The sequence below is a fragment of the Haemaphysalis longicornis genome, unplaced genomic scaffold, assembly GCF_048455015.1.
Source record: "Haemaphysalis longicornis isolate Haplotype H1 unplaced genomic scaffold, Haemaphysalis longicornis Haplotype H1 scaffold_1, whole genome shotgun sequence".
Taxonomy (NCBI): Eukaryota; Metazoa; Arthropoda; class Arachnida; order Ixodida; family Ixodidae; genus Haemaphysalis; species Haemaphysalis longicornis.
Window position 1 is genome coordinate 98,489,041 of NW_027526203.1, and position 121,896 is coordinate 98,610,936.

Genomic DNA, 121,896 nt, shown 5'->3' on the forward strand with positions numbered 1-121,896 from the left:
GGCCGTATCCTAACCACGCACTTCGAAAAATACGGGAGTTTTTGGAGCACCTTCGTATTTGTGGCAGTCGCCCTAAGCCTTTCGGACATGCGGTCTCTGCTCACACCTGCAGCATAAAAAGATCAATGCGCCCCATAAACACTCATGGACTATGTCAAGTCCGGCAAAGAAAAAACAGACCCGGTGGCGCAACGGTAGTGCATCTGATTCCAGCCAGAAGGTTGTGCATTCGAATCACGTCCGGGTCGTCTTTAGTTTGTCCTTTTCAGCTCGTAATTTTTTCCGTTAGTCTTTGTTGGTTGTTGGGATGTCCCACAGAAATTTACAACAAACGATTTCTTGTTGTCTCTGTTGCACACTTAGAATGGAGAGAGAGAGAGAGAGACTCTATTGTGCCAAACTCAGAAATCATCTCTTCCGTCGTGCAGGGGCTCGACCGACCCCTTGCCATTCGGGCCTGCTGATCTTCGGCAGCGGAGCTGTGCAGCACGGCCTCCCGCGCACGTCGCTGTGCATGTTCAGTAAACCTATAGTGTGTTCCTCTGGTTTGTGGGAGAGTGTGGCGCAACCTGAACAAAATGGTCGGGATACAGCTGACGATACCGGACTGGGTTTGGAAAGGAGTTAGTCTGCAGTATTCGTAGTGCTACTGCATGTTTTCTGCCGAGGGACTGGTGGGGGCTAACGTGGGGGCCGGGATATGATGGTCTGCAATTCCGCGATGCGCTTCTTGCGCCTGCCGTCGTTTCGAAATGTGTCCGTGGGTGCAACTTGCGAGTTGCTTTGGTCGATGGGATCCAATTCATGTGGCTCCTCGTTGCCTTACAAGGTAGCATGTGCAGCGAACCACACTAACGTGACTGAGGTTCTTGTTCTCAGAGGAGGAACCCTGCTGGGTAAGTTATCTGGTGGAACCCTGCTGGGTAAGTTATCTGGTAATCTTTAGACCGCAGGGGAAAGACCGCAGTCTCATTCCGAGAGGTAGGAGCTGCCCAACGCCTTCGACTGACAAAGTGTCCAAAACTGCTCCAGGAGCTGCATCCGACGCTTGGGCCTGCATACCCGAGATTAGGTCAAGCTCCGTCTCGCCGGCAAGACCGCTATATCAAGATTCGTGGCACATCTACACACGAAGGCGGAGTCGTGGATAAAAGGAGGGGGAACAGCGCAAATTTGACAGACACGAGAAGGAGGAGACGACACGCACAGCGCTGACTTACAACAGTTTATTCTTTACCGCTCGGGCACATATATACCACCACGGTTAAAAATACAAGGAAAAGCAAGACTAACACGATAGTGTCTCTTATCACCATTGCTCGTCACACATCACCATTCGCTCTGCGCCACAAATCGCCCGCCTAAAAGATAAATGTGTAAGCATGCCGTCTCTGGCCCTCTCCCAAAAAGAATTAGATTTTTTGACCCCAGGTTAGTGCAGCACGTGTTTTTGTGGCGCAGAGCGAATGGTGATGTGTGACGAGCAATGGTGATAAGAGACACTATCGTGTTAGTCTTGCTTTTCCTTGTATTTTTAACCGTGGTGGTATATATGTGCCCGAGCGGTAAAGAATAAACTGTTGTAAGTCAGCGCTGTGCGTGTCGTCTCCTCCTTCTCGTGTCTGTCAAATTTGCGCTGTTCCCCCTCCTTTTAGTCATGAACCAACATGCCCAAGCCTCAGTCCTTGCAAGGAGTCGTGGAAACATGGACGAATTAAGCAGCTACAACCTAAGTGGAAGTGACTCCTCCAACCCGCAAGACGCAATCGGGAGGGACCAGTACTCGGACATAAGTAACGCGCATTAAGACAAGTAAGAAACACTGCACTGCGAACTCCCCCGAGTAGAGCACTGCATGGGCTCGGGATGACCTGGCCCAGGCGGCCCCAAGCGTTTTCTTCGCGGGCCCGGGCTGGGCTCCGGCTTGAAGCCATGGGCCTGGGCCGCTAATATTTCCGACGCGAAGTATACAAAAAAACATTAAAAATATTTTTCTGAGCTTACTTCTACGCGCTTCTTGATGTTAGTTGTAAGCATCGTTTTAGAAATGTTTTCTGCTACTGGGTGTGTTCAGATATAAGGACAGCCAAGGTAGTGTCATGACCATTTTTTGTTTCCAACGAAACTTTTAGGGTGCATAGAATATTGTATCCTCACCAAGGACCTGACAGTATCTTAGCGAGAAACACCATAGTTGGTGAACTAAAAAAAAATATTAGGACGCGACTGGGCAAAGCCACTTCTCAGTGTGCCTGGTGTGGCAACTTTGGTGGCCCATAAAACAAAAAGAAAAAGTTTCTAAGTATTCATAATCTCTACACGAAATATTTGCAAACTTTTCTGCTGAATTCAGCGAAATTGACTTCTTCGTAATTATATTTCTTCATAAAATATTTTCCAAAATTAGTCGGAAAAGCAATGTCGTTTAAAAATGGCACTTTTTAAAATATTTTGTTTTTACCCATCGGCTCAAAATCCAAGCTCTCAATTTTTTGCCTAGTTTACCGAGGGCAGGCGAACATTTTGTACCCTTCTCATAACTGTAGAAAGGAAACTTTTCAAAATGGCGCTATGTGAATTACGCAGGAAAATGCAAATCTCTGAAAAAGAGCCAACTTCCGACGTCATTTAAAAAAAATCATATCTCTCAATTTTCTTGAAATTTTCCCAAATTGTGTCTCAATGAATGAATATTCGGAAGCAGTAAAAATGTATTGCATTATTTTTGTTTGAATGTAGGAAAATGAAGTCATACTTAGCCCTATAATCCGAACGTGAGCCTTCGCATGCTTTCTGTATGGCGGCGAAAGAAAAAAAATGTATGATAATGGATCAAGACGCCTTTTTAGGACTATGATCAGGGCTTTAATTCTAGCCTCTGCATACTATTTCAAAATATTTTCGACCTTTTTTTGTTTGTTTATTTTGTAGTTTTGAAGCACACTTCCACACCGTTGCAACGTGAAGGAAGCGTACACCTTGTATTGCTGCTCACAATATATTAGTACCCATGTGACGGCTCGTTTTTGAGAAAACTTTGCAGAAGGTTGTAAATAAACTACTGAAGAAGGGTGTGAGAATGAGGTTTTACAACAAAGAGCAGTGCTACTGCGGCAGTCCTGTGAGAGGCGACAACTTGATACCCAGCGTTGTTATTCTTGGCTCTGTGTGTTTCTGTTGTTACGCCAAACTATAAACCGTTACGAATCGCAAAACTAGGTTTTCACACTCTTCAAAATTGGAGGTGCGTAAGCATCAATTCCGTGATTATTGCTTTCAAAGATTGTCTGGCGGTCCGTCAACTGCTCAACTCATAAAGGTTTGTTCCTTACAGCCAATCGAGAAAAAGCATGTTTTTCAGCAGCTTAAGGACAGAAAGGCTTCAAAAAAATTCTAATTATACCGTGCGAAAGCACGTGCAATCAAGAACCTATGAGGCCAGAAAAATGCTTCGACTAAATGGGGCCGTCACTCGCGCGCTTGGTAAAACGCCAAAATGACCAAGGTCAAATGCTTTGTCATCTGTGGACCTCTTGTGCCCGACTGATGACAGTTTTATCGCAATTCACGAGTTTCGAGTCATTTCTGCCTGATCATCCTCATCATGTGCCCCAATCAGCTCCGCGGCTCCTGCTTGCACTCATCTGGGTCACCAGACAGCCAAGCAACCTCCTAGGGGCATCTGGTATTTTTGAAACAGTGGCCGGCATCGATAAGGAAGCACTCGAGTTTTGGTGTCTTCCAGCGTCGTTTCTGTGAGTGTTCCCGTCTCGTTCTTACTGAACCAGACTAGGCTAACCCTGAACAAGTAGCATTTATTACCTCCGGAGGACCATGACGCCTTTTCCTAGGCAAAAGTTTTGTGCCGACTACTCAAAAAGACACAAGCGCAGAATTCAATTTCAAAGGGATTTTCATTGCGTGAGGGAAATTGGTGTCGCCGCTTCAAGAAACTACTACCCCCAGACACAGCCACTACTGTGCACGAAGAAGACATGCTTTGTCAGAACTGTTTCCGCCGTTTTAAAAAGGGTACCCGAAGCACGTCAGAGCAATTTCACCTCGAACTAGACAACTTTCAGCCTGAACAAGTTCTTGTCGCAAACCTAAATGACTTTGTCGGCAGGCGTTTGGCGGTCTCGCCACTAAAAAAACCGAATGCTGTACGGAAGCGCCTCAAAGCTTCCTACGTCAAGAGGAAAGAGAAGGAAATTCATGATGCCGTGGTCACTGAAATCAACACGAACATTCGGGCGGCATACAATGTCCCAAGCACATCTACAATGACGCACGGAAGCTGCAACGACTGTGACAGCTGGAAAGGCAACATGCGCCAGGCGTATGTCAGATGCACCTCCTTTCAGGAGCGGTGCCGCTTGCTGACTTTGCTGCCACCCGCCATGACCGCAAAAGAAGTGCAAAGGGTAATCCCAGAGGCGACTAGGCACATCATCAAGAAGGCAAAAAAACTCGCAAATTCTGAAGGCGTGTGGTCTAGCGTGGAGGCTTACAGTAGACACAGAGTGAGTGAAGAAGAGATCCGTACAGTGCTTTCTTACTACACCTCTGATGAACTGGACTGCTCAGGGCAAAGCCCGAACAAAAAGGATGTGGTGCGCGCTAAGATCGACGGTGAGCAACAATGGACTTTTAAGCGCTTCATGACACAGTCCCTGCGAGAAGCTTACTGTATCTACAAGCACGCTCATCCTACCTCCGGAGTTGGGATAACAAAGTTCAGTTCACTGCGTCTAAGTGGGTGAAGTGAGCTCCATACCACTATGTATGTGTGTGCATATATTGTGCTAACTTTCACCTGGCCCTAGTAGCCCTCCAAAATGCAAGTGGACATTCGTTTTCAAGCGAAACGATGCTAGATCTTTACACAAGCCCGCAGCCTACAGCCACGCGCTTTCTTGGAGATTGTGAACGCTGCCCGAAAGCGGAAAACTTGACCTTGGATGAGCTCCATGTTGACTTTGAAGAGGAGGTGGTCATGGCTTCCTGGAAATCTGGCGAGCTTATTAAAAACACAATGACCGCCCCAATATTCATTGAAGAGCTACAATGGTTGACCAAAAAATGGTTGCCGCACAACTTCACGAGATGCGTGCAGGCCAGAGCAATACGTGATGCGAAACAGAACTGCGAAAGGAGCGCGGTAGTGCTACACTTTGATTTTTCCGAGAACTGGACGATTGTGCTGCCAGACGAAGTACAAGGTTACCTCTGGCACAAGAGGCAAATAAGTGTATTCACTTGTGTTGTAACGTCGAGAAAGTCGAAGAGAAATTATGCCATCATCTGCGACGACCTTAGTCATGACTCTGCTCATGCATGCTTGGCCCTCGCCAAAATCAAGCAGCATCTCGAAGACAACGCACCAATATACACTATGCTTACATATGTAAGTGATGGTGCTGCCGCCACTTTTAAAAACAAATACCAGTTCCACGAGATGCAGAACAGTGAATGTAGGGAGACGAAGTGGATTTTCTCCGCAACTGGACATGGCAAAAATGCGTGCGACGGCGTGGGTGGCCTTGTGAAGCACGAAGCTACGGCGCAGAATTTGCGTTCCAGAGAGATGAAGAAAGAGGACTGGAAGAATGTCAAACCGGTTCCTGGCATCCAGTCTTCTCACATATGGAAGAGTGTGAAATCACATGAAGGAAATTTTATGTACACAGCACGCAATGCGGACTCAGAATGGCAGCGACGGTTGTGACCATAGCTTGTGGACACTTTCAAAGGCCTTTATAAGAGCAAGCTGCACCTTTGTTTTATTGTTTAATGATCCTATAGATGTAAAAGTAAAAAAGTTTTGTAGTAGTATAAAAGTTTGCCTCTCTTTTATCACTTCGGAGGACACAAATCAAGAATTAAAAAAGCAAATTATTTTATAAATCTCGGCAGCCTGAATCGTGGATAATTGAAAAAGCTTGTCTTTAAAATTAGAACTTATCAGGCACCAGAAAAACGAAAATACACCGTGACTACGACGACTACCGGCCGCACCTCACTATCTGCAGCGTGGTTTCTTGCTTGTAACAGGGCGAACTTTAAATTATGTGTGATTAAGCAAGATCACAAATGTAAAATATGGGTTTCCGACAGCACAAGCAAGACGATAGAAATTTATGAAAAAATAGCAAAGTTTTATTGCCGTAGAGAGTTTGAGATATAGGAATTGTTGAGTCAGCACGAATACCCACAATATATGGTTTATGAATACCGCAATTAACAAGTTGAAATACGGCTAATTATGACAATTTCTTTTTCATTCACATTATATTTTTTAAAAGTTGTAAGAACAGTCCCATTTATTTGCGTGAGTTCGTTGCACGCTGCCATTCTCCTAGCTATCGGGCAAAAACTCATGTCGGATATGACTTCATTTTTCTAAATTAAAACAAAAATAATGCAATACATTGTTACTGTTTCAGAATATTCATTCATTGAGACACAATTTGGGAAAATTTCAAGAAAATTGAGAGACATGATTTTTTTTAAATGACGTCGAAAGTTGCCTTTTTTTCAGACATTTGAATTTTCCTGCGTAGAGTACATAGCACCATTTTGAAAAGTTTATTTTCTACAGCTATGAGAAGGGTACAAAATGTGCGCCTGCCCTCGGTAAACAAGGCAAAAAAATTGCGAGCTTGGATTTTGAGCCGATGGGTAAAAACAAAAAAATTTAAAAAGTGCAATTTTTGAACGACCTTGCTTTTCCGACTAATTTTTCGAAATATTTTCTGAAGAAATATAGTTACGAAGAGGTCAATTTCGCTGAATTTAGCAGAAAAGTTTGCAAATATTTCGTGTAGAGAATATGAATATTTAGAAAATTTTCCTTTTTGTTCTATGGGCCACAGTGATGCCAACCCTAGGGATTTATCCCTAGATCTAGGGGTTTTTTGTCTCTTTTAAAGATTTGGCGTCTTTTTGTGAAATCTAGGGATTTTTTAGAGTCTGTTGAAATGAAACGCTATGCAGCTTAGTGACTGGTGTTGCTGAGTAACCACGCGCTTTCAACAATAAGCGACTGCAAAGAATGTAATTTTTTGCTAATTTCTATTTTTCATTTCTAACTTTTCTTTGCTATTTCTATTTCTATCACAAGAGTTTCCCCTGTTGTCAGCGTTTATGAAAAACATTTTGTGCCTACCACACTCCAGCGCTGCGGTCGAACGTGTTTTCGCAAGTAAATCTGCTGAAAACAAAGCAAAGAAACATGTTGTCAACAGACGCGTTGTGCGGCTTGCTGCACGCAAAAAGAACCTTGACGGACAGCTCCTGCTACACCTTCCAGATCACTCCATCGCATTTGAAGCGGATGAAGAAAGAAATGTATAGTGATTAAGACTTCAAAGGGTTACGTGTCACGATGTCCAGCATTTTCGTCGTCCTGCAAGCCTCGGCCGGCTGCCTGGGTAATTTGCGCATACAGAGAAGAGACTGTTGCGAGAGCATTTCAAGAGGCGTTGCTGTGAAACCAGAGTCGTCTGCTCGAAGAAGCGAATTCACATCACTCCACAGAAAATGTAGAAAAAAAGAGCTGCAGTTGCTGCTAGTAAGCTGTATCTTACCTCTAATAAGATTCAGAGCAAACGAAGCGAAGAGCAAGCTGCGTTTAGACTAATAAAGGTGAATGCCAACTTGCGAAAATAAAAAAAAATGCAATCTGGGGATTTTGTCTACTATCTAGGGATTTTTGAGGGGTCATTCTAGGGATAAAGCGTTGCCTCAGGTTGGCATCACTGATGGGCCACCAAACTTGCCACACCGGGCACACTGAGAAGTGGCTTTGCCCAGTCGCGTCCTAATATATTTTTTTAGTTCGCCAACTATGGTGTTTCTCGCTAAGATATTGTCAGGTGCTTGGTGAGAATACAATATTCTATTCACCCTAAACGTTTCGTTCGAAACGAAAAATGGGCGTGACACCACCTTGGCTGTCCTTATCTGAACACACCCTACTGATAGTCACATATTGCACGCTTATTTTATTGAAATTTAATGCATGGCACCACACCTTCAATGAAAGTACTCCTCAGCTACGGATGCTCGCCCAAACCCCACCACACCCCCGCTCGACCATAGCAGTCATGGACTCAACGCAGTTAGCTTTCTTCATCTCTCTTCAACCAATGATTAAGCCACCGCCATTGCCCCAGTGGCGGCCACTCACCCACCTACACATAATCACCGACTCTCAACAAGCCTGCCGACATAACCTCCTGGGAGGAGTACCGGCCCCCGGTGAAGCTCAAGCTCCTGAAAGCCACTCCTGTCCTCCCTATAATCACCACCGTATGGACCCTGGGACGTGCCTCCTTCCTGGGAATAAAGCAGCACATGCTGCGGCCCGCGAGTTTCACTTCAGAGCGTTCCCTACAGGGCCGGCTGCTCTGCCTCTACGGCGGCCACTCTCCATCCTCTTCCCCCCCCCCCCCCCCCCTTCACCGACATCCTCGCTTGCCAAAGGTATGCCCCGCCTTACCCTGCCCTCTCCATCGAAGAATCCGAATCTGCCGCCGACTACAAACTGGAACATACTACGGTATAACTCCACCGTCCTCCCCCACATCTAAACTTCCAGCCAACACCACCCACGTCATCCTCCTGTGCCCTCAACACCCTGTTCCTCCTCCTTCCCCAAACCCCAAGCAGGGGGAATGCGCGTTGAGCAGCTTGGACTGATCCAGTGGGCCACACAATCAGCAGCGGTGCGAGACCTTCTGGACTGAGGAGGCCACCAACCTTTTTTTTTTCTTCTAATTTTTGCTCAATAAACGTTTCGCCGCCTCCTGAATAGCATCAAGATTTTATATTTTTCGGAATAATGTATACAATTACCGAAACACCGCAGCGAGGAACGGATTAATTCAGAGGACCTGCAGCTCTTCACTAACGTCTATGTACACGATGGTTTTAACATGTCCACCCATCAAACTTCCCCTGCCGTCAACCTAGTAAAGTTGTCTGCCGTGGCCGGGAAAACTCGTGGGCTAGAGAAACAGCACGATTGAGCGACCACTGCAGTTAAAACATTTACTCGTAGAGAGCACTCTTGCGTTGAAACGCGGCACTGAAGTTCAAGCATACCAACTCGTGCCCGAGACAGCCACGTGATGTCTCCAAGAATGTGGTCAACAAAGGTCATGGTGGCTCTTGCGTAAGAATGCGCGCTAATATTACGCCGATGTGACATGAACTGAAGACAGTGGAAGCTAAAGTATGTGCACTGCTTGACCCTGATGTTCACATCTCAATCCCCAAATGCTGTACACACTAGATGCTTCATCTGATCACCCGCTACGACAGGCACTCAAGCAAAGATAAAATTTCCTTCCGCGTCCAAGCGAGGGCCCGTTCGTGGAAACACAGGCCCTCCGTAGGCTCGAGACCACGAAGCTGGGCTGGCCTCGCTCGAAGACGCACAGGCCCGGGCCAGGGGGCTTCATGGGGCGGCAGGCTCAGTGCTGTGCCCGCGAGTGGCAAAAGCCTCCTCCCCTTCGTGCCCGGGTCCTGCTGCTCTTGGCGGGGAACAGCTGGATAAAATGCGCTCTGTGCGATTGCTCCTTGGGATGACGTCCAGATTCGTGTAATGAAGCCGGTTATGTGCCGACTTAAAAAGGGGGACCACACTCCCATCGAGCCGCCCTCTCTGTGAAGGCTGACTTCCAGGGCAACACCATCTTCACAGACACTGTACGGGACCGAAATGCCTTCGGGGAGTGGTTGCGGGCATTGGCAAACAACAGCACAGGCATTTCAGTATCGCCAAGAGCAACACATGAAGGCACTTGGACCACAGGTTCTAAATAAATGAAGGGAATATGAATGTCGAGCACTTTTTGTGAGAGGAAAAAGCTCCAGGGCATTCATAGAGGCTCTAAAGGAATTGACGAAGACCCCCAAAGCTGGCCCTTGGCACGAAGTGTGACATCCCCCATGGAACCTTCCACGAGCTCTACGGCATGATGGTGCGGGTGGGGTGGGTCCTGAGGTGGCGCTGTTAACCGAAAATCCCGCAACGCAACAAACAAGTTGGCAGTTTCACTCATCCCCCTCGACATAGTGCCTCAAGCTCTGCTACTTTTTGTCTAGACGAGGACTGCGAGAGACTAGAGGGGCTATGCAGACAAAACACAAGTTTGGTTCATTCGAAAGATTGCCTCGTTAGAATCATGCCGACACCATTCCTAACGTAAACTTCACTCAAATAGGCTATATAATTAGGAAAAAGGGGAATGGCCATGCATCCCACTAGCTCATTTCCCACAACAGAACCTATGATGTCATACCAGCCTGCTCTGCGGTTGGTGGAGGCCGGCAAAAGTAAATGCAATTAGGCAGAGCTTGCCGAATGAGCTATTTGCGCTTAAATTTAGGGCACATTCTTTTTATAGCAGCAAGAATGGTGGGATAAACAGTGTAAGTTACGAAAGCACACGTAAACATGAACTAATGATGTGCATGGCTGTTGGTACTGGGCGCACACTATGCTTGTTTTAGCTGCACAGCAGTGCGGCTCTTTGGGGTTGTCTCAGGCGACACTGGCCGATTGGCATAAGCGACGGCGTTTTGTGGGACCATGTTTGTCGAGTGAGCACCATGTTTTACGAAACGATTATTTTCTTCTTGAACAAAAACAAGCCAGCTACAAATATGGTCAAAAACAAAGCAAAGGCAGAAGACGACCCGTTGCGGTGTGGTGGCACCATCTAGGTTGACTATTTGTAAACACGTATCCGCTTCACACCAAGTTTAGCTTGAAGACCCGTAGTCCTTTTTTTTAAATGTGGGCCCTTAAGCCCATGAGCTGAATTAGATGTTAAAACTCAGCACTGCTGAGGCAATTGTACAAGAGCACCGACTGCACACCCATGTGCAGTACATGTATTTTTATTTTTTTTACACACAAAAATTTTTCACTGTTTAAGGGATAGTGGAATTTTTGTCAACTGAAATGATTAGACACGGGAAAGCACATCTCTCATTCATTTGGCCTGTGTTGCTCCAGACGCAACACTTGCGTCCCCAGCCTCAGGTACAACCTCAGAGATCCACTTCAGGTATGGTGGGTTGCCATGCTGAATCTGCAGATATTAACAAGAAGAACAAATGCAGAAAAAAAAAATTCTCGCTGCCGGTTGATTTCATTATGCAAGTTCAAAGAAGATTTTATTTGAGAAATGTTGCAGTCGTTGCTATCCGAGATGAACAGAAGCAGCCTACTCCAACAATTCTAACGATTTGTTCACTCCCCTAGCACAAAGTACAGCCTCAAAACTGTAACGTTATTTACGCTTCTTTGGCAGTTATTAGCCAGTCCAGACAACTAGAACACGGCCCCTACAAGAACAAACCAGTGACGCATACTGTGAGGGAGCAGCAGAGCTGTGATGGCATCCTTTGACAGTGCATGGCCTTCACTCCCAATGCAAAGAATGCTTTCACTCTTCGTTCGTTCAGAGTTGGCTCCTTACCGTCCCTAATTCTGTTGTGCATAGCAACCAAGCCCCATGAGTTCTCAGGATGATCTCACATTACATTTTGATGAGACCGCTAAAGGATAGAACCTCCTATGCGGCAAATCTTCAATGGTTTAAAAGCGCTGCACAAAAACAGGGACAAGAATACGGAGAGCCACACCATGCATCTGCCCGTATTGTTGTCCTCGTCTTTCTGCGGGGATTTTGCACCACTGAAAGCATGCGCCAACTCGCCCAAAGGATGGCTTTGTGAATCAAAGGCCTCAATGTCTGGAGCACCGGGTGGAGTGATGCGGGTCGGACTGTTCGGCCAAACAAAAAAATGCCAAAATCTCAGTTGGTGGCAGCTTTGTATTTGGTTGCTGCAATGATGCACGACTGCCTCGCCTGCGTAGTTTTAGTTTGATTGCGTGCATAATAAACAATGTGAAGGAAACTAGCTCTAAGCAACAGAATAAAAAGGGGCCGCATGCAATGAAGCTACACTGGTGCTAGAAGACAAGGCGCAGTAGATGGTTACGAACGAATTTGTCCCACTTTCAGGTTTTTAGCAAGCATTAAAATCTGTCATACATGGGTGTCTATCTGTGTCTAGCCTTCATTGAAAAAAAAAAAAAGGCCATTGTGGTCGAGAAGGAAGTTGTGCCATTGTGCTCAGCAGCACAGAACATGTACTTCAACTGCAGAACGAATGCTGAGGAACGGAATAGCCAACTTTGTGGCTGAAACCAACGTACAAGTGGTTTCAGTGTCCCTCCAAGCAGTTCTGACAATGTAGCTCGGACAATATGCAGTTTCATTTTCTGGCAGCTGGTTTCCCCTCCTCGTTAACACAAAACACTGAAATTTTGTGCTTCCAGTCACAACTGTATTTCTTACACACTACTGATAGGCCTCAACAGTTTTGTTGGGAACAATAAAAAAATAGATAGAAACAGCATGCAAATCCAATGAGCATACTGAGCTTATCACCAGCGGAAGAATACATTTTGAGAAAACAGCCAGCCAAAGTGAAGTACCAAGACTTTTTTTAGCATTTATAATTTTGCATCAGAAGGCTCACACCTTAGGGGAGACCCCATGGGGAGGACATTGTGGAAAGGAGAGGGAGTTTCCGTAGCGGTATTTTCTCTACTCGCTAACGGTGCCGAGTAGTGTATACAGCATACTAACCCGTCATATCAAAAGCTTTAGCGACGCTAGAGCTTTCTTTGTGGCCATATTTCTGTGTACGTCCTCCAAAGGTGCCTTCACCGCAAACCCAGGCTACCCTGCTATTCCGAGCCCTTCCTCCACTCGAGCCTCCAGCGGAGGAGAGCCCTGAAATCGACAAGCATTGGGGAATCCTCCCCTCAGCCCAGTGCAGGGAGCAAATGGAGTGGAGGAGGAGATGGCCTTAGTGCACTCAGGAGCTGCCTCGATTCAGATGTCGCACTGCGCACTGTTACTGCTCCAACGACCTGCTCCTACTTCCCTCCTGGCATCGCTGCTCGAGGCACACTTCTACAATTTCACTAACAAGGTAATCTTCGTCACTTCATCGCAAGCCCTAAATTTTCATTTTGAGGAGGCCGCTTTTATCACTCATGTTGCAACAAGTACACATTCACTGCGACTCACTCAGCATTTTAGTGGAATAGCACACAACACTTTTTGCTCCCATATAAAGGTACACTGATGCAGTGAGCAAAGGTAGCGCTCATATCTGTCCGCTCAGCAAAGTGACTGGTCAGCGCAGCAGAGTTATAAAAAATGTGGTGCGTTCCTTGAAAGGCCATGGCGTCATCCTAAGCTATATCTATGCTTTGTGTGCCCCGAAACTGTCCTCACAGATTCCTTTAAACTCACCACCAGGGGTAATTTCATGTGGCAAGTTGATGCTGTGCTTGGATAGCCCATTTACTAGAAAATGCTACCGTGACATACAATTAAGGGAAAAATTTTGACTTCCATTTAAGGGGGGGACATGGCTCTTAAAACTGTTTCTTTTAATTTTTAAGTGAACTCTGTGAAACTGGTCAGTCTTGCTGCTTTTCCCCCACTGATTTCAAATATGGCATTATTTTTTTAGTAGGTCAATTAGTTCCCGAGATAATTAAAGGTAATTAAACATTTTTGGAGGAACAATAGACAAAACTGTGTTGGTCCTAAAACTGTAATCTTTATACTTTCCAATACTATGAACCCTGGTGAGTGCAACAATCGAAGCAGTTTTTTGATGCATCGCTTGAAACTAATTCCACAGCTCATTAAACTTCAGTGTTTGAAATGGGCACTCAAAATGGTTCCTTGCCACTAGTTCCACCAAGGTTTAATGAGCTGTGAAATTAGTTCCAAGTGATGCATCAAAAAACTGATTGTCTTATTGCACTCACCAGGGTTCGTGGTGTAGGAAAATGTAAAGATTAGTAAGACCAACACAGTTTTGCCTATTGTTCCTGCAAAAATGGTTAATTACCTTTAATTATCTCGGGAACTAATTGACCAACTAAAAAAATAATGCCCTATTTGAGATCAGGGGAAGAAAAGCAGAGGACTGGCAAGTTTCACAGAGTTTACTTAAAAATTAAGTTTTTTTAACAGTGTCCCCCCTTAAACGCTCCAATAGACAAAACTTGGAGTGACTGGACAGCTGCTGTGCTTCACATGACATGATGCTGCCAAGTTTGAGATCCCCGTTGTTGAATGTCAATCTTTCGGCATTTGTCTAGAAAATAAAAAGAAACCTGACTTCCACTTCCTCTCCCCCCTTATTCACCAGTTGCCAGCTGCTTCTTCGCAACAAATTTAGCTTGAATTCATTTATAGCTTCATCAAAGAACGAGTTTTGCCTTTATGCTGCACTGTACTTCCCGTGGGGCGGAACAGTTGTACCCGAGCCCCTGAATGTGCCAGGGCCAGCCATCTCACAAAGACGGCATCGTCCACTCCTACTTTGGACAGACACACACAAGAGGGGCACAGTGGATATTGGGGATGCGAACAGCACTGCTTATCCCACTAACTGCTCATCGCTGCTTGCTGCCCCTTCCGAGGCGGGAAGGGGCATTGCCATTGGCTGCTTCACATTTTTCAAGAGCTTGCAGCACTGCTGCCTCGATGAAGGAAATCACGGAGGGCCCACTCACCGGGGTGGAGATGACCTCGCACACTTCGTACGGGTGGTGCTCACTGGGAAAAGAAAGATGGTGCACTCAGTTTGTTCAAACACTCGGTGCATGCAGAAATGTATTCATTGCCAGAAACAAAGGATGCCAATCCTTCAGAGATCATCACACGCACACACACAGACAGAAACACAAAAATCAATTACTGGCTACCTGCTTACCGCTAATGACAGGGTACAGCCCAACCTACATATGGCATTTGCAGTTTAATTTTTGGGCTACAGATGCAAGCAATACATTATTTATGCCATTATAATGGCACAATGTCTGCGTCCCACTGTGCCTGTTAGCACTATTCTTCGCGGCCACAGCTTCTCAGGTTCAACTCGTCAGCACACGGACTTCTGGTGCGACTACAAGCTGAGCTTGACCACTGAAGCCAGGGTTTTTTTGCCAACGCCAAAGTTGCGTTTGGCTGCCTGTTTCTCATGCTGCTTGACCTATGAAACAACTCGCAGCTTTAAGCACAAAACCATACGCAGTTCACTCTTTTTTCCCCCATTGCAAGCAGTCAATGCTGTGCAGTCATGGAAAAGATACCAAGTTATTCTGTGCGTGAGATTCCAAGTTATGCAGAAAAGCATTCCAAACAGAGTAACCTGAGTAGAGTACTCATAAACAAGCCCGCCCTTCACTTTATTAGTAAGGGTGTGCAACAGCTGAATAGTAACTTTTGAATCGAATATCGAATATCAATTTTTTTTACAGGCCTCGATTTTTCAGTTTTTTTGTTTTTGTGCAAAAGGAGAAGCTACTTCGCATGTTCAGGAGACACAACGTTCTTTTTCAACCCGGAGAACGCACTTTTCAACTTGCACTCCAGGAATCAGGGGCAGGAGAGAAAGAAAAAAAAAACGGCCTGCACTGGAGTTGCTGTACTGCAATCACACGCAACGACTATACAGCACCTCGAAACTCAGAATCAGGTACTTTTCAGGCACCAACAATCACGGACCACGATGAGGCACTCCTTCGAGAGCACATGGGCAGCGTGAAGCGTGAATAACTCGCAACTTTCACGAACAGTGGCGCCGCCGCACGGTGGCCGCCGGAACCAGTGGAAAGATTATACGCCGCTGCGTCGGCTGCAAACGCTGCACCCAAACATCGGTTTTTCTCTCTGCACGTGCTTATGTTTAGTGGAGTGTGGCTTCGGGCTAGTTGTTGTCGGTGGTCCGCGGTCTTGCATCGCGAAAAAAGCAGAAAAACAGGCGAGAGATGCAAGAACACAAGCAGCACAAACGTTGCGCGTGCGGTCAGTCCATGATAGTAAAAGTGCTGCATACCACAGTGCGCAAACCCTCGCTCGTTTCCCACTGATGTTCGCCTCAAGAAGGAACGGAATCTTATAAGATTCGAATTGGGAAGCCCATCACGCACACATAAAAAAAGGCCACGGTACGTTGGCAGGCGTTGAGGCATCGCATCGATCTCGCCACGAAGGCAGGCGCTGTGAAAGTGCCGTATTCGTGTGATGAAAGTGTATCGTAATGTTACAATTATAATTATCGCACGCTGAAAGCAAACCGCAAGCTGCGGTCGTCTCGTCAATCCTACCATGAAGGGAGGCACCGTGCAATGTTGCTGCAGTCGCCGCGCACTGACATTGTTGCGTGGGCCACGTCGCAAAGGCAGGCGCCATGAGACGGCGCCGTAGTCGTCACGCGTTCTAAGGACATCGCAAAGTTACCGTAGTAGTCGCAAGCTGCAGTCGTAACGTCGAACCCGTCACGAGTAGGCGCGAACTGCCGTAGTCACGCCGATTCTGCCACGAAGGCAGGCACTGAGAAAAGCACCACAACTTCACAACGCCTGCCTTTGTGGCGGGGTCGATGCGAGGTAGAGACACGATGCGATGCGCTGAAGCAGTCTGGGCGGCACACTCCGCGGAATTTCTTGGCGCCAAACCACTGCACCAACACGTAGATAAAACGTAGCCGCAACCAGAAAAAGTGGGCCTCCAAATAATAAATAACAACGCAACGAAGCAGCGACATTTTGAGGAGTGTGACAAAAAAGCAGGCAGCAGCACTCAGTTGTGGTAAGGGGAAAAAATCGCGACGCAAGCCAGGCCACTGCCAACTTTCAGTCAATGACATACAGTATGTAGCATCCCGCGTCACAAACTTTTCGCCTTCTACAGGGCAGCGTTTCCTTTCATCCGTCATATTGGTGTTAGCGGTGTGTCACTACGGTGAAGCGCTGGCACACCACTCTGAGCCCACCTAGCATACAGCGCATACACTCCGTTCAGCCTTATAATCTCTCAGGCGGCCATATTGGATTTTTCGTGGCGCCACCTATAGCCACTGAAAGTTGCGAATATGTAGCGGAAGGAAAGCTCACAGCACAGTTGCCGTGGGCAAGCCTGTGCAATACACTGTGGTCTAAAAAACAAGTAAATAGGCAGTAACCATGCACAAACTGCATTAAAAACAGCCAGAACAGCTTTTCATTTTAAATTAACGAAAGCGCCGTCAAAACGGCGGCTTTCTTTACCGGAAGCTGCTCTAGCATGTAAACATCCAGTTGCAGAATTCAAAATGGCGCCCACTGTTGACAGCGACGGCTCGAAAAAAAATGGCAGCATCTCCACTCCGTGGATGATGGCGAGGGTGCGGAGTATGGGAACTCGAAATGCCATCCAAGTTGCGCCCCGAGTGACATCCGGTTTGCGCCCCAACCGTCATTCGATTTGAGCCGTCAGTTGCACCTTGATTATTCCCCAAACGAAACTGCAACTCACGGCTAAAATCGAATTTCGCTTGATTTTCGCTTGATGGTGGTGTGCGCACGGATGGACGCGGACGGACATTGGGAGGTCCTAAGGTACTCCGCACCATTACAGGCGAGGAAGTAGCCCAACGGGTAAGACCACTGACACTAACTCTGTCTGGTCTACCAGACACAGGCTCGAATCTTGCCGCTGCCTGTGCAAATTTTTGCGATAGTAAATGCTATGCGCGCGCACACGGACAGACATTGTGCGGTCCTAAGGTGCTCCGCACCTAAAAATCTTATTGACGCAATCGCAGATTACTGTATAAATCGGAATATAGGCCAAGCCGGATTATAGGTTGACCCCCTTACCTTGCAGCCGAAAAATGAGAAAAAAAGTTAGCTACACAACATCGTTTTATTGAAGCTGTAAGCATTTGTTTTGTTTAAGGTTGTTCATTAGAGTCGTCTTGTGTATTGCCGAACAACCGTTTCTGTATGGCTGTCTCCCATACAGCAATTCATACTCGGTGCAGTCCGGAAAACTGCTTATGGAGCACTTCTTAAAGGAGCCATGAAGAGAAAACACAAGTTTGGTTCATTTGAAAGATTGCCTCGTTAGAATCATAACGACACCACTTATAACGCAAACTTCGCTCAAATAAGCTACATAATTAGGAAAAAAGGAAATGACCATGCGACCCACCAGCTCATTTTCCGCAACAGAACCTATGATGTCACTCGAGAATGCTCTGCGATTGGCGGAGGCCGGCAAAAGCAAACGCATGTTAGGCAGGGCTTACAGTTTGCATAGTGAGCTATATGCCCGTTAAACATACTGCACATTCCTCTTATGACACTAAGAACGGTGGAGTAAACGGTTGAAGTTCCGAATAAACACGGAAGCGTGTACGCCAATGCGTACGAAACTACCGACGGCCGAGCTCGACATCTCGCCGTCGCGCAGACGAATTTTCGGGTTCGAGGCTCTTGGGGGCCAACGAACCGTTCCAGCACGTACAGCCGCGACCTTGCTTGGTATCTTAATCCCTTGACAGGAGGTTGGCCGTCATATCGCAAACCAGCAAAGGTAAAAATAGAAACGAGGGGAGTAAGGAACAGCAAGAAGCGACGAGATAGTGCCAGTCGTCGCAGAAGTTTCGAATGGTGCTGGCTTGCTGCTGTCGTTACGAGCTCGTTTCCAGTTTACAACCACTGAAAACTTCAGTTTGTTCGAGTACTTTACAATGAAATTTCGTTGCTGCGTTTTGAAATGCCCATGTAGTACGGGCAAATCGTCAAGGGAGTGCGACATCCCTGCCGGTGAAGAGATCTCCTTTCATGTGCTGCCCAAGGACGAACCTCGGCGAAGCAAGTGCCTACGTTTTGTGAACTTTGCAAATGGAGGAGAAAGGGAGCTAAAGGAAGTGCGAGTGTGCTCGCTTCATTTCCGACGAAGTGATTACGCAGGGACCCTTACGTTAGCTCACTCCTGGGACATGCTGGCGCTCGTCGCTGACTTCGTCAAATCGCCGTCAAAGCGCTCTGAGCTTGGAAAAAAAAAATACCGTACACACTGCTCATTGACGCTCGTATCTTTCTGGTCGGAGCAGAGAGCTCGCGCGAACGGCTTTCCATACACGACACCGGCCAACTGGCATAAGCGATACTGCTACTGAAATTGAACTATTATTAACCGTAATAAAAATACGGCACATACGTACCAGTCTGTATTCGTCCGTCGCGACGGGGCTGACGAGGCAGCGGTGCCGACGGAAGGGCGTTTGTCTGTTGTGGCTATCGCAGAATGGTCACTTTCCCGTCCACCGCGTATCCCACAACTCCTGCCGCTCGTGCACTTAGAAACATGGAGCGTTCAAGTGGTGTGAGGTTGTTAAATGCAAGCCCGAGCTCCTCGGCGAGAGTTTTGATCTCCGTATCAGGCGATTCCATGACCAGGGTTGCGGGTGCACTAGGTTTCACTAGTATTTTTAAAATGGCCGCCGTCTCGGTTTCGGCACAATTTCCGGTTCCTGTCTGACTCCCGCGTGTGGGTGCTATATGGAGTCGACATACTAAGCATCTGTTTCATGGACCGGCTCATATGACGCTATTGTTCACGTCACGAAATGTGCAATTTTAGGGGGAGATTTAAAATTTTGGCTTAAATTGCCTTATTTCTCAGTGAATAAAGTATCATTTGCTTCCGGGAAAGCGCTTGGGGTACTATGAAACACCTAATCTTTCGAATAAAACAAACTTTTGTTTTCTCTTCATGGCTCCTTTAAACACTCCCAAAAACACGTCATGGGACACCCATGTGTCGAACATCATGAGAGCCGGTCTGGGCAGGCAGCCAGGCATCTTCGGGTGGGCGCAAAGAAAAGTCGCCACCTTGTCTGCACAGCGCGTCACCCACGAAGCGAGGACTTCCGAGAGTTGCATACCGAGAGCATCCCCTTCAGCTTACACCAGTAGAGTTAACTCTGTTCGGTGACACTGAATTGCCAGTAGTCTGATGTGTTGCCGTTGGTTTGGCCATACTATACGATGTCTCTTTTAAATGCTGTAATTAAATGGCACCAACTGGCTGACCGTATCTGGAGCGAGAAGACGTTATCACGCTCACTGACAGTGAGAAAGGCAAAGATGGTGGTGCATCGCATTGATGCCAGTGGCGATGGTGCCTTCGTGGTTTCAACCGGTTCCATGGGCTGCCTAGTTGCCAGATGAGAAATAATATTACGCCAATGGCCGGTACGTAGGTTGAAGGGTGACTTTTTGGCAAATATTTTGGTAAAAAATCTCAACCGATATTCGAACTTAAACGGTACTCCATGCAGCGGGATAAAATTTATCGCATCTGCAAGGCGCGCTTGTCGAAAGCGCGATTTGGATGAAACCTGCCGAGCAGATGGTGTAGCAGCAGTGCTTTAGTGTGTGCCGATGTCTCTCGCTTTTGCGAAGCCAGGGCCCGTTTGCCCGAAAGTGATGTGTGGGAATAAGTTCTCGACTACGACTTTATCGCTGTGTAGGTAATCAGTCGTTTTCCCGAAACTGATACAAACGCTCGGTTAAGGTAGCATTCCCGTCGGGTTTTCTGGCAACTGGCTTATTTGCCGTGGCCGACTTCGACTTATTGGCGTCTTATCGGTAAGCGGGAACTTAATTGCGAACTTATGCGTACGGGCAAACGGGCCCATGGAACGTTGGGAAACTACACTCGACTATTCCAAAAATCAGATAGCAGATACGTAATTGATTCGCGGATCGAATTATTCGCCGAGGCACTATTCGATTACTGGTATTAGCTATTAGCACTAGTACTGGTATTAGCTATTAGCACTAGTAAAAGTTCCATTATGCACAAGTTATGCAGCAAACTTTCAAGTAATTCTCAGTAATAATGAATGCTTGCATCACTGTAAAGTTATTGTGTGGGAGTCTAGAACCAGGTGTCCACTAAATTACTTTTTTTCCAGTTCCCTAACTTGACGTTTTTCTAGACCAGGGGTTCTCAGGCATGTTGGTACCAGGGAACCCTGCTAAGCTCCCTTTTAAGTGCCAAGGAACCCCCCCACCATTTTTCATTCTGTTGACGATACATTCACGTGCAATAAGTTCAAAAGGAAGCAAGCTTGCCTGCTTTTAAGTTCACTGCATGTGAATGTCAACTTTACGCGAGCGCGTACGCAAGCAGCACCTATCTCCAAACAGGAGAAATGCGCATGGGAGTGCTATGTGGCCAAGATTCAAGTGCAGTAGTTGAACCACGCGGCCTCTTTTCGGAGTCTGGCTGGCTACAAGCTGCTGGCGGGATTTATTGCGCAGCTCGTGCCTTTGCGTTGTGCACTGTGATGCGCTGACTGACACTCGGGCATGAGTAATGGCGGTTCCGTAGATCGATCGCACCTCGGGTTCTCCATATAAGTTACTTGGCGCGTGCGGAACGAGGGAAAATACATCAGTGTCTCGCAGAACCCCGAGGAGGGGCCTGTGGAACCCCTAGGTTCCGCGGAACCCACTTTGAGAAACCATGTTCTCGACCTTGAAGGTAAATTTTCTTGACCAGGGCACTATAATGCATTTTAATATAGGTAGAACCTATTTCAGAGAGAACTGAGGCTATTTATATTACGCAACAGGATAAGTATATGTCAAAAAACAAACTGCGCGCACATTACTGGGGACCAGAACACATGAAGACAGCACAAGCTGCGCTTGTGCCGTTAACTTGTGCACAGTTTGTTTTTTGAGATGCATCCTTACCAACTCGCCCAACTTTCAACCCTTTTACATAAACATATGTACTACAAGAAAAACATTCTTTTTCGTGCTTGAGAGTCTAGTTTTTTTTGTTTTTTCAGTCTTAAGTTGTGCTTTACTTAGTAATTTAACTTCCTTTTTTAAAATTAACTAGGAAAAGAGTGGCCACTACTACTTCTTTTCTTTACGGGATACCAACAGTCTGTTGTTTTTTTAATTTCTCCCAAGTTTCGAACTTCAGCTAAAACACAAGTTGCCTGCTACTGGGGACGACTACATGATGCTACAAGAGCTTGAGACAGAACTGATGGAAAGGAACCCCAGCTATTGAGGGCATCGCTGTTCTTTATGTTTGTGTTGAGTTGTAAAAGAAGTGATGCTCCAATATGTTCCAAATGAGCCACCATAGCACAAGTTAAAACTGAGGGGGCAGTTTATTGCAGCATCGTTTGAATGCGTTCAAACAATGTGCTTTCATGTTTAGCAATCAAACGAGGCTTCTTTGCACGGCGTTGTTGTCACGCTAGAAAGCCAACACGAAGGCAGCCCTTTTAAAGCACTAGCAAATGACGTTCAAACAATGCCCAAAATACTCTCCCCGCGGGCACCTTTGAAACAGCAAGTGCACTCGGCCCGTGTTCCAGCTCAACAAGGAAACTAGTTCGTTTCTGCTCGTTCGCAACAGGTGGAGAGATTGCAGTGGACGCGACGCATGCATTTTAGGGCACAAACTGCGCACTCCATGTCCCGCAACTTCACTCCGAAGTTGCGTCATACCGCGCTGCTACAGACAGTGCAAGCAGGGGCACAAAGCAGGGCTACATGGCCTCAGGTTGTGCGGCGCATTGAGGCACTATTTGGGAGCAGTTTCTGCGCATGTTGTAGTAGTCTCGATTTCACTTACCGAACAAATGTAGTCATTTCGTCCAACCGTGACGTTCTTGACTTGATCACCTAAAACAGAAAAGTAGCCACGCAGATTCAGTAGGGTACATAATTATATTTGTGACTGCCACAATGGCATAAAAATTTCCCGCATGTGGCTTTGTGAAGCCTTCAGAGCGAGCAAAAGTGAAAGCAATGTGCGCAAGTTGGTTGCTGGAGCAGTGGAAAATATTAAAACTGCGCGTCCGCTTCTTTTGTCTCGCCTCTGCCGTGCTGTTTTAATGTTTCACTGCTTGTACAGTACAATCCCGTTTAACAAAGTAGTATCGGGGCAGTAAATTAGTTCATTATATATATTATTCGTTGTAACAGTAGAGCTCAAAATAGGCTCCAGCAAATTGGCAATGTGGCTTGTGCAAAAATACTAGACACAACAATGCATCACTCTGGGCCGGCAAAATCAGCGTGTTTTTGCGCCTGCTTTTTTTCTTCAGCGCTGAACAACTGGTGCCGCCTGTTGTCGCCACAGTTTCCCTGTTCTGGTCATGTGCAGGTGGCGCAATGTGGTTTTGCGCTGGATGACCAAAATTTCCGCAACTTCCTCGAACGATTAAAAAAGAATGGTTGTGTTATCCTTCAGATATTTTATTTTGCTTTTTTTAATGTTAGCGTTCGAGCTTTGACCCTTGTGCGAATCAAGTATTTCTTGGTTACAGCCAACATCGCATGCGGCTCTGACGGTTCCAGTTTAAAAGAATTAAAAGAATAAGTGCCACTGAAATGAAGTGTGACCAACCAAAGTTTGTATTTAGTCACTATAGCCGATAATTCGCTACATCGGAATTCATCAGCTGCATCAGCTGTATACTGACACTGAAAATGCCTTTATGGGAAATGGTTGGGAAATATTTTTCAATAAACTTTTGCATAAGTGTGCGAATATTAGAATTTATGACTAATACAACAACTACAAATTGGCTCTGCCACACAGCACGTTCATTTCACTGCGCTAGCAGTCATAGTGTCATTTCGCAAAAACCCCGTGTCATCGTCTTTGTTTGAAGCCTCGGCGAAAATGGACAGGAGGCTAGAGGCTGTGGGTGAGGTGGGTCCTGTTAATCAGCGCCACTGTGTTGCACAACCGGGACCGCACTGGTAACGATTCACCGCATGGCATGCCTCCTCGGGTCGGCCATTCGGCACCGGTGGTGGCTGGCAGTTGCTTCATTCTCGCCCCCCAAGTGTGGGGCACGAAATAAGCAAATCCATAGCCAGCATTCGCACAGTGCCTGTCGAACTTGAAAAAAAAGGTTTGTACTGTATGTACTGTTTGTGCTTTCAGCTTGGCTGACAGCAGGTTCTGTGTCCCAGATATGGAGGTGGCAGATACCGTCAGTACACAATATCCGATGGTTGTGGTGGGTTCGAACAACCTTGCATTGCAGAAATTTTCAACAGTTTCTTCAGTGGACAACATTGTGACACATCAGCAATGCGTGGTTCTGTGCTGGCCCTCTCAAGTGGCACCTCACAAACTAAAACCAAACAGCAAAGCAAAAAGAAACAAAAAATTGGGGAAGGCAATTATTTTCTAGTGCAGCACAAAGGTAGCTCTACACACCCACTCCCTCCCTTCACTTCTCTTCACGCCAATCTGAGCTTGTAAAGCTCGTGGAAGATGAGTGGAAAGTTGATCCCCAAGCGTTGGCTTCTCGGTATATACGGTGGTATGTTTCTCAACATGGTGGCGCTTTTGTTTGCAGGCAAAATCCTGCTGCGAAGTCACATTGGCCAAGTGGCAGGAAGCTGGCACTAGGCATTGCCATGCCTAATGCATTAGGCATGATAGCTTTTACAGAAGCAGTCAATTGAGGCTACTTCAATTTGGACCTAAGCTTGTGGGCCATCAGTGGGCGATGAGAGGATACCAAACTTTCTGGAATATGTATTAAAAAAAAAAAGAAGAATTCAAATATTTGATGTTTTAAATTATTCATAAATGCAAATATTAAGAACTCGAACTTTGAATAAATTATTCCCGCTGTCATTACATTCGAATTCGAAACGTAATATATTCATGCATCCCTATATATCGTCAGTAATGTTCGATATTTTGAAGTGTGCCAGTATTCCGAACCTCCACTAACTTCGCAAGAGTGTTATCTATTCAATGCAATTTGCAGCAATCAGTTACTGTGTGAAATATTCAAATTTGTTGTATGTTCACAATTCTCGAATACAGTGTGGACCACTTATAATGTATGTCGTGGGAGCCGTGAAAATCCACACTATAAACAGTACTGCACTATAAGCAACACATGCGTGAATCGAACCATACTGCAAACTATCTTTCAATCACTCTTTGCTCACTATCACTTAAATGTTCATCACCACTTAAAAACAAAGGTACGGTCTTTATTTGCCTCAACCACTGCTGCGTCGTCTTACCGCTACTCCAACTTATACTTAGTGTTTATGCTCGTAGTGTGTTCCCATTCGCGCCGTACTTGGGCAGTTGCTTGCCAGCATAATGTACAGGCAGTGGAATGGCTCAGCTCCACATCTCCCGATGTTTGAAAAGGAAAAAGGTGGTTCCTTGTCTGCACATGGTTCCAACTGCCACAGGGCGCTCGCCATCTTCAGAGGTGTGCCAAGAGCCAGGGCAGTACTGGTTATCGCGCCAGTGCAAACAGAACACACCAACTCAAGGGGGCCTATTCTTTCATTTTCTGCGTCCAAGTTAGAGGAGAGAAGGGAGTGCATCAGATGGCTGAATCCATCTCTCTCTTTTTTTGCGGCCCTAAAACGATGCCCCAGCTGCACCGATCAATCAGCGGACTGAACAAAAAACCACACTATAAACAGTATTGTGCTCTGGGCAACCGCATTATTGATTTGATTGTAGGGTTTAACGCGCCGACGCAACGCAGGCGATGAGGCGCACCGTAGTGGAGGGCTCCGGATTAATTTTGACCACCTGGGGATCTTTAACGTGTGCCGAAATCTCGTACACACAGGAGTTTTTACTTTTTGCCTAAGTGGCTGCCGTGGTCGGGAATTGAACCCACGTCCTCGTGCTCAGCAGCACAATGCCTTAGCCACTAAGCCACCGTGGCAGGTCGGGCAAGCGCATTATAAGCGGTACGCTTATGCATTGAGCTCTATGGGAGGCCTGGCGGTGGCCAGGAAAACCTTCATTACATCCTGTCCAGCACCATAAGTGGTTACGTTATAAATAGTCTACACTGCAAAGAAATAAATGTTGGCTCTGTTTCCCTACCTACCCATGCATTTTCAAGCTTCACTGCATGGCACGCACCCTTGTATTGGCTAAATTAAGTCCAGCATCCTAAAACCTTGCCGTAACCTCACTCAAAAACAAGTGCACAAGTACGCTAACTGTGCTGGTTTTTGTTGGGAAACTAATGTTCAGAAACAAGTTGACCTCCATCGGAAGATAACATAGCAGTGAAGGCGAATACGGCACTCGCGACAGCAGAGGTTGCCCATTGATGCAGAAAATGAAAGAAGTGTGAAGACAGGCAGGGTATCCCATGCCCTTTCTTGCACTACAGTTTGTGATGTCATCTGTCGCAAATTGTGAAATGTGATTGTTGGAGCTTGACGAAAAGATTATGAAACACAAACTAAGGCAAGACCCTGTAAATGTAAAATAAATGCACGTGGAAACTTTTTCTACTCCTTTTTTTAAGCAGCGCTACCTCCCTCGCTAGGATGCCTTTGAATGCAGTTGCTCTTCACACAGTGACATGCTCTTTTGCATCATGGAAAAATGGAAAGAAAAGAAGAGAGAAATGTTAGCTTATTTAGTTTAAACAAAGCACTGCTTGTCACCAAACAAAAGCCTAAAAAGTAGAGCTGCACGAATATAAAATTTGGAACTGCAAATCAAATAGAATAGAGTGAAACATCGTTACAAGAGACAGACATTTGAAAATGGTTTGGTCGGTTTTCCTACATTCACCATGTTAGCAACATCGCATACAAGAGATATGGTTACAAGAGCCACTACCGTATTTACTGGCGTAATGAACCCGCCCCGCACTTTTATTCTGGAGAATTCCTTTTTGGGTTACTTTGCATAAAAATTCTACGCAAATAGAAAAGGCAGTGTTAAATATTTTTATCTTGGCGCAATTGCTGAAGCCTTCGACGATCGCAGCAACTGAATACCACGCCACAGCACCAGCAGAAACGCTAAAAAAGCATTCTAACAAAAGAAAAATCTGAACACCAGCTGGCGACGCCAGCACGAATGCCGCGGCTCACAACTTGAAAGTGGCCCGCTTGCGGAACGCCCTCTGCCAAACCTTCTTCTGGCGCGTGGCGCCTGAGATTTGCACTCCGATTTTCTGGGCTGACCTCGCCATTCTCTTCACGTTTGTGTGCTGCGACCTTTTTTGATGCTCCTGGTGCGCAGCGTAAGATGGGCCTGTTCGCGAGCAACACAGCTGGCTTTAAACTGAAGGCAGAGGAGCATGTGTTGAGGCATGGGAACCACATGGCTGGGGTGGCACTTCAGTGTCGACCCAGTTTCCCGGAGGGGAAAAAGAAGTTTTGAACCGCATAAGGAAACCCCGAAGTGAAGGCTGTGCAGTCGTCGCATGAGTTGCTGCAGACCCACGCGCGGGCCACCGCTAGATTGGCCTGCTTCCGCTTTCAAAGCAAGCAGTGGTTGGACGAGGCGATTCATTCGCCGAAACAGGCTATGCCTCCGAAGGCGCAAGACGTCGCGGCCTGTGAGGACAAGGTGCGCGGGCGAAAAATAGTTTCCTCTATCCCAGACAGCCATAAACTTTGATAACCCTGGAAGCACCACGGTTGAAACGAACAGCTTTGACGGCCAGAAGATGATGTGCTGTGGGCCGACGACGACCAGGAAGCCGCAAGCGACTTAGCTCCGACAATGGGTAGGGGTACGAACCAACTCTCCACTATGGGGGGGGAGGAGGGGGGGGGGGGGGGGGGGGGGGGGGGGCAATTGGGTTATATTATATAATCTTGTACGTGTTCTCGCTGAAAGGTAAGGTTTTGATAGTGCTTCTCTTACCATCTTTATTGTATAAAATTTCTACTTTTAAAAATCTGTTGCAACTTTCTCTCGAATAATGAACCCCCTCCCCCCCAATTCATGCCAAATTTCCCGACAAAAAGTGGGTTCTTTACAGGAGTAAATATGGTACAGGGTGTTGCGACGATAACTGGAACACTTTAAAAAATTTTCCTGAGCGATCCGCCGCTCTGTTCGCGCTCAAACTTCACACAAAGGTCGCATTTTGTGGTCTATTTTGTTTGACACCGGGAACAACAACGGTACTTACCTGCGTATTTTGAAAATAAATAAAAACGATTTTCGCCTATGGGAAAATGGCCGCAGATTTGGACGTACGAGCCACCGCAAGTTGATGTTGGAACGACGGAACCACCTGCAGAGTGAAACGCATGTTTGGGAATCACGTACGGAGCCAAATGGTGCAGCAGACGATCAGAAAATGCACCTAGAAATGAGCTAACAGACGATCAGAAAACCCGGTTTTCGGGCTCGCACGTCCAAATCGCCGCCATTTTCCCATAGGCGAAAATCGTTTTTATTTATTTTCAGAATAAACAGGTAACTACCGTTGTTGTTCCCGGTGTCAAACAAAATAGACCACAAAATGCGACCTTTGTGTGAAGTTTGAGCCTGAACAGAGCGGCGGATCGCTCAGGAAAAAATTTTAAAGTGTTCCAGTTATCGTCGCAACACACTGTATGTTATTAAGGACAGCTTTTGTAGCTCCCTAGCGTCCCTCTGTAGAAGAGACATGATGCAAGATGGGCCTTATATGGAAGACCTGGTGAAAAAAAATTCCTGCGCCTTCCCGCGAGGGGAACACGAGTAAATGCAGAGCATTGGGGCCTCAGTACTGGTTGAAGGCAGTGTTGCTTCCATCGCTTCTTCCGTGATGCTGGAGTAGCAGACACGAGTAAACGTGGGAGCGAGCGTCAACCAAGGAAGGAAGGAGCAACGCAGTGACTGAAGCACGAGCGACCGCTAGCCACTTTATATTTGCAGCGCGCGCAGTAGAGGGAGAGCAGTACGGGGGGAGAGCGCGTATGCGCAAGCAGCGCGCGCCCTTCCACGCCCCACCGCGCTGCTATCACGCACCTGTTACGCCGAGACCGCGCCGGAGCGAACGGGCTGACTACGACGCATGCGCGCGCCAGCTGCTGTTGAGAGAGAGGAGGGAAGGAGGAGAGGCGCACCTGCTGCAGACGCGGAGCTGTGGACGCCGTCCGACGCAGGAAGAGGCGAGGCTAAGAAATGCTCTACATTTAAAACTGCCCTGCATCCGAGAGACCGCAGAGGTTCCAGAACCTTCTGCAGAGTTCGTGCCTCGTGTGCTACAAGGAGCTTGCAGGTCGCGTGATCCTCGCGCAAGTAGATGGCGCACTAGAGGACGGACCTGAGGAGGAGGACGACGACGGGGACTTTGCAGGGAGAAAGTGCCAGCAGCTGGGCCTGACAAACACCGAAGAGCACTTTAACAACAGTGCTATGAGCAACAGGAAGGCTGGCACTTTGGTTCCACAAAATGGGGAGGAAGTTGGTACAATCTACAGTCACTGAAAGTAGTACCACAAATGAGGCCATCCTGGGCAATTTTCTGCTGACATGTTTGAACAAACTGTGATGCTCATTTATTCTGACTCCTCGATGTTTTCAGAATTTCTGGCGACAAGAGATAAGTTTTCCGGGTCCCATGAGTGTCTCTTGTAACACGGCATTTTAAAATCTGACTATCTTTGATTTAGTGTGCACAAATCTTTTAAAACATAGCTAAAAAAAAAAAACCTAAGCAGCCAGGATTCACATCTGAGCGTTCATACGCTTGATAAAAAAATCGTACAAGAAATAGCAAATACAAGATGGTTAGGCAGTGGAACAAAAATTTGGTATACATAGCCAAGAAGAAATGCGGATTGCTCAATGTGCTGTGAACACCGGAAGTGTATTTGACTGGTTTCTCCCGTCTTAGGAAAGAGGCTAGGCATGCTAATGGTCATAACCAGTAATAACTCCCGATTCCTCGCTCATGCCACTCCTATACTGACAGGAAACTTTTTCTCTAGCTTCCAATTTGACCCAAGTAGCATTCCACTTTGTGCTGTGTGTTTATGCCGAGACGGATGGGAAACTCGAGCTGACGGCACGCAGCCGGTGGCTCGGTCCGCCCGACGAAGGAATTATGATGGCGCGAGCCGGGGAGGGGACCTGGAAAATAAAGGCACTCTCAGGCTGAACGCCAAACGTGTCAATTGTACGTCTCTCACGCTCCGCGAACACTGCACGGTGGCGGCAGCGAATGTTCGAACTTGCTACGCAGGCACCAATGCAGGGGTCGCAAGCCGAGGAAGGAAAAATGGCCATGTCCAGTTTTCAGTGCGAGCCTCCGGAGGAATTCACTTTCGCAGGCCCAAGTGAGTGGCCACAATGGAAGCGGCGTTTTGAGCGTTTTCTCATCGCGAGTGGCCTCACCTCGAAATGCGCAGTGAAAAAAGTCTACGCATTGGTCTACTTTATGGGCGACAAGGCAGAAGACATCCTTGCCTCGTTCAAGTTGACAGAGGAACAGAAGAACAGCGACAACGATGTTTTGCAGGCGTTCTTCGCAGTTCGAAGAAATGTCGTGTACGAAAGAGCGACATTCTTCAGAAGAGAACAGCACGAAGGAGAAGGTGTCGAAGAGTTCGTCACTGAGCTACACCGACTGGCCAAGTTGTGCAGTTTCGGAGAACTGCATGACGAGATGATCCAGGACTGGATAGTAGTGGGCATCAGGGACCGCAAGCTGTCGGAACGAATGCAGCTGGACGCGGAGCTGACCCTCCAAAAGGTCACCACCAGGGCGTGACAGTCTCAAGTCGTAAAAGAACAAGCTGCTACACTCCACGGACACAAGAAAGGGCCAGACTTGTAAAACGACTGTACCTCCAAGAAATCGAAAGGGGTCTGCAACACGAGACAAGCAGCCGCCTGAATCCGAAGCAAAGCAGTGTACAGGGGTGAGACTGCTGAACCAGATTTGGGAGCAGTTTTTGGAGCAGCGAAATCTCGATTTTGGAGCAGAAGAACCTTGATTTGGAACAGAAGAAGGACATTTGTCACCTTAGGAGCCTAAAACATCGAATTTTCGGCAACAAAGGGGGGGGGGGGGGGGGGAGTGCACTTTTCAATCGGTTTAAACGTACATAACACTGAAACAGCCTTTCAATAAAGTTTTTCTACCAGAGTATCGCAAGGTACAAACTGCACTACATTTTTACCAACCATTTTTAAATTCTTAGGCTCCATGCATATACAGTTGAACCTCGATATAACGAACCTCGATTTAACGAAATTTGCTATATAACGAATTTTTTCAAGTTTTCTATCAAAATTTTGCTAAATCCATGTATTTTTATCTCGATTTTACGAAGTAATTTCGTGCGGCGCTTTCGATTTAACGAAGTCATGGCGAGAAAGGAAGAACGAAATTCCGGTCAAGGCATGTTTTATTTTGCCTCTCAGAGCCTACATTGAAAACATTCAGCACTCACACTCACTCTTAAAATGCTAAAATGGAAGAAAAGCGGTGAATTATGTGGTTGACAACAATTAAAAGCGATGAAAGCTGTTCAAAAACCGCTAGCGGTCATGGACGGTTAAATAGTGCGGCCACAATTTTGACGTCTCCATCGTTGCCTACGCCAGTGCCCTCTACGCTTAGGCTGCCGAAGCCTACTTCAAGTGTTTTGTTCTACGCGTCCTTGCTCACGGCGCTACTGCTCGAGGTTGTGCTTGCTGATAACCACATAAATATTTTGTTCGTGCATCATTAGGTGAGTCTTGTAAGCCGCATGCGCACACCAAGAGAAAGAAAAGTGTTCCGAACAAGAGCCTGAGGAAGTTTCGGTGAAACCGACGGCCACCGAAGTGATAGATGCCATCGACGTTCTGCGGAGGCAGGCAGGCGCACGTGAACGCTTAAGAGCAAGCTTTGTTAGATCTGTCAGCATACGAGCGTCACATAAAGCCCACCCTGGTCAAGAAACGCCAAGCACTGCTTACGGACTTCTTCACTACGGCTTGAACATCGAGTGCTGGTGGCAATAAATTGCTCTCTGAACGTGGTCAAAATGTGTTCATTAGACAGCTGCGATGCCAAGAAATCGGTTTCTTTAGGGCTCAGCGGACATAAAAGTAATTGCTTAATCAAAGTTGGCCAGAAGATATTTAATGTAAGCTTTCCGCTTTAGCGGGAGCACGTAAGCGCTGCTCCACAAAGTGAAGCGGTCCGTATTTACTTCGCTCAACTCTCAATCATGGCTTTATCTCGAGTGTTGTGGTTGCATCACGCGCCCATACTGCAGAGCCTTTGTGCATGAAAAAAGTCTTTCGAAAGCTTTATAGCACCCTTCCGCTGTTGGCCCGCCGCACCCCTCAACGCCGGGCCTAAGCCTACCACTGAATGGACGAAAAGAGGTGTAACTTCGAACCAGCACCTCGCCGGGTGAAGTTCACGGGGCATGGACGCGGGTTCAGTTGACTAACAGCGGCGTTTAGTAGTGACCGAAATGAAAAAAAAAAAAAAAGAAAAAGTGGAAACGTAGTCTGCTATCATATTTAATGAGGCGTTGCGGAAAAAGCACCGGTTTTACGACAACACGAACTACTGTCGGCTATCCGAATTCCATTGCCTAAGTGTTGAAGCTCTTAATTCATGCAATTTTCGCGGCCAGTTTTAGTACAAATTCCGCTTTAAGTGGAGAGGTGACTACATATCAGTTGTTTCTGAGCGTTGGGCAAGGTTTTTAAACCTGAATAACTGGTTTAAATTAACTGTAAAATCGAAACCTCGATTTTACGAAATTCTCGATTTAACGAAATTTTCGCCCGCAAGTACGACTTCGTTATATCGAGGTTTAACTGTATAGCGTGGAGCACCTTTGAGAACATCAAATTGAAAAACTAAGCAATTGTAAGGCATTTTTATTATCACGTGAATGCCTATATCATTACTTTTGTAATCACAGACTGGGCTTCACGCACAATTGTAGAGCCGTGGCAAAAGTTGCGGAAAGCGAGGTGACAGTCATCGCACCCCATCAGCCCCCCCCCCCCCCCCCCCCATTTTTAATCCCCAAGGTGCACGTCCATTACGACTGTAATTTGAGTAACGTTGATATGTTTAGCCGCCTTCTTCTTGGCATTAAATTCCCCTTCAAATAGATGAACCATTATCACTAGCGTGCAATAATAGCCCGTTCGTCATCAGACACTGCTTGAACATTTTGCGGTGATGTAGCCTGCGCCGCCACTTGTGCAGTGTCGATCGTCCCATTCCCGCCGCTCGCAAGCTCGCTGTCAAGGGCAGCAATAACTCAGCGTTTCATAACACCGCAACGAGTCCGAAATTTCCCATCAAGCATGCATAGTGCCTCACAATCAAGGCCGGAACACGGCGAATTCGCGAGCACCACGTGGTTTTTTGATGAACTCCCGCCTTTCGAGTCTCGCAACTTCCCGCAACAGTTCAAATGACTAAATCTAAACCCAGCTACCCCATAACCAAAACCAGGGTAGAAACCGGGTAGAGCACTCTGCATGAAACACGAGCAACTGCTTCGCCCGGAAGCCATGTTTTCCTATCTGCACCACACCAAGATTGAGGCACCCAGTAATGTCGTTCCGGAGATACAGCACTCCAAAAATTGCTGTTTTTTCATCAACTTGCACAAGTAGTATGTCGCCTCAGCACACATAAGTATTTTTTTCTAAAGGGCTTTGCAATGGTTTTCGATGGGAAAACTTTACAAACAGAATATAACATTTGCAACCAACATTGTGACTTTTAAAAAAACTATCTCCAGGACAATTTTATGCGGGTCTTTTATTGAATGATCAATCAATTAAACCTTTACAAACACATCACCCTGGGGGTGCAGGAAAATTATGCCGTGAGTAAGCATTTTTCCCCATTGAAACTGACGGGAGTGTTAAAATCCTCGGCTCTCAGACTGTTTTGGAGCAGTTTGGCGCAATTTTTTCAATTTCCAAGCTTTTGGAGCCGCCTGGCGCAGGAAAACACATTGGTATCAAAACTGCGCAATATGCGCAGCTGTCCCACCGCTGCGTGTATATTCTGTGGCTACTCGCAGCACACTACAGGGAAGTGCCCTGCACAAAACGTGACATGCAACCAGTGCCACAAAAAGGGACATTCAGCTAACAAACACCAGAGTTGACATACACCTGTTTTGTGGAAGGCTTTCAAGCTTTCTTGCGCAGCTTCGGTGTCGCGTGGAAAAGCCAACCAACCCAAAGGGAACTGAGGCTAGAGCAAGTTAGGCTTGAGCAGCTGAGGCTAGAGCAGGTTGCGTGCGAACTAAGAGCTTTGTGGGGAAGTATACACAAAATGATGGGGCCTGCGGAAAAGAAACAGAAACTATGCGACACATAGTGTTATCCATCCAAATCTACACGAGGGAAATATGCGGATTCCAGCAGCCCTGGGATTTAAAGGGACACTGAAGTGATTTGTAAACAATGCGGGATTACGAGCGCAAACTGTAGTCCGGAGTCCCTGGGCCCTGTTTCGACCACTCTGTGCGCGTTTATGCGAATTTATATAGTAGAAAAATCAATTCGAAAATGCTGTCCTCCTCTCTTTACGCTCGCCCATTTTCTGTGGCGTTTTCGTGTGACGTCAGCAGGAGAGGAGCTGACAATTGGCTGCGCTACTGCACGGCTCGCCGACCTTCCGCGACCGCGTCAGTCGGCCCACCGTTTAGTCCGCCGGCCGCCAACGGGTCGTCGCAATTCGCTCGATCAGTTGAAACTAAGCCACAACACGTTTGGGAATGGAAGAATGCGCCTTTATTTACTTCGTTAGTTTGTACACTGTATCTAGCTCCAAGTCAAGGTCGCTTCACACAAGCGCTGCACAAGCGCACATGCGACGCTTCGCTGACTGGTACGCCAGTAGGAAAATATAAGGCCTCTTGACGGGGGAGAAGAGTGAGCGAAGTCAATATAGGTACTAAGGAAATAAAATCAACTGATATTTTTAGCGTACAGCGTAAAACTAGGGTGCGGGAAGCACTTTTTTGCGCTGGGCGAACAAGCAGAGCGGTCAGCAGCACGACTACGCATCTGCGAACGCTTTCCCGTCTACGAAATGCAATTGCTAGACGTTAGCTATTGTGGAAACTCGGGGGACGCTTACTGCACGAGCGCAATGCAACAAATAGTCACCTAAGCTGCTTGAAATACTAAAACTAAATAAAAGTGTAAACTGGTTATACATTATACACCTTATCTTTTCCATCGCCGCCAGCGGCCCCCTGTGTCCTAGTCGTCTGGGGTGCTAGGTATGTCATCGCAAGAGTTTTGCCAGTCACAAGTTCGAATCGCCGCGGGTACATGCTTTTTTTTTTTTATGAGTTAACTTTTTTGTTTTTCGCCGATGTTTTCTATACTGAGTTCACCTTTTTTTGGGCCGCAACGTTCATTGCTACACGAACTAGTCCACAGAACTCGCGCAGGCTGGCACTGCCGCGCTAGCGAGTTCTCGTTGGCGTGCTGTTGCCATAAGCACCGACTGCTTGCGGGCAGTGGGCACAGGCCAGAATCAACAGACCCTTGGCCTGGTGCGAACACGCTTTTTACGATACAGGCATGAGCGAGGCAAGCTCCAAATATGGGGGAAAAGCGCATGCATTTGAGCGTCTGCGGGGACGCGGAGGGCGTTCATGCACTGCGTAGGCCTCAGATAGTGAATGCTACGATTCCAAGCCGTCCTGGGAGGCTTATCTTATGCATTTTACAGCCGACTACATGGCAGAAGCGCGGTACTACGATAACTGGGATATTGAGAATGCCCATCCAACGACGCCATCAAATGTCAAACATGTTGTTTTACAGACCGAAACCGAAACCGAAACTTGTTTGATTGCTAACCTTGGGCATCGTCCAATCACGGCGCCCCCTCCTCCCAACGTCACAGCTTAGTTTGTGCGGCCGCCGCAAACCGCGCATGGTAGTTTTTCTTCTTTCGCGCTTTGTAAAATAATTACCGATTTGTCAACCGGATAAACAATGAAAAGTGTGCTAATTTGAGCCAGTCTACATAGTGCAAGCAAAAACGGAGCTTGACAAATTCACTTCAGTGTCCCTTTAAGGGTAGCACAGAGGAGGTTAACTTCAAGGCTGTTGAGGCGACGAAAAGAAGATGAGAACGCTGGTGGACGAAAAGCAGAGAGGGGAATATTGCCTAGGTCAGCTACCACCTGTAACAGGAAAAATAAGTATTCTGTTCCTAACAAGTTTTTTTTGTGCCTAACCTAAGAGCAGCGCTAGTATTAAACCAAGAGTGTAAAATATAGGCATCTTCTCAGTTCTTTTGGTAAGATGACACGTCATCACGCCACTATCAATCATCACCAGCATCACTGCAACTAAAATTTCACCTCGGCCAAATTCACTTTGAACCAGCAAACCGACAGGGACGTGACTGGCAGCCCCACCAAATGCGTGGTTCCTTAGAAGCCTTTAGAACAGGTCCACCGCAGGTGGCAGTGTCCCACGGCCGGCCAGGAGCACCGGCCGAGCTCCACTGGGGCTGCGGGGAGGCTGAAGCATTCACGCAAGTTCGCTCTGGCTGGCCGGCCGCGTGCAGCCGCTCGCTCACCGGCTGCGCTGGCTGGAGCGTCACTTCAGCCTGGCCGCAATGGCCGCTCAATTCTCACTTTCGGTTTCTCCTCAATTTCAGTTTCAAAATATCCGATTTCTTTATGAGCGTTTGCGCCGAACACGTATTTCAGCTGTCATATTTTGTATCTGGCAGCACCTACATTATTTACGGACAGTATTACTGACAGTGTTCACAGACTACCTAAACGAAAATAAAGAGGTTGAAATTTAAAGCGCAGTTGGCTTTTAGAGTTCGCTTGCCGTGCGGCAGAGCCAACTTTTATTGCTCCATTTCGAAAAATAGAGCAAACCCTATTCACGAAGCTACTCAAGTTTCAAATGTTTACTCCCCTTCCCTAAACAGCTCTAAGTGTGTGACCTTTCAGTTTAAAGAGTCGTACAGCCTTCAGTGTCCCTTTAACTAAAGCTGCACACTACTTGCATAAAATTTATAAGTAAAAAAAAAAGCCTCCCACCAATACAGCGGCACGAGTAATGGACATTTGTGGCTATCCTTGCAATAAAATACCTATCGGCCCCGCTTATATGCCCATTGACAATGGCGCTCTTGAAGGTGACTAGTGCAGTTCTTCTTTAGTATGGTTTTTTTGGCACAAGGGCGTCTGAGGCCAAGAGCTATGATGAGATAAGAATGCATTGATACGAGGGGTGCAAGCACGGTATAAAATTACTTCGCCATAAACTACTGCAGCTGGTCAATGATACTCCCTGTGTTTGCAACATGTTTGGGACCTTGCATTTATTCTTTACGTCTGGCATGGTTTCTGTGCTGCTACTCTGCGACCTTGCCTAAATCTTTCACTTACAACTTTTTGTACCATTTTTCCTACAAGCACTACTGCACGAACATAGCAAATAAAATCACGACTGCCCAAAAACTATCCCCCTTCATCCAGCTTTCTCCAGAAGCTTCACACACATTACAGAAAAGATACTTGTATCCTGAAATATTCTATTGAATTCGATTTACAGTGAATGACTCAGCTGTGGCTGCTGGTGATGACTGCCCCGTCTCCGTGAGCAGCCTTTGGCTTGAAAAACTGACGCTGTGCCGAAATTTGGGCGTCCAGAAAACCAAGTTCGGGAAGCTAATTGGCAAAGCAGTGTACAAGACATTGCATCACACCGGATGCAACCCACTGTACAGTTTCATGAAAACCAGTTCATATGGGAATGTGCTGCCCACATAGCCACAAATATCAAGCCGCTTCAAGTGAATGCAAGGAAGGTTGCAAACCAAAAATAAATTCTGTGGTCTCACTCCAGAGCGAGCAAACAGTGGATTTCAAGCTTTATGCATTGATTGGGCGCAGTTTTCTTCTAGTCACCACAAACAAATTTCCCCCATCGAAAAATATCATTTCATCACGATGTGACGCAGAAAAATAAAAATTTGTTTTCCAAGTTTCCCTAGGAACTGAAGTTCTCCCCTCCCTTTGCTTTTGTTTTCCTGCGAATCATCTAGCCTTTAATATTATGAGAGCTCCACTCTGCAGTAGAGCTTTTGTTACCAGCACAAGCTCTTGTAACAGTGACCAGGATACAAATTTTCGGCATTTCGCTTAACTCGAAGCTCTGCTTATCTCGAAATCTTCAGCGGATTTTACGACTCCGAGTTACTGAGGGATTACTGCCTTTTAACTTGCGAATAACTTGTTTTGGGTACTTTTAAGGCCAGCTTAAAGCAAACATTTCCTGCGTTATGTCAGACAGCGAGTGAACCATGAAGCTATGTGACTCGGCCCTGTTTGCAACTTTTTGTCAATGAAAACCGATAGGGAAGGGAATCAGCACAGGTCACAAACTCGTAATGAGAAAAGCATATAGGGAAGGAATGAGCACATTACCATTAGCACTTCAGTGTCCGTCTGAATTTCATTTTTCCACTCGTACCTGCGCCAGAGGTGAAACGACGACACACGTCATAAGCACACTTTATGCCGGGCAATGCCAGCAGATGTGCCTGGATCTTTCCAAAAACAATACCCACAACACCTCCTTTGCAGGCTGTGCTATACACGGTGAGCAGACTACATCTGCACCAAGCACTTAGACAGGAATATTAAGTTAAATGTGGGCTGTATGCAGTTGTGCCCGTATTTTTTTACTGCACTCAGTCAGTACATCATCATCATCATCATCACCAGCCTGTCTACGCCCACTGCAGGGCAAAGGCCTCTCCCTTTATTCTCCAATTACCCCGGTCCTGTGCCAACTGCGACCAATTTATCCTCGCAAACTTCTCGATCTCATCCGCCCGTCTAACTTTCTGCCGCCCCCTGCAACGCTTGCCTTCTCTAGGGATCCACTCTGTTACCCTTAATGACCAGCGGTTATCTTGCCTTCGCATTACATGCCCGGCCCGCATCCATTTCTTCCTCTTAATCTCTACTAATATGTCCTTAACACGCGTTTGTTCCCTGACCCACTCCGCTGTATTCTTGTCCCTTATTGTTACACCTATCATCTTCCGTTCCATTGCCCGCTGAATCGTTCTCAATTTAAGTTGAACCCTCTTAGTGAGCCCCCAGGTTTCTGCCCCGTAGGTGAGCACCGGTAAGATGCAGCTGTCATACACTTTCTTCTTCAGGGACAATGGTAGGCTGCCATCCATTACCTGAGAACATCTGCCGTATGCACTCCACCCCATTCTTATCCGTCTAATTATTTCTGCCTCATGGTGGGGATCTGGGGCCACAACTTGGCCTAAGTAGATATATTCGCTTACCACTTCCACTGCCTCGCCACCTACCGTATTTACTCGCGTAATGAACCCACCTTTTTCCCCGAACATTCGACATGCATTTCAGGGGAGGGTTCATTATGCGGGAAAAAATTTCAACAGATTTTTAAAAGTTGAAATTCCATACAATAAAGCTGCTAAGAAAATTGCTATCAGAGCCTTATCATTTTTATAAAAACATGTTGGTAATAATGTAATCAAATTTATTTTTTATTTCCAACTACTCGCCACGGAGCTGCCCTCACTCAAGTTGCTCGCGGCTTGACATTCCCTGTCGGCCCGCAGCACACCATCTTCCGCACTGTCAAGGCACTCCAAAACTTTTTTTCCCACACCGGGAAACTTCTTTTCTTTGGGGCTGCGGGACACACGGGGATCCCTTTTCATCGCCCAAACATGTCTCGCACGCACTGGGTCAACACTGAAGTGCCGCCCAGCCATGCGGTTTCCACGTGCATCAACGCATGCTCCACCACCTCCAGCTTAAAGCCAGCTGTGTAGCTCACATACCAGCCCATCGTACAGCGCACTCCAACAGCACACAAAAAGGCCAGAACACAGCTGAACAACAAAACCACGGAGCGTAACCGCGGAGCAGCAAGAGCAAAGGGGTGCGGAGTACATTTACTGCTTTGTTCGCACGCCGCCAGAACCAGCCGGTAGAGCCAAGAGCAGGGAAGGAGTGCGGAGTACATTTTGTGCTTTGTTCACACACCGCCATGTTTTCATGACGCAAGAAGGTCCGTTTTGTGTTTAGTGCAAATTTTAAATTGTGAGCCAGGGCATTTGTGCTCACGTCTCCGGCTACCGTTGAGATTTCTTTTTTGTTATAATGCGTTTCTAGCATTTCTGCACGCACTCTAGCGTGATGCCAGGTTGGTGCTATCGTCTACGGCATCAATGATGCTGAGAAAAAAGCATATTCTCGCTGCAAAAAAGTAAATTCTAAAGAAGAAAAGTGGGGGGAAGGTTCATTACGCGAGTGGGTTCATTATGCGAGTAAATACGGTATCTCAAACTGCTGTGCTGTCCCGAGGTAATTAATCATTACTTTGGTTTTGTGCACACTAATCTTCAGGCCCACGGTTCTACTCTGCTTGTCTAGTGCGGAAAGCATGCTTTGCAATTCGTCCCCCGAGTTACTTAGCAAGGCAACGTCATCAGCAAATCTGAGGTTACTGAGGTATTCTCTATTAACCCTTACTCCCACGTGTTCCCAATCCAATGTTCTGAATACTTCTTGTAAACATCCTGTGAATAACATTGGGAAGATTGTGTCTCCTTGTCTGACGCCCTTCCTTATAGGTATTTTAATGCTCTCCTTATGGAGGATGATGGTAGCTGTGGACCCATTGTAGATATCCTTATCTACACCCTGGTTCTGTAATGCCTGAATGACTGCTGAGGTTTCGACCGAGTCAAGTGCTTTCTCATAATCTATGAAGGCTATATATAGGGGTTGAGTATACTCAGTGCACTTTTCTATCACCTGATTGATCGTGTGAATATGGTCCATTGTTGAATAACCTTTACGGAACCCTGCTTGTTCTTTAGGTTGACTGAAATCTAAGGTTGCAGAGATTCGGTTAGCGATTACCTTGGTAAATACCTTGTAGACGACTGACAGTAAGCTGATCGGCCTGTAATTTTTCAAGTGCTTCATGTCACCTTTCTTATGGATTAGGATGATGTTCGCGTTCTTCCAAGATTCCGGTACACTTGCGGTCATTAGGCATTGCGGATACAGGTTTGCCAGTTTTTCAAGTACAATTTCTCCACCATCCTTCAAGAGGTCTGCTGTTATCTGATCCTCACCAGGTTCTTTGCCCGCTTTCATTTCTTTCAAAGCCTTCCTTACTTCTTCTGTTGTTACTGGTGGGATGTCTATCTCCTCTGAACTACTTTCTCGTTCGGCATTATCCTGGATGTCCCGCCTACTGTACAGATCCCTATAGAACTGCTCGGCTACTGTGACTATTTTATCCCTATTTGTGATGACATTGTCTTGCTTGTCTTTAAGTGTATACATCTGATTTTTCCCCACGCCAAGACGCCGCTTCACTGCTTGTAGGCTAACTCCGTTCTTTACAGTGTATTCGATCCTTTCCATATTATACTTCCGTATGTCAGCTGTCTTACGCTTATTGATTAACTTCAAAAGAGGTTGCCATGGTTTGCCGTTTTTTAATTAGATCTTTCGTCTCCTGGGAAAGTTTACCAGTATCCTGTCTAGCCATCGTGCCCCCGACTTCTACTGCACACTCCGTGATTATGCATGTAAGGTTGTCGCTGGCTTCCTGTGTCGTAAACTCTGCTTCCTCGGTAAGAGCTGAATATCGGTTCGGCAGCGCGATCCTGAGTTCTTCTACTTTACATCTTACTGTTAGCTCATTAATCAGCTTCTTTCGTACTAGCTTGTTACGATCCCTCCTCAAATCTAGCCTAATTCGAGATCTTACCATACGGTGGTCACTACACCTTACCCTTTCGAGCACTTCCACATCCTGCATGAAGTCTATTTCATTTTTATGCTCCGCATTCAGGCTCCTCCACGTCCTCTTCCGGCTCTCCCGTTTCCAGAAGAAGGTATTCATGATGCATAGGTTATTCTGTTCTGCAAACTCGACTAGTAGGTCCCCCCTGCTATTTCTACAGCTCAGACCATAGTTCCCAACTGCCTTGCCTCCAGCCTGATCCCTGCCTACTTTAGCATTGAAGTCTCCCATAACTACGGTATATGGTGTTTTTGCTTTAGCCATTGCCGATTCCACATCTTCATAGAAGCGTTCCACTGCCTGGTCGTTGTGGCTGGATGTGGGCGCGTAGCCCTGTACCACCTTGAGTTTGTACCTCTTATTGAGCCTAATTACAAGACCTGCTGCCCTTTCGTTAATGATATAGTATTCTTCTATGTTACCAGCTATGCTTTTATTGACTAGTAATCCCACTACCAGTTCTCTTCTGTCCACTAGACTATGGTAACATAGGACATGTCCATTTTTCAGCACCGTAAAGGCTTCACCTGTCCTCCTAACTTCACTAAGCCCTATGACATCCCATTTAATGCCCTTTAATTCCTCGAACAACACCTCTAAACTCGCTTCGCTAGATAAGGTTCTCGTGTTAAACGTTGCCATGTTCAGATTCCAATGGCGGCCTGTCCGAGTCCAGGTATTCTTAGCACCCTCTGCATCGTCACAGGTCTGACCGCCGCCGTGGTCAGTTGCTTCACAGCCACTGGAGACTGAGGGCCGTGGGTTAATTGGCATATTCATGGGAGGTTGTGGCCGTTACTACACCAGGGTAGCCAATCCTGCTCTGGTGAGGGAGTGCATTACCGGCAACAGTCAGTACATATATGAGACTAACAGGCAAACTTTGTAATTGTGAATCTAATCTAACATCAAAGATAATGAATGAGTCTAACATGAAAGTAAGGTAGAATATGTTAGAAACTACACACTCAGTAGTTGTCAGAGTACATTAACGGTTGCATGCTGTTTTCCGGCCAGAGGGTAAAGCCCACACACTGTCCCGTCCCCCTCCCCATCTGACAATTGCAGCAGCCCACAATGGGTCTTGAACCGAGGCAACTAGAAATATTTCTGCTGCTATCCCCACACAGATATTGACCAATAGCCTTCAGACGGACATGCCACAATGAACAGTAAGGCAAAATTGTGTCTGCACAGTGTGCAAGCAATACTCCTGACGGGGCTGCTTTTACGCACGGTTTATGCACAAAGCAGTAGCGATGTGCGCAGACCATGCCACATGTTGCTCCGTGACCCTTCACTTGCATTTATTCCCTTGCCATAATGCCTGCCAATTCAATGGCTACAACTGAACCCCCACTACCTGCATCCGGAAAAGCCCACAAGAGATCAGCCACAGAAGAATATGTGGTCGGGCAAGTCGGCAATCAGCTGCAGAACCCAAGACCGGTGCTGACTACCACTTGATTTACCTGACGGGCGACACGCGTACACATATCACGCAATTACGTGCAGGCACAAAGCGAAAAGGGCCACCTCGCACAATCGACCATCTCCTCACCCGTTCCCAAGTATAAGTGCATGAAAAACACGAATACCGTATTTATTCGAATCTAAGCCCATAGTTTTTTTGAAATACTGATACCGTATTCCGTCGAATCTAAGCCGATAGTTTTTTTGAAATACTGAAATATCAAACTCCCGGGTCGGCTTGGATTCGAGGATTTTGAAACACGCGCCAATTTCAAAGTAAAATTGAGGGAAGTGGCGCGCAGCTAGCGCCACCCAGAAAAGAAAGTATTGTAGCCATTACTAGACGAGCCAGTAGCCACTTAAGGGGCCATAGCTGGGGGCGATGCCGCCATTTTGAACTGTGCAGATAGTGGCCTGCGTGCGGTGTGGCGTTTGGTTTTGACAGCGCAATGGCACCAAACAAGCGGTGCTATTATAGTGCCGCTTTTAAAAGAAAAGTTGTTTTAGCCGCGGAGTTGTCGTCGAACGTTCAAGCCAGGCGGGACTTAAGCGTGGATGAAAAAAATGTCCGTCGTTGGAGGACGCAACGGGAGAGGATATTTGCGTGCGCCGCAACAAGGATGGCATTCACTGGACCACGAGAAGGCCGTCACCACGAAATGGAGACGGCATTGGCTGACTTCGTTCGGACGCAGCAAGCAGCTGCCCTTCCAGTAACAACGGAAGTGCTCCAGGCAAAAGCAAGGGAGCTTTCAAGGGAACGAGGCTTATCGCAGGCACACCTCAAAGCCAGTCGGGGCTGGCTACAGAAAGTCATGAAGCGCTTCGACTTTAGCCTCCGTCGTCGAACCTCAATCGTCCAGAAGTTGCCCGGTGATTTTGAAGAGAAACTGAGTTCCAGCACTGCATCTTCATGTTCAATAAACGTGTTTTCTTTTTGTGAACGCTGACCTTGCCTTTTTGTTCAGCCTACATTCGAGGTAAGTTTTTTTTTTTCGTGGCTTCGGACTTTCGGGGTCGGCTTAGAATCGGGGCCGGCCTAGATTCGAATAAATACGGTATATCAAACTCCAGGGTCGGCTTGGATTTGAGGATTTTGAACCACGCGCCAATTTCCAAGTGAAATTGAGGGAAGTGGCGCGCAGCTAGCGCCACCCAGAAAAGAAAGTATTGTAGCCATTACTAGACGAGCCAGTAGCCACTTAACTCTTTCGCTACCGCGCCTATCAAAATCGATCAATTTGATCGATACTTTTGGGAGCGCCTTTTCATAGCGTTCCAGGCGTTTCTCGAACAAGTAAAGCTGTTCGGAGTTAGATCAGAAAATGGCCTTTCAAAATCAGTTTTGTTTTCATTTTTGCAACGGAAACGTGATTTTTGACACGCTTTTGAATCACCTGGGTGTGGAAAAGGGGCGTGGTCATCGCGCGTCACGGCTACCAACGAAGAATGCGTGCAACTCGTAATTACTCTGCACCAGCGCTTGTTTTTTGCTATCAGGGCGTGAATGGGGAACTAGCAAACTATTTTCAATCGTCAGGTTCGCGCTCTGACAGTAATAATCCCAGAAATCGGCTGAAAATGTCAAGCAGAGCCTGGTTGCAAAGCTACTTTATGATTTTAGGCAGTTTTATTGCCTTTGCGCAAGTTGTTTTGCGCAAGTTGGTAGTTCTACTTACCCCAGGACCATTCGCAAACAGTTTACAACAGTTTCGGTTTCGTTTCTGCATCGCGAAATTCATATTTAGCGCTACTACGCAGTTACCCAACTTCAAGGCTACCTGCCATGGCGCCTGAAGCGTTCGCGAGTGATCCTCGAACAAAGCACGACGCTCCTGATTCCCCCCACCCAAACACGATTTCTGCAATCAGAACTTCAGATGCAAGTCAAAAGGTCACACCCAGTCGCCAGGTGTCTGTTCAGCCGAGGACAGCGCTTCAAACCGGTCTTACACTGCCAGCTGTTCGCCTTCCAGTTTCGTTTCCATGCGAGGGTATATCCGGGTGTCTAATGTCGCTGCTTAGTTGAACTGTCTATTCGGACGGAGTCTCTGATAAGTTTTTGTACTGTTTCATCTGAAAAATGTTAGGTGGCGCTGCAATAGAGGAGGCTCGTTGTGCTGATTTTTTGCAGCGCGCAACTGCTACTCGGCCAAAGATCGCAGGGCACGATTCTAGCGCATCGTACCTCATTTTTGCGAGCAAGGCTACAATTGTGAGTAAGAAGATAATAATAAAGCTCAGCTTTATGTTTTGAGAGATAACTGACCGTGAACGACAACAAGCATCAGCCACGGCGTTCCGTTTTCAACGTCATGCATGTTTTTTTCCGCATCAAGTGCTTGTCCCAAATATTGTGCCCGCTGTAAATGCAAAGTCAGCCATTTACAAGATGTTTTTACGTTATGTGGGGGCAAATTGGTGCCTCTGATAACGTCAAACCGCCAGATTTATTCCGGGAACCACCCGAAATTGCACAGTTTGAATTGGAGGTCGGGCTTCACCGCAAGACACGAGCACCGTGCGTGCTAACATTTTTTTTTTTATATCTGAAAAACTGTTCCGCGCAAGTCGACATTTTTTTAGGGTGTGTTTTTGAAATGTTTCCCTACAAAATGTATATTCTAATTTTTTTCTACTACCGGTGGTTTGATATACACAACTCCTTTTGTATCATTTTTTTCGACAAATTGACAAAAATTTTGATTTTGATATTTTTTTTCACAACTATGATATATGAAAACCTTTAAAAAACTGGTGTTATTGGAAAGGCCGTTAAATATTCTGCATTTTGTGCTCCTGCAATTAGTGCCTAACCAATTTTTTAGCAGAAAAAAAAATGTTTTCTTGGGCCCCTAAAAATGGGTCAATTTTCTGCGGTAGCGAAAGAGTGAAGGGGCCATAGCTGGGGCATAGCTCTACCTCCCGGAAACCCACTGGAGCAGCCGGTTCACTGTGGGGGTGCCAAGTTCCCAGGTTTCTTGATGGCCATGCCGATGCTGCTGCTTCAAGCCGAGGTGAACTGAAACGCAGCCCGGCGTCGTCTGTCATGCGCAGGCATGTTCCTGCTACAAAAGTCTGCAAAACGGCGAGTTCGGGCTTCATGAGTCAATATTAAACCTCGAAGGTTTATGCGCAGCGCCGTAGAATTACCAAGAGGTGCTTATTTTGCTATTCCCGCCACCACGCTCACCTTTTTGCGTTCACTACGGAAGTTCCATAACAAACTGTATACATGTCCTCCGTGTTTTGACCGCTATATGAGCTCCAGTTGCTTCTTCTCCCGCTCAGTAAGGGCCAATAAGTGAGAAATAATGAAGCACTAACAAGTTTTTAATGGCAATGCAGTCAAGAAACACGATTTTACTTTTGTTTAAATGAGTCCTGACCGTTGAGCTTCCCTTTTTGTATTTACGAGTTCATTCAGCCTCGGTCTGTCGCAAGTACTCTTTACGCTCTTCGGGAGGGCACGTGCCCACTCTCGTTCCCTCTTTAGTTCTCCATCGCCACGCTGCACGTATAGGAAGCACTAGCGTCACTAAACAAAGGCTTTTAGAGTGTCGGCACTCTTTTCTCTCACTGTTATGTGCCGCCGGGATTTCCACTGGTCGGTCGGCACCACGTGATGTCTGTTTACACATGGGCGCAGCCATTTTGTTTCTGGGCGCCTCTCCTCTCTCTCTCTCTCTCTCGGCTGCGCGGGCGCAAGAGCAGCCGGTCGCACTCTGCCCGTCACAACCGGTGGCGGTTGCGTTCGGAGAGATGGCAACTCTTCAAGCCAGAAACAAAATGGCCCCCAGACGCCTCCGGGTGCGTGAAGTGGCGGTACTCTTAAGCGTAGCTTATTTAGTGACGCTAGGAAGCACGGAAGGCGGCCATCGCGCATGCAGTGGATATTGACGACGCGGTAACCACCAATGCTGCAATTACGACTTCGAACTTTGGCTCAAGGCGATACTCAGAATTTGAGGGCCCCATAAAAGCTTTGGAGAAATATTCGCAATGCGCTTAGCTCGAATATTTTGAAGCTTTTTAGATATCTTTGGTCAGTGCTCCTGAAGCCGATGTTTTCATGAATACGAACCCAAAATTCTGCGATTGGGATCTGCGATTCGTGTTCATGTCCGTTTCTTGATCCATTAGGTGCAAAATATCTTATGCGCACAGCTTAATGGACGTGTACTAACACTACCAGACCAGGAGAGCGGTCTTGTTTGATCCATTGATGCCGTATGCATCGTCAGAAGTATCGTCTGCTCGCGTATTGTTACGCCAGGCAGGCTTTCCAGCGTATTGCCTCGCGAGCAGACGATATCATAATTTGGAAACAATACTTAACACTGCATAAAGACATTTATTGATTGAAAATCAGAATGCGAAGGGCTTTTAAGTAACGAGTTTTATCAAACGAACTTCTGAAGGCATTGTTACACGAGGAACAGAGGATAGTTTTGACGTGAGTTATCAACGGCGTTTTCGTAGATGATCATGCTCACCGCCCGCGGCACCAACCGGTCAAAGAGGCCTGCTTTCTTGCTCTACGCATTCTAATAAATGTCCATTAAGCTGTGCGAATAACACATTTTTCACATAATGGATCAAGAAACAGCACGTTTTCACCACACCACGCGCAACGAAGTCCGCAAAGCTGCGCCTAATTTCGCACAAAGCACTCCTGTACAACCTTCGCACAGATGGATAAATTTGGTTGGCGACAGGATTAAATTAGTTGGAACTTGAATTAAATTAGCTGGCACCTGAATTTAATTAGATGGCACTTGGATTAAATTAGCTGGCATTTGGATTAAATTGTATGAAAATTGCTCCAATTAATTTGATTAAATTGAGCGGGAAAACCTGTAATTCATTCTATTTCTGACCACGCTACTTTTGATATCTTTCTTGTTTAAACAGGAGTCTAGTTTTTTAGTGTGAAACAGGAGTTTCCCGTCGGCGCTTGTTTTCGTCATTCTTTTTTACATGCTACAGCCAGAGTATCTCTTATACAGGCCATGTTTTGCCACGGCCGGGCTAGAGCGGCGGCGTGCGCGCGTTTGTATTACCACAGCGCGGTCTGTGTTGATAAGCCGACGGTGGTTTTGCGCTTGCAAAGGGCCTGGACAACTTTTTTACGACCCCTCAATGTTGCCAGGTGGGAAGACAAACATTGACCGTGCCCTCGTTAACAAAGGAGAACCTGGGATTAGGACGCCACCAGAGAAGACGGCAGAATTTCTGGCACTGCGCAGGCACAAAGCGTTATACAGGAGGCTACGGCTGGGACTGATGCCGCCATTTTGAACTGTGCGGATAGTGGCCTGCGTGCGGTGTGGCGTTTGGTTTTGACGGCGCAATGGCACCAAACAAGCGGTGCCATCATAGTGCCGTATAGGGAGCTTTCAAGGGAACGAGGCTTATCGCGGGCACACTTCAAAGCCAGTCGGGGCCGGCTACAGAAATTCATGAAGCGCTTCAGCTTTAGCCTACGTCGTCGAACCACACACCGCCCAGAAGTTGCCCGGTGATTTTGAAGAGAAACTGATTGAGTTCCAGCACCGCATCTTCATGTTCAATAAACGTGATTTCTTTTTGTGAACGCTGACCTCGCCTTTTTGTTCGGCCTACATTCGAGGTAAGTTTTTTTTTTTTTTTTTCATGGCTTCGGACTTTCGGGGGTCGGCTTAGAATCGGGGCCGGCCTAGATTCGAATAAATACGGTACAATACCAACAAACAACACATGCACATGAGAAACATTCAAAGCAGTGTAATAAACAAAGCCTGCTCTGCGTCATGCAATTTAATAGAACTGTTGCTCTCGCACTGGTCACCCTCTCTTTTCGTAAAAAAACATTTCCAACAGCTCCCGTGCTGTCTGGCACTGCTTTGCCTTAGAATTTTTCCCCCATGCATTGTGGTTCACAAGTGCAGGCACCACAAAGCGTGGGCAAGTGTGCCAAATAATCTTCCTTGACACAGTCTTTGTCAACCTTCATGCTGTAATAGGGATCAGCCATTCAGTACCAGTGTTCGCACAGGATTCCGGGACAAGAATTCAAGGATATTTAAGAACTTCCAAGGCCCTTCCAAAACATTTTCAAGGGTGCAGAGGAACATGTGTACTAACGCTTCACTACTGTTTTCACCCGCTAAACGTTCGCGTCTTTACATCTCTAAAAATTACCCCAAGAAAAATCTCTTTGGAACAGCTGCACCCTTTGGTTGGAAGTGGACAAGTTTACCCGCACCCACAGTAACACTGAGGGAGCTTTACAAAAGCCATGCCATCTTGAACTTTTTCGGGCTCTTAAAATGCTCTTAATATACAGACTCAGATAGCGAGGAACATTACTTAATACCCCCTCCTGCCATTCCCATCCCCAAATTGACGACTCCACTGGCTCTGCCCACCATCACACCAGTCAAAATAAAACATTCCAGTAAAGCTGAAAAGCTAGATGCACTGCGTTCTCACATTCGAGCTTTGCTTATCTGGGCTCATTTTTATTTCACCCTGGAGTGCCGACACCATTTGTTTTCCAAACATAGTGGGGCATAGATATGGCGGGACACAGCAACGGGAAGATATTTAGAGTGAATAACCGGATGAGGCAATGCAGAAAGCAGTACGGCAAATTGGAAGGGGACCTATGCTAATTTCTGCCTTGTCCAATGTAGGGATTTCGTTCCTACGAGCCAATGTGTAAAGCAGCATGCCTGTGCTCCCAAGCTCACTTTAAATTGTAAAAGGTGTACAAAGCAGCACTACTGCAGCCCAAGGTGGCTTTAAATTGTGAAGAGCATGTTTTGGATGGGGAGTGTGCAGGGCCACGCTGATATAAGCCACGAAAACCCGGTCACGTAATTTAGTCTCCTCTTAGTTGCCCCAAGAAATCAAGGCTTTGCAAGGAGAAGGAAAAAAAATTCTTGGCTTTCAAGGCCCTTGAAAACTCAATTTTCAATTTCAAGGGTTTTCAAGGGCCCGTACGAACCCTGCAGTACTCAAACACACACTGCACAGCTTATGCACACCACTCATCGGGCACTGCTGACCAGCAAAGTGCGAAATTCAGGGGCGAAGTTTTCAGTTTTGTCCTCTTATGTCCATTTCAAATATTCCATTTTCAGCGAGTTCTGACCGGCCTAAAGCAGATGGCCCGGATGTAATGCTGCTTGAGCAAGACGGAGCTTCACTGTGTGTGTCATTCGTCAAAGAGGCCTTGCGTGTGCAACTCAACACTATTGAAATGACGTGAAATGGGCATGTTTGAAACAGACACAACTCAGATTTCCACCCCAGAAGCTATTTCAGTAGGCAAAAAATAAAAAATAAAAACAAAACTATAGCAGCAAGGCTGTCTTTCAACACAAAAAAAAAAACAATGAGGAAAGAAAGACTGTTACACACAAGGTTTTTCTGCTGGGAGCTACTTGACTATTAAATGCCATACATCGAAACGCTGCCTTCCTTGTGTTTAAGACTTTTGTGGCACAAGAAGGATGGGCAGTGGCCAGTGAGCCCAAGTTAGGTACGCTGAAATCCTTTAATTCAAGGTCAATGAGGACAAAAAACTTCTTCAAAGGAAGCCAAGTCCACATTGGCCTATTTGCTTGCACAATGACTGCACTTTTTTTCTAGCAAACTTGACTAAAAGTTTCGGGTGTGATCATTACATGGGTTAAAATTTCGAGTACCTATTTCAGAGGGATGAAATTTGAGCATCCATAGGTTGTTAGCCAAGGTTTTTACAATGACTACTGTAAGCATAACTGAAAAATAAATCTCAAACGCTTACTTCTGCACTAAAGGAACACACACTTACTATGTGGGCGAATAGATCGAAGCAAAACTACACCAAAACTGATAAATGCAAAAAAAAAAAAGTTATTTCTATTGCAGTGCGCAGCCAGAAGTGGCGAAGACCGGAGATGCCGAGCGGAACGCGTTCCGCTCCCCGCTAGCAGACGACGCTCGCTTTCCTAGCGCAACTCGCAACCGCAGCGCCGCGGTGGCGAGAGTCGCGGCCGGCCGCCTTCTCTCCACGGCCGCAACGGGGAGATACAGAACTGAAACTAAAGCGTGGCAAACTGTTCGCATGGCGACGCAGTGAAACATCCCCCTCGCGAGGGGCACGATCAAATGCAGAGCATTTCCGGGGGCGCACGACGTTAAGTAGTTTGCGTTACGTTAATGTTGTTGCACTTGTGGCAACTGCTGACGAGAGAGCGCTCGTCAGCAGTAAAATTGGCAGCCTCGGCGCACGTTTAGTCCGAGAGAGGGGAGAGAGTGTCCTTGAAACGTGCCTGGGCGCGCTATCAAATGTTGATCGCGCTGATAGCGAAACGTCTGAGCCGGGCATGTCGAGGCGAGCGATGCGGACAACTACGGACGCCAAGAACGGGTGACATCGTGAGTTAAAGAAATGCTCTGCATTTAAAAAGGCTACTCAACGGACAAACCTGTTCCCGTACAGACAAACGTAAAGCTTGCCCCAGCACTAATGCCAGGTGAGTGGCCTGCATCAAGACCCAACCCACACACACTAAACAATCCAGCTGTAAGCATGAAGCATAAACTATGTTTTGATATAAATGCCAGAATCAAGCAGTGCATATGATGCACAATAACAGCTACATAATGGAAAATGCCCCTTCTGCTGAAGTCATCATCTTTCAAACTTCCACGGAAAAGTGCAAAATATTTGTGTTCTAAGATTTTGTTCCAAAAATTCCATTTAGGGCTTTCCGTGCCAAAACTACTGTTACAAATCGGCAGTCCTGTGTTGTGTTGTGGTGGGTGGCTCCGATGTGCCGCCCAACCTTCAACAGCACACTTCAACAGTGAACTTTCCCACCGAGCCGGCAAGACGATAACACCGGCATGCTGCCCCCACACGCGAGGTTCTTACTGGGTCTGCGTGGTTGCGGGCAGTCGTTGCCACCCTTTGGGGCCTCGCCAGCGCAGTTAATTCAAATTCGAGCACCCCGTCCCCTACGACCGCAGAAAAACCCACTGCTGCTCTCAACTCCTCTCTTGTGGGTGTTTGACTCTGCTTTAAAAACTTCACATCAAGGCCAGCGGAGTGAAGTAGTATAAAAACGCTGGCCCTTCAGCGAGCCGAGCCAGTGAAGTTTTAGACTCGGCTGGAAAACGTTCCGCTGCCTGTTCGAGTCGTTCGCATGACACCATGCCCTATCGTTGCTTTTCTCCACTCCAGTTGGGCCTCTGGCGCTTTGTCGTCCGAACAGAGGGCAAAACACTTGCCAGTGACGCTACCTTGACGACGCGGGTTGTACTTGCACGCCTCGATCTTAACACTACACATTAGCTATGAGGCACACTGGACGAATTCAGATCACCTGGGGGTTTTCCCCTTCGTCTGAAAAAACCCCCGCTGTGGCCGGGAATCCGACTCGTGCAGTTGCCACAATCATTTGGGCAGGAGTTGCCGATTTGCAGCCTGCGGACCAAGACATTTACACCGGACACAGCTAGAGTATTTTTCCCAGTTAGGGCGTGAAGCTACCATCAGGGATTACACTGTTACAGTAGCACCAGAAACCCTTCTAAATGCTTCGCCCCATTTTTTTTTAATTGCACACAGAAAACTAATAGTGGGAACATGGCAGGATATCTGCGAGTGTCAGAAATGAAAATGCCCAATGCTTAATGCGAAATTGTGAGGGCCGTAATATTTACTAATCCCTCGGTAGGATTCACATCTAACTTCCTTCCCCCCGGGCCGGCCACCAATGCCATTCTGTGCACCTACTCCTAAGGTGTACGTGCCAATGAACAGGCCTTGTGCATGTCCCCCAAGGAAGGGGAGAGGTACTTACACGGACGTGACTCCCGGGACCAAGTTAACGCACGCAGCCAGCTTTCTCTCCACAAGGCCACTGGAACGGCCAAAGAAAGATGCAGTGTTAGCCTTGGGGCACCCCTCGCCCAGCCCACCATGGTGGAGAGGCCGGTTTGGGAGAGGAATTGCTATTCACCGCCACCATACTTTTACGACACTCGGTGCAATACACGTGGAAAATAAATATGGAAGGATTAGGGCAAATATAAACGTGGACAGCAGTTACACAACCTCATATTCCCTCTTTCGCACCATCAACACAGCAATACGAAAAATTGTGCAGTTGGTGACCAGGCTTAACACCTCTGACTGTTGCTTATTAAGTTTTTTTGTTGTTGTTAGATTTCCTAATATTGGTCCCAGGATTCCCATTCCTCAAAATACAGATTTCGCCAAGACACTAACACCTCCAAAGGATGGTTTCCATTAGGTACAAGATATACACAGCCACTTTATACACCTTACAGATGTTAATAACATGCTTGCCCTCCAGCAAAAAATACTTGAGAAGTGTGCGTTTGTTGATACGTTGTTATGCTGTTATACACATTCTATGCTGTTATACACATTCTAGCACTTAACGGAACTTAGCAGGGTTCCCTGGGACCAGCATGCTTGAGAACCCCTGTGTTATCTTATGTTCATGCTTCGTCGTCTCCTGTAAGTGTAAATAGACTTTTTCTTCATCATCTACTTGCCTCGTCTCATCATCGGGTACTTCACGATGACACCACCCACCTCAACAACGAACCAAACTTTACTGGCGGGTTTACGGACCCTGAGCTGCATTCCTATGAACAGACCTTGAGAACACCGGGCTTCAGCGGGGAAGGGCACGGAGTCTAAGTGGCCAATGGTCAACATGAGAGAGACGGGGTGCCGCGGGTGAACGGTGAAAATGAACCCAGGCCGGACATCTCGACGGACCCCAACCAGACTTTTGGCCGAGAGAAATTTCGGCTTGAAAATTGGACTGCGAACTGTGTCTTTGTATTAGAGAGGTTATGAAACACCGAGAACATATGATAGCTTAGTCTCGCGATGTCGGAATATCGTCAAGGTGTCGGCAGAGAGCAACGAGTTTACTTCACCAACGGGCCGAACGAGAGGACAGAGGAGAAGCTCATTCCCGCCTTGCAGGACAAGCCACGCTGCGACGTCGAGGAAGCGACAAGGCGCATCCCTGGATATAACAAGGTTCTTTACAAAACTGCCAGAGGTAAGCGCTGACGTGCTGGCGCTTGCCACCGTTTTTTTATCTACATTTCCTGCAGTCCAGTGCGTCTCGATACTGCAATTTCCGAGGCCTGAATCATTGGTGCTTTGAATGGCAGACCGTTAAACGTCGAACTCGGAGGCTGTTTAGGGTAATAACACACGGAATTAGGCGTATGACATCTCCGATTTACCTAGCATTTTAGCATTTTGTTTCCTTCCTTCATAACTAGTAGCCACAGGTTTCATTCGGAGAAAAATATTGAAGCGCAAGAGGGTTGCCACGGAGATCTGAACTCTCGAGTGCCTATGCACTTCCGTTTCTACCCGCCGCGGTGGCTCAGTGGCTGTTGAGCACGAGGTCGCGGGTTCGATTCCCGGCCGCGGCAGCCGCTTTTCTGATGGAGGCAAAAAGCAAAAACGCCCGTGTGTACGAGATTTCGGCGCACGTTAAAGATCCCCAGGTGGTCAAAATTAATCCGGAGCCCTCCACTACGGCGCGCCTCATCGCCTGCGTTGCGTTGGCGCGTTAAACCCTACAATCAATCAAATCAAAAACTTCCGTTTCTGCCGACTTCGATTGTGTATAACGTGTGGGATGCTACGGAAATGTATAGTTACTGTGCAGTACGCGTATTTTTTTCCAGCAAATATTGTAATTACTGCCGTTCTTTTTTTTTTTTAATTTTGCAAACTTCGCTTAGGGATCTTTAACGTGCGCAGAAATCTCGAACATACGAGTGTTTTTGCTTTTCGCCTCCATCACAAGGGCGGATACAGTTAATTTCATTTCTCTATGCAGGTTTACGCGCATTTATGGTAAACGCTGCGCGTTTATCGTGTTTGTACTAGTAACGGCGGGTACCCTCGCCCTCTCCCCTAATTTGCATAGAAAAGTTACCTTGGGTTGGGCCTCTCCCGAAAAAAAATCCTGGGTACGTGCCTGATAGTTTATGAAATAATGTTAAGTGAGATATGTTGCGACAATGTGATAAGACTTCAAGTTGAGCACGATTTTTTAATGCTGTTACGCTGCTATAGGGTGAGTAATCAGAAAAGACGAAGCGGAAAGCACGGTTTTGCAAGGCTTCTAAGTCATTTATTACATATGCCTGATGATGGTCCCAAATGGCTGATGCGTACTCTATTTTAGGTCATATTAGTGAAATATATGCCAACTTTCGTAAACGTGCGGGAGCATGACCGAGGTTACGTTTGAGGAAACCAAGAGAACGGTTAGCATACGTGAGGATATAGTTAATGTGATCACATGTCAAATGGCTGGTTAGGTGCATGCCAAGGTGTTTACAGGTGGAAGCTCTCTCCTTGAGGCTGTTGCTTAATATGTAAGATGCTGAACTTTGGGAGGCTCGATTAAAAAAGGACACCACTTTTGTTTTAGCAAGATTTACAGGCATTAGCCAGGTTGAGCACCATGTGTTTACAGCGTTTAGTTCAGACTGAAGAATTTCGTGGTCACTCACGTGCAGCTAAAAATTCTAAAACTGATGAAATTCACACAATCTTAGGAAATGGCAGAGCAAAAGTGATGCAGGTGCAGGCTGGCACAGAGCTCCCACCTTTAAAGGCAGGGCAACCCTAGCAGGCGAGGTTCGCTACATGCCTTCTATTTGGTTCACTTGTGTTTCCAGCACCTGGCCGCACCCTGCTGCTGCATCATCTGTGCTCGAAGTGAAGTGTGTCATACTGTTTGATGGGGAAAGCGTATCGCCCTGTCGTCACTGGACCAGAGTGTTCGTCTTTGATCACCAGTATTCTCGACCCCATTCGACAATTCCAAAAGCATAGACAGAAAGACAAGTTCCCGCAAGGCAAACGTCGCAGCAAATAATGTGGCCTCGCTGCCTCCCCCAACCAACTGCCCTCAACTTTGCCAATAACGTAGAGGCACCACGACCATTGCTGCTAAAAGCACTACCACCAGTAGCCGCCGCATCAAAAAGGTAGCAAGGTTTGGAAAGGTAGCGCGTTAACTATACTAGTTCATACCACAAGCCAGGTGCAGCACTGTGGAGGCTACACTGTGGTCAACAGTGCGCCCGCCGAGGGCACCTAAACCACCGTGAAGGAAAAAGGCGCCGGGGCCTGGCGCTGCCACCTGCCGAGAGGGGAGAAGGAAATGTCCTTTCAGGACCCCCTTCACGGTAAGTTAGGCGCCCTCAGTGGGCGGGCTGTTGACCACAATGTAGCCTCCACAGTGCTGCACCTGGCTTGTGGTATGAACTAGTACAGTTAACGTGCATCAGACCTGCCTACGGCTAGCCTCAAGGGCTATCAATCCCAGCTATACCAGATGGCCACTGCCGCCAAATACGGGTTGCCATGTACGTACTGGAAAGAAAGTTCTCAAATGAGTTGGCCAAAACTTGCAAGCACTTGAAAATGCACTGCCTGAAGGGATGCTGAAGTGAGCTGTCAGCATTGTTTAATGAGCTCACCAACATACAGTTTCGAAGGTATAGGTCACGTTTAGAGTTCTTTTAGCCAATACACTTTTCTAGCACACAAGTGCATTTAAATGTCGCACATCCCACAATGGGGAGGGAAAAAGTGGGTTGGTGGCTGCATTGTAAAAACGTGAGGAAACCGCGCTACAAATCGGACACAGACTGACGTGACACATTCAAAGTTCTTTTGGCCAATTCACACGCACTTTTCCAGGAGGAAAGTGCAAGTAAATTGGCCAAAATTGACCAGCCCCATGTTTGTGCCACCTCAGTCTATGTCCTGTTTCTATTGCCGTTTCCTCGCGTTACACTCCCCTCCCACCATCCTCCCTGCTGATTCGCTGATGTTGGCTGTGACGATATCCCTGAAAGCATGCACGCAAAACCTAACCGAATGAGAGCACATTTAACTTTTATTACGACCTTGAACAGACAAGAAGTCTGTTTTTTACCCCAAAATTGGCAAAAAAAGGTGCTCAGGGCTGAGATAGCACAACAAGGCATTGAAAACCAGAGCGATGTCACTGCAGTGGATCGTACAGCAGCCGCTATGGGTACGAGACATTTTTTCCTCTTCCGTGCCTTACACTAACCTAGGGCTCTGGACCTTGAAAAGACAAATGGGGGGTGACATGGGTGAAACCACGCAATAGAGACACAAATAAAAATCCAATAAATGTACTTCAGTGTTCGTTTAAAACGACCAATATCCTGTGGGCTTCACAGATCCTTTTTTTTGTTGTTGTTTTTCAAACTTCTGGCTGGAGGTTTTTGGATGCCAAAGCTTCAGCCTGGGCTATGAAGTGTGCTGTGGCGGAGTGCTACAAGTAATTTGGGCCACCTGGGGATCTTTAACATGCAGCAAAATCTTGACACACAGGTGTAGGAAAACAGCAAGAACCAAGTCCACGTCACTGAGCTCACCACCTCAGCCACTGCAGAGGGTGCCTATCCGGTCTTTTACCGAGGTGGAAAAGTATACACGCCTCCCAACCACAACTGCCCACTCACCGACTGTACAGGACGAGAAAGTAGTAACGTGGCAGCCCAGCAACCAGTGCTCTCTGATCTACCACTCTGCCCTGCACACAAAAGAACCCAGCCTCCGAAGCCTTGTACACTAGAGGCCGGGCACCAGACTCTACCCTGTTCATCAATCCCCTCGGCACATTTGTGTTACTAGGCATTAGTAAACACGCCAGCTTGGACACATTGCACAATTGCAAGAACTATGTGCACACGAGCCCCACTACAACCGGTGAAAAATTAAAAACCACAAGCTGGGTCTATATATACAAAAGTAGGAACCTGATTACCACTATTGCTTCGACTTTCCAGTTAAAACCCGAAAATTTGGTAAAAGTATGCACAGTAGTTTTTAGAAATCCGGTAACTTACAACCGAAAAAGGTCAGTATTCAAGGCTAAAAGACATCGATACACATTTCTATTCTGCAACTGGTTTGTCATCGTGTGAAGTTGTGAAGCACTTCACAAAGTCACACAGGCCTGCTAACATTCAATGCACCGCTGTCTCTCAGCTCTATTCTTTATCTTCACTCACGCCAGTAAGGTTACTGGACTACATATTACTCATTTTTCCCTTCTCCAACAGGTGCCTGTGTTTCCTCGTGCTTTCCACATGCCGGTATGCGAAGCACAATTAGCTCAAAACTCTTCTTGCTCAGGTTACACTGTACGGCTGCTCAATTGTATATATTTTTCATGTATTTCTGTGACGAATATTATAAACAAACACGTTGTTTTGGTTCACTTGCATTGTGAGATCTCAAATGGCATCCCCCATTTTCAGGTCATCGCAGTTCTGTATTAGCAGTGACTGTGTGTCCGCTGTAGCCACACCGACTTAACACCACTAGCTTTCAGCTAAAGGACATAGATCCCGATATATTCACTGACCCTTATTTTTAATTTGTAATTATTTCTTTGATCACAATCCTACATCAGAAACATGAACAGTGCAAAAATAGGGTGCGCAAAAATTACTGCATATATGTAATACCCAAAAACAGCCAATAAACGCATACCCCTGTCACACGGGCACTTTCAATCCGGATTGAAGCAAAGCGCGATTGACTTTTCGAGCGTGCTTGTCGCACCAACGTTGCTACATGGCATGTTTCGATCCCGATCCAGAAGTTGCATCGGTTGCACTCACGTACGCCAGATGGCACTAAAAATGTACTTCGCGGCCGGTGTCTGGTAACTTTGCACGGTCGTAGTTATACAGAACTATATAAATGGTACTTCATGCTTATTTGGGTAAAGTTATGTTGATACAATTTGTGGTGTTAGTTGAAGTTGTCACCTTCTGTGCCATTACTCAGCGGGGACGAGAGTATCACCGCTTTCGGCCGATTGCGCTTGAAAATCTCAATCGCGCTTAAGAAACTAGGATTGAGTTCGAGTGGGATCGGGTTCAATCGCGATTGAAACTGCCATGTAGCAGCGCCCGATCCGGGTAGAGCTCGATCTGGATCGACTCAATCGCGATTGAAAGTGCCTGTGTGACAGGGGTATTAAATGTAAATATTTGCTGGGGAAAAAAAAGGAAAGCCCCATTTCAAAGTAGTAATCGAAAAAAGCATGGCAAATTTTCCAATGCTAAAAACCAAAAACTTCAAACTCTAGTTATACCGGGGACGCGGCGCAGAAGGATTGAGATAGCGGGCAAGGTGCCTCACGTGGCAAGTTTCTTGGCAACGTCCTGATTTGGCGCCGTCACATAGGAGACTGAGAAGGTGCCGGAGGAGAAATTCCCAGGGGCGTTCACTGTCGCCATGGATGCGAGGGCTCGGCGGACAAACACTGACAGCAGGCCTTGGTGCATGAACAGTGCGATGCACAACACCTGAGTGGAAACGCGGCCAGAACAAAAAAAGTTATAAAAAGTCCATGCTTGCAACATTGTGTCGTCCGCTTTCTTCAGCAGCTGAAGAGGCAGGCTACAAAGAATTTCATAAAGAGCTCATAGAGGACTGACCCAATGCAGACATAAAAACAAGTGCCGCCTACTGAACAGTATGCAACTTCAGGAACCTGGCAACGTGAGGTGACCGTGTATTTGCACGTGTTCTAACGAGAAATGAAAATTTTGGTGACAAGTGTAATTTTGTAATTTCTACACGTGGCATCCCACTACTTCAGAGATAATTAACTACACAAGTAGATGATCCTCAAGAGGTACTGGCGACATGTTTCTATTCATCCAATGCAAGGCAAGTAGAAAAAGTGAGCGCCAATGTCTCAGTCTTAAGACCGCAGTGATAACATTTTGCCAGGCCAAATTGTTCCTGAACTGAAAGTGATCCATAAAAATTAGTTGGCGAAAATCAGTTCACTTACGATATTCAAAGACCTAGCTACTCAACAAAAAGAAAAGGAGAAAAGAAAAAAAAATTGCTTTTGTGCAGGGATAAATACTCGGCCCTGCCCCAATCTAAGCACTTCGCTTAGGCCAGCTACAAACTTCTTTTTCACAATTTTAACAACCTTTATAGCTAATTCTGTACCGAGCACATAAACGTTTGAAGAGTGGATGTGCCTCATGCAATGCTCTAGGGACGAATGCCACATCGAATATTTTATGTGACCATGGTCTCGTAAGATGTTTCCTGCAACATCCATCTCCAGCAAGTTCATCACCACAAGCAGCCTTACGCCCTTCATCATAAAGGCAAACTTCGGCCTAGAGCAGCATTTCCGCATCAAGTTCCTGCCATACTCAGGGACAACCTGAGAACGACAACGGAAGTTGCCTCTGTGCCTCATGACTGTAGGCGGCTGCTACTACACACGGCGCAAAAAGTGCCTTACTGGGCGTGTTTTGAACGTGACAAGAGGCGTTTTCGTGATTTCTCGCACTTAATCTGCTTTTACATTCCTGCAGCGACTGCAAAAAGACAAGGTGTGAAAAAGCAGACGATGTTACGCATTAAGCGCAATCTCGTTCCAAAACGCGTGCACACGTTTGCATCCGGGTTCGTCACTTCGGCGGAGTGACACACTATATGAGCCACTGCCCTTCTTAACTTGTACTCTCGAGTATATCATCGAACTAAGCTCATCAAAGGAGTGGATGATTTAAGTAAAAATACAATTTCTGCAGTTTTTTGCAAGATGTGAAGACATGCGTGAACTTCTCCAATGTGATGAGCTTACGCAAAACTCTGGACAGGGCAACCAAACTTCCTGGTTAGGCTGCTGAGACAACAGTAGTGGCCAGAAAAAACAACCAAACCTGCCATCAGAGGCAGAAGACACACGAGTTCAGGGTGATGCCAAAAAATTGATTTCCGTCCATTAAAAGGACCTAGAGCCAACATATAACTTGCCTCCATTCAAATGATTTCTCATCAGGATAACATTCACACCAATTCTAATGTAAACTTCAATGAAGTAAGCTATATAATGAGGGGGACAGGAGAAAGGGTAGCGACTTGCCAGGTACCATCTCGCACCCAATTTGCGACATTACAAGTTTAAGTGGTTGGTTGATGCCAACACAAGCAACTGCAACTGGAACAGTTTTGTGGGCATGCAGCCCATAGTATTCAATTTAAAAGTTATGTAGCTTTGCATTGATTACAAACAGCTATAGTGAAAAAATATTGAGGAAATCACTATGGGTTGGAGGGGCGTGTTACAAGCAGCAAATGTTCTGTGCCATCTTCGAAGACCCTCATAACAGCGCATTTTGAAGTCAAAATATTTATTGACAAATTGCACCTGCAGTTTTCTCAGAAGGCAAAGTGGGTTCAGGTGAGTGAAAGCCGTCTAATACTCTCTGTTACAATACCAAAAGCTTGAACAAAGCCCACCACTACACCGTCGTGTGTCCTTGGGTTCTTACAGGTTTGATCAGCAATTCCGAACTCCCAGTTCCTTTTGGACGGCATTAGGTCAGTTTCCTGACTACCCATTTTTCGCTTGCCGCATCAGATTATGGTGCAGTACGTTATTAGTTTGAAATCTGCCCCTTTAACCACTGAAGGGATTTCGACAACAGCTCACCATGAGACCTTTGAGGTGACAACCTAAAAAACTTTTGCTGCTTTCATTCACAGCATAATTAGCAGTCGCCATTCTATTCTCAGCCCTTTCGCTGCTTATGATTTTTTTCACTAGTGTGCAGCTTGTATTTCTTCTGTGCCTACACCTATTTGCAAGAAGTTTTCTGTGCTTTCAAACGAATGCATAGATGGTAGTTAAGTAGTTTAAATGGCAGCACTCGAGAAACAGTACATTCAACCCGCCGCGGTGGCTCAGTGGCTAAGGCGTTGCGCTGCTGAGCACGAGGTCGCGGGTTCGATTCCCGGCCGCCGCGGCCGCTTTTCTGATGGAGGCGAAAAGCAAAAACGCCCGTGTGTACGAGATTTCGGCGCACGTTAAAGATCCCCAGGTGGTCAAAATTAATCCGGAGCCCTCCACTACGGCGCGCCTCATCGCCTGCGCTGCGTCGGCGCGTTAAACCCTACAATCAATCAACAGTACATTCAAAAACAGTTCGATGCACTACAGCTATTCGAGCCAATCTTCTTTTTGTGAAGTACCAAGAGAATTAAAACACGTCCCAATAGCAAATGAACAACCTCCTTTCTTTGATGCACACGATATGTAGGTATTTTTGTGCTTTAAACATGTTATTGAAGCATTCCACACAATAAAAAAAAAATGCTCCATGATGCTACCATTCCTGCTTCCAAAATAGGCCCTTAAATGGTTAAAAAAAACAATTCCACGTCAGTGATGGAATCATTGTGTCTCAGCTAACAAAAACTGTAGTGAGGTATGAGCTGCCCAATTTTTCAGAGTAATGTTGCAAGTAGTCTTCATGTCCCTTTAACGACTGCACAGAACAGGTAAATGCCCAAGCAACACAGGGCAACCCCAAATGGTGACTTTCACTGGTCAACCCGGAGCAAGTTTTCTGTTGCCCCGGTGGGACATTTGCGTTTCAGAGGTCATCTTAGGTCAACTTGCTCTGCTGCAGAGTGCTCCACCTCGCTGTGATGCACGGAACCAATTGTGTTCACTTATGAAACAGGAGCCTATGAAACAAGCATTCGTAAGAAGCTGGGGCTCTCATCAAGAAACGCAAAAAGTTTGTCACACGCTGCGCATGACATGAAAGCTGGCGAAAACTTAAAAAAAAAAAAAAAATCTGATCAACAGGAGGAAGGTAATCAATGTTAGGACTCACAACATGGCAAAAAATTCAAGAGGTGCAAATAGCGACAGTAAGGTGAAGAGCAAAGAAAAGGAACTTGGCACTTTTGTGGGCGACCACAACAAGTCGCAAACAGCTAGCATACTACAAAAGATAAAAAAAATAATAAATGACGTTTCATGAGTGCTACGGCTTCCTTGTTCGGAAAAAAAGCTTTTTTTTTATTTGTTCAGTGGTCTGCGTTTCATCTTTTGTGTTATGCTATCTGAACAGACGTTATGCCGTCCAACCACCGACTTTAAAACAGCATACCGTAAACAACAGCTTCGATGAGATGATCGAAATAGCGGAAGGAGTTGTACCAGGCAACACTACATCGGAGATTGTCCCAGCCCAGTCGCCTGGTACAGCCGTCACCAAACATGAAGAGAAGAAAATGAGCAGCGAGAAACGGTCTAAGGCAGATCTGTTAAAAGGGGGAGGCGATAGTGTCCTCATCAAGCTTGCCAAAATTGTAAACCGAAAGCCGGACGGACGAGCCAAAATATTTAGCAGGAGATCTCTAAAAGTTAACACATACCTGACAATTGCCACGAAACATTGCGCAGAGGAGCGCCAACAACATGCAGTAGTGAGGTAAGAAATGTCTGCTGCTTTTAAAGCGATGATGCTAGATGCTTCCTGATGGGGCCAGTTCAAAATCGCCGGCACCAGTCATCCCCCGTAGCAAGCGTTTGAAACAGGACACCCACCGTGACAACGCCGAGCGACGTCCAAGTAATTGGAGCTCGTCTTAGCGGTGATAGCAGCGCGGCAAAGGACATTAAACGAGTGAGTAAACTAGTGAATGAATTTGTCGGTAATGCTTCGGCTAAAGATGTTCAACAATTTTTTTTCTCGCACCTGCGTGATCAACAGGCTATGTCAACAGGCATAAAAGCAAGTCCGTGCCTAGAGTGCCGTCCGACGGTATTATAAGCACTCCACTATATCGACGTCCACCGGCGTTTTGTGGCACTGTATGGCTGTACATTGCTCTAGATAACGTAAAGCTATGCAACCTAACCTAAACATAACATAAGATAACCTAACGCACACAAAGAAATCATTTAAAACACCAAAACTAACCTAAGGTATATAAATTACACTTTAAATAAACAATGAAAAAAAAAAAACGTGGCAGAAGCCGGTCTCGAACCACCGACTTCTGGACCAAGAAGGTCAGACAGATCACGAGAGAGTCAAAGACAGATCCTCTACACTATAACGACTTTTTTTTTTATTGCCTGTCTTCGGTATACACAATAAGAACAAAAAAAGGATTACAAAGCGCGAAAAGACATCAGCACGAGTGCGCGCTTGTTAAAAAGGCCGAAGCCATGCCACACTTTCTAACACATTTAACCAGTCAGGTGGAGATGGTTGGGCTTATACACTTCTAAGATCTCCCGTACACTCTGGCAGAACAACTCTCTGCTCGGTTTCACATCTACATCATTATGGCGAACTGCCATTCCAGCTTTCCATATACTATGCAGGGCCAGCAACATCAAAAGATCATACGGGACGCCGCCGTAGTTTTCAACGGCCTAGAACCTGATTCCATGGCTATCCAACGGGAAATCCTTTTTTAGTGTTCTCTGCAAAACTTCCCACAGGAACACCCCGTCCCAACAGTCTATGAATGCGTGCTCTACTGTTTCTGGCTTCTTACAAACCAAGCAGTCAGGCCCCCAGGGAACAAACAAACCTTTTTCAATCATCTAAGTTTTAACAGGTAATACTCCCACGTGTAATTTAAAGAAAAAAGACTTTACATAAGGCGGGACAGTCATTTTTTTCACACGCTGACACACATCTTGTCCTGGCCCTGCACTGTATAGGGATCGGTGCAAAGGAGTCGGCAAAGTGGTGTCAAGACGGTCTCTATACAGCTTTTTTCTGTGCACGGTAGCCAGATATTCGAAAGAAAACCGCGAGAATAAAAATCTTGCCGAAAGTACCACCTCGCGTAGATAGCCATGAATGCCACCGTCACGATAAGTAACAACAAATTCGGGTAAAACTCTACCTAGGCGCACTTGACACACGGTGCGCAAAAAAAGGGTTTTGCACATCACGTAAAAAAATAAAGCGGTTCACTACCTGGCGTAGAAAAAGGTGCGCCAGGGCTCTACACTACAACGACATACTCTTCGGCCGGTGTTAGCCTAGTGTTAAATATTCGAATGTCGTCAAAGTAAGACTCGTGCCCCGCGCGGGGCACGAGATCTATACTCGGTGACAACTTAAAGGAGTACTGACACGAAATTTCTCGCTTTCAGTTTTTATGCTGTAAAGAATATTGCCTATTGGCCCAGTAATTACGAAAATCGAACCGAAAGCCGTCAGCCGCCAACACAGAATTAATTATAGCACGTTTATTGCAACCAATTTCAAATTTGGTCGCCGCGCGGGAAAATGGCCGTTCGAAGGCCAGCCTGCAAGCGGGCCAGCCTTACGTCACGGTCTCACCCGTGATGTCAGGGACGTTTTTAAATGCAGAGCATTTCTTTAACTCACGATGTCACCCGTTCTTGGCGTCCGTAGTTGTCCGCATCGCTCGCGCGCCATGCCCGGCTCAGACGTTTCGCTATCAGCGCGATCAACATTTGATAGCGCGCCCAGGCACGTTTCAAGGACACTCTCTCCCCTCTCTCGGACGCAACGTGCGCCGAGGCTGCCAATTTTACTGCTGACGAACGCTCTCTCGTCAGCAGTTGCCACAAGTGCAACAACATTAACGTAACGCAACCTACTTAACGTCGTGCGCCCCCGGAAATGCTCTGAATTTGATCGTGCCCCTCGCGAGGGGGATGTTTCACTGCGTCACCATGCGAACAGTTTGCCACGCTTTAGTTTCAGTTCCGTATCTCCCCGCCGCGGCCGTGGAGAGAAGGCGGCCGGCCGCGACTCTCGCCACCGCGGCGCTGCGGTTGCGAGTTGCACTAGGAAAGCGAGCGTCGTCTGCTAGCGGGGAGCGGAACGCGTTCCGCTCGGCATCTCCGGTCTTCGCCACTTCTGGCTGCGCACTGCAAAAGAAATAATTTAGTCAACGTTCATGCCATTGAGATTCCACTACATTCTGACCTGTCGTTCATTTCAGCGGTACTTCGTACCCGCCAAAATGATCGGGCGGCTGTACGAGAGCACCCGGGCGAGACGCTGGACTGCGGCGGCCTCATTCGCTGCTACGGTGTGGTGCGCCAGTTCTGTGCTCGCTTCCGGCGTCTCCTCGACGACTTCCTGGAGTTGGGTGTCGAGCGCTTGCTGCATGAGGCTTTGACACCACGTGGACATCGCCACGCCTTCACACGGGCTTCCAGTCAGGACGTTCGGGGAGAAGGGGCTTCGTTTCGCCCACGTGTCTTACGTGGTACCGTTTGGTCGGGCGTTTGCTAGGGAGTTATAGTAGAGCGGAGAACCGTTCCCGGTACGGTACCCGGTATACTTGGGCATGCGCACAACCAGTTTGACGCCTCTGCACACGCGCAGTTTATATCCGTTCCGCCCTTGCCCCGCTCATTCCTTTTTTTTCTTTCCTCCATGCGTTCGCCGCATCGTCTGCTACGATTGCACATGGTCCGCACTCGCCCGCGCAGTCGACATGTCGTCTGAATCGTCAGACCCGGATGAGTCGCTGCCACCCGACAGACAGAACAACTTTATTTGGCCAGGCGATTAGGCCGGCGATGTCTTCGCCGTCGTCCGTTTTTTAATATCACCGCGGCTCGAACCGGCGCAGACCGTGATAGCAACAGCTTGTCGCCACTCTTCTAATCAATCTGATCGCGAAAAAGAAGTTCCACATGAGAGAAAGTAGATGTTAGTTTGTTGAAAAATTGTGCTAGGGGTTGTTATCAGTGCTGAATTGAAAAGTGGCGTTCAGATATTTGCCGCGATGGTAAGCCTACGCTGACCGGTAGCGGAGGTTCGGCGCTCCGACCCAGCACTGCCGGCACCGCGTTGCGGCGAACGGCCGAAAGATGGCGCCACCTGCGCGCTAGAATCAAAACAGGCCGCGGCAGATGTCTTGGTCACCGATCGCTGAAACGGAAATTTTTGCCAAAATAAAGCTCCATATGCGAAAAATTAAAGCCGTTCCACTCAACGTGAAAGCTGTCGTAAATGCAGAGCAGTGATTCGCCATAACGGCCTGTGGCACCGTTATCCGCTTACTGCTACTACCCATCACACTCTTCGCCTCCCTGTCTCACTTCTCTCTTGATGAATTGAACGGAGGTTTGTCCAAAGCAGTTCAAATTTCCCGCCTTCGCAGTGCTCGCGCGCCCCCTGCCTGGAACGAACAGCGCGAGGGGTTCTCGCACGTGCCGGCACCTTACTGCGCAGTCCACAACGCGTTGTTTTTGGCGGTCCCATCTCCCCGCGAGGGGGACTCGAGTAAATGCGTCGCATAGGGGGTGGGTGTATTGCGTTAACGTTTAGTGTTTGGGGAGTTGGTGGTAGTGAATGCGTTGTATCAGCAGCTTCTTGACGTAGTTTGAATGAGTCAAGGATATAAGACGCGTTCGTAGCCTCCCATTCTGTGTCGGCTTTGTGGCGCAGTGGGTAGAGCACCATGTACATTGCTTCCGCCCGCAGGGTCGAGGGATCGAAACCAGGCGCCGGATAGTATTTTTTTTATATAGTGTAGGGGGAGGGGTGCGGACAACGACGGTGCGGACTACGACGGACGTCAACGCGGGTGACATCGTGAGTTACTGAAATGCTCTGCATTTAAAAAGGGGATGATAGTGTGGTGAAAAGTTTGTAAGGGATGGTCATTCGCAGTTGTACAGATACCAGCGATCAAATAGTCGCCACGATACTAAGCCTAAAGTTCCCAACACCCAAGGTTACCCGTGCAACCCCGAGCCCGCTGGCTTGGGCGACAGTTCTTGCGGCCGCCGCCGCGCACGAACTCAGTCCACGTTTAGCGCTGCATGTCGTCGCGTGGAAAATAATGCATCTTGGCGTCGTCGTCGATTTGCTCGGACAGGCTTTCACGAGCAGTACTTCGCATACCGCGAGCTTGCCATAGCATAACTTGGGCGAGCTCGGCGACGCGACCGCCGCGTCGCCGCGGTGCCCGTCGACATCGCGCACCGCGCAGTTTTCGGCACCAGTGCAAGGGAACACCATGCGCCGGCCACGAACTGAAGAGCAAAGACGTCGAACACGCAACGTTTACAAGCATTGCTCACACAGCTACGTTATGGTCCCTATAGCTACGCCCACGTCTCCTGCCCAAACGAATACCACCGACAACAGCAGCGCAGGATATCGTTTCCGGTTCCGAAAACGACTATATGACGTCACCCTGAAGTATTCTTTCCTCCATGCGCAGGCCGATGTTTCGTGACGCCGAAAGCGATTTCGCTAGTGCTGCCGATTTGTGGAAGCTCGCGGCCTGGACAATCAAAATCGATTTTAGATGTGATTCCGGCCTCGGATCGCTGCAAAAATTTCTGTGAGTCATCTGTACAAACTACTGAAGCCATTTATATCATTTTTTAGGCGTCAAAATTTGGTGTCAGTGTAACGGCACCGGAAGTTGCCGCTGTGCCTTATCACTGTAGCCGGATGTTTCTCCGCGCGGCGCAAGTAGGGCGTTACTGGGAATATTTTGAACATGGCGTGAGCCGTACCGTGATTTTTTGGACTTAATATGCTTATAAACGGCTCCAGTGACGACAAACAAACTGCTCGAGACAAGGCAGACGATATCACGCATTCATAGCGAACCCCTTTCAAACCGCGCGCGCACTGACGTCACGGGTCCGGGCCGTCCGGCGCTTTGGCGGAGTGATACACTACATGAGGTGGTGCCATGGAGTGGTGCCGTTCTTGAGTTGTAACTAGACGTGTGCGCCGCCGCGCCACGCCGCCACCAGGCAAAATTTTCGGCGCGCCGCCTTTTCTTTGAGGGGAGCTGCTGAAGGGCGACTCTTCTGAAGAACGAAGGAGTATGAAAGGAAAATACGTCGCTTCGCTGGAAGTTGTCGTCTCTCCCTCTGCAAGAAATGCCTCTCTCAGCGGTGCTGTTCGTCGGGAAATAATCGCGATCCACCATGCATCAACGGATGATTTGTACTTTCAGCGTGGAATCAGTCATTCCGCTGCTCTTGTGGGGAGACTTCTAGCCACCTTTCTTCTCCTCCTTCTTCCCGGCCCGTCCGCCCCATACCAATCCTCTTACATTGCATGCGTCCCAGGTAGCACAAAAGAGCTTAAGGACGTCTACTATCAGGGTTTTTCAGGACGAAAGAAACGGCTTTTAAGCATCCCAGACAATCCGATAACGCTTTCGCGGCGTTTTAGAGAGGTCTTAAATCACGTCTAATGTCCAGCGGGTATTACTATTTCTAGACAACTTATTTACCCGCTTTAAAACGTCTTTGGAAATTGGTCTAAAAGTGGGATTTTGCAAGAGCTGTACAAGTCCGTCATGGTGGCTTTGCAATCGGCATTTTAGATGGTTTAAAGACGTCTTAAAAATTACGGTCTAGAAAAGGGCTTTGGAAAGACGGTAAGAATCCGTTTCTTGGGATATTTAGAGCCGCATTTTATGCGGATAAAATACGGCTGCATAAACCCGCTCCCCTACTACCCCCCCTCCCCCGGAGGGGGGGCTAGGCGTGAATGCGGCCATTTTGCTGCACGCATTCACAATAAAAAGGCCTTTGGTTTTAGAAAACATTTTATTTGAGACCAAGCAACGGGGGAAAGTACTGAGCACAAAAATACCATTACCATTCAAAACACACAATTCAGTGGAAAAATCTTCCTTGCACGTGCCAGAAGCATCATTATACAAAAACACTACATTGGTTATTTTAACGGGAGAATTCAGTGCAAATAAAACATTGAACAAAAAAGATCAATTCAAGAAACTTGTACCAGCATGTCCAGAAATTTCCACACTTTCTTATTTTTAAAGCAAGAATGGAGCGCACGCAAAACATTGAAAACAAAACGAAAAGAATCAACTTGTACAATCAGGTCCACAACTCTGCGCATTTTCTTATGAATATTTGGAGGTAAGAATGCAGCACAAATAAAACATTGTACAAAAAAGGGTACATGCAAGAAACTTGCACTATAACGTCCACAACTTTGTACATTTGCGTATGGTTATTTGAAAGCAAGAATGCAACACAAATAAAGCACTGACAAAAAACGGTCAATCCCAAAAAATTTTACCATCAAGTTCACAACTTTATACATTAGCTTTTCACGCTTAAACAATAAAATGCAAGGACAACTGGTTCTGCAAAAAATGACAATCACTTAGGAAAGTGAAACAATTTCATTGAGTTTATTTAAAAGATCACATTGTAAAGATCGTGTACAAGAAAATAGGCAGAATTCCAATGCTCACCTGGCGCCAGCAACGTTAAAAACTTTTAAACAAATAAAAAGCCATGTGTAGCCTTTTTCTCCTTGGAATAAGCACTATAAGCACTGGTTAAACACCCTTCTAAAAAATAACTACTGCAAATAGCACTTGCTAACACAGCATAAAACGAACATTTACTGGTCTGGATAACACAAACTGAAACAGTGCCGAAAGCGCACGCAATGAAAAGGTAAATGAGTAACTGGACAAGTCGAATACGGATGACAGCCACTGCAGCTAAACAAATGAGCTTCATTCATGTGCACTGGCTACCACCTTGGGTTACCCCGAATAATAAGGGCAGGAAAAAAGACTGCCCACTTGCGTTAGAGCAAACAGCAGTGTAGTCAGTTTTCCCTGCCCCGTCATTTAACGTTACACTGTCCACGAGGTTGGTACAATTCACTTACTTGCTGTGCCAAATACCCGTACGTCGTGCTTTTTGAATGAAGGGTCCAGTCGGTCAAGTTGAGTAATTGCTTTTTTTAGCCGTGTTGTACAATAGGCGACCGGCCAAAAGCAAATCTTGTCCCATACCCATGAAGAATGTACCGCCTCCACTTCATCAGTCTTCAGGAACCGCAGAACTGTAAAAGCTGCAAACAGGCACGTTGCATTAGTGCACTTCCAACACGGAAGACTTAAAGCTTTGCACATTTAAGTAAACTGGCGTTTATTGAAATTTGAGCAGGAAGTAACCTCCAGTTGTGAAATTAAAGAAGTCTATACCGCACACATGAGAACAATGATGAAAGCTTTTTAGCAGCTGTAAATAGACAGAACGAAAATGAAAAATTCAACGCTCGCAAGCATGGAAGAAATAATGTTTCGAGCTGATATATTTTATAAATCGCTTAAAATATTCTAGAATAACAATCCCAAGAAATATTCGCACTATTTTAATTTAATGCTGCCCAACGATCGAGCCTTGTCGCGAACCGGGTTTTGACGTAATTACAACGCTTACCACGTCAATCATCGGGCTGGGACGGCATGTCGCCATGTCGACGTCGGGTTCTCAGTTCTGAGACAAAGCAGGTCGTGGTTGGAACCTGCGTACGCAACACCCGGCAATGCATGGATTTGAATTGTTGCAAAAAAAAAAAAGAATAAACAGGCGCAAATAAAAGCGCAGTTCCGCTTAGAGCAGAGAGACACGCACGTTGTAGACGGTTTGCTGAGCTTTATCGGCATCAAAACACGGACACCTGAAGCGCTACGGGGCGCTAAAGGCCGCGTGCGTTCACCCACGCACGATGCCCACGACGCCTTGCCGTGCAGGCACTACGTCACGTGGTACGACATAATTCTCTCATAAGGAGTGAGCGCTAACCACATGGAGCGATTTTTCCAGCGACGCGACGAGCGACGCGACTAGGATCCGCAGTCGCCGAACCGAAGTCGCTCGCCGAGGCAACCACATGACAGCGACTGAGCATGCGACTGAGGATGGCGATTTCAATGTTTCCGCACTGCGCATAGTAACGCGCTTGGTACGCTGGATGTTTGCAAACATTTTTTTTTGTTCATTTGTCATAAAAAGCATGACTAAAAAGTATTACGCCTTTCTACCTTGCTTTTAAATGCAGAGCATTTCAGTAACTCACGATGTCACCCGCGTTGGCGTCCGTAGTCCGCATCGCTCCCCGTCGGTCTGGCATTGGATTGGATTCGATTGGATTGGCTTGGATTAGATTGGATTGGATTAAAGTGGATTGTGTTGGATTGTGTTGCGTCATAGCCGCTCCACGTTGCGTCATAGCCGCGGCAGGGGGTTCACGGCACGTTTCACCATCGACTTCATCAACAATGTCTACGCGGGAAGAGAAGGCGGCGCGGCGGCGTGCTGCGGATGCTGAGCGCAAGCGCCGCAAGCGAGCCGCCGACGCCGAACTTCGCCAGCGAGAAGCCGCAGCCATTCGTGAACGTCGGGCGGCGATGCGGGAGGGAAAACAAGCACAAAACAAACAGAACTCCTGCTGGCGCAGTTTCAGGCAGGGGGCGCGCGAGCACTGCGAAGGCGGGAAATTTGAAATGCGTCGGGTGGTAGCAGTGAGCGGATAACCGCGCTACAGCCCATTATGGCGAATCAGTGCTCTGCATTTCCAACAGTTTTCAAGTAGAGTGGAACGGCTGTAACTTTTTGCACTTCATTGCATCTCTAAAACTGGTTTGGGTTAGCGATAGCGCACGCTTTTCCTTCTGCGCCTCGTTTCTCGGCTCCAACATGAACGCCGTGAAGAATTCGCTTTCTTGACGTCGTTTTTCCCACACGGGTCTCACCCAGTGTGAGCGGGAGCCATCTTGCTTCTGCTTCAGCGTGTACTCAAGCTTTGCCACGCAAAGCTTTCTTTGCCGCTGCACCGCAAACGTCGTCTGCGTGGATCTTCCCCCCGTTCTCTTTAAACCGGAGGTTGCGTGCTTACGTAGGGGTTCTCCTATTGGCTAGTCGCTGAGGCCACTTCCGGGAGGCGAGCGACTGTTTCTGGCGGCCCAGAACCGAGCGATTCGATGAGCGACTTGGTGCGCGGCGAAAAGTAGTTCGTCGCTAGTCGCGTCGCGCCCCAAGTCGCTCGCAAAATCGCTCCATGTGGTTGGGGCTAAACGAACCCCGACCAATGATTCCAAGATAGAGCACAAGTTGTCGCTCAAGTAAACCAAAACACTTAACAAATGTTACAATGCGAACAGTCTATTCGAGGTGCATGCAGTTGCTTACCCAAACGCTTCCTGCTTATAACTAGCCACGGCATTTCAATTTCAATACTTCACAACAGCGCGAAACTGCACACGTCAAAACAACGTAACGGCGCTTGTGGATGGAAATAAAATAAAGCTCTCCTTCGCAATCGCTATCACAAATATATCAGAAACATTTACGGTTCATAGCACGGCGGTCACATCGGGCGGAACAGATACTGAAGTACGGACCCGGCACAAACTGCAAATACTTACAAAAATCCTACCGGTTCTCTGCGCGTCCTATGAAAGCGATGCACAAAGAGGCTCCACCACAGCGTCGGCGTCGCAGAACTGGCAGTACAGCGCTGCCGCCAACTCTGGCCTTTGGCGCCAAAACTGATTACTCTCTAACCAGAGTGCGCCCAGACCATAGCCTCTTCCTCCATGATTCGCCGCGAGCTCGACATGTAGGTGCACGACAGCGTCGCGCTGCTAGTGTGGATGCTCCGCTGAGCGGCCCGTAAGAATGCACACTGTGGGCGCGCTTCGTGCCTTTTTCTCGCCGTATGTGCGCACGACAGGTGCAAACAAGAGTGGTATGCTGTAGTTCGGTTACTCAACGTTCAATGGAAGCGGCAGTCAGTTTTCATTATTACGCCAAAAAACGCGACGACCCATCGGGAATCTCAGAATGGCCGTAATTGTGACAATAAACTTGTACGCTGTGGCTAGTAGCAAGCTCGATCTTTCCAGACTATGGCTTTGAGCCTTCAATAAAAGCATAAATAGAAACAAATCAGGAAGCCTCGATCTCTGAAATTAAGTTTACAACGGCAATCTCAATCGCTTTCACTGGTAGCATGACGCATTCTTGCATTTGTGGGATGCTGTGAAATGGTAACACTACTTAACTGCCCCGAAATTCCTTCTAAGAGCTTACGATATTTTTTGCGTGTTCAAAAGGCAACATAAAATTACTGAATTTCGATCAGCGCAGAGATATAAATGTAACCGCTCTAACGGGTCTTTTAAATGAAATTTTAGCGACTCTGAAGGAAGGTTTTATGAATAACGGTTTCGGATCACCTATTTACGGCTTTCGTCACAAGTGAACTTGCGAATTGAATTGTCAACTCATGTTTAGGTAGGTTTTCGCAAAGTGACAAGCAGGCTTACAGTGTGCAAACCAAGCTTCTGGGACCTCACAGTGAGCACAAATTTTCTGTGACGGCTGCTCTGTTGACGATTTGCGTTCCTTTTAAAATCTAACAGGTGCCTGCAACAGCGAGATGTGTTTGCATTCTTGCGTATAAGGTCGCTTACGAACCCTAAAGACGGCAATAAATGAAGTTGCGCTGTTGCAGATGTAGTAAAACATTTCCTTTTTATTTCTCGTAGCAAATCAGCGTAACAGGTTCCCGGTAACTACTTTGTTTTGTAAACTGAATATCGCCTTTGTCTTGGCATTTAATTCTTGAGGATTGGTAAAAAATTAAATTCTGCGCATTTCATTTTTTTTTCGGGAAGGGGGAGGGGAGGGGGGGTCCTGCCAACGTTGCACGAGCAGCCAGAAGAGAACGCATGTAACGCGTGCAAAAAGCCAAACTATGGTTATCAGTATTATTTACAATCGAAACTACACTAGGCGTCGTGTTCTGTTGCGGTGAAAAAGCAGTACACGTATTTTCCAAACTGATTAACCCCCCTTTGGTCCGAGATTGTCCAGGAATTGTGGGACGCCTTTTTCAAAATTGTATTGAAAGCAAGCATTGTGGGAAAAATTAAAAAAAAAAACAGTGAGTCATGGCACACACCCCACACACAAGTGGGCAACAACGTGCATTATATATTACGCGTTTTCTCCTCTTTCTTTAAACTTAGGTCCACCTTAAGAGGTTAAGACGTGACCAAATTAGGCATTTGGTTATGCTGAGTGAGACACGTTTCTGGACAAGGTGATTCATGTCGGATTTGAAAATTATATATGTGAAAATGACACACAAAATGCCACATGACTGACGCAAACTCACAACTGCTTAATTTTACCGAAACATTCCCCCTAAATACTCTTGCGTATCCATAGAAACGTATTTTAAATAATACGTAAAATTAGCAAGTCGGTACAGTTGAATAAATGTTTATTCCTCCTCCTGAGTATAATCAACGACTGTTCAAAAATGGTATTTATTTTAGAAAAGGTACGGGAAGGACACGATCACACAGACGCTTGCGGGTGTAAAATACGTGTCCGGCAATGTATGGGCGATAGCGCACGGGTCATGTGCAGCGTAAATGTTTTTGTTTCTTCTTTCTATAAGGACACAGCGCAATTTTACAAGGGTGTGGAATTTGCACGCGTATGCACAGGTCTTGTCGCTTCTTACCCGTTTCGCGTACAAAACTTTTATCCTTTAAATAATCGCCACGCCACCTTCAAAAAGCACCCTTCGACGTTCCCGAAACGGCAGACGACTGCACTCAACAATAAGAAAAGTGCAATGTGTGGAAGCAATGTTTATAACACGTTTCACACTCAAGCGGTGACCACAGCGAAGATGTTTCGTGGAATTAAACCAGCGCATTAACCCGCAACGGCCGCTGATAATTGCGTTTCTAGAGGAAACGAGCACGCAGAGGTTACTATGTCATTGCTTACTGCCAAACGAGCGCACATATTGGTTGTTTTGTCGTGTGCAGCACGCGCCTTGCGCCACACGCAACGTGAAAAAGCAGACGACGCGAGAGCGCCATCCACACTAGGAGCGGTTCGTACCGCCGCCGCCAGGGGCCGACTGTGTTCGCGCTCGGAGCGAATACGCATGCGGACGGCGGAGGAGGCAGAGGCGGAGAGCAAAGCTTTTACGTGAATTCTCTCCCACCGCCTTCTCAGTCACACGAGGCTATGAAAAATGGCGCGTTAAGGCACTATACCCTCGACAAAAGTATTGGCATGGGATTTTACGGACGGCTACAAGAAAGCCAGAGGAAACAACTGCTTAACTCGTTCGCTACCGCGCCTATCAAAATCGATCAATTTGATCGATACTTTTGGGAGCGCCTTTTCATAGCGTTCCAGGCGTTTCTCGAACAAGTAAAGCTGTTCGGAGTTAGATCAGAAAATGGCCTTTCAAAATCAGTTTTGTTTTCATTTTTGCAACGGAAACGTGATTTTTGACACGCTTTTGAATCACCTGGTTGTGGAAAAGGGGCGTGGTCATCGCGCCTCAAGGCTACCAACTAAGAATGCGTGCAACTCGTAATTACTCTGCACCAGCGCTTGTTTTTTGCTATCAGGGCGTGAATGGGGAACTAGCAAACGATTTTCAATCGTCAGGTTCACGCTCTGACAGTAATAATCCCAGAAATCGGCTGAAAATGTCAAGCAGTGCCTGGTTGCAAAGCTACTTTATGATTTTAGGCAGTTTTATTGCCTTTGCGCAAGTTGTCCTAAGTACTCTGGTAGTTCTACTTACCCCAGGACCATTCCCAAACAGTTTACAACAGTTTCGGTTTCGTTTCTGCATCGCGAAATTCATATTTAGCGCAACTACGCAGTTACCCAACTTCAAGGCTAACTGCCATGGCGCCTGAAGCGTCCGCGACTGATCCTCGAACAAAGCACGCCGCTCCTCATTTCCCCCCACCCTAACCCGATTTCTGCGATAAGAACTTCAGATGCAAGTAAAAAGGTCACACCCAGTCGCCAGATATCTGTTCCGCCGAGGACAGCGCTTCAAACCGGCCTTACACTGCCAGCTGTTCGCCTTCCAGTTTCGTTTTCATGCGAGGGTATATCCGGGTGTCTAATGTTGCTGCTTAGTTGAACTGTCTATTCGGACGGAGTCTCTGATAAGTTTTTGTACTGTTTCATTTGAAAAATGTTAGGTGGCGCTGCAATAGAGGAGGCTCGTTGTGCTGATCTTTTTTAGCGCGCGACTGCTACTCGGCCAAAGATCGCAGGGGACGATTCTAGCTCATCGTACCTCATTTTTGCGAGCAAGGCTACAATTGCGAGTAAGAAGATGATAATAAAGCTCAGCTTTATGTTTTGAGAGATAACTGACCGTGAACGACAACAAACATCAGCCACGGCGTTCCGTTTTCAACTTCATGCATGTTTTTTTCTGCATCGCGTGCTTGTCCCAAATATTGTGCTGGCTGTAAATGCAAAGTCAGCCATTGACAAGATGTTTTTACGTTATGTGGGGGCAAATTGGTGCCTCTGATAACGTCAAACCGCCAGATTTATTCCAAGGAACCACCCAAAATTGCACAGTTTGAATTAGAGGTTGGGCTTCACCGCATGACACGAGCACCGTGCGTGCTAACATTTTTTTTTTATATCTGAAAAACTGTTCCGCGCAAGTCGACATTTTTTTTAGGGTGTGTTTTTGAAATGTTTCCCTGCAAAATGTATATTCTAATTTTTTTCTACTACCGGTGGTTTGATATACACAACTCCTTTTTTATCATTTTTTTCGACAACTTGACAAAACTTTTGATTTTGATATTTTTTTTCACAACTATGATATATGAAAACCTTTAAAAAACTGGTGTTATTGGAAAGGCCGTTAAATAATCTGCATTTTGTGCTCCTGCAATTAGTGCCTAAATAATTTTTTAGCAGAAAAAAAAATGTTTTCTTGGACCCCCCAAAATTGGTCAATTTTCTGCGGTAGCGAAAGAGTTAAAGCAGTTGTAAAAATACGTTTTAAAGACGCAGTTTTCGGAAGGATCTTATCCTTGTAATTATTGACTTCTAGAAGCCGTCTTCTCCTGTCTAAAATCCCTTTCTGACGTTTAATCCATGAATACGACGTTTTCTAGACATTCTGTGCTACCTGGGGTACCGCGACCTTGTTAACAAAAAATAAATGCGTGATTGTTTACCGTCTCGACGCGCTTGACTCGGAATCCTCTTGAAGCACCCCAGCTTCTCCCGCTGCCACGCAAGCGCGACATCTTTCTTGTTTTATCCGCTTTCTCAGAAACTCTAAAATGACCGGGCACCCATATTATTCCAGGCCCCCATGGTTAAATAGGCCCACCCGACTCTCTCTGTGTCAATAGCCTTCTTTCTTCTCCAAAGGGAAGTAGGACGGAGGACAGGAGCGAACGCAAACTTCAGCCCCTCAAGGCATATTCGTTCTACTGACCAAAAGTGTTTGGCCACCTTCCTTCTTGATAAAGGCCGGTCCCTTGGCGTAATAATCGTCATCCAACGGGGATAAAAGTATACACTGCAAGGAAAATAAAACACTAACACAAAAGATGCGGTCGCAGAGCGACTGACAAGAATAAATGCGGATGAAAGAGAACGACCGGAGTACCCAAGTCTCCAAAATCAGTGCGCCAGCCCCTCCTACCGCTCGTCGATTCTCTCAAGGGGACAAGCCGCTAACATCGAAGAATGAAACCCCATAATCAGCACGGGAACAGTGCACAAGAAACTGCCGCAGTAGCGCGCACGCTTGCATGGTCAGCGTCATTACGGGAAGAGTGCATGGGAAGTGGGTCAATAAATGAACTGTCCAGGTACGCAGGAAGGGTCAATGAAAGCGCAGCTAGGATCTCCAGAACTGTGAGCCTGGCACAAGCATTCACAACTCATTAACGTCAGCAACGCATTACTTAAACGAATGTTGAACACAAAATTTGAAGGAAATTCTAATACCCCCACAACTTCAGATAACCAATGTCTTATTTGAGCACTGTGATAAAATAGCGTCCCCGAGGGCAGAGGAGCGTACGTCATGCTGCCCTTTCTCGCTGGAGGCCAGTTAACTAGAAGATTTGGAGAAAAAGAATTCAGAAATAATGGTGAAAGGTACCATAAGAAAATCTACAGAAATTCAGAGGGTTGTCTACCAATGCATTCTTACTCCTCTTGCCTTCATTGCGAGTTCTTTACAGCCGAATTAGGCTATGCATGAGTGCCCAAACAGAGCTCCGACGAGCAATGTCCACGCTTCGCAAGATTCACAAAAGCTATGATTTTGAAACGTAAACGTTGTATATTAATAGTGCGTGCTGCGTGACGTGAACGTGATTGATTGTGGGGTTTAGCGCACCGAAGCTACACATGGGCTACGAGAGAGAGAGAGCGAGACAGAGAGAGAAGAAATTTTGTCAGCACAAAAATTGCAGAGTAGTGTCCTCATTTCAGAACCCCATTCGTGGTGCCAGCTGCGACGGCTATTTCCACCAACCGAAGCTGGTCGTCCGCACTGGTTCAAAATTAATCCGAAGCGCCTCATAGCCCGTGTGTTTTTTGACACCTGTGAGTAAAAAAGACGCCATGGGCTAGAGGCGCGCTGCTAGTGGGGGGCTCAGGATTAATTGTGATCCCCTGGGGATTTTTACCGTGCGCCAAAATCTCAACACAATGGGGTTTTCGCTTTTCCATTCAATCTGAAAAGCAGCCACAGTGGCTGTGATGGGTGAACCCCGGAAACGGAAAAAATGGTCCAAGTGACCATACAGGAAAAAAATGGTCCCATACTCCAGTCGACGTGTTTCCCTTCAAGTTAGATTTGAACTTTTTTGCGGTTTCGATTTTATCCCTTCGCGTTTTAGCCAAAGGATTGAGGAAGAGATGGAATGCTTTAATATTCCTACAGGGGCAGAAATTAACGCCTCTGGAGGCTAAAACCTAACAAACCAAATTGGGTTGACAGACGGACGGTTTGATGGATGGATGGATGGATGGGTGGATGGATGGATGGTAGGGCTGAGCATCGATAAAAAAATTTAATGCAAGTAATTGGATTAAAACCACACAAACAACAACTGCGAAGCCAGGAAGCCTGGAACCGTCGGTTTAGTAGCTTAGTCGGACACAGCTAGCCATCTCAGTGTCTGTAATGTAATAGAAGCTCTACGCACTAGAAGCCGTGGGAGCTCCACCGAACAAGCGCACAGCGTCGTCCCTGGTCTAGGACATTTCACATTTCGTTGATGGACATTCCAGTGCAGGACGTTCCAGTGCAGGACGTTTCGGTGCGGACATTTTGGTGTACGGTCGACATTTCGGTGTACGGACGTTTCGGTGCACGGAATTTCCTTGCGCGAACATTTCGGCGACCGTATCATCGGGTGCTTGTTTGTTTGAAACAGCCGTTATATTTTTATTTTCGCTTAACATGGGTTTTGGACAACAATCTAGGGCAGCGATTGCATTTTAATATTGATGCCGTGTTCGCGATTTTTTGCGAGGTATTTTTAGGAACTGAACATTTGTGTATTTTTCTTTAACACCTAGTTCAGGGAACACCTGTTTTGCAGCCAGCTGGTTGAATTCTTTTGCACATATTTTTTTTATTTGCGACAATACGTTATTTATATTCGCTCTTTTTTGGGGCATATGCTTTGGGGCATATAGCCGATGTTTACGAATGGTAAGGCATTCTTTATGTATTTTTTTCTAAATAAAATGCACACTCTCACAATCCAAAACTTTACAAACATTCGGTTGCCCCTAAAAATGCCGACATTCTTATGAAGAGTTTATTTAGGTTGCGCTGTCATGTTTAAATGAATTTGAAGACAGTGTTCTCGCCAGCTTTTTTTTTTTTTTTTTTTTTACGGACAAGTGTAGGATATTGTCGCGGAGGAAGAACGGGCCTTTTGAAAACAGCTGCAGCTTCTATATCTCCTCAATGCTGATCAAGCGCGTACAGGTTATGCGCGCACAAATACCACCAATTCAAACCAACCTCGATCCGTTTTAGCTTTACATGCTTACTTTCATTTCATTTTATTCTCCCAGCCCCCCCCCCCCCCCCCCCCCCACACACACACACACATTCCCCTTCTCCGTCTGTAAGTTTTAACCTTCCCAGATTTCTTTTTCAGTAATATTATGTTCAATCTCCCGTGGAAATCTTACAGGCATAGCGGCCATCACCTTCTCCAAAGAGTCACCGCATTGATGCAAGAAAAAGCGATACATTCGGCGTGAGACACATGTACACCCTCTGTAGTGCACAACAAAAAGCCACCCGAAAAGCCGCTGAGGACACAATGACCAGGGTCGTTGGCCCCTGTCGACCCCATCGGGGAACAAGCTCGATGGCTGCATTTATAGTGAACTAGAATAGCTGCATTCTTCCGCGCGTCGCGGCCACACGGAAGGCGCCCCTCTCCAGGAATCGCTGTCTTTCCTTTCAGTCGCCCCACCTGCAATTAGTAACTCTTCGTGTCGCGCATGTCATGGACACCGCAGACATTCCTCCTTCTCTTCCATTGTGAGAGGGGAAAATTTTGAATAGGCTGATTTTGCGAGAGCCGCGACAGTCGTATTCACGTTTTCGATGCCCAGTTTACAATTTGAAGAAGCACCTCTACCAAGGGGGTTGGTATAAGCACTGCTGGTTGCACGTGCAAGCACATGGCTTACACGTGACGTCACTTCTGCGCGCTCGTAGTTACTGCGCCCATGTTGGAGCACCGCGCGCCGCTCGCTATGCGTAGTGTGTGCACGTTTCTCGGCTGATGCACCCGACCCACTACAGGCTTACCGCTTTCTGAGCAAGATGCCGCCAGCTTCGAGAGTCGAGGCTCTCGACGCCAACGTTCCTAGAATCTCGACGCGGCGTATCGTGCGCAGCTGATCGGATCAGCCCGCGCACGCTACGAGGAAAAGATCCGGATGTGCGACAGCGTGGATCCCTACACGCTGCGGCCGGGACTGGACTACGTTATCGATGTTAAGTTTCCCGAAGTGACGCACGGAGACATCGTGAACTATCTTGTTTACTCCTCCAGTTTTGTGACCTGTCTGATTTTCGTTTTCGTCAACTTCGTCGCTATCTGGAACGGTTGCAACGTCGTCGCCGCTGGGGTCCGTCAGCTGCGTGGACGCCGCCGTGGCTGCGTCGGTCTCAGCGGTCTTTTTCCCTGTAGGCCGCTTTTTCGATAGTTCCTAACGATCGGTACAGCGAGCTTTGGTGCCGCAGCCAAGCGCAAGCGACGGCGCCCCCAGTCAGGGTGTGCCTCGTCCCAAATCTTGGCTGGCCTGCCTACAAGCACAAAATACACTTTTTCTACATTTGTACACGGCGCTTGGATTTGCTGTAGACGTTGCTGGCTTAACTGTCACAAAGTGGGCACCGCAGACTCGAATGTGACAGCTGTTGGGATCGAGATCGGCAAGTTTTATGCGTGATAGCCACAGGCTTCGCTGTCTCGCACTGAGGTCTTTCGTCCGCTCACACTGATTTGATACAACTTTCGGTAGACGAAATAGGCTGCTGTTCGCCGATTTCGCCCTCGAATTCGACTTGCTACGGTTCGAGCAGCCGACAACAGCGCACAACACCGTTGTGGAAACGCCGTCCAGTCGCTGCCGCTTCTACAGCCGCGCGGAGACAGCGCCGTGTAGGGTATCCGTGGAGTCGGCGGTGCTCCAATATGGAGATTATGCATCCCAGCATTCCCCGTTGTGACGTCGGTGCAAGGCATGTATTGCCGCCTCGAGCTTCGCGATCGCTGCGCCGCCTGCCGCCGCTTGTGCGCGGCGTTGACGGGATTTGCGCTGCGTGGCTAATAGGGGCCCGTGCAGTGTTTTGGTTCTGTTTCGCTCCTTTTCGCCTTTCCGCGCCCTAAAAAAACTTGTTATGGTGACGTCTATAGGCAAAGAGTACGTTTAGGTCACTTAAAAAGCAGCTACGTCTTCGTAGAGTACGCGATCGCCTGCAAGAGCTACCCGGGGACGCGGTTCTGCACGCTTCGTCGCCACTCTTCCGGGCGTCGGCGACGGCAGCAGCATATCACCCATGTCACCTCCAAAACATCAGGCACAAATGAATTCTACTGTCGCCTCGTTTAGACCTTATACTGGCACAATGAGAGGTTGGCTTCATTTTGCAGCGTGGAAAACTAACGCGGCTTCGTTTCGAATATATACGTCGCAGAAAAATGTGTTTCGGCGATGTGATTACCCAATCCCGGGCAATAAGTAATGCTTGTTGCAAGAATATAAACCATGCGAAAATGTGAAGTAAATTCCAAGCCTGTGCGCCGTTAAATATGCGCCCACACACGCCTTATAGCAAGAACCAAGGCAAGTTAATGACACCACGGGAAAAAAATGCTGTGCTAGTGCGGAATTAAGAAACATAATAACTCAAACAGAAATGAAAAAAAAAAAACAGTGCAGCTTCTGACATGCTAAAGACGTTCGTCGAAACTTAACCCAGGTAGGGTTCACTAGGCCCACAACTATACGCGAAATGCACTGCTTTTACGCGAGACATCGGTGGGGGGGGAGCGGAGGGGGACGCTGTGTACAAATGCGGAGCGGAATCAAGCAATGAACGGTTTAGTAATCCCACACACAAATGTCGCGTTCACTTTCTTTTTGTTTTTCTACTTCAACGAAGAGCTGATCGTACGGCGGACGCATTTTTTGAAGTATGCAGGGTAGGCTGTTCAACAATTAGGCGATGAAAGGTGTCGTTGGAAGAGTGTGGTATGTGATAAGGCCCTCTGATTTCAGTTTCTGCTTTATTCTGCAGGCTCCCTGTGCCATATGACGATATTTCGAAGAAGCATTTAGTCGCGGACGCAGGTTATATTCTATATATATATATATATATATATATATATATATATATATATATATATATATATATATATATATATATATATATATATATATATATATATATATATATATATGTATATATATAAATCTAGAGAAAGATAAACTCACAAAGCGCGCAGAAATAGTATAAGTAAAGAGTCGGATACACAGCAAGAACAATAACAAACAATGTTTACTTACGTAGCGGCAATGGGACTTGCCTTCATCAGAGTAAAGTTACATGATTATGGTGTCGCAAACATTGAACACATTTCTTATATAGGTTTGCATAAAACTGTAAGAAGGAATGGAAAATGTTTCGCAAATGGAGAGTGTGCATACAGTCAGGCTACGCCTACGTTACAACATCAACAAACAAACAACAACAAAAAAAAAAAAAAAAAGGGGGGGGGGGAGCAAGAGAGAGAAAAAGGGGTCGTGTTAACAATGCAGCGTTCAAGGTTGCACCATGACGGGTCAACGCATGCCACGCGGGCTGCAAGTTCAGACAATGGGGGAAAATGGTCAACCGCGGTTTGTAAAGAAAGGGAAGAGTATACAGCAAGGTATTCAGTGGCTGGGGAGACTGGTTCTAGGGGAAGCGAAGATGGGTGTGGCCCCCGCGGATGAAGAGAATAGATAGGGGGCACAAAAGAGCATTTCACAGAAGCTAGCAATTGAACAGGAAATAGGTAGGGTCACAAAAGGTTAAACATGAATAGATCACAAAGAGTTAAACATTCTTAAGTGGTGGTGGGAACGAGGCCTCCTTCTCCCGGACAAATGGCATTGTTGAGCCGCATTAAGCTAACAAAGCTGCTGTATTAGGAGAGTTTCTGCGAATTCTGATGGCAAACTCGAGGGTAGGAATAATGAACATAGTTATAAAAATTATGAAGCCGCTAAGTTTATTCGAGGGATAAGCACGTTAGTTTTCCGTAACTTTCATTAATTCCAAGTGCGGCTGACCCAAACTTATAAATGAGATAAGATTCCCGAACCTCGCGGTCGTGGTGCGTTTTGAAGGCGGATTCTAAAATCGTTGCTTTAAGATGATCAAATGCATGCCCGGGACTGTTCACATGTCTTGACAGGGGCAAATAAGGGCAGCTTTTTGCATGAGAGCGGTGATTATTGAACCGTATTCGGAAGGGCGTTTCAGTTTGGCCGATATATTGTTGCCTACAAACAGTGCACTCTAGAAGATATACGACATTAGCGGAGTCACAGTTAAAGTTACCTTTTATATTTACGTAGTAGTCTGAAGCCGTGCTGGTGGCGCGCTGTGTAGTGGTCATGTGTGGGCATACTTTACATCGGGGTTTATTGCAGGGCATGCAGCCAGTAGTTGCCGGTTGGTTGATACGAGAGTTAGTAAGAAAGTCACCTAAATTCTTATTACGCCGGTAGACAACGCGTGGTGGTTCGGGGAATATGCTTTTTAAGCGGTCACTTTGCATTAGGATATTGTGATGTTTTTTTAGCACGGTTGACACTCTTGGAGCGGAGGATGAGTGGGTTAAAACTAAGTTAGTTTGCGGGTTCCCGTTCGGGGCTTTTTTCTTACAGATTTCGTTACGGTCTAATTGGTTGGCTCGCACAATAGCGTCGTCGATAACTTTTTCCGGGTATTTTTTATTCAGGAGGGAGGTCTTGAGTTCTCGACAGTTTGAGTCAAAGTCGGCTTGGTTTGAGCAAATTCTCCTAAATCGGTGGGCTTGGCTGTAAGGTATTGCTGTCTTGCAGTGTCTGACATGGCTACTTCGGAAGTGCAAATACTGCCGCGTGTCTGTCGGTTTTCTATACAGTTTAGTTTGAAGCCGACCTTGGAAGGTAGTAACGGTGACGTCCAGAAAGTTTACACTGTGTTCCGAATAGGAATGAGCAAGGGAAATACTAGGATGGGCTAGATTAAATGCCTCAATGAAGGTGAGGAGTTCCGCCTCACCGTGTTGCCAGATCATGAATATGTCATCAATATACCTTTTATAGTACATTGGCTTTAAATTTTGGGTGTCAAGAAAGTTTGATTCGAGGTGAGCCATAAAGATATTAGCGTAGTTAGGTCCGATTCGAGTTCCCATCGACGTTCCGCTGACTTGCACGTAATGAACTCCGTCGAACTCAAAATTGTTAAGTTCAAGAATAAGCCTAAGGAATGTTTGGAGAGCAGAAGAATCGATAGGTTTGTCGCACGATGACTGCTCATACGCAAGGGATACAGCGGCGATGCCATCTTCATGGGGGATGTTAGTATACAGTGACGCAACATCAAGGGTGACTAGAAGGCAGTTATCAGGAACTTCAATTTTTGAGATGTCTGAGAGAAAGTCATTGGTATCCTTAATGAAGGAGGGAAAGCTGGGCGGAATGTCGCAAATGAGATTATCCACATAGCGCGAGAGGTTTTCGGTAACAGTGCCAATGCCAGAAACAATGGGGCGCCCTGGGTTGTTCACCTTGTGAATCTTTGGGAGAAGATAGAATTTACCGGCTACTGGGCTTAAGGGGATCAGGGAACGAGCCGTGGTTTCATTTATTGTTTTATTTTTAACAAGCTCACCAAGTTTATCTTTGACAATTTGCTTATAATCTTGAGTGGGATCATTGGGTAGTGCTTTATAGAACGTCGATACTGATAGTTGCTTATTGGCCTCGTTAACATAGTCGGTTTTGTCAAGGATTACGATTGCGCCTCCCTTGTCGGCAGGTTTAATAATTATGTCGGGACAGCTTGCGAGTTCCTCTAGGGCTTTCTTTTCGTTGGTAGTCATGTTGTGGCGGAAAGAATTTTGTGTTTGGTATGCTTTTCGCACATCGCGTTGGACAGCTTTGATGTACATGTCGAGGCAACTATCACGCTGTGTGGGAGGGGTCCAGTGCTTATAGCTAGGTAGGGTTCAGAAAAGGGGAAACCAGCGAGCAGAACGCAGGACAAGAGGAGGAGGCACACACACAACACCGCTGGACTAACAACTGGTTTATTCGGCAGAAACACATCACATTTATACACCAAAACCTGCGCGCGCGCACACTTTGAACAACGAGGAGAGCTGAACTAAAAAGATAAGAATTCAAATTCCTTTTCTGTGATAACAACCGAAGGAACACTAACGCAACTCTGTTTATTCTTTCTTATAAAATACGCTTCTAGCAGTTCGCGCTCACGTCTCGTTTTCCCACGACCGATAATGCTAGCGAGGTGCAACCGTGGGGCACAATCCTGGCAATCTTTCACATGCAAAGCTAGATTGCTTCCCGTGCCCGAGCCTAAGGTACCTCGGTGCTGCCTCAGGCGTTCATTTAGGCACCCGCCAGTCTGCCCAATGTATATTTTTCCACAGGACAATGGGATAGAATGAACGCCTGAGGCAGCACCGAGGTACCTTAGACTCGGGCACGGGAAGCAATCTAGCTTTGCATGTGAAAGATTGCCAGGATTGTGCCCCACGGTTGCACCTCGCTAGCATTATCGGTCGTGGGAAAACGAGACGTGAGCGCGAACTGCTAGAAGCGTATTTTATAAGAAAGAATAAACAGAGTTGCGTTAGTGTTCCTTCGGTTGTTATCACAGAAAAGGAATTTGAATTCTTATCTTTTTAGTTCAGCTCTCCTCGTTGTTCAAAGTGTGCGCGCGCGCAGGTTTTGGTGTATAAATGTGATGTGTTTCTGCCGAATAAACCAGTTGTTAGTCCAGCGGTGTTGTGTGTGTGCCTCCTCCTCTTGTCCTGCGTTCTGCTCGCTGGTTTCCCCTTTTCTGAACATTATGAACCAACTAGCCCAGCAATTCACTCTCTTGAACTAGGTAGGGTTCTGCGGGCTTCTTCCGTCGCGGGGTGATCGTAGAAGTATTCTCGTAGCCTCATGTTTCTGGCGAAGTTATCTAAGTCCTTAAAAAGTTGAAATTCATCAAAACCACAAGTAGCCGGGCAAAAGTTTAGGCCCTTTGACAAGACGTTCATCTGAGCTGGGGAGAGGGTTATGCTTGAAAGGTTCATTACATTCCCGGTAAGGTTTTCTTTTGTGACGGCAGGCGAGGGAAAAATATTAGTACAGTGGTTTAACTGAACTGTTTGGGGTGCAGTAGTCAAAGCATTTATTACAGTCGTAGTGACATTATCGGCCGTATTGTCAGAGTTGGGGCAGTTACTAGTGCCGGAGCTTGTTAGGTTCTTACGCATGTGGCCAGTGTTAGAAATCTTATCTCGGTTAAACTTTCGGTCTTTTGTTCGGGATATGGCGGAGGCCGTCTTAGACTCGTAGTTGCTTAAAAGGTTCAACTCTCTTTTGCTTAGTCCCTGACTAAGTAGTTCCTCTTTCTTTCGGAGAGAATGGGCCGTAGTTTCGTAGTGATTGAGGATTATTTCAGTTAATTGTAAAGATGCTTTATCGAGTACCTGTTTCCACTTATTCATGTTGGACGGGGAGAGTTCGGTAGTAGCAGGTTTTATTCTAATCCTAAGACCCCTGGGAGCGACCGCGGCAGTCAAGTACTGTGCAAGAGCGGAAACGTGCAATTCGGAACGTATGCGCTTTTCGGTGATTTTTCTTAGCTTTAAAAACTGTCTTGAAACGGGGAAGGAGGCCGCGTTACCTGTTTTTTTGTGTTGTAGTCAGTTGCTGCTATGCCGATTCTTTCGAAGGTTGTAAGGGCATGTGGCACGGAGGGCTGGATTTTGGACCCCGGAAGGTCCGGCGGACGCGCTGCTGTTGGTTTTCGTGGGCTCGGCGGTCGCTGAAGATGCGGAGGTTGGGCGTGGCATGCTGTTGGTGCGGCGCCGGTCAGGGAGCTTCTTAGTGTCGCCGCGAGCGTTCCCTCGGGGCGTTGTGGCCGCTGCAGGTTTGCCAGTAGGGGTTGGCATGTCGCTGGCGCGACGCTCGTCCGTGGACTTCGGGGTTGGGGCGCTGGCGCTCGCCCGGGGCGCCGTGGTTGTGGTGGATCTGGGGGGCGGTGGCGGTGGGCTGCTGGCACGACACTGCTCCGGGGTCCTTACACTGGATAGAATTGGAGGCAGTGGTGGGAAGTCGCTGTCATTTGGCAATATAGCCGGGGCTGCAACTGGGTCGGCGGTGCATGCGAAGTCGCGCCAGCCCAGAGGATTGCAGCGCTGTTGCATGAAGCAGAGTGCACGAATGTGGCCGGCCAGCAAGGCCACACCCTCGAAGCTCGGGTGTAAGCCGTCCGCAGCGAGTACTCGGCAGGCTGGAAGGTGCTCAAAGCCATGATCGACGAAGCGGACAAAGCGTGAGTGGCGGCAAAATTCGCGGAGGAGTGAGTTGAAACGGCGTGCCTTTTCGTTGCAGCAGCGAGCGAAGCGAGAGATGCGGTAGTCGCGGCGGCGGTTAGCGGAGCGGGGAAGAATGAGACTGGCGTTAATAGTGGAAATGTTCGGTCGAGATTCCAGAATGAGGTCGGTCAGTGAGCGGTAGTCAGAGAAAGCATGTTCAGCGGAAGTAGAGCTGAGATCATTAGTACCAACATGCAGAAAAACTGTAGTGGCAGAGGCAGGGATAAAGTCGATCAGTGAGCGTGCGTCAGCAATGCATGCGCCAGGCTGAGAAACAAAAGCGGGGGTTCCAGGGCAGACATTTAATCTAGCCCATCCTAGTATTTCCCTTGCTCATTCCTATTCGGAACACAGTGTAAACTTTCTGGACGTCACCGTTACTACCTTCCAAGGTCGGCTTCAAACTAAACTGTATAGAAAACCGACAGACACGCGGCAGTATTTGCAAGTTCCGAAGTAGCCATGTCAGACACTGCAAGACAGCAATACCTTACAGCCAAGCCCACCGATTTAGGAGAATTTGCTCAAACCAAGCCGACTTTGACTCAAACTGTCGAGAACTCAAGACCTCCCTCCTGAATAAAAAATACCCGGAAAAAGTTATCGACGACGCTATTGTGCGAGCCAACCAATTAGACCGTAACGAAATCTGTAAGAAAAAAGCCCCGAACGGGAACCCGCAAACTAACTTAGTTTTAACCAACCGTGCTAAAAAAACATCACAATATCCTAATGCAAAGTGACCGCTTAAAAAGCATATTCCCCGAACCACCACGCGTTGTCTACCGGCGTAATAAGAATTTAGGTGACTTTCTTACTAACTCTCGTATCAACCAACCGGCAACTACTGGCTGCATGCCCTGCAATAAACCCCGATGTAAAGTATGCCCACACATGACCACTACACAGCGCGCCACCAGCACGGCTTCAGACTACTACGTAAATATAAAAGGTAACTTTAACTGTGACTCCGCTAATGTCGTATATCTTCTAGAGTGCACTGTTTGTAGGCAACAATATATCGGCCAAACTGAAACGCCCTTCCGAATACGGTTCAATAATCACCGCTCTCATGCAAAAAGCTGCCCTTATTTGCCCCTGTCAAGACATGTGAACAGTCCCGGGCATGCATTTGATCATCTTAAAGCAACGATTTTAGAATCCGCCTTCAAAACGCACCACGACCGCGAGGTTCGGGAATCTTATCTCATTTATAAGTTTGGGTCAGCCGCACTTGGAATTAATGAAAGTTACGGAAAACTAACGTGCTTATCCCTCGAATAAACTTAGCGGCTTCATAATTTTTATAACTATGTTCATTATTCCTACCCTCGAGTTTGCCATCAGAATTCGCAGAAACTCTCCTAATACAGCAGCTTTGTTAGCTTAATGCGGCTCAACAATGCCATTTGTCCGGGAGAAGGAGGCCTCGTTCCCACCACCACTTAAGAATGTTTAACTCTTTGTGATCAATTCATGTTTAACCTTTTGTGACCCTACCTATTTCCTGTTCAATTGCTAGCTTCTGTGAAATGCTCTTTTGTGCCCCCTATCTATTCTCTTCATCCGCGGGGGCCACACCCATCTTCGCTTCCCCTAGAACCAGTCTCCCCAGCCACTGAATACCTTGCTGTATACTCTTCCCTTTCTTTACAAACCGCGGTTGACCATTTTCCCCCATTGTCTGAACTTGCAGCCCGCGTGGCATGCGTTGACCCGTCATGGTGCAACCTTGAACGCTGCATTGTTAACACGACCCCTTTTTCTCTCTCTTGCTCCCCCCCCCCCCCTTTTTTTTTTTTTTTGTTGTTGTTGTTTGTTTGTTGATGTTGTAACGTAGGCGTAGCCTGACTGTATGCACACTCTCCATTTGCGAAACATTTTCCATTCCTTCTTACAGTTTTATGCAAACCTATATAAGAAATGTGTTCAATGTTTGCGACACCATAATCATGTAACTTTACTCTGATGAAGGCAAGTCCCATTGCCGCTACGTAAGTAAACATTGTTTGTTATTGTTCTTGCTGTGTATCCGACTCTTTACTTATACTATGTATATATATATATATATATATATATATATATATATATATATATATATATATATATATATATATATATATGTAGCAGATGAATGTTTGCGGGCGCTCACCTCACGACAAGACGACTCTGTCGTGTGCTGATCCCCGAGTATAATTATGCATTGACCAACGTACATTTGTTGAATATTCCCGAAATTAACACAGACTGGCTTGTAAATGGTGGTGATCAATATCTGAGGTATAATATTGGCAAACGTAACTGGCGTGCTGTCATGTATGAGTGCTCCGCTGATTATGTAAGCGCACAAAACCGATTGAAATCGTAGTGTATAGCCGTAGCATGAACATCTGAGGAACCGGTGGTTACGGAGACACAGCTAGTAAATTCAGGTCAGTGTAACTACAATCAACTCCATCATACGCCGGTTCCGCGACGCTGGCCTGTGGCACACACCTGGCCAGCGTCGCGGAACCGAATACACCACACAATACAGACCGAATATACCACACTAAGATGGCGTCAGAAACATTTACACTCTCGTAAACACACCCCATTTGCGAACAGAGTGACTGCTCCACATAAACATGGATTTGAAACGCCTGCAAACGGTAAATCTCAGTCGTGAACGGGCCGCAAAAGCAGCGGCGGCACTGCGGAGCGGGGCGCGGACCCCCGCGGCTGCTTTCGAAACCGGCCGCTAGGGGGATTTCAGTGGCGCCCGTACAGGCTGCGCTCGAGTATTGGCGGTGAGCGCGAACACAGGCGGCGCTGCGAAGCGCGCCTCCGTGACGTCAGCTTAGGGATTCTCGCATTTGTCGTCTGCTTCACTCAGGATCGCTCTCCCTGCTGTTTCTTTGCGGTCGGTCAACGTCTGATGCTTGTCTGCACCAGAATTGGCGTGTGGGTAACTTTTTATCATAATAATAGGCTTAAAATCGCATACACTAGCTCATGGTGTCAATTAAAGTATAGTTTTGGATACCGCTACGGCAGAAACATTGCCGGCGCCTGTGCGGAGCGCGAAGAGTTGGAGCTAGGCGTTAGCTTCTCATGTAAGCATTCGAACAAAAGGAACAGTCAGCTGCTAATAACCGACAACAGCGAAAATGGAAGACCAAAACAAATTCTAGGCCTTCAGGGCTGTCGGCTTTGGCAGAAGGCATCACGATTCCCGGTAATCATATGTAAGGTAAAACAGTTTTTGCAACCTTGCCGAACGCTCGAACGCGTTTTGTCACATCACTTTACGTTTTCAAGGCATGAAAGTTTGCCGACATGCACTATAGACTGCAAAAACCGTAGGTTGAGTTCCAAATAACCCAGTGTGTATATACGCGCGTGCTGATTCTATACCAGTCATCTAACCAGTATGGAGGTTGCAAAACGAGTCACGTCTTCGTTAAATTTATAGTAACACATATATGTTTGTTAAGACTTGGAGGGATATTTCGGAACATTTTGCACAGCCATATCTTCCCGATATTCGGATATGCGTTATAGGAAAACTGCACTCAAGAGGAGGAGGAGGAGTAAGGGGAGGAGGGGAAAACTTTGTTTAACAATTAAATCGATCTGGTTAGTGGGCCGGGTCCTCAGACCAGGACAAGAGAGTAAAAGTAATTTTCTTCAAATCATAGAACGCCATCCCGAGTAAAAAAAATCGCGCCAATCCACCCCGTGAATCTGGTTGGAAAGCAAAGCTGTAAACGGCACCCATAACGATTACACATGCGACATCAGTTTAATTCACTCACATCGCCCTACGAATAGTAAAACCAGAGAGAAGTGAAATGCACTTAACCACGCCATTTATTACTTCAAAGAGATATTCTTGGTAAGGTTAAATCAATGCATGATACATGAACGGTGTTTGGTTGAGTTGTATTGGTGCAGCACAAGAGTGGAATCTTTTTTTATAAAATTAAAGTAAGCTCCAACCCGGTGTTAGACGATCTGACTTCTCCGTCTCTGGGCCGCGGACGGAGGCGACGAGATTTGCGGCAGAGAAGGAAGAAGAAATACTTCTGTTCAAATTTCTGAACGGCCCAGAGTGTAGCCCCGGGGAGTGATTCCTTGTTCTGGGGGGCCCATATGCAGTCCGAGCGGCCTATGTTCTGTCCACCCGCTGAAGCTGGGTAGGTAGAGAGGGCCTGGACAGCAGCATCTCCCATGGCTCTTGTTGGGTAGTTGACGGAAAGAGAGGAGGGTGCTCAGGGCTAAAGTCGCACACCCCGATTACGGGGCGGAGTGTTCCTACTTCTGAGCAAAATTTACATTCAGCGTCGTAGCGATTCGGATGCATGAAGTGAAGACGCGTAGGCTGTAGGAAGGAGCCCGTATGGTATGAGTCGTAGGGTAGTTTGTTGTTCTCTGGAAAGGTCAGGGTAAGGCGAAGGTACGGTCTGTCTGTGAAGGCGATAATGCTGGGTTATCTCCCTGAACGTGACAAGCGGGTGTCTGTCCTCGTGCAGCTCCATAGCACGGGAGGTAAAAGCGCAGGCTTGTTGGGTGGGCGTACTTGTTGCCCTCCATTGAAGCGTGAGGGGGTGTCCAGATGAGCGGAACGGAACCGTTTGGGTAGTGGTTTTTTAGCACGCGCACTGCAGGTCAGGACACCCAACCCGACTGTTAATTCCAGTAGGCTTGCTGGAAATCGGTGACTACCCTCCGAACCCCTGGTTGAGTGAGAGCCAAAGTGATGGCTGCCTCTTCTGCTGCCGTCATTTCTTGGGTCCTAAGCGAAGTACACGCAAGGAGGTTGGTTCTGGAGGTAGCCACGATGATGGCGTATTGCTGCCCTCGATATTTGGAGCGCCTGTGTAGATAACTGCATGAACCCCACCGAGGGTCGTGTTTAGCGCTTGAGCCCGTGCTTTTCGGTGACCCTCGTCATGTGAGGGGTTCATATTTCTAAGCAAAGGGAGCATCCTTAGTTTTAGTCACCAAGAGTCTGGGAGTACGTCAAGCGGAGTGACATTCTGGGCTGCCCAGCCAATCTGGTGAAGAATGCGGTTACCCACCGCAGTTCTGAGTCGGACCTTCTGGTTTGAGAGATGGCCTTCTCTCAGCTCTTCCACCGTGTTATGGAGCCCCATCCTCAGCAGCCTCTCTGTGGACGCCCTCATGAGAAGACCAATGGCCTGCTCCACCGCCTTTCTAATCATTATATAAAGCATCTCTATGTCTTCCTTGTCGAGAAGACATGGGGTTGACGTAAGTGACTCCAAAGAGCACAAAAGCTTCAATTAATCGAAAGGTACCAAATTCCTTTAGGCCTCGCTTCTTGGTGGCAACTCGCCTGATCATGTGTATGATTTGATCAATGCTGTTTTTGAGGCGCTGCAAGGAGACGTCACTCTTGGTGTTAGCCACGAGATGTAGGCCCAGGCTCTTGATGCTGGGGCTTGGAGTGATGGCCTGGCCATCAAGGAGTATTTGAATGTATTCCTTGATTTGGCGTGAGGGCGGACGACAAGGAGCTCTGATTTTTTACGTGAACACTGGAGGCCACACGCTTTAGCAAATTGGCGTACTAGAAGTGAGATGCCATGCATTGGTGTGAGCTTCCTTTAATTTTTGTAACTCTTAGCACACGAGGAAGGTGCGCACAGGGCCGCTAGATGGGCGTGAGTGGTCGCGTGACGCTTTCACGTGGCATTCAGAGAGAACGCAGGGGGTAAACCCGTAGATGTGCTTGGGGAGTACACCACCTGTGTTCCCAGTCTTCGCGTGGGCTCGTAGCTAAATCGGTAAGACAACGGGCTCTCGCTTTGTTAGTCCAGTAGTTGCAGGTTCGATTCCCGGCGGTGCCAGTAAACTCTTTTATTTGTTCGCTGGAGTTTTCTGGTGACACCAACGGTCGCGAAAGAACCCTTGGGGGGTAGAGGTAAAAAGCTTTGCTTTAAAAAGGTTGATAGCAACTGAATAGTGAGTATGACAACGACAATCTTTCGCCGCGTGACGATTTGAAGACGACTAGTCACGTAGGTACGCGATTTCCTTATCCAACAGTGCCACGGATGGTTCGCTGATACAGTCGCTCCCTTTCCTGTTGATTTGGAAGGCCTCGAAGATCGCCCTCTCCCTTCGCCCGCGGTAAGAGGTGAGTGTGGCGCATTCAGTGAACCGAGGGGTGCAGCCGCACGAGGCGCAGTGCGCTGGCAGCGTGCCACCTGTAGAAGACCTGACTTTGTTGGCGTGCTCCCTCAAACGTTCATTCAGGCAGCGGCCTGTTTGTCCTATATAGGAGCGTTTGCACGACAACGGAATCTCGTACACGACGTTACTCACACAATCGACGTAACGTGTCTCGTGTTTTTTGACGCACGCTGGTGATTTGCTGCTTTCTGCGTTAACGCGCTTACACAGGCGGCTCAGTTTCTTCGGAGCAGAAAACACAAGCCGTACGCCCGCCTTGCCAACAATCTTCTTGAGCGCATGGCTCACTCCATGGACGTACGGGATGACGGCTGTCTTGTGTCGTTCGGGTTGAGGGCACTTCTCCGGAGCCTTCGAAGTGAGTTCGCGCAGCAGCTCAGTTGCCAAGGCACGCAGGAGGTCCGTCGGATACGCGGCACACCTCAAACGGCTAGCTTGCGCCTCAAAACTCTGTTGTGCACGGTGGGGGCAGGACCACTTCAGGGCATTTCTTAGCACACTCGTGGCAACTCCCCTCTTGACCAGCTTCGAGTGTGCTGAGCTGTATGGTAATAGGCCCTTTTGGGACCTAGGAGCATACTCCCAGCAGGTGTGCTCCTCCTCAAAATGCAGGCTGAGGTCCAGAAATCTTATCTTGCCGTCCGTGGGCAGTTCCATGGTCAAGGTGAAAGCCGTGAGGAGCGATTGGAACACGCGAACTCACTTCGAAGGCTCCGGAGAAGTGCCCTCAACCAGAACGACACAAGACAGCCGTCATCCCGTACGTCCATGGAGTAAGCCATGCGCTCAAGAAGATTGTTGGCAAGGCGGGCGTACGGCTTGTGTTTTCTGCTCCGAAGAAACTGAGCCGCCTGTGTAAGCGCGTTAACGCAGAAAGCAGCAAATCACCAGCGTGCGTCAAAAAACACGAGACACGTTACGTCGATTGTGTGAGTAACGTCGTGTACGAGATTCCGTTGTCGTGCAAACGCTCCTATATAGGACAAACAGGCCGCTGCCTGAATGAACGTTTGAGGGAGCACGCCAACAAAGTCAGGTCTTCTACAGGTGGCACGCTGCCAGCGCACTGCGCCTCGTGCGGCTGCACCCCTCGGTTCACTGAATGCGCCACACTCACCTCTTACCGCGGGCGAAGGGAGAGGGCGATCTTCGAGGCCTTCCAAATCAACAGGAAAGGGAGCGACTGTATCAGCGAACCATCCGTGGCACTGTTGGATAAGGAAATCGCGTACCTACGTGACTAGTCGTCTTCAAATCGTCACGCGGCGAAAGATTGTCGTTGTCATACTCACTATTCAGTTGCTATCAACCTTTTTTTGCCAAAACTTTTCTTTCGTATTTTTATGTCTCTTTCCTTCTCTCCCCTAGTTTTTCATGTATATATTTTCTTGCGAATTAAATCGCTCAGTTGTTCGTCAGCGCTTGTGTCGTCTATTACTTGCTCAGTCCCGTCTTCCGCGCTGTTTTCAAACGATATAATCATGAGATAGTCACGTGAGTCATAGATTGGGTAAAAGTCAATGTGATGCCACTAGGCTTGTGAGGCATCAAATTAAAGGTCTCGATGAAGGGAATCATGGGGGACAAATAAAAATCGCTTCCTGGTTATAGTCATGAGATAGTCACAGAATCATAGATTGGGTTAAAAGTGAATTGATGCCACTAGGGCTTGTGAGGCATCAAATTAAAGGTCTCAACGAGGGAAATCACGTGGGGCAAATGAAAAGGGGCGTCCTCGTTATAGTTACGTGAGTCACAGATTGGGTTAAAAGTCAAAGTGGTGCCACTAGGGCTTGTGAGGTATCAAATTAAGATGTCGATTAGGAGAATCACGCAGAACAAATTAAATATTGCTTCCTGGCTATAGGCATGAGATAGTCATGTGAGTCATAGATTGGGTTAAAAGTCAAATTGATGCCACTCGGCTTGTGAGGTTTCAAATTAAAGGTCTTGACGAGGGGAATCACATGGGACAAATTAGAAATTGCATCCTGGTTAGTCACGAGTTAGTCACGTGAGTCATAGATTTGGTTAAAAGTGAAAGTGGTGCCACTAGGGCTTGTGAGGTATCAAATTAAAAGTGTCGATTAGGAGAATTACATGGGACAAAATAAATACTGCTTCCTGCTTAGTCATGAGATAGTGACGTGAGTCATAGATTGGGTTAAAAGTCAAATTGATGCCACTCGGCTTGTGAGGTTTCAAATTAAAGGTCTTGACGAGGGGAATCACATGGGATAAATTAGAAATTGCATCCTGGTTAGTCACGAGTTAGTCACGTGAGTCATAGATTTGGTTAAAAGTGAAAGTGGTGCCACTAGGGCTTGTGAGGTATCAAATTAAAAGTGTCGATTAGGAGAATTACATGGGACAAAATAAATACTGCTTCCTGCTTAGTCATGAGATAGTGACGTGAGTCATAGATTGGGTTAAAAGTCAAATTGATGCCACTCGGCTTGTGATGTTTCAAATTAAAGGTCTTGACGAGGGGAATCACATGGGACAAATTAGAAATTGCATCCTGGTTAGTCACGAGTTAGTCACGTGAGTCATAGATTTGGTTAAAAGTGAAAGTGGTGCCACTAGGGCTTGTGAGGTATCAAATTAAAAGTGTCGATTAGGAGAATTACATGGGACAAAATAAATACTGCTTCCTGCTTAGTCATGAGATAGTGACGTGAGTCATAGATTGGGTTAAAAGTCAAAGTGATGCCCTAGAGCTTGTTATCGCCCTCCCGAATGTAAAAAGAAAGTTGCACATGCGAGAAAGGGGCTGATGGGGTGTTGAAAATTGTGCTAGGAATGTGTGTTCGCGCTGGTAGTGAAAGCGACAATCCCATTTCTGCACAAAATCCCTGCATCCCAAAATCCAAAGTCGGCCATGAGTCGTTCGGGGAAAATTTGTTTTTTAAGCTCGCCGCGAGAAGACTTGTTTAGTTTGTGCTTCCTTCAAGCTCCCCTATTCTAAGGTAATATTTCGTGCGTCTTCAATTTTACTGGCAACTTTCTGACCCGTTTCTGAACGAGAACAGAATTAATGAGCTCTGCAGGCTGAGTGGTCGACGCAGCTCCGGGGCTTCCGAATCAGACGTTATCTACCGGGGCCCGATCGCGAAAGGCAGCCACTGCTCTTACCGCACATTGGGCAGGGGTCGTTTGCTTTCGCAACAAAAAGGCTGTTTGGGTGTATTTTCACAAGCAATAAACACCTTTTCCTGATTCAGTGTCAAGATAACTATAAAGGAATGCCACCAACAAATGTTTTGAAAAGCTCTTCAGCAGCCCTTTAAAGGGACACTGAAGTGATATGTAAACATTGCGGGATTACTAGCGCAAATTGTAGCCCGGAGTCCCCACGCCATGTTTCGACCACTCTGGGCGCGTTTACGCGATTTTATTTAGTAGAAAAATTAATTCGAAAATGCTGTCCTCCTCTCTTTACGCTCGCCCATTTTCTGTGGCGTTTTCGTGTGACGTCAGGAGGTGCCGAGCTCGCAATTGGCTGCGCTACTGCACGGCTCCCCGGCCTTCAGACAGAGTCAGTCGGCCCAGCGTTTCGTCCGCCGGCCGCCGACGGGTCGTCGCAATTCGTTCGCTCAGTTGAAACGAAGCCAGGACACGTTTGTGAATGGAAGAATGTGCCTTTCTTTACTTCGTTAGTTTGTACACTGTATCTAGCTCCAAGTCAAGGTCGCTTCACACAAGCGCTGCACAAGCGCACATGCGACGCTTCGCTGACTGGTACGCCAGTAGGAAAATATAAGGCCTCTTGAAGGCGGGATAAGAGTCAGCGAAGTCATTATAGGTACTAAGGAAATAAAATCAACTGATATTTTTACCGTACAGCTTAAAACTAGGGTGCGGGAAGCACTTTTTTGCGCTGGGCGAACAACCACAGCGGTCAGCAGCACGACTACGCATCTGCGAACGCTTTTCCGTCTACGAAATGCAATTGCTAGACGTGAGCTATTGTGTAAACTCGGGGTACGCTTACTGCACGAGCGCAATACAACAAATAGTCACCTAACCCCGCACGGGGCACCTTGAGTAATCTTGGTGACGGTACTGGCGATACCGCGGACCCCGAGCCCCCCAACATAAGCTGTGTCCTACCGTGGTGATGTGTTTTTAAGGTGAAGGGTAGAAACCTCTAACGGTGGCCGTCGGAGCCGTGGTCAAGCTCCGGCCGATGGGCTCCCTGCCTGTCTACCAGGCAGGGAGCTCCGGGACCTCTTTGACTACCAGGGTAAGGTCAAAGGAGAAAGTACCCCCGTCTCCCTGCTTTTCAATGTATCATATGGCATTTTCTAAACCCCCCCCAGACGTGATCGGCCCCCGAAAAGGGGCCGCACCGAAGTTTCTTTTCCTCCTTTGCAATCGATCTCTGCCCCAAAGCCTGATAATTTCTCGCGGTTTCTGATCATGGAATCTGTTGACAAGACAAAGCCCATCACTTCCCAATCTGTGTTTCTAATCTCCAAGTTTCTTGAAAGCCTTATCGGAAAGTCGTATAAGGCTAAGAAACTCACAACGGGAGAAGTTTTGATAGAAGTAGAAAGCAAGCAACAATCCTCTAACCTCCTCAAGCAAACGCGCATGGTAGATGTTGACATCAAGATCACGCCCCATCGCAGCCTCAATAGCTGCCAGGGCGTGATCTCTGATCGGGATCTAATGAATGAGACTGAAGCAGACCTGCTCGAGGGCCTCCGAGAGCAGGGCGTGACAGCAGTGAGGCGAATCACCATACGCCGAAATGATGAAATAATTCCAACCAAGCACATAATCTTGACACTTGACCGCTCTAACCTTCCTGAGTCGGTCAACGCAGGCTTCTTGAGATGTCCAATCCGACCCTACGTGCCGAACCCGCGCCGCTGTTTCAAGTGTCAGCGGTTTGGGCACGACACAACGTCTTGTCGTGGTAAATTGACGTGCGCAAAATGTGCAGCACATGATCATCAAACTGACAATTGTAAATCCGAGAACTTCACCTGTGCCAACTGCCAGGGACCACACGCTGCCTATTCTAGGAGCTGTGGAAAGTTCAAAGAAGAAAAACAGATCATTGCCTTGAAAGTCAACGAAAACATCTCCTTCCCAGAGGCACGGAAGAGGTTCGCCTCCTTCCCTCTGGGCAGGTACGCCGACGCAGCTCGCCGGGGGGCGGAGCGGCGTCTTGTTTCGGCGGGGACCCAGTACCGAGAGTCGGACTTGGTCCCGCCCCCGCCCCCCCCCCTGGGTTGCCTCTGGTAGCCCAACCCGCCACCACGCCGCTTGCTCAGGCAGCAGCGGTTGTGGTGGCAACCTCTTCTGTCGGGGCAGGTGCCGCTCCCGTCCGTGCCTCCCCATCGTCCAGTGCGTTGGAGTGTGCCATGGACACCACGAGCCCCGCACCGGCTCCCACCGCCACCGCACCGCCCGTGCCACTTCTGGTGCCTCCGACACCACCGGCGGTGGCGGGTCAAACGAAGGGCCCCCGAAGGGGGGCCAAGTCCGAGGGGCCCGGTTCCACGGGCACACCCAGGACATCGGACGACGAGATGGACGTCGTGCCGTTCTTGCCTGCAACGCAGCGCAAGGAGCGGCCTCCGACGTCCAAGCCTACAGATAGGCCGCCCAAAAAGCCCAATCCAAGAGTCACAGCCCCGAAAGACGACACATAAACATACACACTCCAGTAGCTCTCACACTAAATAATGGGAAGAGAAAATATTGTTCAATAGAACTGCAGAGGCCTTCTGAATAATCTTGACGACGTGTATGAGATTCTGCATACCAATCAGCCAAGTGTAATGTGTGTTCAGGAAACACATTTGAATTCTAAACAATCAAATTTCTTGAATAGTTACCTGGTATACAGGAAAGACAGGGATGGCTGCACACACTCTTCTGGCGGTGTGGCCATAATCGTCCGGAAATCCTTAGCATGCCACCCTGTCACCTTGAACACTATCCTTGAGGCTGTAGCAATACGCTTAATAATATTTAATAGGTTGATAACGGTATGCTCCATATACATTCCTCCTGATGTTACACTTTTGAGTTCTGACTTCGAGGCGCTGGTTGACCAGCTGCCCGAACCATACATTCTAACAGGCGACCTTAATGCTCACAATTCTCTTTGGGGCTCTTCTCGTACGGATGCCCGAGGTCGCCTGATAGAGAGGTTTCTTACATCCTCTGGAGCATGCCTTTTCAACAATAAACAGCCTACATACCATAACATAGGTCACAACACATACTCATGTCTTGACTTGGCTATTGGCTCCGCAGTTCTCTTTCCTCTTCTCGAGTGGGGTGTGGGCACGGACCCATATGGCAGTGACCATTTCCCCACTTCATTAACGTATATAGGTAAAGGCCCGAGCAGTCCATCTTCCCATAATAGGTTCAATGAAGCACGAGCTAACTGGAACACATTTACAGAGACATCCAAACTACACCACACATCCATAGGACACCTACACGTTGAAGAAGCTACCCAACTCCTCACGGCGCACATCCTCGACGCCGCCGAAAAGTCCATTCCCCACGCCTCTGTTGCCCCGCGCAACCAGCGGAGGCCGTGGTGGAATGAGGACTGTAGGCGGGCGCGAGAGGCCCAGAACAAGGCGTGGGGTATCCTTCGCCGGTACCCCACGTCGAGTAACCTCCTCTTGTTCAAACGGGCCAAGGCGTTAGGAAAACGTGTGCGCCGTGAGGCAAAACGAGAGAGTTGGCGTACATTCATAACATCAATTAACTCCTACACAGACACACGGAAAGTATGGACACGAATACGCAAACTCAAGGGACATCAAACACACAGCCTGCCTCTGGTCAGTACAACAGGGGACACACTCGAAGACCAGGCTGACACACTCGCACAACACTTCCAACACGTTGCTAGTTCAGCACACTACACAAACACCTTCATGAAACACAAACTCGTGGCCGAAAAGAAACCTTTACATGACAATGACAGGTCAGCCACCTCTTATAACTCCGAGTTCACGCTTCATGAGCTGAGGGGTGCTCTGAGCACGTGTAAACCCTCAGCTCCAGGCCCAGACAACATTACATATACAATGATACAGAACTTACACACAGACACTCTTGTAACACTTCTTCACCTTTTCAACAAGATATGGCTTTCGGGGCACATTCCAAAGTCTTGGAGGGATGCCATAGTTGTAGCATTCTTGAAAGAAGGGAAGGACCCTTCTTCTCCCTCTAGCTATCGACCCATTGCCCTGACCAGCTGCCTGTGTAAGCTTCTCGAGAAGATGATAAACCGGAGGCTCGTGTACTTTTTGGAGTATAACGGCCTTCTCGAGAGCTGCCAGGCAGGCTTCAGGGCGGGGCGATCCACGAATGATCAACTTGTGGCACTAGAGTCATATATTAAGGATGCCTTCATTCATAAACAGTTCTGTTTAACTGTGTTTTTCGACCTAGAAAAGGCCTATGACACCGCTTGGCGTTATGGGATCCTTACTGACCTGAAGTCATTCGGTGTTTCTGGTAATATGTTTAACACCCTTGCTAGCTATTTGTTTGAGAGAACCTTTCGCGTCAGAGTTGGCTCTGCACTGTCAAAGGTACACGTGCAAGAAAATGGCGTGCCGCAAGGCGGAGTTCTAAGCTGCACTCTCTTCATAGTAAAAATGAACTCCCTTGGGAAGGCACTGCCGCCTACAATTTCTTACTCCATGTATGTAGATGACGTACAGATATCTTTTAAATCATGTAATATGTCCATCTGCGAACGTCAAGTCCAGCTCGGCGTCAAGAAGCTTGCCGGCTGGGCAGACAAGAATGGGTTTAAATTGAATCCTGCAAAAAGCTCCTGCGTTGTGTTCTCCAGGAGGCGCGGGGTCCATCCGGACCCAGACATTACTCTTAATGGCATGTCGCTTCCTGTGAACAAGGAGCACAAGTTCTTAGGTGTGGTGTTTGATCACAAACTCACATTCATTCCCCACATCAAGGAACTTAAAAATAAATGTCTCAAAACAATGAATATACTTAAGGTTCTCTCCCACCAATCCTATGGTTCCGACAAAGAACTCTTGCTTCGCTTGTATACTGCTTTGGTTGGGTCTCGTTTGGACTATGGCAGTGTGGTGTATGGGTCGGCGACTAAGACAGCCTTGCGAATTCTTGACCCAGTTCTACACCTGGGCCTTCGTCTTTCGTCGGGTGCTTTTCGCACTAGCCCTGCTGAGAGTCTTTATGTTGAGTGTAATAAGTGGAGCCTTGAGAACCAACGAACATACATGGACTTGCTTTATGCTTTTAAAATTTCATCGCTGAATAATCATCCTTTTTATCCTGTCTTTAACGACACATCCACATCTCTGCTCTTTGTAAATCGCCCATCCGTTCCTCTGCCCTTTTCACTTAGAGTGAAAGAGCGAGCCTCGGATCTCAGTGCTTTGTTTTTGGATGTGTACAGGTCATCCCTTTCAAACAGTTTACCGCCTTGGCAAGTTCGTCCTGTGTCGTGCGACCTTTCTTTTATGAAACTTGACAAAAATCGGGTACCGCAGGCTGCAATACTGCAGCACTTTCTGTCTCTGCAGTTTAAATACCCACTTGCAGAATTTTACAGTGACGCGTCTAAAACCTCCACTATGGTCTCCTGCGCTGCTCATGGTCCGAATTTCTGTGCAGCCAGAACCATGAGCGTCCACACGACAATTTTTTCAGCAGAGGCGTATGGGATTTTGCTGATTGTACGGCACATACTTGAAAATCAAATTCCAAAGTCTATCATCTACACAGATTCCTTGAGTGTTGTTCGCGCACTGTCATCGCATACACCCCCCAAAAACCACATAGTTAATCTTGTATTTAACACTATCATGTCTGTGTATGCAAAGAAGCATCAGCTGCTCCTCTGCTGGGTTCCAGGACACGCTGGGATCGCTGGGAATGAGTTGGCAGACGAGAGGGCTGCTGCTGCTGCTGCACTCAGGAACACTGTAGACATAACAACCGTACCCTACACAGACCTCAAGCCACACATAAGACAACACCTGCGGAGAACATGGCAAACACACTGGGACGAACAGACAGACAACAAACTACACGTAATAAAGCCACACTTGGGACGGTACACAGCTGACTCACGCAACAGACACACGGAAGTCGCCTTGGGTAGGCTGCGGATAGGGCACACCCATGCGACGCACTCGTATCTGCTGACGGGATCTTCTAGACCCCAGTGCAGCAGGTGCGGAGATGCCCTATCCGTGGTGCACATACTAATCACATGCAAGGCACTTCACACAACACGACGCAAACACTTCCCACAGCTATACAGACTACACGTCCCACCACACCCAGCGTTTTTCCTCTCTGATGATCCCATGTTTTCTATCAAGTGCGTTTTTAAATATTTAGAAGAAGTTCAATTTTTAGACCTCATTTCATACCACGCGTGATCACTCCCTGGCCCTATACACCAGCCATGCTCATTGTCGTTTTGTGATTTTACTTTTGTTTTTGCTGACTGTTCGTAGTGTTTAAGGTTTCACCCCTCATATATGACTATTGTTTTGGCGCTCTTTGCCCTAGTTGGCCTTGCGCCATAAACATCCAACCATCATCAAATAGTCACCTAAGCTGCTTGAAATGCCAAAACTAAATAAAAGTGTAAACGTGTTGTACAATATATACCTTATATTACCAAGGTCGGCTGAGCCGGTCTCGTGGCCTAGTTGTCTGGGGCGCTAGGTGTGTTGTCGCAAGTGTTTTGCAAGTCACGAGTTCGAGTCCCCCGCGGGTACGTGCTTTTTTTTTGTAAGTTAACTTTTTTGTTTTCTGCCGATGTTTTCTACATTGAGTTCACCTTTTTTTTGGGCCGCAACGTTCACTGTTCCACGAACTAGTTCACAGAATGCGCGCAGGCTGGCACTGGCGCGCTAGCGAGTTCTCGTTGGCGTGCTGTTGCCATAAGCACCGACTGCTTGCGGGCAGTGGGCACAGGCCAGAATGAACAGACCCTTGGCCTGGTGCGAACACGCTTTTTACGGACAGGCATGAGTGAGGCAAGCTCCAAATATGGGGGAAAAGCGCATGACATTTGGGCGTCTGCGGGTACGCGGAGGGCGTCCATGCACTGCGTAGGCCTCGGCTAGTGAATGCTACGACTACAAGCCGTCCTGGGAGGCTTATCTTTACGCATTTTCACAGCTGACAACATGGCAGAAGCGCGGTACGATGATTACTGAGTTATTGAGAATGACCATCCAACAAGGCCACCGGTTATGTTTTACAGAACCGAAACCGAAACCGAAACTTGTTTGGTTGCTCACCTTGGGCATCGTCCAATCACGGTGCCCGCTCCTCCTAACGTCACAGCTTTAGTTGGTGCGGCCGCCGCAAACCGCGCATGGTAGTTTTTCTTCTTTCGCGCTTTGTAAAATAATTACCGATTTGTCAACCGGATAAGCGATGAAAAGTGTGCTAATTTGAGCCAGTCTACGCAGTCCAAGCAAAAACGGGAGCTTGACAAATTCACTTCAGTGTCCCTTGTAATGGAACACTGTAATGTAATGGAACGGTTCCCTGTCCTTCGTCAAGCTGATTCACAGCTTTTAGTCAGGGAACCGTCCAGAATTCATTCTGGAAATAAAAATATTTGATTTGATTTGATTTAAAAGCATGTCGACCTTTTAGTATGTTTCGAATCGTCTTTTTTCTATTTTCGATATTTATCTAAAAACACAGGAAAATAGAATTTTTTTCATGCCCTTCACTATTTGATGGAAACTTACAACTCAACGGAGGTGGCATCTCCTTGCAATTCGAAATTACGCTTTTGTCTTATATATAAAAAATAAATGTATTCATTTTTTTTCTTTATTGCTTTTTTTTTACTTGTGGCTGATATGCCATGTGGAGCAACGTACGTAGCACCAACACAATAGTGTACCAGGATGGTAAACATATCTATGGTGCTTTACGTTTTTATGGTAGTAAACTAATATACACATGACGAACCAGCGCGCTTCAGAAGCCCTTTTACATCCCCTGTCAGTCTTACAGCAGTAACTGAAAATACCACCCACCCGCTGCAGTGGCTCAGTTATGCTGCTGAGCCCAAGGACGCCGGTTTAATCACATTCGCGATCTCTGCTTTTCATATGGAGGAGAAAAAAATACGATTGTATGTCGAGATTTCGTCGCGCGTTAAAGCTGCCCAGGTGCTCAAAAGTAATCCAGAGCCCTCGTGGCCCAGGTGCACAGCCGCGGCGCGTTAAACTCCCATAATTTGAATTTTGGACTGAAATAATAAAAAGGCCCTATATCTCCGTCCTTTGCTGCAAATGTCATCGAAAGACAGTAGTCTTCTGCCATCCGTGCCTGTAAAATCCCCTTGTCTCCCCCCCCCCCCTGGTCTCTTCCGCTCCCCCTCCACCATCATAGATGCAGTCGAAGTTTGCTCAATTCGATCCGACTCTCCTACGTTCGCTCCATCTGTTCAGAGCTCTTTTTTTGGTGACTCTGCCGCGAATTAACAGTCCGAAAAAAAGCAACACACAGCGCCTCAAGAAAGCAAGCAGTGCTTGCTCCAAAGTAGCGGATAGGGAGCATCGTGCTGCTAGGGGGAAAAGAAACTCGAGCCACCGTCAGGAAAAGAGTTGTCAATCACGAAGTGCAGGAATTTGAAAGGCAGGTGAAGTAAAAATTTAACCTTTTCCAGCAGTCCCATGACGGCACCTGATTGCAGTGCCAGACTTTCCTCTAGGGAAATTTGTTGTAAACGAGTTCATGCTCTAGAGAGTATGTTGCAAGCCACCGACGGAACGAGTAACGCCACAGTCACGTGATGCGCCGTCCACGATGACTGTCACCAAGAATACTCGTGGTGACGTCACCCTTTTCTTAAGGAATGCGCGGCGCAACAGCGCCATGATGCGCCCTGCCAGACGTTTCGCAGGGTTACTCTTTTAACGTGATAGCACTATACTTTTTCCTGCTCCTTAAGAGTGCAATGAATAAATCGACAGGCATGTATCCTAATACAGAGATACCGTTTGTGTCGTCTCGGTACAACTATTCACAACTATCTGAATACTGGCGCTACCATTTGTAAACTATTCCACCATGAAAATAAGGAAAGTTTAGGAGAGGCTGTGACCACCTCTTTCGTGCAACCGGTAACGCCATCTTAGGAGTGTTCACTTGTTCTTGTATTTTGAGCCCATTCTCCCTTTGGTTCTGTATCAGGCTACACTGGCGGCAGCGTAGCCGGAAACAGCAACTATGGGTCGGGGGGTATATAAACCGTCGAAACGATAAAGCTTCCTGTTTGCTGCTCAACCACTTGGGTGTGCGTGTCGTCTCTCATCGGCTGATACATGGCGCAGCCGACAGCCGAATTATCGTCGTAATGTTGTAACCCCGCTTCGGACACCTTTGCAAAAATGGATGCACTACGTCAGCCGATACCGCTCGTGTGCTCGGGCAACCTCGAGGTAAACTGGACGCGATTCCGGCAGCGCCTCGACATCTTCATGTTAGCGACCGGATTCTCCACAAAGAAGCCCGCCGAGAAAGTCGCGCTGCTCCTGCCCGTTGCCGGCGAAGAGGCGCTTGAGGTGTACAGCACCTTCAAGTTTTCCGACGGAGAGTCCCGTGACGACTACGATGTGGTAGTGAAAAAGTTCGAGGAGTACTGTGTCCCAAAGAAAAATGAGATCTACGAGCGCTACGTGTTCCGAACAAGGCAGCAAGCGGAAGGTGAGCCCTTTGAGCAATTTCTTCGTGACCTGAAAATCAAGGCTCAGTCTTGCGGTTTTTCAAGTATGGCCGAGTCTATGTTGAGGGACCAGGTCGTCTACGGAATCCGTGACAAAAAGCTGCTAACAAAGCTGCTCAAGGAAACGGATCTGACGCTGGAAACAGCCGTTCGCCTTTGTCAAGCAACGGAAGCCGCAGATAGGCAAAACATGGTATGGAATGCTCAAGAGAAGTACGTAGACGTCGTGCGGCCGGAAAAGCACAGGGTCCGGCGCTCAAGATGCACAAGGTGTAACACACTGCACGATGACCGAGCCTGCCCAGCCTTCGGGAAAACGTGCTTTCGGTGCGGTAAGAGCAATCATTTTGTCGCCCGCTGCCCTGCAAAGCCCAAGAGCCGGCAGAGCTGCTGCATAACTGCAACGGACCAAGCGCGTGGGAAAACAGCTAGCTCGTGCCAAGAGAACACTGCCAGTGACGAGTCGTCAGGGGAGTTTGACATCCTGGATGTGGAGTGTGTACGATTGCGTCGCGTCCAGAGTGGCTTGTTACGGTTGGTGCGGGTGCAACAGGCAAACTCTCCTTGAAAGTCGACACCGGGTCGCAGGCCAACCTGTTGCCCTATTCGCTGTACAGGAAGCTCAGCAAGAATGCTTCTGTCCGGCCCAGCCCTGCAACACTTCGAAGCTACACGGGAGGCATAATCAAGCACATAGGCCTGGTTACTCTCCAGCTGAAGATGAACGACACGCAGCTAAACCAGAACCTAAAACGAGAGCACTATCAGTTGCCCAGGCGCGAAGACATCGAATCTGACCTGGCCGGAGCCACTGTTTTCACTACTCTTGATGCTAAAGCTGGGTTTCACCAAGTGCCGCTCGATCCCAGTTCGTCTGAGATCTGTACCTTCGGAACACCGTTTGGCCGGTACTGTTTTCTACGGCTACCATTTGGCATAGCCTCAGCGCCAGAGGTGTTTCAGAGAGTGTTGTCCGAGATTTTTGAGGGCATTTTCGCGTCTACATAGACGATATCCTCATCTGGGGTCGAGACCAAGCAGAACATGATGAAAGGTTGCTACGTGTGCTCGAAGCGGCACTTAAAGCAGGGTTAACCTTTAATTGGAACAAGTGTAAATTCGCTCAAAGCTCGGTCTGTTTCCTGGGAGATGTTATCAGTGCTGAAGGCATCACACCCAACCCAAGTTTGGTCTGTGGTCTGACCCACATTCCCACTCCGGGAGATAAGAAGGCCCTGCGTCGCTTATTGGGTATGATCAACTACTTTCGGAAGTACGTTCCAAACTTAGCACAGAAAACGAAGAACCTTCGTAGCCTGACTCGCGAGGACTCGGAATTTGAGTGGCTTCCCCCTCACGAAGAGGAACTTGCCGAGTTGAAGGACATACTCTCGCAGCCACCAGTGTTGGCAGTGTTCGATCCTTTGAAAGCCACAAAGATATCCACTGATGCCTCACCCACAGGCCTCGGAGCAGTGCTCTTACAGTTGCATGGAGAAATCTGGCGGCCAGTGGCCTATGCATCAAGGGCACTCTCGGACCCTGAGACACGTTATGCGCAAATTGAAAAGGAGGCTTTGGGCTTGGTGTTCGGCTGTGAAAGGTTTCATCATTTTGTGTATGCTGCTGACTTCACCCTTGAAACAGACCACCAGCCATTAATCGCAATTTCAAAAAAGGGTTTGAATGACATGCCTCCCAGGCTGCAGAGATTCTTCGTACGGTTGTTGAAGTATACTTTCACCTTGCAGTATGTTCCTGGCTCGCAGCTCGTCCTGGCTGATACGCTGTCCCGGCAGAAAACTCACATCCCCAGAGAGCCGAACGACCTCGCAGTGGACATCGAGGTGCATGCCACCCATGTCCTCTTCGACCTGGTAGCGCCAACGACCCTCGACAAACTCGTCACAGAGACCCAACATGACCCCATTCTCCAACAGGTAATATCGGCGTTGTCAAACAATAGCCCAGTCGATGGCTTGTACAGACCATTCTATGCCGAATTGACCGTTGTCAATTGAGTATTGTTCAAAGGCAGCCGTGTTGTCGTGCCTTCATCAATGCGAGCCGACATGCTAAAACGGTTGCACGAAGGTCACCTGGGCATCTCCAGGTGTAAAGCTAGAGTAAGGCAACTCATGTTTTGGCCAGGGATGAATGCGGACATTGTGGCCTTTGCCAACAGATGCTCAGCGTGCAAGGAACTTGCTTATAAACTTCCACAGGAGCCATTCCGGATTCGTGAGGTACCCAAACACCCATGGAGCAGGGTAGGTGTTGACCTACTTGAGTATGCCCATCAGACCTATCTTGTCGTATACGACGCACAGTCAAACTTTTTGGAGCTAGAAAAGTTGCAGAACGCAACTGCGGCAGAAGTCGTAGATAAGCTGAAGGCAATCTTTTCCCGTCATGGCATTCCAGTGGAGGTGAATTCGGACAATGGCCCTCAATTCACCTCGCGTGAGTTCAGCAGTTTGTGGCCAAATATGAGTTCCGTCATGTTACGTCAAGTCCTCGTTATCCCCAGTCTAATGGCCTCGCAGAAAAGGGCGTGCAAGTGGCAAAACGTATCTTGCGTAAATGTGCTCTGATAGGCGATGATCACTGGCTGGGTCTGCTGAACTATAGAACAATGGTCTTGGAGGACGGACGGTCACCCAGCGAACTACTCAGGGGCAGGAGGCTTAGGACTAGGCTTCCCGGCTTTGGAAAAGCAAGGGGGACTCAAGTGAAAAAGCACAAGCAGATAATGCAGGGCTGTCGTCTGTCGCAACTGCAACCTGGTGACGTATGTTCGTTTACAGAGCGATGTGGGATGGAACCCCAAAGCCCGGGTGTTGGAGGAATGCTCACCCCGCTCGTACCGCCTGGTGACTGATACTGGCCGTTGCTTTCGCAGGAACAGGAGACACCTGCTTCGTACAGAGGAGTCCCTAGACGACACCTTGAGCGACACCGACTCCAGCATTCCGCCACAGCAGGAAATCCTCAAGCTGCTCGAACCCAGCCAGCCAGTACCGAACCCAGAAGAGGTAGACCATCTTGCCCAATCCTTGCTAGGGGTCACCACTCCTACATAACAGTCACAGCCTGTACCAAGGAGATCGACCAGACCTCGAAAGCCCTGCGTCAAGCTTGACTATGATGAACGTTTCAACCAAATTCCGTAATTCTTAAAAGGAAGGAAGATGTATCAGGCTACACTGGTGGCAGCGTAGCCGGAAACAGCAACTATGGGTCGGGGGTATATAAACCGTCGAAACAATAAAGCTTCCTCTTTGCTGCTTAACCACTTGGGTGTGCGTGTCGTCTCTCATCGGCTGATACAGGTTCTGCTTAAGCCGCTTCTCGCTTCGTCTTCTCCAACTGTGCCTCTGAAAATGTGGAAGCAATTTTGCAGGCTCGGCAGCAACGAAAATCGATCGCTTGGATTGTTTCAGCTTGTGCAGAAAAAGGACGTACTGCCGCACTAGCGACGCCGCAGCTGCGAATCCGCTTGTAAATTCGCACCATATAGAGCGGGCTTATGGCACCCTACTTGCATTTACGCTTAAGGTAATAGATCCATTTTTGCCCCATGTGTGGTTCCAGAACATGAATACTCATCCGCCCACTTTCATTCCAATACCGTAAACATTCGAGCCGTAGACAAATAAGTGGCTATGATTATCATTGTAACGATCGTTCTTCTGCAGCTCCGCTAGACATCTTGTACCTCATGAGATAGCTTAGCTTTGAGGCTCACTTCATTCGACTGTTACAGTATATATGTCCAAATCCGAATAACGTTTTTTTGAAATGGCTCAGAAAAATCAGCCCGTATTTAGAAAGAACGTCGTACAAATATTTTCCGGGGTGGGCTGAGAGCAACACATGTGAAGTTCTCATTGTGAGCAACCAGTCTTGAAAAAGAGTCAGACATCTGGATCAGAGCAAAATTGCTCCCCCCATTCCATTCTTTTCTCCCAAAACCCGTCCCGATGCCCAAGTTCCCGTTCCCAACAACCCACCCCATCCGGCTTCTTCCTAGGGGGGACACGGGGGGGTCCCCCCGGGCCCATCCCCCTGGCGGTGGGTCGCAAAGTAGCTTTCCCCGTTAATTTCTCTCCACCTTCAGGTGCACAAAATTCTCTTTGCCGGTTGGCCTGTTTTTGTACTGTTGCAATTGGGTTTAACCGGTTATACTACGGTGGTACCGGGGAGCTATGAAAGCTCCATTTACTCGATGTGTTCCCTCCTGGCCCTTGTGTTACTTCACCATTGCGCCCCGCTTGGGCCAACTACATTATGCAAGCGGCCAGCGCGAACGTTGTGCAAGGCACGTATTGGCACGGACTCTTCTGCGAAGGCCGCATTACCTTGGGTACACAAGCGGCTGCCATAGAAATGCTTCCCCTTATCATTATTATTTTATTTTATGAGCAATAATATGGGTTACGGTGGCAGCGATGGCGTAGAGGTAGAACACCCGCCTCGCGTGCAGAAGGACCGTGGTTCGAATCCCGGTGCCGGACAATTCCCACCGGATTAAAAAAAAATCCGCGTATTGATGGAATTGCACAAAGGGGCTTGGGGTGCGGCCTGACCCCGGCGACCATTGCCGGTAATGCACTCCCTCACCAGAGCAGGATTGGCCACCCTGGTGTAGTAACGGCCACAACCTCCCATGAATACGCCAATTAACCCTCGGCCCTCAGTCCCCAGCGGCTGCGAAGCAACTGACCACGGCGGCGGTCAGACCTGTGACGCAGCAGAGGGTGCTAAGAATCCCTGGATCCGGACAGGCCGCCAATGGAATCTGAACCTGGCAACGTTTAATGCGCGAACCTTATCTAGCGAAGGAAGTCTCGAGGTGTTGTTCGAGGAATTAGAGGGCATTAAATGGGATGTAATAGGGCTTAGCGAGGTTAGGAGGGCAGGCGAAGCCTTTACGGTGCTGAAAAATGGACACGTCCTATGTTACCGTGGTCTAGAGGACAGAAGAGAACTGGGAGTGGGATTTCTAGTCAATAAAAGCATAGCTGGCAACATAGACGAATACTATAGCATTAACGAAAGGGCAGCAGGTCTTGTAATTAGGCTCAATAAGAGGTACAAGCTCAAGGTGGTGCAGGGCTACGCGCCCACATCCAGCCACGACGACCAAGTAGTGGAACACTTCTATGAAGATGTGGAATCGGCAATGGCTAAAGTAAAAACACAGTATACCGTAGTTATAGGGGACCTCGATGCTAAAGTAGGCAAGAATCAGGCTGGAGACAAGGCAGTTGGGAACTATGGTCTGGGCTGTAGAAATAGCAGGGGGGACCTACTAGTTGAGTTTGCAGAACGGAATAACCTAGGCATAATGAATACCTTCTTCTGTAAACGGGAGAGTCGGAAGTGGACCTGGAGGAGCCCGAATGGGGAGCACAAAAATGAAATAAACTTCATATTATGCGATAACCCTGGCGTCGTGCAGGATGTGGAAGTGCTCGGAAGGGTAAGGTGTAGTGACCACCGTATGGTAAGATCTCGAATTAGGCTAGATTTGAGGAGGGGCCGCAACAAGCTAGTACGAAAGAAGCCGATAAATGAGCTAACAGTAAGACGTAAAGTAGAAGAATTCAGGATCGCGCTGCATAACCGTTATTCCGCCCTTAACGAGGAAGCCGAGCTTACGACACAGGAAGTCAGCGACAACCTTACACGCATTATCACGGAGTGTGCAGTAGAAGTCGGGGGCCCTATGGCTAGACAGGATACTGGTAAACTTTCACAGGAGACGAAAGATCTAATCAGGAAACGGCAAACCATGAGAATCTCTACCGCAGCTGACAGAATAGAACTAGCCGAGCTCTCGAAGTTAATCAATAAGCGTAAGACAGCTGACATACGGAAGTGTAATATGGAGAGGATCGAATACGCTGTAAAGAACGGAGGCAGCCTGAAAGCAGTGAAGAGACGTCTTGGCGTGGGGAAAAATCAGATGTATGCACTTAAGGATAAGCAAGGCAATGTCATCACAAATAGGGATAAAATAGTCACAGTGGCCGAGGAGGTCTATAGGGATCTGTACAGTAGCCGGGACATACAGGATAATGCCGAACGAGACAGTAGTTCAGAGGAGATAGACATCCCACCAGTAACGACCGAAGAAGTAAGGAAGGCTTTGAAAGAAATGAAAGGGGGCAAAGCACCTGGTGAGGATCAGATAACAGCAGACCTCTTGAAGGATGGCGGAGAAATTGTACTTGAAAAACTGGCAAACCCTGTATACGCAATGCCTAATGACCGCAATGGTACCGGAATCTTGGAAGAACGCGAACATCATCCTAATCCATAAGAAAGGCGACATGAAGGACTTGAAAAATTACAGGCCGATCAGCTTACTGTCAGTCGTCTACAAGGTATTTACCAAGGTAATCGCTAACCGAATTTCTGCAACCTTAGATTTCAGTCAACCTAAAGAACAAGCAGGGTTCCGTAAAGGTTATTCAACAATGGACCATATTCACACGATCAATCAGGTGATAGAGAAGTGCGCTGAGTATACTGAACCCCTATATATAGCCTTCATAGATTATGAGAAAGCATTTGACTCGGTCGAAACCCTAGCAGTCATTCAGGCATTACGGAACCAGGGGGTAGATGAGCATTATGTAAGAATACTAGAGGATATCTACAATGGGTCTACAGCTACCATCATCCTCCATAGGGAGAGCAGTAAAATACCTATAAGGAAGGGTGTCAGACAAGGAGACACAATCTCTCCAATGTTATTCACAGCATGCTTACAAGAAGTATTCAGAACGTTGGATTGGGAACAGGTGGGAGTAAGGGTTAATGAAGAATACCTCAGTAACCTCAGATTTGCTGATGACGTTGCCTTGCTAAGTAACTCGGGGGACAAATTGCAAAGCATGCTTTCCGCACTGGGCGAACAGAGTAGAACCGTGGGCCTGAAAATTAATATGCAGAAAACTAAAGTAATGATCAATAACCTCGGGACAGCACAGCGGTTTGAGATAGGTGGCGAGGCAGTGGAAGTGGTAAGCGAATATATCTACTTAGGCCAAGTTGTGACCCCAGATCCCAACCATGAGGCAGAGATAATTAGAAGGATCAGAATGGGGTGGGGTGCATATGGCAGACATTCTCAAATAATGAATAGCAGCCTACCATTGTCGCTGAAGAAGAAAGTGTATGACAGCTGCATCTTACCGGTACTCACCTATGGGGCAGAAACTTGGAGGCTCACTAAGAGGGTTCAACTTAAATTGAGATCGACTCAGCGGGCAATGGAGCGGAAAATGATAGGTGTAACATTAAGAGACAAGAAGAGAGCGGAGTGGGTCAGGTAACAAACACGTGTTAAGGACATATTAGTAGAGATTAAGAAGAAGAAATGGACGTGGGCAGGGCATGTAATGCGAAGGCAAGATAACCGCTGGTCATTAAGGGTAACAGAGTGAACCCCTACAGAAGGCAAGCGCTGCAGGGGGCGGCAGAACGTTAGATGGGCAGATGAGATTAAAAAGTTTGCGGGGATGGTCACAGTTGGCACAAGACCGAGGTAATTGGAGAATAATGGGAGAGGCCTTTGCCCTGCAGTGGGCGTAGATAGGCTGGTGATGATGATGATGATGATGATGATGAATATGGGTTACGATCGAAACTGTGTAGCATATGTTATACAACTCTCTGACGGCAGATCAAATTATCTTTCGAGCGAATGACATTTGCTTTAAATGTCAATATTTCAGCGCTACATGACAATACCGAAGGACGTTTGAGCTGAATGATATTTAGCGGCGAACCGAGGTTCGGGAGCTCATTCAGCGGCGAATTGAGTGGCCTCGACAGCAGTGGCGCATCAACAGTGAAGAAAGTTCACTAATAAACCAAACAAATACGGTTTCTAAAAACTGTCAGCAAACATATTTTCCATTCATGTTGTTTTTAAAATAAAGGCAAACAAGTACTAGGTAAAGAGAAAATCGCGTCCACAATCTGCGCTCTACCCTAATACGGATTTTTCGCGGACTTGTGTCGGCTTGTGATGTCTACTGATGTCACCTAAACTGGTGATTTTTCTAATTATATTTAAAAATATTCCTTTGTTATCTTTTCAAAAAATAGTATGTATGAAAAAATTCTAGATCGAGACGTTTAATTTGGTCTCTCCCAAGCCCAGTGGCGTCACACCCACATTTAACCTAACCTATGACTCACGTGACTATCTCATGACTATATCCAGTAAGCAATTTTTAATTTATCCCAGATGATTCCCCTCATCGAGATCTTTAATTTGATACCTCACAAGCCCTAGTGGCACCATTTTGACTTTTAACCAAATCCATTACTCATGTGACTATCTCATGACTACAACCAGTAAGCGATTTTTCATTTGTCCCACGTGATTCCCCTCATCGAGACCTTTAATGTGATACCTCACAAGCCCTAGTGTCACCAATTTGACTTTTAACCCAATATGTGACTCACGTGACTATCTCATGACATAACCAGGAAGCGAATTTTAAGTTATCCCACATGATTCCCCTCATCGAGATCTTTAATTTGATACCTCTCAAGCCCTTGTGGCACCATTTTGACTTTTAACCCAATTTGTGACTCACGTGACATCTCATGACTAACCAGGAAGCAATTTTTCATTTGTACCTCGCGATTCACCTCATCGAGACCTTTAATTTGATACCTCACAAGCCCTAGTGGCACCACTTTGACTTTTAACCCAATTTGTGACTCACGTGACTATACAACCAGTAAGCGATTTTTCATTTGTCCCACGTGATTCGCCTCATCGAGACCTTTAATTTGATACCTCACAAGCCCTAGTGGCGCCACTTTGACTTTTAACCCAATTTGTGACTCACGTGACTATCTCATGACTATTACCAGGAAGCAACTTTTCGTTTGTCCCCCGTGATTCGCGTCATCGAGACCTTTAATTTGATACCTCACAAGCCCTAGTGCCATCATTTTGACATTTAACCCAATCTATGACTCACGTGACTATCTCATGACTAACCAGGAAGCAATTTTGAATTTGTCCCACGTGATTTCCCTCATCGAGACCTTTAATTTGATAACCTCTCAAGCCCTTGTGGCACCATTTTGACTTTTAACCCAATTTGTGACTCACGTGACATCTCATGACTGTAACCAGGAAGCAATTTTTCATTTGTACCTCGCGATTCACCTCATCGAGACCTTTAATTTGATACCTCACAACCCCTAGTGGACCACTTTGACTTTTAACCCAATTTCGACTCACGTGACTATACAGCCAGTAAGCGATTTTTCATTTGTCCCACGTGATTCGCCTCATCGAGACCTTTAATTTGATACCTCACAAGCCCTAGTGCCGCCACTTTGACTTTTAACCCAATTTGTGACTCACGTGACATCTCATGACTGTAACCAGGAAGCAATTTTTCATTTGTACCTCGCGATTCACCTCATCGAGACCTTTAATTTGATACCTCACAGCCCCTAGTGGACCACTTTGACTTTTAACCCAATTTCGACTCACGTGACTATACAACCAGTAAGCAATTTTTCATTTGTCCCACGTGATTCGCCTTATCGAGACCTTTAATTTGATACCTCACAAGCCCTAGTGGACCACTTTGACTTTTAACCCAATTTGTGACTCGCGTGACTATACAACCAGTAAGCGATTTTTCATTTGTCCCACGTGATTCGCCTCATCGAGACCTTTAATTTGATACCTCACAAGCCCTAGTGGACCACTTTGACTTTTAACCCAATTTGTGACTCGCGTGACTATACAACCAGTAAGCGATTTTTCATTTGTCCCACGTGATTCGCCTCATCGAGACCTTTAATTTGATACCTCACAAGCCCTAGTGGCGCCACTTTGACTTTTAACCCAATTTGTGACTCACGTGACTATCTCATGACTATTACAAGGAAGCAACTTTTCATTTGTCCCCCGTGATTCGCGTCATCGAGACCTTTAATTTGATACCTCACAAGCCCTAGTGCCATCATTTTGACATTTAACCCAATCTATGACTCACGTGACTATCTCATGACTAACCAGGAAGCAATTTTGAATTTGTCCCACGTGATTTCCCTCATCGAGTCCTTTAATTTGATAACCTCTCAAGCCCTTGTGGCACCATTTCGACTTTTAACCCAATTTGTGACTCACGTGACATCTCATGACTGTAACCAGGAAGCAATTTTTCATTTGTACCTCGCGATTCACCTAATCGAGACCTTTAATTTGATACCTCACAAGCCCTAGTGGACCACTTTGACTTTTAACCCAATTGGTGACTCGCGTGACTATACAACCAGTAAGCAATTTTTCATTTGTCCCACGTGATTCGCCTCATCGAGACCTTTAATTTGATACCTCACAAGCCCTAGTGGCACCACTTTGACTTTTAACCCAATTTGTGACTCACGTGACTATCTCATGACTATTACCAGGAAGCAACTTTTCATTTGTCCCCCGCGATTCGCCTCATCGAGACCTTTAATTTGATACCTCGCAAGCCCTAGTCCCATCACTTTGACTTTTAACCCATTTTGTGACTCACGGGACTATCTCATGACTATGACCAGGAAGCAATTTTTCATTTGTCCCCCGTGATTCGCCTCATTGAGACCTTTAATTTGATACCTCCCAAGCCCTAGTGGCATCATTTGACATTTAACCCAATCTATGACTCACATGACCATCTCATGACTCTAACCAGGAAGCAATTTTGAATTTGTCCCACGTGATTCCCCTCATCGAGACCTTTAATTTGATACCTCACATGCCCTAGTGACATAAATTTAACTTTTAACCCAATCAATGACTACTACTTAATAATTAATTAATTAACCTAAATTAGGTAATTAGTTTTTTTAATGCGATGGTTAAAATGAAAGCGCGTCGCCCGTTCCTAATTTCTGGCAAAAAATATGCGTGTGATATGTATGACCAACATCATCACCGTAACGAGCGGTTGCACTTTTAAACAACACAATAACACGCGTTCTACCCAAGGAGGTTATAATATAACCTCCTTGGTTCTACCTATGCTCGCGCCTGGGCAGTGCATACCATTTTTGCGATTTGGCGCTGTTGAACGGCGCCAGCAGCGCTGTGCTTAGCCCTCCCCACTCCCACCCCTTTAGCCACTTCACCATAAGTGCGATCAATGGCTAGTTTTTGAGTAGAAGCAACACTGACTGCAAGAATAAATCGATAGAAAAAATTATTAATTATTAAAATGGATGCACGCGCGCTTAAGCTAGCTCGTTTCCTTTCTTTTTTATCGAGGCGGTTTGGCGAAAGGGGGGGGGGAGATAGGAATGGACTAAAAGCAGCAGCGTCTTGCAGCATTGGTGAAGTGAAATCAAAGCCTTTCGGTAACACTTGAATTAAAATATTAGAGTTGTTCACATGAATGCTAAAATAAAAAAAAGAGGTAGAAGGGAAGTAAATTAGCAACGTGAATTTTTAACATTTAATTTCGAAATTGGGTTTCAGGCGCTAATGCTCCGCCTCGGTTTAGCGTTCTTTTCCTTGCAGTGCGGACCAAACACAACTCTCGAACGTAAAATTATATCACCTGACGAAACGACATTATTAAAGCTAAAATGTTTAAAGAAATTCTTGGGACATCCCATGCACCGAAATGTCCACACCGAGACGTGCTTCACCGAAATGTCCTACACATAAATGTGCGGATCCCCCACGGTTTTTGCATATTTTCTTTTACCCCAAATTCCTAATTCTCTCTCTCTCTCTCTCTCTCTCTCTCTCTCTCTCTCTCTCTCTCTCTCTCTCTCTATCTCTCTCTCTCTCTCTCCCCACCACCACCCGATATTCCGCGCCGCGCCGCCGCCGATCCGGGGAGCCCCGCGCCGTTTACACGCCGCCGCCGGAGGTGAGAACTCTGACCGGCGCACAGATCTAGGGAGGTGACGCCAAGGGCCGGTCAAAAGCGATGCGGCGGTTCATGCCTGGCGCGCGGTGGCGCTGCTTACCGTAGTTCGATGCCCGCCTGGCCGCCCGTTCGACGGCTCGGCGCGCGGCGGAAGCGCAAACCAGCAGAAGTTCGCCGCACGCGCAAGTGTAATTTACTAAGCACGCAAGTAGCTTGGAGTGGCACATACCTCGCAGCTCTCACTGAACACTTCGACGCGTTTTGTTCCGATACGCATAACCTATGCAATACTGAACGTCACGCATCTTGCGCTCCCGTCTTCCATGTTGTACTCCACGCTTACCATTCTGTACTTGATGTTATTTTAGACAAAATACAATAAAGAGACCATACCCGTTCGCATAAACACATAAAGCATGAAAACTACCATTTTTTTTTAAAGCCGAATGTATACTACCGACTACACAGAAACAGAAATTCAGAGGGTCTGCATCTGCGACTGCACCTGCGGGTCTGCATCTGCGACTGCACCTGCGACTGCAACTAGTAGAAGGAACAAATTGTTCAGTTTTGACGTACAGAATCTCTTTCCTGTACACATTCAGACTGCCAACATTTTACTGAAAGCAAATAAATATGGATTAGGAGAAATAACAATACATAGAAATAACCGTAAAGGCACCTTATTTTTTTAAAAAATCCATAAATATTGCCGCGAACCATACATTGGGTTTGTTTATTTGTGTTTTGCTTTTACCGCCCGGCTGCGCCGGTCTGTGTTATCTCTGCGCCAAGGGAAGCGCGTGTTCATTCTTTCTTTCTGTGCCGCATGTGTTATCTGTTGTGATAGGGAGAGCATTCCGATCTAACGTGAACAGCCCAGAATAATCTTCTTGGATCTACTATGTTCTCGATGCGAATCGACGTTTCGAGAACCACGCGCGCCAAAAGATAAAAAGCCTGCAGTGCGGACGCCGGGGCATTCGATTCGACGTCACTCGCCTGTGCAAGTCACTTTGTTGACCGCTGCTTCGCCGCCTCTGTATTCTTTTGAGTTGTTAGGGGAGCACAAGTTCGCTCCAATAAACGTGTTTCTCATTCAACACCACTGCATCGTCCTTGTCTTCGTGACATCTGGTGGAGGTGCTGGGTACGCACCCTTCATGCCCACTACAACCTCGAAAAGCCGCCAAGCCAGTCCAACAAGAGCCAGCCCCCGCCTGCAAGATTTACCGCCCGAGTTCGGTCTTCTGCCAGAAGGGCCGAAGAGAAGGAACGCTGCAACCAACACCATGGTGCAAGAAACAACGTCGCCAATCATCCTGCAGCAGCCCCGAGAACCGCCATCGTTCCGGGGAGCCCCCGCTGAAGACCCCGAAGAATGGTTGGAGAAGTTGGAGCGCGTCCGCATCTTCAACAGGTGGGACGATGAAGAAACGTTCCGGCATGTCTTCTTTTACTTAGAAGATGCTGCTCGAACTTGGTTCGAGAACCATGAGAGCTCTTTGACCGACTGGACTCAATTCAAGAGGGAGTTCCTTAAGACCTTCACTACCGTGGTGAGAAAAGAGCGAGCTGCGCTTTTGCTTGAAACTCGAACGCAGCACCCCAACGAAGGAGTCGTGATTTTCGTTGAGGAGATGAAGCGACTTTTTCGTCGTGCGGACCCTGAAATGACCGAGGAAAAGAAGCTCAGGTTTCTAATGCGAGGAGTGAAGCAAGAGCTTTTTGCTTGTCTAGTCCGTAACCCTCCGAAGACAGTGGCCGAATTCGCGTCTGAGGCGGCCGCGATGGAGAAGACGCTAGAAATTCGAACCAGGCAGTACGACCGCCCTGTCAACGCGCTGTTCTCGGAGACCATCGGTGCTGCAAATGGAAGCTCCGATACATTGCGAGAGACCATCCGAGCAGTGGTCAGGGAGGAGCTTCGGAAGCTTTTTCCAACGACGCCGCAACCTCAAGTGGCTTCCCTGACCGACGTAATCCGAGAAGAAGTCCAAAACGCACTGGGAACTTCTACGCCGTCGGAAGCACCCCGCGAACCACAAGCCATGACCTACTCCTCGGCTGTTCGTCAACCCCGCCCTGCTCCAACCCGTCGTCAAGAGGCTGAGCCATACCGCCGTCCAACGCCGCCCGCCCGACGCCCTGTAGACCAATACCAGACGCCAAGGAAGACCGACGTGTGGCGAACGCCCGATAATCGCCCGCTGTGCTACCACTGCGGAGAGGCCGACCACATCTACCGTCGCTGTCCCTACAAGAGGCTCGGTTTGCGAGGGTTCTCCGTCG

At 47.3% G+C, this 121,896-nt stretch overlaps 2 protein-coding genes across 3 annotated transcripts; one reads left to right on the plus strand and one right to left on the minus strand.

Moving 5' to 3' along the window:
* Positions 1 to 10,865: 10,865 nt before the first annotated feature.
* LOC144178346 (protein CutA homolog) lies at positions 10,866 to 63,680 on the minus strand. 2 transcript variants are annotated; one of them, XM_077706125.1, is made up of 7 exons: positions 63,491 to 63,680; positions 59,254 to 59,420; positions 52,844 to 52,903; positions 38,141 to 38,186; positions 22,557 to 22,606; positions 14,630 to 14,672; positions 10,866 to 11,105 (listed from the first exon to the last, which is right to left on the minus strand). In XM_077706125.1, exons 1-7 carry the CDS (start codon positions 63,560 to 63,562, stop codon positions 11,007 to 11,009), a joined length of 537 nt encoding a protein of 178 aa, XP_077562251.1. In that variant the 5' UTR covers positions 63,563 to 63,680; the 3' UTR covers positions 10,866 to 11,006. The 2 variants fall into 2 exon arrangements, with proteins under 2 accessions (XP_077562251.1, XP_077562260.1); XM_077706134.1 differs by lacking the exon at positions 63,491 to 63,680 and adding an exon at positions 63,319 to 63,482.
* A 43,471-nt stretch (positions 63,681 to 107,151) lies between these two features.
* Positions 107,152 to 110,927, plus strand: LOC144165109 (uncharacterized). Its single transcript, XM_077695227.1, has 3 exons — positions 107,152 to 107,667; positions 109,438 to 109,626; positions 110,589 to 110,927. The coding sequence occupies exons 1-2, from the start codon at positions 107,352 to 107,354 to the stop codon at positions 109,467 to 109,469; spliced, it is 348 nt and encodes a 115-aa protein (XP_077551353.1). The 5' UTR covers positions 107,152 to 107,351; the 3' UTR covers positions 109,470 to 109,626; positions 110,589 to 110,927.
* Positions 110,928 to 121,896: the final 10,969 nt, after the last annotated feature.

Excerpts from the sequence above, each read along its gene's own strand:
- LOC144178346 (XM_077706125.1), bottom strand. The coding sequence starts at position 63,562 with ATGTCCTTTGCCGCGCTGCTATCACCGCTAAGACGAGCTCCAATTACT. Across the intron at positions 22,607-38,140 it reads CGGACACTGAAGTGCTAATG|GTGATCAAGTCAAGAACGTC; the intron begins GTAATGTGCTCA and ends TTTCTGTTTTAG. Across the intron at positions 11,106-14,629 it reads GCGAGGTCATCTCCACCCCG|ATTCAGCATGGCAACCCACC; the intron begins GTGAGTGGGCCC and ends TAATATCTGCAG.
- LOC144165109 (XM_077695227.1), top strand. The coding sequence starts at position 107,352 with ATGGATGCACTACGTCAGCCGATACCGCTCGTGTGCTCGGGCAACCTC. Across the intron at positions 107,668-109,437 it reads AACAAGGCAGCAAGCGGAAG|TATGTTCCTGGCTCGCAGCT; the intron begins GTGAGCCCTTTG and ends TTCACCTTGCAG.